Genomic DNA, 131,785 nt, shown 5'->3' on the forward strand with positions numbered 1-131,785 from the left:
TTTGAGTGTGATCTTGAGCTTTGACTTGTGTGAGCAGCCATCACCATTTCAAGTGCACTAAGAGCATCTCCATTCGTCCTATTCGCGTTTGTTACTCTTGGAGCTTGCTCCTAGACGGTTCGGCGTCACCCGTGGAGCGCCCTCTCGTGTGTGAGCGCCCCGGGAAGTTTGTATTGTTAGGACAGAATTTTGTGGAGACAAAATGTATGGTGAAAAACTCAATCTCATTGATCTCAAGGATTACAATATATAGGGAGATTTACAAGGTCACTAAATTCAGGAATTGCAACCCTTTCATTCACTGTGTAACAACAGCAACAAAGATGTTTTATTGTCATGAAAATGGCTGTTAGCCTAGCCTTAACAATGGTTGTTACCATTGTCTTAACTATGTTTCATGGCCTCCATTGTAACAGCTGGTTTGATGAGATCAAATAAAGTTTCCGTAACACTCCCCCTTTTGATCGAATCCATCTTGAGATCAACATGTGCTTAAATTCCTTTTAAAAACCTTGTGGGAAAAAATTAGGAATAATATGTTTGAATATTACTCTGTCATAAACCTGCAAGGTTTAGGGAGTAATATATATGCCTTGATTTTATCTCTAGAAAAACCCCTATGGGGAAAACATAAGATAAGGCATATGCTTGCATTGAACATTGTCTCATTAAAAACTTTGTATGAGAAAATCTGATGGTAAAAACTCATAAAAGAAAAGAGTGCAATGTGAAGTGTTTAATAAGGTTCATCATTCAGAGAGTCTCCCCCTGAAGCTTGCAAGTCTCTGAGCCGTCTCATACCAATTCCCTTGACACATTTCTCGAATAAGGAAGTAGGTAGAGACTTGGTAAAGAGATCTACCAAATTATCACAAGACTTTGTTTGTAAGATGTTTATCTCTCCACTTTGCTGAAGCTCATGGGGATAAAACAATTTAGGAGCAATATGTTTGGTGATATTGCTTTTGATGTAGCCTTTTTGCATCTGTGTAATACAAGTGGCATTATCTTCATAGATAATGGTAGGTGATTCTAAGGAATCAATACCACAAGATTTCTCAATGTGGTTTATCATTCTGCGGAGCCACACGCATTCACGTGATGTCTCAAATAGTGCAATAATCTCAGAATGATTTGTAGATGTAGCCACTAAGGTTTGTTTAGATGAATTCCATGATATATTGTTTAGATGACTTCCATGATATAGCAGTTCCTCCGTGAAGGAACACAAAACCTGTCTGCGATCTGGCATTGTGGGGATCAGACAAATAGCCAGCATCAATGTATCCAACTAAGCTAGGATCATCAGTTTTCTGAAAGAATAAGCCAAGATCCTTAGTATCATTTAGGTATCTAAGGATTTGTTTTGCTCCGGTCCAATGACGCTTAGTCGGGGCAGCACTATGTATTGCTAACAGATTCACTGCAAATACAATGTCAGGCCTGGTACTGTTTGCAAGGTACATGAGTGCTCCGATGAGACTAAGATAAGGATATTCTGACCCTAATGTCTCTTCTCCTTCTTCCCGTGGTCGGAAAATGTCCTTTTCTTTATCAAGGGATCGAACAACCATAGGAGTCTTATTTGGATATGCTTTGTCCATATTGAATTTCTCCAATAGTTTCTGGATATAGACAAATTGGTGCACTAAAATTCCTGAGTGAAGGTGCTCGATTTGCAAACCTAAGAAAAATTTGGTTTTACCCAAATCCTTCATCTCAAATTCCATCTTAAGATGTTTGCGGGCTACATCAATATCTTGTGTGTTGCCAATGATATTCAAATCATCTACATACACTGATATAATGCAAAATCCCGTGGAGGATCTTTTGATGAAGACGCACGGGCAATCATCATTATTGGAGTAACCTTTTTGCAAAAGATACTCACTCAGCCGGTTGTACCACATCCTTCCCGACTGCTTAAGACCATAGAGTGATCTTTTGAGCTTTACACATTACATATTGTGATTTGCGCTTTTATTCGGTATTGGGATCCCATCAGGGACCTTCATATATATATATATATATATATATATATATATATATATATATATATATATATATATATATATATATATATATATATACATATCCGAATCTAGTGGCCCATATAAATATGCTGTCACGACATCCATCAACTGCATAGATAGACGTTTTTGAGTTGCCAGCGAAATCAAATATCGGAACGTAATTCCACTCATAACTAGAGAATATGTTTCATTGAAATCAATGCCAGGTCTCTGCGTGAACCCTTGTGCTACAAGCCTCGCCTTATATCTCACCACCTCATTGTTCTCGTTCCGCTTCCGGACGAAAACCCATTTAAAACCCACAGGGAAGGTTTTTGGAGGTGTAGGTATCACTGATGAGAATACCTCTCTTTTATTGAGCGAGGCTAACTCTTCTTCAATTGCTTCCTTCCATTTGTTCCAGTCTGAGCGTTTTTTACGCTCTACCATGGATTTTGGATCTGGATCATTTTGGATGGTTTCTACAATTGATGAGGCAAAGTATATGTCGACAATTGTAGTCTTACGATCGAATGATTATCCAGAATCAACATAGTTTGTGGAAATTTCATGTACCCCATTTGACGGTTCGGTATTTCCCAATACGACAGCGTCAGGGCTTTCCTATGTCCCATCATCAGAAATTGAGTGCACTGTTGATGTGGGAGGTGGATTGGGTAAATCCACTTGGTGTCTGTCAACTTGAGGTTGAGTTTCATTTACTGTGCCAGAGGATTATTTCCCCTGTTTCCTCGTGCGCTTGCGAGGGTTTGCCGTACTTCCTCCACTCTATTTTGAGATAGGGAGTTGAATAGTTTTATTTGGTACCTCTACTCTTTTCAGCACATTCCTTGCAAGAATATATGATTTTGTGACACCTTTACTCACAGTAAATGAGTCTGGCAAATTATTTGCAGCATTCTGCAAATTAATGATCCTTTGAACTTGTAATTCAGATTCCGTGGTACGAGGATCCTCCTTTAGGGTGTCTAAGGCATCCCAATTTATTTTCGGGCATTCAGTGTGGTACTTGAATTCTCCCCCTAATGCCAAGAAATGTTCTTCATTGAAGATACAGTCAGCGTACCGGGCTGTGAGCAAATCCCCTGCAAGGGGCTCCAGGTATTTAATGATCGACGGAGATAAATACCCCACATAGATTCATATTTTCCTGTGAAGGCCCATTGATGTACGCTTTGGTGGTGAGATCGGTACGTATACAGCGCAACCGAATTTCCGCATATGGGAAATACTAGGAGGATCACCACGAACCAATTGCAGCGGGGAAGCTATATGGTATGCAGTTGGGCGCAATTGTATTAAGTCACCAGTGTGTAAAACAGCGTGACCCCAATATGAGGTTGGTAAGTTACAATTTTGCAATAATAGTCTGGCAATGAGCTTTATTCTCTTGATAAGAGATTCAGCTAAACCATTCTAAGTGTGAACATATGGTACAGAATGTTGTACTTCAATTCCTAAAGCCATACAATAATCATTGAAGGCCTTGGAAGAAAATTTTGCAGCATTGTCCAATCTGATTGATTTTATCTGGTGTTTAGGTTGACTTGCTCTAAGTCTGATGACTTGTGCAATCAATTTTGCGAAAGCATGGTTCCGTGTCGATAATAGACACACATGAGACCATCGTGTGGATGCATCTATTAGAACCATAAAGTACCTGAATGGTCCAGACAAAGGTTGAATGGGGCCACAAATGTCACCTTGAATGCGTTCAAGAAACTTTAGTGGTTCAGCCTTTATTTTGAGATGTGAGGGTCTCCAAATTAATTTCCCAGTTGCACATGAGGTGCACACAAAATCTAAGGATTTTGGAAATTTTCTGTCGCTCATACCATGTCCACTAGAATTACTCATGATTTTTCTCATCATCCCAATGCCAGGATGGCCAAGGCGTTCATGCCAAGTTTTGAATGTATCAACATTCTGAAAAATCACTTTGTATGCAAAATGTGGTACGGGTTTGATGTATGTGTAGTACAATCCAGACGGGAGAGAACACACTTTTTCAAGTGTTTGTTTGCCATATCCGGTATCTTTTGTGAAGATGAGGAACTCCTCATTATGTTTTTCATATGTTTCCACATGAATTCTATTTTTCCAGATATCTCTATAACTTAGTAGGGTACGTGTTGAATCGGGATATAGTAATGCCTCCTCGATATGAATTTGAGTACCCATTGGAAGTATGAAAGTGGCCCTGCTGGAGCCAACGATCATAGCATCGCGTCCAGCGATGATCAAAACTTGTCCTTCTCTCTTGGTGAGAGTTTGGAAAATTTTGACTTCCCAAAGTATAGTGTTAGTGGTACAACTATCCACTAGGCACATCTCTTCTTCCATTGGATTGACTCCCGTAACAATTTATATAATGCAGAATTAAAATTAATAAGAATAAATGCAAAATATAGAAAGTACTATGGATGGAAATGGGTCGGTCGACCCATTGGGTAGTTGACCCGACCCACAAAACTAAAGTCGATGGGTTATAGGGGCCGACCCTAAATTTCAAAATGGGTCAATAGGGGCGGAACCTATTGACCCAATAGGTATTATGGGTCAACCCACTTGTCATATTAATATTTTTTTATTTGATTTATTGGTTTTCTTCATTCTTTTGAATAAATACAACTGGTCATAAGTTGTTAGATTCTATATACTTCAAAATATAGTGAGGAATATCATAAGTTGGAAGTGAAAATGGATAAAGACTAAAATCATGGATCGCTAGTAAACATATTTAATTTGATGCATTGCTAACTATCTTAATAGTGTGATATATTTTAATCTTGAATTTTATCTTTTCTAAAAGTGTTGATAGTATTCATGGTTTAGGATTATATAAAAATATTTGGGTCGACCCATAATACCAAATGGGCCATCAAGGCCATAACATATAGGAGAAATGGGTCGGCCCATGACCCTTAGAATCGGCCTCGAGGCCATGGGGTCGGGTCCAAGGCTAGGGCCGGGTTGGTCCATTCCCTTCTTGAGAAAGTACATATAAATATAATTATTGCAAAATATTTATCACATAAGAAAAAAATATTAAGATAGCATTTGCATTATTACAATGAAAAAGTGGCAACATCACGTCTTTATTACAATAATACTTCTGCAAATTTATATATGAAGCTATGGAGCCTATTTGAGGTCTCCAAAGATGTCATTGGTCTAGAAATCCACGAGCATGTCGTCGATGTCCAGAGAGCCTTCGTCAGTTGGCGGAGTCTTGGTGTTGCTTGGTCCCGCTCTTTGAGGGATGGGTTCCATAGCTTTAGGCTCCAGCACTTGAGAAACGAAGTGTGCTTCATGCTTCTGGGTGTTCTGTGTACGACCCATGGACTTCATGAATAGTTCAACAAGATGCTTAGGGGTCCTGCATTTCTTAGTAACATGATTATAGCAGCCACACCTGTAGCAGGCGGTCTTGTTGCTATTATCAGTTTTGGACTTAGAAATGCCTTTCCCCTTTTGGACATTAACACGTGGCTTTCTGGCTCTTTTTTGTTTGTCCTTTGATGAGGAATTTCCAGATTGTTGGTTCCTGTTGGAACCATTATTCTTCACATTTTCATGTACTTCAGGCAGTGGTGCAGTACCCAATGGGCGCTGATTTGAGTTTCATACAGTGAGCTCATGGTACTTTTCTGCCTGTTTCAATGTTTGTATGAGTGAAGAATATACTGTGAAATTCTTCTCACGGTATTGTTGAGTTAGAATCCTTTCTGACAGGAGCATTGTAGACAAAGTCTTTTCAATTTTATCCGCTTCAGAAGGCTCTTTCTTACAAAACCAGAGCTTAGAGCAAATTTTATGAACAGCGTGGTTGAACTCGCCTACAGATTTGAAATCCTGTAGATGTAAGTGGTTCCACTCATGCGTTGCCTCGGGGAGGATAAGTGCTTTGTGTTGTTCATATCGATTTTTGAGAGCTGTCCATAAAGCACGTGGATCCTCCTCATACATGTATTCCATTTTCAGATCCTGATGGATATGATTCTGTTGAAGCCTTTCGGGATCAACACACAGACACACTCGAACGTGCGGTGCGAGGAAGAGCTCGCTGCAGCGCTTCCTGAGTAGACCGGTCAGACCGGTTATGGCGAGCGGTCAGACCGGTCACCACCGGCGAGAACGACGAAAAACCTACGAACATTAGCCCGGGAAGACCCGTCGGGGCAGGTGCACGTAGGGTTGTTCTAGGGTAGGCAGGCCACCTAGAACGCCCTCAATCGACGTAGAGACGAAAGAGGAACAACAAGTAGTAGATTGGAAAAGCTAGGGCAAAAGAAAATAAAAAGATAAAAGTTGTATTGATCGATTGATCGACGTAGAGACGAAGGAGGAACAACAAGGGTTGTTCTCATTAGTGCAGGTGCTGATAACATGTTAGGACAGAATTTTGTGGAGACAAAATGTATGGTGAAAAACTCAATCTCATTGATCTCAAGGATTACAATATATAGGGAGATTTACAAGGTCACTAAATTCAGGAATTGTAACCCTTTCATTCACTGTATAACAGTAGCAATAAAGATGTTTTATTGTCATGAAAATGGCTGTTAGCCTAGCCTTAACAATGGTTGTTACCATTGTCTTAACTATGTTTCATGGCCTCCATTGTAACAGCTGGTTTGATGAGATCAAATAAAGTTTCTGTAACATGTATCACCCCATCCTTTGTGGACAAGAACTAGTAAGTATTCAATCCTCCTAAGTGGTTGATTGGGTGAGGAAAAGGGTTATAGGGCAACCTGACTCTTTGTGAGCTCCTCTGCGAAGACGTAGCTTCCTTTGTGGGAGTGAACTTCGGGAACAAATCGTGTGTCACTTGTTCTTCATATTCATGTCTTGTTTTAGTTGACCTTTGTGCATGTTTCGTCCCAATCTACGTTTGTGTAGTGTTTCTTTGTATATGATCGCTTGCAGGTTGCTCTAGGACACATTTGTGAACTTTTAGTTCAAACACAATTCTAGGTTTCTCTAAAAACTTTTGAATTCGTTCAAATTATTATCCTTGTCGGGACTTCCTTCATAGGGTCGAAAGTTCCTACAGACTAATCCGCTGCGAAGAATTTTAAGGTTTTTCAGATTCGCCTATTCACCCTCCCCCCTCTAGGCATCACCAAGATCCTTTCAAGGGCGCGCCGAGCGACCCAAGCAGTAGGCCCTTCGGCCCCTCAAGGGCAAAGAGCGCGCGCTCTCCAATGCCGAAGTCGAAGAGCAATACAAGTGGCTCAAGGAGGAGGAGCTCCGATGGCAGCTGATGCAGCAGAAGATCCAAGAGAAGAGGGGAATGCTGGAGCAGATGCAAGCTGCATACGAGCAGCCTGAAGAGGCAGCAACACAAAAACAAGAGGCCCGGCACGAAGCCAAGAACCTCTGAGGGAGCGACCACAAGTCATCACAGTCGAAGAGGACTCACAATACCTTGAGTCCGAAGATGAGGAAGAAGGCGAGTATCGCCGCAGACGTCACTACCATGGCCGACATCACGAAGGCCCCAAGTCACTGTTGTCAGCAGGATTAAATGAAGTTCGGTGGCCGCGACGCTTCAATATGCAGTTGTTCTGCCACAATTTGATGGAGATTCTGACCCGAAGACTTATGTGCTAGCTATGTAACAACTAAGAGCATCTCCAAGAGTTTCTTACCCCTCTCCATCTTTGTTTTTTCTAGAAAAAAGGAAAAAAACCCCTCTCCAATAGTGCACTATCCTAATTTCTCATCTTCTAACAATTAGCATATTGCTCATCTTTGTGTGTAAAGATGCGCACCCCTCAGTGACTCCCGATGGGCTCCTCGCGACCTATTTTTCTTCAGTGCCGCCCTCCGTCGCGTCGCCATTGTTTGCGCCATCGTTGTCGAGGAAACAAGCCGTCGCCGTCCTAGGTACGATCATCCGATCCATCTTGTTGGTTTTTTGCATGCTGCCGCTGTTGGCGCCCTGTGCCCTGCTCTACACTGCTCCTGCCATAAGCATCTGCTGCCATGCCTAGCCGCCCTGCTCTGCACTGCTCCTGCCGCATGAATCTGCCGCCATGCGCCTAGCGCCTAGCGCCTAGGACCCCGCGCCATGCATCTGCTGTGCCTGGCGCGCAACGCCTAGCGCCCTGCCATGGTCGGCCTGCTGGGGAGCACCGGCAGGTGGAGATAGCAGTGTAACCCTTTGATAGTTTCTGAATTTTTTATTCCCGGATATACTATAAAGAAAAACATTGTATCAATGATGAAAATTTTATTTTATCAATACAACAGAACTTTTATTTGTTAAAAAGGGACAATGATTGAATTCTGACAATGTTCTTTGAACCCTTGCATGTATTTCTCATTGTATTGTACATAGTTTTCGACAATGTTGATTTCATGATTTTTTTTTAGGATGGATCAAATGTCCAATGATTTGTTTTGGACAAACATGGTCCAGAGAGATCAAGATGTTTTCTGGTTTGGAGGATCTAAATTTTCCTTCAGACAAATGAGACCCAACAAATTGAGGAGACGGCTACTGAAGTACAAGGAATTGATATGGAAGGCGGTGCTGTTGCTCCATGCCCTCGCAGTTCAAGGCCAAACTCGAAGAGGTCAAAAAAATTTGACCTGAAGAAGGATTTAGTGGTGGTCTCTGCTTGGCTTAATATGAGCAAAGATCCTGTCCATGGAGCTAATCAATCTAAATGAACTTTTTGGAGTGGATCCATGCTTACTTTGAGAAGAACAAGACGACTATTTTTTAAGATCGGTGTCGGGTACCACGATTAGGGGCACCCTAATCGGGGTACTAAGATCGCTTTAAAAACACAAACACCTATTAAGGCAACTGGGCCCACGAAGGCCCACGGCCTGCTTCCCATCCGGAAGAAAGGAAAGGACTCAAAGAAGCCCAGCATGCGGCCCATTCGCATACCCCTCGAACCCGCGAAAACGATCTCCGCCTCGCTCGAGGGTAGCGGACCTACCCTCGAGCGGGTGACTCATTTTCCGCCTCGCTCGAGGGCTCCCCTCGGGACCCTCGACCGCGCAGCACACCTCCGCCTTGCTCGAGGGTAGCGGATCTACCCTCGAGCGGGTGACTCATCTCCGCCTCGCTCGAGGCCGTCTCTCGGCACAAGGGACAAACGACCCCGCCGCCCAACTGACCGCCGTAAGAAGGCATTAAAGGCCAGCCACTCCGCCACGGCTCAAAGGACGGGCGGCGTCAGACTGCCACTCCCACAGTGGATGTGACCGGGGTCCCATCCGCTGACTTCGGTCACCGCTCCGCCGCCCCAGTTGCTATAGCAACACTGTGGGACCAGTGATACGGGACAAGACAGGCCCGGCACTGCTCCCGTACCATTCTGCCGACACCAACCATCCGGACTCACCTGCCCCCTTGTGGAGTCCGGGACCTCCGCGCGACCCCCGGACCTCCTAGTGTGCACTCCCGCACTCCGACCAGGGGGTCCAGGGCCGCCGCGCGCCCCGCTACCACTGCCGCTGGTGCATGCAGGACCCTAATCCGTAGGGACCACCGAATGCCACCGCGCCGTATATAAAAGACCATACATCAGCGACGACCACGCCGCCTACAGGGACACTGCAGGACGACCGGCGCGATCCTCGCAGAACCAAGGATGAAATCCAGGACGAGAGCGACGCGCGCCGCCTTCCCACAGTGTACTTCCTACAGTATCCAACCACTGTACCCCGCGATTCAGGGGAAAACGACGACTTCTATACCCCCACTCATGTACCCCGCCCCTCCTTGTGACTATAAAAGGAGGGGGCGGGCTTCCTTTAGCCGGGGCTGCTGCTGGCTGGTTAATCTCTCTCTCTCTCTGGTTTCTCTTTTCCAAGAGGACGTTCAGGGACTACTGAGCACTTATCTGAGCCGACTCCACTTCTAGCAGAGACTTGGGGGCTTCCCTCCCTCTCTCGCCTTGCTTGTATCCCCTGCTACAAGCGCTCCGGGTGCAAGATAATACAGTGCCCTCGCACATCCCCTTTGCTGGACGTACAACCCCGCGGCCCGGAACCAGGATAAACCGCGCGTTACTGTGTTGCCTCTTGCATCATCATCTAGGACGAGGAAGCACGCCGCATTTACTGGTTGGGATCCGGGCCCCCTGGTTCGGGACACCGACAGTTGGCGCGCCAGGTCACAGATCGGCCACGTCGCCCACCACCAGCGTAAGACCCGCGCGCATGACTCGCGACTCTGCGTCGTTTCCGAATCACGACGGAATATTCCTTCAAGGGGTCTCTTTACTCTCGAAGGAACCGCATTTCGAGGCCTTACTGATCAGGGGTTCGAAGCCTGGCCCTTCAGGGGGTTCGACAGGCGCCCCAGATCACCAGAGTCAGGGACTACAGGGATGTGCCGTACAATCTACCCTCGAATGTGAAGTTCGAGACATCCTACGCAGTGTTCAAGGCCAGTCGAGGGTGCCTAGAAGGGGGATACCATCGAGGGAGAGCATCGAGCCCTCGGACCCTATCGAATGGGTCCGAGCCCCGCCTAGCGAACCTTCGCAAGTGCTCTATGTGACGTGTCTATGGACCACGAGCCGACCCTTATCGAACGGGGCACGGACGTCCGCTTGAACATCCCGCTAATAGCTCACTAAAGCAGCCATAGCTCACGGCCCGGGCATGGGTAGCATGGTGCGCTTCACCCCTCCTCCCTGCGGAAGGGCGACGAGGGTCGTAATCAAAGTCGAGGGTTCCCCTGAACGCCTTCATACGGGCCTGGGCTCAGGGGCTCCTCGCACACCACGGTTCAAAACCGCACCCTCGAATAAATCGACAACCGTCACTTATGAAGCTCCACGTGTATAACCGAACCCCCCCCCCCCGCTATTAGCGTATGTTCCCCTAATGGCTAAGCTGAACGCCGGGTCGCTGTACCAGCACTGAGAGTGCCGAGGCCGGCTGAAAAAGTGTCGATGCCGGCTGAAAAAGACGCTAGACGGCCATCCCAGTAAAGCTACCCAGTGGGACAACGTTTGTAGCCCTTGAACGAGCACAAACACTCCTCCAAGGCCTCGGGGGCTACACCCGCGGGTGCGCTGACGCGCCCCCGCGAAGGAGACTTCACACATATTCGAGGGTCGTAACTCTATGTACACCCCTATACCCTCGGTAATCCTCCCCGTAGAGGAGAAAGGGGACTTTATTGCTCAAATGCAAATAAAGATTACAAAGGGTTACCGGCGCGAAGCCATCGGAAGATACAAACACATTGCCACCTATGTGGCAATTTTCCCTGTCTTGGGGAGGAACGAGTGACGAAGAAAGGCACCGAGCCCTTGGCTGACGCAACGGCCAGGCTGCTAGGGATGCGAGAAGCAGCCCCCAGACCTCACGGGTCCAGCGGGACGCTCTCCTCGCAAGCCTTCTTCTAGCATCTCCTCCACCGAAGACCACGCGGGGGGTCGAGCTGGCGGACAGCGCCCTCCGCACCGTCTCCCCGAGAGCAACCTTGTCGCCGGGGGGGGGGGACGATGCGAAAAACAGCCGCCGGACTTGGCGCCAGCGCCACGGTCAGGCGTCACCATCCCCCTTCAGGCTAGGGGACATCGTAGGAGCAGGACCCCATAGGCCCAATGCTCTTCTGCTGATCCCACTGAAGCTGAGGGATGGTGCGCACGCCCACTCCAGTCTTCCTCCACCGCTCGCAAGCTTTCTTCTAGCGCCAAAAGCCTGGAAAAAAAAAGCCAGGCCACCCCATCTGGGGGCCGGCCATAAAAGGGCAGAGAAAACATTACAAAATTAGGGCGATACTGGAAGAAAGAGCTGGGAGGTTGGAGAAGAAAGGGAACCCCACGACCCCTATTTATAGCTGCGCCGGGCACAAAGCTTCAAGCTTATCAAAGAGCGGAGGCTTGTATCGCCCGTGACGAAGTGGCGCTCCACGAGCAAAGGATGTCCTCGGTCCCCGCGCCGAGACACGACCAAACGAAATAAAGCGGAGCTGAGCCCCTGGACGCTAAGCGGGGCGGTGTCGGCTCTGGCCGGTTGCCCTCGAACGGCATGCCGCAAAGCAACCAGGAATGTCGGGGCCAAGGCTCTACGTGCGTGACAGCGCGATGGGAGCACCAGCTGCCGAGCAGCAGACGCCACCGTCGCCCTGGGCTCCCTCAGCGCGCGGACACGTCTTGTCCTTCAAACAAATAAAGAGGCGCGCGCCTCGAAGTACTCCCCCCGCGGGCGTACTACCCCGACCGGCGTGTTGTCACATCCGCCGGACTGGCGCTCAGGCGCGTCTGGCGGATGCGCGGCATTGACCGATCACGTCAAAGGGGAAATCGCCGAATCACCCTTTGGTCGAATCCATTGACTCGACCAAAGCCTCGGGGGCTACTGTCGGGTACCACGATTAGGGGCACCCTAATCGGGGTACTAAGATCGCTTTTAAAAACACAAACACCTGTTAAGGCAACTGGGCCCACGAAGGCCCACGGCCTGCTTCCCATCGGAAGAAAGGAAATGACTCAAAGAAGCCTAGCATATGGCCCATTCGCATCCCCCTCGAAACCGCGAAAACGATCTCCGCCTCGCTCGAGGGTAGCGGACCTACCCTCGAGCGGGTGACTCATTTTCCGCCTCGCTCGAGGGCTCCCCTCGGGACCCTCGACCGCGCAGCACACCTCCGCCTCGCTCGAGGGTAGCGGATCTACCCTCGAGCGGGTGACTCATCTCCGCCTCGCTCGAGGCCGTCTCTCGGCACAAGGGACAAACGGCCCCGCCGCCCAACCGACCACCGTACGAAGGCATTAAAGGCCAGCCACTCCGCCACGGCTCAAAGGACGGGCGGCGTCAGACTGCCACTCCCACAGTGGATGTGACCGGGGTCCCATCCGCTGACTTCGGTCACCGCTCCACCGCCCCAGTTGCTATAGCAACACTGTGGGACCAGTGATATGGGACAAGATAGGCCCGGCACTGCTCCCGTACCATTCTGCAGACACCAACCATCCGGACTCACCTCCCCGCCGGGGAAGGGGTCCGGCGATGTCACGTGTCCTTCCGAGAGGGGCACTCAGCATGCACGGGCGGGGCCCCGGACCTCCCCCCTTGTGGAGTCCGGGACCTCCGCGCGTCCCCCGGACCACCTAGTGTGCACGCCCGCACTCCGACCAGGTGGTCCAGGGCCGCCGCGCGCCCCACTACCACTGCCGCTAGTGCATGCAGGACCCTAATCCGTAGGGCCCACCGAATGCCACCGCACTGTATATAAGAGACCATACATCAGCGACGACCACGCCGCCTACAGGGACACTGCAGGACGACCGGCGCGATTCTCGCAGAACCAAGGACGAAATCCAGGACGACAGCGACGCGCGCCGCCTTCCCACAGTGTACTTCCTACAGTATCCAACCACTGTACCCCGCGATTCAGGGGAAAACGACGACTTCTATGCCCCCACTCATGTACCCCGCCCCTCCTTGTGACTATAAAAGGAGGGGGCGGGCTTCCTTTAGCCGGGGCTGCTGCTGGCTGGTTAGTCTCTCTCTCTGGTTTCTCTTTTCCAAGAGGACGTTCAGGGACTACTGAGCACTCATCTGAGCCGACTCCACTTCTAGCAGAGACTTGGGGGCTTCCCTCCCTCTCTCGCCTTGCTTGTATCCCCTGCTACAAGCGCTCCGGGTGCAAGATAATACAGTGCCCTCACACATCCCCTTTGCTGGACGTACGGCCCCGCGGCCGGAACCAGGATAAACCGCGCGTTACTGTGTTGCCTCTTGCATCATCATCTGGGACGAGGAAGCACGCCGCATTTACTAGTTGTGATCAGGGCCCCCTGGGTCGGGACACCGACAATCGGAGAGTTCCATTATGCATCGGTGGGTGACTATTTTGAGTCAAGTGAACAAATTATGTGGATGTTATGTAGCAATAGAGGGTAGGAATCAAAGTGGGCAACCATTAAGGACAAGGTAATTGTATTTCTATAATTTCCCCATTTCATTCGTATGTTAAGGAAACCACATTGACAAGTATTTATATTCCTTTTTGGATATCTGATGTAGCAGAGATGTACAAGGGAATAGACCAAGAGAACAAGTCATTCACTCTAATCCACTGTTGGAACAAGTTGAAGGATGAAGACAAGTGGAAGGCAAAGAGAAGGGAGCTGGCCGAGCAAGATAAGAGGAACAAAAACAAGAAGTAGAAGGTGCACGCACAGTCCACTCCGAGGCAACAGACAGGAGCACAAGTAAATGACGTGCACCTGTGCAAGCACAAGTAGAAGGTGCACTTTGTACAAGAAGATGCAGAAAAGAGGCCGCCCAGTCAGAAGAAAGCAAAAGAAGCTCTGAAGCGAGAAGGTGGTGAGGCTTGTATGGAGGCTTTGGACAGGATGTGGGCAAAGAAGGAGGATTTTGATAGGGAGAAAGAAAAGTAGAAAGAGGAAAGATACTTGGCTTCGCTAAATCTAGAGAAGAATCGTCTATCTTTAGAGGAAAAAAGGTGGAGGCGGACCTCATGGATAAGGAAGACAAGATTATGTCAATGGATATGACGGTATGACCTCATCCTCACTGACCCCGACGCAGTTGCAGTACTGTCAGATTATGCAAGCGAAGATCGTTGCTCGTCGCCTATCCAATTAGAAATAGTTTAATGTCATTTAGTTTGAACTCAGATGTACTTGTCCGTTTGGATTCTCTGTTTTCACATACTAAATCGTTATCTGTTTGCACTTGTGTGATTGTGATTTGTGATTAGCTTATATTAGATTTTTAATTGTTTTAGTTCAACATAATCAGTTAAGAGAGAAACAATTATGCTGCGTTGCAGGATTGATCGATCAGAACATTCAAGTGGATCAAGAGTTCTTGCTAGCTACTGCATTAGTACAAGTAAATAAAATAGTGCTTGATTACTGAATAAAATAGTGCTTCAGTACAGAAGCAATTCATTGATCATTGAATCGAACTATTAGAAATAAAATATTACAAAGATACTAATATTATCTGAAAAATGCTGCCACATGTGCTCAATGAGGTCTTCTTTTAATTGGTGATGGGTTTCGTTGTCTCTGATCCTTTTATGTGCATCGATAAATTCCTCAATGGTTCGATTACTCTCATGAGAAGGCTCCACATTGTCAATGGCTCCCTCAGTCCTCGATGATCATATTGTGCATAATGACACAAACTTTCATGATGTTTCCTAGAGTCTTTGTGTCCCACACACGACCTGGCCCTCGAACAATGGCGAACCTTGATTGAAGAACTCCAAAAGCTCTTTCTACATCCATCCTTGCAGCTTCCTGTGCTTTTGCAAAATATTTTTTTTGTTTCCCATTGGCTGAGAGATGGACTTATCAAAAGTAGCCCATGATGGATATATACCATCAGCTAAATATATCACATTGTGTAATCATGCCCATTAATGCTATAGTTCATCTCAGGAGCTGTACCCTCTGCAAGCTTCGCAAACAGATGAAACCGATGTAGGACATTGATATCATCATGCGAACCAGGCATACCGAAAAAGGCATGCCATATCCATAAATCCTGAGAAGCAACATCCTCTAAAATAATTGTGGGCTTTTCAACATGCCTCTTTGTACTGACCCTGCAAAGCTACTGGACAATTCTTCCATGCCCAATGCATACAGTCAATGGACCCTAGCATACCAGGAAACCCTCTTTGTTCTCCTAGTGCAAGTAAGCGTGCCATGTCAGCCTCATTAGGCGATCTCAGGTATTCATCTTCAAAGATATCAACTACTACCGTCACAAACCTCCGCATGCTCTCAAGTACCGTACTTTCTCCAATGCGAACATACTCATTTGCCGCATCAGCTGGAACTCCATAAGTAAGCATACGGAATGCTGCAGTCACTTTTTGGAAGCAACTCAGTCTAGCTACATTGGCGGCATTCCATTTTTGCACAAAGGAGTCACCATATGATTCTACCGCATTCATTATGCGTAAGAAAAGCTCCCTATTCATCCTATACCTACAGTCCTATACCTGCAGAAAACAAATCAAACTAAATAAATACATGAATGAGCTAGATATTTTCAACCAAGCACAAGTGAATGTGGGGCTAAGTGAATGGGGGGCTAATCTAATTTACGGGCGACCGTCCGGAGTCCTCCGTACGGTCGATTTGAGAGCCCTCCGTAATAACTGCTGTCCAATTTGAGAGCCCTCCGTAATAACTGTTGTTTGTGTGTTCGGTGATTAAGTGCCAGCTTTAGGTTGGGAACTGTAGTGAACTAATTTATTTTGCGGGCGTCCATTAAGAGGAATGGAGGAAACTTCAAAAAAAAAATAATGTGGACAAAAATTTCAGGAGAAATTTTTTTTGAAAAACAAAATTTGGGAGAAAAAGTTGGGGAACAAAAATTCAGAAGCAAAAACTAAAGATTAAACTTGGGGGATAAAGATTTAAAAATAAATTTTGGAGAAAAAATTAGAAGCAAAAAATTTTAGAAGCATAAATTTATTACCTAGTTTGGAATACAAATTTCGGGAATAAACATAGTCATTGGACTAGCCAAGGAAAAGAAAAAGGGAAAGGGGAACAATTAGAGATAAATATTTTGAGATTGATAAATTTTGGAAAGAAAAGTCGTTGTGCAAAATTTTCTACAAGAAAAAATTTAGAAACAAAAAAAGTTTTGAGATAGAGAAATTGAAAATAAATGTTTTGGCGTAAATTTTTAAGATATAAAAATAAAAAAGTTGAAGATAAAAATTAGAATACATGAAAGTTAGGGGAAAAAATAAGATGAGAGTGGGGCTGTGAAGGGAATGACGCGGATATAACTGTCGTATGTGACCCACTGGTCATGTGCACGGGGAGTGCGTCGACCGCACGGAGCGCTCCGCCCGGTCAACCGCAGAACCCATATCGGGGTGAATGTGCACGAACCTTCCACCGAAATAATCTTGAAACATCCTTCTATGGATGCCTTCTCGATCTCTATACAGAAATTGATGGCCATGGACAAAACCTCCCCATCTTCCTTTTTCGTTGGAAAAAGTTTGCACAATTCGAGTTGCTAACAAGATGAAATAATCAGCATCATCATTGGAAGATGACGAATCCAATTATCTTTGCAAAAGCGATTTCCTAGCAGCAATGGAGAAAAACCTTCTGCCCTAGCTGAATTTCTGATGCGTTTGGGCACCGATCAGGGAGGGCAGCTGTTTACGCGGAGGGCTGCTGAATTTCTGGCGCGTTGGACTGCTGATCAGGAGGGGCGGCGGCATGTCAAGGAGGTGCGGCAGGAGACAGGCTCCAGGAGGCCAAGTGCAGGCGGCGACAGACAGTCAAGGAGGGGTGGCGGCAGAAGGAAAACCAGATGCACGACGATAGGATTACACGTTTCTCGCGCCACAATTTCTCTTTTTTGAAGTAAAAATAGAGAACTATTTGTGATAATTTTTGTTACCTCCTCATATCTATTTAGTGAGTTGGCAAACAAAAGTTTGGGAAAAAATGTAAGAAACTCTTAGAGATGCTCTAACATAAGCTATAACTAAAGTACTAGACGACCATACACGACCATATACAAAGACATGTGAAATTTTTATTATCAGATCTTGAGAAGCTATTACCTAAAGAGGGACTGAATGTATATATTTAAGTAATGAATTTTAGCTTTAGAATAATATATATTTTCAAACTAACTATAATAACTTTTATTTAAAATATGGTTAAGTAAGGTGAACTCGCTATCAAACTACTTCCTGCTAGGGGAACGAAAGAAAAACCAGTTTCAAGATCTGATACCCTTGGACTCCCAGGAATGAGAGAGCAAGTACAAGGACAATCTAATTTTCTAGCTGAGCAGCAAATATTTTTAGAAGTCATGTACACCAAATTTTTAAATCTAGATCCGCCGCTGGTCCATATTCGAATTGAATTCCAAATTTCACCTAAAAAAATCCTTGCTCTCATGATCTCATCAAAACACCCTAGATATCGAATACCTCCAACCCTAGATATCGAATACCTCCCTATATGACAATTAAGCAAATCGTACAGTCCAATTCCAACCGCCAACATAATTTTTATAATGGCAACCTCGAAACAGTTCTCGCATCAGGGGGACTTGAGCAGGTGCAGAACAAAGACCTCTACTCAAAGATCCCAATCCATCAAGATTACACAGGAAATCATTCGTAACAAAAGGAAAAATAAATGTTAAGCACGCTTACCTCGAGCGTCGAAGCAAGCCGAAGAAGCGGATGAAAGCCTGCGGCAGTGCGGCGGCGGAGGGGAGCAGAAAAGTTTGGAGTCTAGCGTCTCCCTGACATTCTCCTCTTTATATATAACCCGTCTGGGCCTAAGAAGTGTTAGACTCATCTTGGGCCTCCGCCACGATTGACGGATAATGAGACGGGAAGCCCACACACACAGGCCACAAAAGCCCACGATTCACGACTTGGGCCTAGGAATTGTTAGACTCATCTTGGGCCTTAGAGCTAGCACACCAGGCGGTCCTCCTTTTCTACTTCTTTCAGTCGAAATCACAAAGCTCCTTAAAATCACACAACTCCTTTCCTCTAGAAAAAAAGCACTACTCCATTTGCTACGTCCTCTGGAAAAGAGAGAGTAAAAGACCTTCTCATATAGAAAAGGGATCTCCGTTTGCTGTCCTGTTGCATTCCGTATTCATCAAGACCCCTTCCTCGGCCCGAAAAATGAACCAGCACGAAGGAATGAACAATCCATGTTCCCATACCAGAGAGAAAGAAACAAAGATAAAGGCAATCGATTACATTCCACCCGCTGACACATAAAAGTTGCTTTTGCTAGCAGGGGCTTCCAGTTGGAAAACCTTAACCAGATCAGATGGAACGAGCACCCCGAGAGCAAGCGAACAGCGCCACGATCGCGTGACGAGGAAAAGCAAGATGGGTTCTCCGTCCCATGGCGCGGCGCATTACGCACGTTGCCTAAACCTCGGCCCTGAGAAATCCTGTTTGACGGCGCGGAGAAAGCAAATCGCCCACTCACAACCGCCATCATTTCGGTGTAATCATGTGCCGCCATCGTGCCCAACCCGAGCACTACCGCGCTCCATTCTTCGTCCCTCGTCACACACGACCACATAGCACTACTGCAAAATCGATCAAAATCGATTTGTAGCGACGCCCGGTTTTTTAGAGACGAACCTAAATTCGGTCAAACAAGATGCCGGAAGAATGGAGGAGAAGTATATTAGTACATATCTTCAAAAACAAGGGTGATGTTCAAAGTTGTACTAACTACCGTGGGATTAAGCTGATGAGCCATACGATGAAGTTTTGGGAGAGGGTTATCGAGCATCGCCTAAGAAGAGTGACAAGTGTGACCCAAAACCAATTTGGGTTCATGCCTGGAAGGTCAACCATGGAGGCGATTTTCTTAATACGACAATTGATGGAGAGATATAAGGAACAGAAGAAGAACTTGCACATGGTCTTCATTGACCTTGAGAAGGCATATGACAAAGTACCGAGAAATGTCATGTGGTGGGCCTTGGAGAAGCACAAAGTCCCAACTAAGTACATTACCCTCATTAAGGATATGTATAAGGATGCGACGACGTTTGTCCGGACATGTGATGGCAACACCACCGACTTTCCTATTAACATAGGCCTACACCAGGGGTCAGCATTGAGCCCTTATTTATTTGCTTTAGTGATGGATGGGGTCACAAGGGATATACAAGGTGAGATCCATTGGTGTATGCTCTTTGCTGATGATGTGGTACTAGTTGATGACAGTAGGGCAGTGGTTAATAGAAAGTTAGAGCTGTGGAGACGCACGTTAGAGTCGAAAGGGTTCAGACTTAGTAGGACCAAGACCGAGTACATGATGTGCGATTTCAGCGCGACTAGGCATGAGGGGGGAAACGTTAGTCTAGATGGACAAGTGGTGGTCCAGAAGGATACTTTTCGGTATTTAGGATCGGTGCTACAAAAGGATGGCGACATTGATGAAGATGTTAGGAATAGAATTTCAGCTGGCTGGTTGAAATGGCGGCAAGCTTCTGGCATCCTTTGTGACAAGAGGGTGCCACAAAAGCTAAAAAGACAAATTCTATAGGACAGCAATTCGCCCGGCGATGCTATACGGTGCTGAATGTTGGCCAACAAAAAGGCGACATGTCCAGCAATTGAGTATAGCAGAGATGTGGATGTTGCGGTGGTTTTGCGGGCACACAAGGAGGGATAGAGTCCGGAACGAAGTTATTCGGGATAGGGTCGGAGTGGCACCAATTGAGGAGAAACTTACCCAGCATCGGCTGAGATGGTTTGGACATGTCCAACGAAGGCCTCCTGAGGCGCCGGTGCGTAATGGGGTTCTTGAGCGGGTCGACAATGTAAAGAGGTGTAGAGGTAGACCTAAACTGACGTGGGATGAGTCGGTTAAGAGAGACCTTAAGGATTGGAATATCTCTAAAGAGATAGCTTTGGATAGGAGTGTTTGGAGACTAACTATCAATGTGCCTGAACCTTGAACTTATTTCTTTCGGGTTTCATCTCTAACCTACCCCAACTTGCTTGGGAAAAAAGGCTATGTTATTGTTGTTGTTGTTGTTGCTATAAATAACCATAGATACTGTAGCAATCCACCGGCCCCTAGAAACACCATTTGTAGGGGCGGCTTGGACGCCATTTATAGGGGCGGCCGGTGGGGTGAGCCGCCCCTAGAAACACCATTTGTAGGGGCGGCTCAACCCCTCCTCCCCCGGTCCGCCCCTATAAATGGTTGTAAGTTTTTTTTGTTTTTTTTATCCAATGAACCTATCTTTGCCTCTCGCTTCATTTAGATCTCGATGGTGTGGATTAGTCATAGTTCATGTGAATACCAAGCCTGTGGAGAGCACATACTTTTGAACTCTTACTGGAGGTGGATCTTCACAATTTGTTAGGGCTAGGCGAATCCTCTCTAACAACTTAGCACTAGCCATACAAGTCTGAAGACAGTTGAATTGCCGTCTTGGATCCCATGAGGGCCACCACTTTTTGATAAGATGGAAGGGATGAAATATTGTACTTTGAGTCTACAAATTCTAGAAGTATGGTGGGCCAATAGCCAGTCCAGATAGCAATATGTTGTTCACTGACCTTAACCCGGTCGACAAATTAAAACCAACCATTGGTTTTGGGAGACGCATTGGCTCATCATCCAAAGATTTAACATAAGTTCACATCTACACGAATAGTGTGCAATACATAGTCACAACTCACAAACTACACATAGAGATAGAAGAGTTAACAAAAGTTGAATTGCATGCCTACATTACATCATCTAACGAATATTATTCCGAAGCAACAGGAAGTCAACATATTTAACATCGCCAATCTTGTACCCCAGGGTATCGTCAATGAAAATCAATGCACGGATAAGTGCAATGTCCTTTGCTTCACTTCTACGAGGAAGTGCTTTGCCGTAGATGGTGAACATTGGTTCTGCGGTAGGATCTGGCATGGTTCGAAATTGAAAAGAACCCTGGTAGAGACATTCCCTTGTCTCTATCGGTCCCTCCTCAGTGGAGTAATAACCCAACTGCTCCACGGCTTGACATAAAATTTCTTCTAAACTCATCACCGGAAAGGTGTTACCAAATATATCCTGCAATGGAGGTGGAATAAAAATTTACAAAAGTGTTTTGATTAACAAAATTCACATACTATGTCATGTAGAAACTATCATAATTCTTTAAATTAACAAAATTAACTTACTATGTCATGTAGATTTTCTCGTGAAAGGCTCTCACAAATACTTACAATATCATGTTGATTCCGTCGAAGTGCTTTGATTTTAAACCATGACAAATCTGGAATCAGATAACCATAGCTCTCAAGTTCCAGATGGCATGCTTTTATGGTAGTTCTTTCATAAGTCATCTGAACTGGTGAATCCTTCCCACTAGCCACTATTGCCATTATGGTACCTAGATCTTGTCTTAATGGTATCTCGAAAGAGATTGTCATTTTCTTGAATTGTAGGCATTCTGTGGTCTCCACCTGTAGAGGTGTACCACCTAGACATTGTAGTACTTTAGTAAGCCATTTAAAATAATCGATCCGCTGCATTAGAAGCAACAAAACATTAATAAGTATCAACCATTCTTATTAATCAAGCCAAAAAAAGGCTTATACTCAAAAGATGGGTCTTACTATACTTGGAGCTGTAATGTTCTATTGAGAACATGGCCTCGGTCTAGCCCTGTTGACTCTGCTGAAAATAATGACAGGAGGGCGAGCTAGCGACAGAGAGTAATCCTGATGCGGCACACCACGACCAAAGCCACCACTTGCCATATGCCTTCATAGAAAAATTACAATAACTATATTTATTATTGTCTAACTAATTAGCTAATTTCAATAACTACATTTCTTATTCTCAAACTAGTTAGCTAATTCCAATAACTACATTTCCTATTCTCAAACTAAATATCGAATTTCACTAACTAAATTTCTTATTGCCAAACTAATTAGTTAATTTATTTGCACTAACTACATTTATTATTCTCAAATTAAATATCTAATTTTACTTACTAGCCAATGTTATACATAAAAAACATTAAAAGTAAATCAAGAATCACACCTTAGCTCAGATCCGAAGCTGAAGATCAGGATCGCGGGCGCTAGATGAGCGCGACGATGGGCGGCGGAGGAGGTGTGGGTTTGGCAGGGCAGGGGGAGGAGGTGTGCGGGCGGCGGTCATGGAGGGCGAAGGAACGACGCGGCGGGTCGGGCGCGGGAGAGGGTGCGCGGCGGAAGTGGCCGCGGGCGGGGAGGGCGACGGCGCTGGAGGCGAAGGGGGGGTCGGGCGGCGGCGGCGGCAGCGACAGCGGCAGGTTACCCTCGAGCTCTCTGAAAACAAAGAAAAAAAGACAAGTCCAATATGTATATATATATATATCTATATATATATATATATATGGAAACAAATTTGTAGGGACGGGCGGCGGCTTCACCCGCCCCTACAAATTTGTAGGGGCGGGCAAAGCCGCAGTCCGCCCCTGGTAACGCCCACGCCCGCCCCTACAAATGTTTTCTCAATTGTTTTTGAAAAATCATTTAATCCTAAAAAATAGCAAACGACATGTAAAAAACGTGAAATTTTCACCATTAGCGTATAACAACCTATGTCTCTGGTGAAAAATACCGAAAGTACAATTCAAACTTTTTATTGTTTGAATGTGTGGAAAGGATAAAGTTGCTCTTAAATTGCAGCGACATAGTAGAGGCTAACGTTTGAACATATTTTCTTATTACATACAGTGCAATATAGATTTATTAATTTTGCTGTGTTTTACACATCAAAATACGCGTATGATAAAAAATTCAGCATGTTTTGATAATGTTTACTATATTTTTAGATTTAAAAGAATTTCCGAAATAAATTTTGAAAACTATTTTTAGGGGAGGGCTGGGGCATCACCCGCCCCTAAAAACTGATTTGTAGGGGCGGGTGATGCCGGGGACCGCCCCTAGAAATATCTTTGTAGGGGCGGGTGACGCCCACGCCCGCCCCTACAATTATTTTCACAATTGTTTCTGAGAAATCATTTAATTCTAAAAAAATAGCAAACGACATATAAAAAATGTGAAATTTTTACCTTTAGCGTATAACAACCTATGCCTCTGGTGAAAAATACCAAAAGTACAATTCAGACTTTTTATTGTTTGAATGTGTGGAAAGGATAAAGTTGCTCTTAAATTGTATGAGAGAGTAGTGACTTAGTAGAGGCTAGCGTTTGAACATATTTTCTTATCACATACAATTCAATGTAGATTTATTAATTTTGATGTGTTTTACACATCAAAATACGCGTATGGTAAAAATTTCAGCATGTTTTGATAATGTTTACTATATTTTCTGATTTGAAAGAATTTCTGGAATAAATTTCGAAAACTATTTTTAGGGGCGGGGGTGGCCGCCGACCGCCCCTACAAATCTATCTGTAGGGCGGGTCATGCCACCACCTGCCCCTACAAAAAGATTTGCAGGGGCGGTCGTCGCCCCGGATCCCCCTTGAAATATGTTTGTAGCGGCGGGTGATGCGCCCACCCGCCCCTACACATCGGGCTCCTATAAATATCTAAGGACTTAGAAAAATTTTCACAATCCCCTGGCACGAGCGAGAAGACGCCGGAAGGCTACCAAAATTTTATGTGCTCCCCCCGGCGCTCCGTCCGCCGCCGCACCGTCCGCCGCCGCTCCCCCGCCGCCAACCCCGCGCCGCCCCCTCCGCCGCTCCCTAGCTTAGATCCAGTGTGCGCTCCCTCCGTCGCCTCCGCCATGCCCGCCTCCTCCGTGCCGCCGCCTCCACCCCCGCTGGCCTGCCTCCTTCTCGCCCCCCCTCTGCCCCCGCGCCGCTCCACCGCCTCCGCCGCGTTGCCCCCTCCGCTCCCGCGCCGCTCCCTCCGCCGCGTTGCCCCCTCCGCTCCCGCGCCGCTCCCTCCGCCGCCGCCTCCTCGCTACCTCTCCTCACCGCCGCGTCCGCCTCCTCCCTGTGCTTCCTCCCCGCCACCTCCTCCGCCCCGCCTCCCCGCCACCTCCTCCGCCCCTGCCTCCCCGCCACCTCCTCTCCGTGACGCCTCCCACCGCCTCCACGCCAACTCCTCCCCGTGCCGCCTCCCCGCCATCTCCCCGCCACCCCATTCTCAGGGGACCAACCGATGGCACATGTCAACTATGAACACTTGACAATCTTTGAGGAACATGAGTTCAACTTGCACGCCCAGGTTTTTGCCGGCCTCTTAATAGTTACTAAGTTTCCTCCATGCCCGTATATTCAAGTAGAAGTCCCCCGTTCTATCAGTCGCCGAGAGCTACTGTGAATGTTAAGGGAAAACACTAGGATAGAGCTTCCGCTAGAGAATGTCTTACTTTTGTTCGGCGATTATGTGCTGCTAACCCGATCATTCGAAGAAGCCACTTGCATCATGAGCTGTCCATACATGCACATTGAGAACCATGTCTTTGCGATCCTAGGATGGACACCCGACTATGGTTCCACTACTTTATTCTTGGATGAGTCTATTCCAGTAGAGCACCAGATAGAAGGTAGACAACAACGTCCACAAGGAAATAACGTACCACTTAGTCTTCTCATATCTGGATTGCCACCACAAATATTTTTGCAGTGTCCTGCAATATTACATAGAATCTTCGCGAACATATGTAACCTTCACGACATCAATACGAGGCAAGTGGATTTCTCAATCAGGGCGCACATTCGCTCCAAGGAATGCTATACCTAGTGTTGTACATGTAGTCGTCCGCAGAGTTCAGACAGGAGGGGGTTCCTACTTGAGCATATAACCAATTTGAATTCGTGCTGATGTTCTTCCACCGAGTGCCTCAACGGCAATCCAGTTAGCCGCGAGCACGAACGGTAACTGCAGTAACAAAAGACCTTTGCTCGATTAATGTGGAACTGTTCCATCTAACAATTGTCACTCTTCCCTGCAGCATCGAGCAACTTTACACAACGATGCACACTGTACCCGCAACCCCAAGGTTACCATGGTGCGGGTTCTTTTAGACAAGAAGGTGGACATGAAGCACGTCGTCTGCAATTATGTATGGTTCAACTTGTCTATACATTGCCCCTAACTACATACTTTAGTACCAAAACAATCCGTAAACTGCAATACCTCATGCGCATTCTCATGCAGATCTGATTGAAGAAGAAGATTCGCCTCCTCAAGAGAAACAGGGATCTGGTTCCACCGAAGTAGTGGAGACACCACCGAGCACACCATCGGATCACACACAGCCAATGGATGTTGCGGAGGACGACCAGGAAGAATCCAACCATGACGAAGACGAAGAATTACTATGGTACAGTTATTACTCCAATCCTTACATATACAACTATCCAACTAAAATAAAATAACTACACCAGCTGTCGTTTTGCTAACACAACTCTTTTACAGCTTCGGAGAATAATAATTACAAAGATGAGGAGACACTAGAAGCGGCAAGCACTCAAGAAAGTTGTGCCTGATGCCACGACTACGTGCCCATCCTCTGTCGTACCCATGGAGCAACCCCGCAGTCTCCGCCGTGAGACTCTTGTTCCACAATGTGTGCTTGTATCATTTTGCTTTTTATGTGGTAGTAAGAACTAGTAGCTAGTTGTATGGATTGAATGTTATGTTTGTTGTAATGTATGGACTTCTATCATTTACCGTGCGGATGTAATGTATGGACACGTAATTTTCGCCCCTAGTATGGACTTCTATCTTAGTAATACACATATGGTATAAATTTCAGCTTTTTTGATATTGTTTACTATATTTTCTGATTTAAACGATTTTTTGGATTAATATGAAAAATGATTTTTAGGGGCGGGTGGGGGAGTCACCCGCTCCTGCAAATGGTTTTCTAGGGCGGGTGACACACCCACCCGCCTCTGTTAATTCATTTTCAGGGGCGGGTGGGGCGGTCACCCGCCCCTAGAAAATGTATTTACAGGGGCGACCCTTGTACCCGCCCCTGCAAACCGCCATTTTTAGTTGCGAAAAGCAGAGGCGGTTACGCGGTCCGCCCCTTAAAATGCATTTGGGCCCGCCCCTACAAATTGTTTTTGCAGTGGTGTAGGCCGCAGTGACTCCAATATTACATTACTATAAATGAGTAGATCGACCGATAAATTGACATGATGAGAATGCTATTTTGTACTCGAAATTGATTACGCGGAATGCCATTTATTCGAATCGGACCGGCATCTCATTACAGTGTGACTCGTCCCTAGCTTTACGAGTCACCAATCAGTCGGACTACACGCGAGCTCCTCCACGGAAGGCATTTGTTGATTTCGGTCGGTCCACTCGGCGCCATGCTGCCTCGCTAGGCTTCGGATTTGAAAGAGGAGATAGAGATGGAAAGAACAACCGCTAAGCTTCCATCGATCTCTCAAAGGGTACATATACTGGTATACACCGATGATTGTACACAGTCAGGGCATGCCGACGGTTCCAGGCGTGCACTGGGGACGCGGGCGATGCGCGCGTGCAGGGCGTGTGGCGGCCGAGTCCTACGCTGCATGCGCACGCTGGTGGCGTGAGCAAGACTGTAACACCCGAGTGTTAAACTTGGGATTTAATTAGCTAATTAGTGACTTAAGACGTTCCGTTACAAATCGAGTCGGAAACGGATCCAAGCTTAGTTTTCAAATTCTGGAGCCAGAGAAAACCGGAACTTCCGGATTGGGACCCGGAACTTCCGAAAATATCCGGATACTCCGGTATTTCATCCGGAAACTCCGGATTTACCCGGATACTCCGGATATTCTTCCGGATAGTCCGGACCTGAAATGCTATATCACGAGTTTTGGGTATGATGACTGTTTCGAAATGTTATAAACCGTTATTCACTCTCCTCAGTCTCCTCTCTCACTCTCTCCCGTGCTCTCAATCACCCCAAACCCTAGAGACCAAAAACCCTCCCTCTACTCTTGATCCAAGGCCCAAGGGAGCTTCAATTGGGTGGTGGATCCTCTCTCCCGCGTACTCCTTCCCTGGGCGGCTTGGGTTTGGCAAGGGAGCCCGTACTCCTTCTCTCTCTACTCTTGGTGCAAGGAAGAGCTCACCCCAAGGTAAATAAGCTAGGGTTTGGCAAGTCCCTTGTTCTAGGGGGTTTAAATCGATTTCCTCCGGTCAATCGTCTTCTTATGAATCCCTCTACTAGGGTCTAGAAGGGTTTCGATTTTTGAGGTTGGTTTTGCTAGAAATCAGAGTTTCAGTTTTGGAGGCGAAAACTGTGTGAAACCCGGAAACTCTGGGTATTAATCCGGATACTCCGGAAATTCCTGATATTCCGGATTGAAATCCGGATATTCTGGTTTTTGCTGGGTTATGAACGTCGGGTTGTTCGGTTAGCAGTATTTGTGATCGGTTAAGGTTTATTTCAAAGTTTCAAATTATACTGCATACATTCTCATATTATATGCATACGTATAGACGCCGCCACTGAAGGAGCCGCAGGGGCAAGCCCCGCAGGAGGAGGATCGTGGGGAGCAGGCCCAAGGCTCATCTCACCCTAGTGTTGAGCAGCAGACGCAAGCCAAGCCCCGGTGCATGTCCTATTAATTTTAAATTATGATTCACTATGTATATGTTTTATCTATTACTTGTGCATTACGTATTAGGAATTGATTAGAACCCTAGCTGCATGATCCCTAGGTTTCCTTGAGTTTTTACTAGTATGTTTAGGTCGATAGCGGTGCCATGCTAAATAAGACCGGTAGAAGTCGGGTGACTACGTGTCACTCGCGAGACACAGGAAACTTTAGAAGCCGAGTAATTGCCGGTTACTCGTGAGATACATTATTATCTTTATACTTTAGTATTTGAGAAATGGATTGGAAATGGATATGGAGATGTGAGACCGGGCGGGGATGATGATATTAGGTTTGGCAGCAGGACAGGGTTCCTAGGTGTCTTAGCCCCGCCCGTGTCGATTAAGGACCAGTCATTGTGGTAGTGCTGATCGGGGATTGAACAGTACTAACCGCATACCGGGAGTAGGAGGTAGTCGAAATCGGTAAGCCGAGTACTGCTTTGCTTCGAAAGTACAGGAACCCGCACCCAACTCCTGGGGCGAGTCGAGTAGTCGCGGAGAATTGGGATGCATATGTTTACTTTTGGTGGTCTCACGTTGAGCTCGGCTGACCATATGTCGTTGGGCTGGTTCCTGTAGTTCGAGGCGGGGAGGGGAAAGGTTGGTGCGTGGAGTCCGACGGGGCTTTTGCGTGCCGTGTTGGTTAGGTCCACCTTGCAAGGTTAAATCGGATCGATTCGCCGTGTCTCGCGGATATGAGGGTCTTGATCTCTTTGTCACCTCGTAGCAAATGTGTTAGGGTATTAGAGATATAAAAATGGATACTATCCTGAATCTTAAATTGGATGCTCCAACATGCGTGTGTAGATAGTCAAACATTAGTGAGAGTCTATCTATATAAAATATGCGGATAAAACATTGAAAGTAAGGATGCACCTCTAATTGCTATTTCTGCAAAACAAACCACCAGCCAAAAGCTGTGCATGTCTAGGTATGTGGGCTAAGTTATACCCACTGGTTGGGTAAGCCTTGCTGAGTATTAGTATACTCAGGGTTTGTTGGCACAAATATTATTTCAGGGCATCCGGACATCGACTTCTGCCCCTGCTGTGTCAAGTTCATCCGCCGGGATGCAGAGGGGTGGGAGGTGGTGGAGCGAGACCCTTAGGTTAGGGGATTGTCGGGTTGTACACACGAGGGCAGAGTGTTCAGCCTCTCTGTTTTGCGCAGACCGGTCTGATCGGCCCGTGGGACCGGTCTGACCGATGGAGGCGGCAGAAGGGTGCCGACCGGTCCGACCGGTTGGGTGAACCGGTCCGACCGGTTGAGAAGGATCAGAACTGGTGATAGTTAGAATAGATGTAGGATCTTTTGATTTCGAACTTCAGACCATCTATTGTAAAGTTTTGTAAATTAATTTCATATATTTGAACTCGGTTTGTAAAACTTATTGTTTCGTTTTCATTGAGTTTATATTTTCAAGTAATATGCTGTGCTTGTACCATCTGCGCCCACCTTCGCGTGGGACTACCGGTGAGGTTTCGATCGGGCCGTGGGTTGAGAAAGGATCGCCAAATTAAACCGTTAAGCTAATGCGCCCGATGTGTTCAAATGATAGCCATTAAACTTAATTAGAGTTTTAATTTGACGATTCTGTCACAAAGACGCGCTCCAGTCCGTTGGCGAGCGCACGGCCTCCGCTATCAGGATTAATGGATGCAGGATGCTGCAGTTGCTGCTCTTTGTTGTTCAGGCCTCACGTGCCACACCTGCAAGCGCTGCGATGGAGGAAAACGATCTCGCGCGCCTCGGCCTCGCGCATGAGGATCGCCGGGCCCTCGTGGTCCGCTGCTCCCGTGGACACAACGACGAGCACTCAGAGCGACGTAGGGCAACGCACTTGTACAACACAGCGCTATTAGTGCCGCCGCGCCTGTGCGAGCGAGGCCGGAGAGCATTCGCAGGCTTCGTTCCTACGCCTGATCGCACATTAGCGGCGCGGATGGAGCGCAGACGCTTTCTGTTCCGCGCGATCGATCTATACCTTCCACCGCTCCACCCGACACCACGTGTTCTGGAAAAGCTGCCCTACTTTTTTTTTCAGTTCCACACAGGACCCACCATCGTCGCGTTTCAATGGACCGGAGCACACAGGATCAGGGCGTCAGGTGAAGGCCAGTACCGGCTGTGAGTTGGTTTTGTGTGTTCGGTGCGAAAGGCAGCGACGAGGTCACCCACACACCAGGCAGTATTATTGCGAGTTTTCTAGTCATACTAAACAAGTCGATCCAGCGCGAATCTTGCAGCCCGGCCACGCACTGATGGAGTTTTATTTGTAAACTATCTAGTACCATCACTTTACATATAGTTGGTATTTTTTTTATACTCTACAGTCTACATGATGATCCATGGACGTGTGAGATGGCATCTCACACTCACACCTGTGCTTTTGTCCGCTGCGGCAGGTGTAGCCACGGCGGCCGGCAGCGGCAGCGTCACGATCGTCAAAAAATGGAAAGAAATCCCGCCGCAGATCTATGAAAGATTCGTTCGCCCTCCGAAGCAAATCCGGGAGGGTTGCCATCCCTTTTATATAAGAGCAGGTATTATGGTGAGCGCCGAGCAGGCGAAATGGCGACGTGGATGAAAGAGAAGGTATGAGAGAGAAGGCAGCGGGCGTCCGACGAGACGCCCGCATTCAGCCGGCGGAAGCACTGTTTGAGCCTGTCAACTTCGCTCCGTCCGTTTTCTATTAGCTGTCGTCGCTTTCGTGCTACAGCTGTTGAATAAAAAAAGCACGTCTGTTTTCTATTGGCTGCCGTCGCTTTCGTGCTACAGCTGCTGAAAAAAAGGCAATCTCCAGCTGAGCTGGAGCTCGCTTCCGCTGGCAAGCGGATGGTGTTATAAGTCTTGCTCTAAGCCATGCGATCATTAATCAGACGAACCGACTGGCTACCCGACGGAGCTTGCCGGTCCCTGTACGGGGAAGAGGCGTGCGATAAAAAAAAAAAAGAGTAAAATGCACTGGGGTTCTTAAACTAGTTGACATGTCCTGTTTAGGTATATGAACTTCGAAAATGCATTTTTAGGTCCACAATCTATTCAAGTGTGTCACTTAAGGTCCAAAATGCCTCTGACCAGTGTTGACTGCCTACATGGACCGCCACGTCTGATCCAACGTGGCCACTGGCCGCCTCGCGTGCTTCGCCGCCGCTCACTGCTGCTCCGGCGTCCTGCCCAGCTCCCCTCCGACGAACCACAGCTCCCCTCCCTCCTGCTCCGGCGGACCCCAGCTCCGCTCGAGGGGGAGGCCCAGGAGCGGTGGCCGGGGCGCGGCGTGGAGGAGCGAGAGCGGCGGGAGGCGGCGCGGGCCTGCAACAGAGGAGCGGCGTGCGCAAGGAGCTGGGGAGGCTTGTGCGAAACCAGGCGGCGGCAAGGCGGGCCGACACAGGATCGGCGGCGTGCAGGAGGCGGAACGGCCGGTGCGACTCGCGGGCTTGCAGGGGCGCGCTTCCTGCCACGAGTAGGCGCTCGGATCCTGGCAATGGGCTGAGGAGGTGGCGGCTTGGGTCCTTCCCGGCACGTGCGGGCTCTCCCCACCCGGCGGTGATGCTTCCTCGGCCGCGGTGCGGTGCTGCGGCGGCGGATCCCCAGCTAATCGAGCGCGTGGCGAGCGGCGGCAGCACAGAGCAACGGCTCCGGCTGCTCTTCCTACAGGCTGTGAGCACGAGCGGCGGCGTGCCGATGGTGAGGTCGACGAGGTACGTAGCCATGCTCGTGCGCATGGCCGCCTCCGCCCGTTTGCCCTTCCCCTCCTCCTTCAAGTGCTCCACCAGTCCCGGCCCCAAACTCTAGCCCCCAAAATTCCTTCAATTCCTCCATTGCCGCCGCCACGAGCTCCTTCCCCGACGCCGGCCACCATCGATTCGTCCTCTCCGGTGCAGGGCCGGCTCTAGGATTTTTAGTGCCCCGGAGCGAGCCACGCTTTAGGGCCCCTTAGATTAAATAATTTTTTTAACATAATAAAATAGATAATAATACTAATATTATATATAAATTTTGAAGAACAATGTCTATAATACAAACCAAAAGAGTAGAAAATAAAACGAGTATGATTACCTCAAATAATAGCTAAACCCTGTGACTTCATCAACAATATTTCAGTCCTTCACAAAAAAGCTCCTTCGTGCATTTCTTGATGCGAAATCATTAAGAATCGTATCTAGATCAATGTTGTCCAAGATATTTGAGCACGTGACAATTGTTTCTTGGGAAACATCTAAGACCTAGTTAGAAAGCAAGTCATGGTCACTGACTCGCTACCTCGGCTGGAATTGGAAAGAACTAAATATCTAAGACACTAGATAAAGCATATTTAATAGGAATTACCAATCAACAATCACGAAGAAAGGAACATGGACGTGGCGACGGGAGCAACGAGCAAGCGAGCACAGGATCGGGCAGGGACGCAGGACCTTGCAGGTTGCAGGCACAGCAGGGTGACGACGATGAGGGGTAGGAGCTAGGCGCAGCACCCTCGTCTCGCACAGTCGCACGACGACTGCCTAGCTGTATATTAGTTGTTGGGCCCCCCTCCTTCGTGGGCCCCCGGCGGTCGCCTCCGCCGCATGGCCCAAGAGCCGGCCCTGCTCCGGTGAGACATTCATCAATTTTTCGCACCCACAGCTCCTCCTCCCTCCCCTCTACCAATTTGAGCCCTCACCCGCCCCTTGGCTTCGTCGTGCAGACCTTCCGGTGTTGAAGCTCCGCCTACCGCCACCCTCCTCCGTCGGGCTGCCTCCTCGCCGCCGTTACCCATCCTACGCCCCGCCAGGGAGGCTCGCCGCACCCCACACGGGCCATGCGCGCGCCATCCCTGCCCCCGCTCGCCTCTCTTGCTGCCTCGCCGCTCGCTGATGACAGGTCAATGCGCAGCGGCGACGCAGGAGCCGGCGAGGCACGCGTGGCGGCCAGTGCCCACATTGGTTCAGATGTGGCGGCCCACGTAGGCAGTCAACGCTGGTCAGAGGCGTTTTGGATCTCAAGTGACACACTTGAATAAATCGTGGACCTAAAAATGTATTTTCGAAGTTCATGAACCTAAATAGAACAGACCAACTAGTTTAAGGAACCCGGTGCATTTTACTTAAAAAAAACAGCCGGCCGCGGCTCTCGACAATGTTCGAGTGGCCTCCTGAAGATCGATTTGTTAATTAGCCCTCACGTAACCTGCAGCATGGGAAGGGAAATATAGAAAAGGAAAGGCGCGTAGCTTTTTTTCCGTGGTGGGATAGAAAATCACAAATCTATATCTACTAGCGTAATATCTATACGTTGCTATGATAATATAATAGATCTACATAGTATCATTAATTTTGTGTTTGTTCACTCTGTGTTGTCATCATATTGTGATTATGCGAGACATTGATTTTCCGGAATCCGATTGAGATTCCAATTGATTTGTCTGTGATCTGATTATGACTCCGATTGGTTTGTCTGCTTCCGATGAGAATTCCGATTGACGAAAGACTAGTCGAACTCGCATACGAGATGGATTAAGACCCACCTCATGTAACCTGCCTCATGGGAAGGGAAATATAGAAAAGGAAAGGCGCGTAGCTTTTTTTCATGGTGGGATAGAAAATCATAAATCTATATCTATATCTATTTCTGAAGCGAGTAAGATTTCCATCTAAATTTTTTGTTTGGTCTATCTAAATTTTTGGTTTGCTCCGTCTTGTATCATTTCCATGTGGACCTTAGGTCCTCCTGTATGCCAGTCGGACCACCTCTATGTCCACAACTCGATTACCAAGATCCTACAATTTAACGAACAAACAACTATAGATATCCGATACTTGTATCAACTCTATCCGTAGCAACACACGGGCATAGTTGTCTAGTTTAGATAACTAACCCATCATAATTAGAATTAATATAAAAATAAATTTATATCTATAATTACAATTATCTATCTTACGTCCTCTTTCATCTACTAAATATTCTAACACATACTGTAAAATGCATATTTATTATTATCAAGTTGCAACAGATTTTATTCATCATCACACCTTCATGTATGCTTGATATACATTTAACTGAACCATTTATTTGTGAATTGGTATTTTTATCTATTTCCTTGTACATGAATACATGGTGACATATATCGCGGGTACTATTTTTATATAACAAATATATTAATAATGATAGAAATAGTAATTCAAAATTTTATATTGATGCACTTTAACTTTTTGTTATAATTATATAATTTAGATTCAGCTTTAGGGATTACTTTAACTTTTAATAGTGATGTGATTGGATAATTTACATGCAAATTTAGGGTATGCGCATTATCTTTATAATGGTATAGGTGGGTAATTTACACTAAGATTAGAATTATTATTTTAGATAGTTTATAATAAAAAAGGTAATTTAGAAACATGTTTATAGGATTAGTTTAGTCTATTTTTATAACAACTCCAGCAGATTCTCTAAATAACATCTCATCTTAAATTAGAGGGTGGAATAAAAAAACACACTCCATGTATAGGTGGCAAATCGGGCCGCCCACCCCGGCACGGCCCGGGCCCAACTCGGCCCGGCATGATTAGGCCCAGCCCGATTTGCCCGAATGTTTATATGTGCCGGGCCGGGCCGGCCCGATATCCTATACGGGCTTCGCGGGGCGGGGCGGCCCGTGAGCCCATATAGCCATTTAACCACTCTTTTAATGCAGAATTATCTCAAAATTTCAAATTTGAAAAAAAAATTATTGAAACCTTAACACATTCTTAAATTCAAACACTTTTATTCACACATACACATTCAAATATATATATACACGAAGTTAATCAGGCTCATGGGCCTTAGCAGGCCTTTCATGCTCGGGCCGGCCTGCGTGCCTCTATCAGGCCGGTGGTTAATCGTGCCGGGCCGGCCGGGCCTACGGGCCGAGGGAGCGGCCAGGCACGGGCCGACGCTCGTGCCGGCCCGGCCCAGGCCCGATTAAAATTGTGTCGGGCCAGGCTCATACCGGGCCAAAAAGTCGGGCCGTGGGCCGGCCCACGGGCCTTGGGCCGGATGGCCAACTATAACTCTAGGAGACCCTCTACTAAAGCCCCTTTTTGGGAAGGCCTCCAAATATTTTTCTCCACCCTCTATTTCCGGAGGGTCTCTAAGGAGTCTCCTGTCCATTGATAAATAGATCTCACTCTTTAGATCAAAAGAAGAGGATGAGATTTATTGGCCACTGCTGACGAAGTTGACGTTAAAAATCTAGCCTTTAAAAAATAGAGGAAGCCCTTACTCAAGAAGTAAGATCTGATTTGAGGGTCATTGCTGGAGATGCTCTAATGTTAAAGGTGGATAATTTATTAGAAAAGATTTAAGATCCAATAACTATTAGGTAGAGTTATTGGATTGATGGCCGGATGTCTCTGATTTGTATAAGAATTTCTAAAATTTCTCTAGATTTTAGAGTGTCTATCTAGGAATCTAGGTGGCTTCATGTGGAGGATTAAAAGGAGCATCCAATTAGTAACAATAAGATTGAACAAAATCACAAATTTGGATATTGTAATTGTTCTATTGGGTTCGATTTCAGATATTTTTTAAGGGTCAATTTCTGATAGTGATGACACGTACGGTCTCTAATACAACATCATGCATGTCGCGCATGGAAAGGGGTGATGGGTTGATCTATTACTCGGAGAGTTTCGCTAGTAATACGACACGCGGAGGTATTTATTATTATTTCTTTGTTAAAGACTTAGAGCAGTGATAGGAAGGCCGATATCGCGCTAAAATTAAAGGTCACGACTACACAAAAGTTTGAGCATCAACTCTATTTTTTTGAAATAAAATTGAGCATCAATTCACATAGAGGGTCAATTAGTTCGAGTCTGTGTGCCACCTCCACATCGCAACAAGGCGGATTGGTTTCATTACAAAAGGCACCTCCTCATATAGTATCATACCAAATGGCACTATAATTTTACCACGCTACAGTGCCGAATGCATACATATTTACCACATTTGCTGACGTGGCACGCCATCGAGACTGTCCAGCGTGAATCGGAGGGAGCGGGAGGTGTGAAATGACCTCTGCTACCCTGGGATGGACCTCCCCTTCCCTTCCCATGGCGACGACGCCCGGCGACGGCGAGCGCAGGGGATGGGCGTACGCCAGCCGGCCGAAATTGAACCGGTTTCAATTGATTACGCCACGGCACAGCAAGCAAATCCGCAACGAACTGAGCAGGGGACCTAGAGAGGGGCGATGGCGTGCTCTGCTTCTTGGCCGCAGCTCTCCTCTGCTCTGCTCGGCGTTCGGCGCGGCAGGTGCGCCGGCGGAGTTCGCGGATGCCGCAGATGTGCATGGTGTTGAGCGCGAGGTTGAGCACGCACGCCTCGCGATGCGAGCATGGCGGACCGGCAGCAGCACGTCCACGCGCACGGCGAGCGGCCGGACTCCCTGTAACACCCGGTGTTAATCTCGTGCTTAATCTGCTAATCATGAACTTGAGGGGTCATTAACAGGTTTCAGCTTCTTTAGTGAGTTTTGCTATTAGTCACTTGGCTCAAGATTTTCTCTCTAAACTAAACCTCGAATCAATTTTCCAAAAGCAAAGTTGTATACTTCCTCTATAACTTCTATTTTGGCCGAATTTCAAGTTTCAATAGAAAATTTTGAGTTTTGGGCAGTTAAAAGTGGAATTTGGAATTATTGATCATGTCTGGATGGGACCGGTTAGACCGGTCGTCTCCCCTGTTCTGCTTAAGCGGCGGCGACAGTGCCGGCGCCGCCACGCGTCGCCTCTCCGGCGAGTTCCAGCACCGCTTAAGCCTCTGCGGCCGTTCCAGTAGCCAATCCCGTTTTGCTTTCGTCGTACCCTTCCTCGCGCCGCCGCTCGCCGTGCCGACCATTCCGTTGCCGTCAACCGCCGTTCTTCGAGCCGAGCCCTCCTCGAGTCGCTCCACCTCACCCCGCACCTCCACAGCCCCGCCCCGACCTCGATTGGGCCGTTACCCGGCCGGAATCGAAGCCGCCGCCGCCGACCACCCGAAACCCGACCGCCGGAGCTCCGCCCTCTCATGGACGCCCATTCTCCGCCCCTCCTCGAACCGATTCCAGGTAGCGGTGAGCTTCCCCGTGGCCTACTCGTCCTACCCGAACCCTTTATCCTTTCCTTCTCGCGCCACCACCCCCGGGAACGTGCAGCGCCGCCGCAATAGCTGTGCGCCGCCGACTGCTCGTCGCCCGCCGCCCTGGAGTGAGCTCCTGTGTTGCTGCCGCACGCACGGGCACCGCCTTCCTCTGTGGATCGTGTTCCTTCCCACCCTTGCCGCCATCGTGCCCCTCACCGGCGGGAACGCTGCCGCCGGGCCGCCGCGCTAAGCAGAGCTCTGCTCTGCAGCTGGCGCCGCCTGGGAGCGGTCTAACCGCTAGGCAAGACCAGTTGGACTGGTCTAGTCCGGTCTGACCTGTGTAGTGGACCGGTCTAACCGGTCCACTGTTCAATCTTGTGTGCTGAAACTCCCACAATTCATAGAAATTCGTAGAAAAATCCTAAAAAGTCAAAACCAGTTCCTATAGTTCCAGAATTTCATGCTCTATCTGTTAGAATCATGAGATGGGTAGTTCACACTCTTTTGCTAGGTGGTTTTGCCTATGCTTGTTTGATAGTCGCTAGTTTAGAACATTTCTGATCCATTCCAGAGTTAAGCCTCATCTGATTAATTGTACCCTCTCGTCTTCTTTGCTGGAGACACTTCAGGCTAAAAGTAATTAAGGACTAAAATTACTTTCAGCACTGCACCATCCTTGAACCATAGCTAAGAAGGTTGTTTCCAGTTTTGGCCGCGCATTCTTTTGGAAGTATTGCTTTACATTACATTGCCTTTCTTTTTATGCATCTCATGCATAGCATATTTTACTCGTGTAGCCGCTGATACCGAGGTAGCCTACGAGCTAGTTGCTGAGCCGGTCTAGGAGCCACCAGCAGGAGAGCAGCAGATCGAGGAAGCAGTTGAGCAAGCTCCGGAAGACGTTACTAACCCTGCTGACCTGCAAGGCAAGCCCCGGAGCATAACCCTTACTTAAACTTTATGCAATGTTATTAATTATGTACTTGTCCATTAAGTTTCTAGGAGTTGTATGGAACTCTAGATGCATAATCTCTAAGTTATCCAATGTCTCAACTAGTGTGGGCAGATCGATAGCACTGCTACGCCTGAATAAAACCCGGTAGAAGACGGGTGATTTCCGGTCACCCGCGAGATATAGGTGGTTACTTCAGTAAGAGAAGTGAGCATGTTACTGTAAGAATGAGAATGGAGACCGGGCGGAGGAAAGGTTGGACATGGTTATGGATTAAAGAAAAGTTGAGCCTCCGCCTGTGTCGATTGAGGACCGTACCGTTGTTGGCACTACTGATCGAGGATTGAACAGTACTAACCACATGCCGGGAGTAGGAGGTAGTCGAAATGGGTAAGCTAATTACCTAAATTGTGTCGATCTCTGATTCTCGACCTGCAGTGCTGGGTAGGGATGACGGATGGTGTAGTCGTCCACGGGTTCACCGGGTGTTCGCTGTGTGGGGCTCATCATCCGGGTGCTGGCGGGCTTGATTCAGGCTTCGGGGTAATCGTGGGAATGGTTGCTCGGTGTGACTTGGCGGGGTCGCACTTGGCGTGTGAGTTAGGTCCACCTTGCATGGTTAAATCGGATCGATTCGCCGTGACTCGCGGATATGAGAACCTTGATCTCTCTGTCATATCGTAGTAAAGAAGTGGAATGAGACTGGAATGGAAATGTTGAGTTGTATGTTACTAAAAGATAATATGATCAACCATGTATACTCTAGAGAAATAGGCGAACCTAGTTTGTAGCTGTCAAATCAATTGGAGCTAAAATATTGAAAGTAAGGACTCAATATTAGTAGCTTTTCCGCAAAACAACTCCAGAGCCAAAGAGCTTTGCATGTATAGGTAATGGGCTAAGTATACCCATATACGGGTAAGTCTTGCTGAGTATTAGAGTACTCAGGGTTTTGGTTGCAACCCTTCTGAGCAGGCTGTGTTCCGGAAGATTTTGAGGAGATCTACGCGTCTTGGAGTGATCAGCCTCTTCCTCCGGGTTGGACTATCGAGTGGGTTCCGCCTTCTCCGTGAAGTACGGGCAGATTGGCCTCACATCAGTGGGTAAGATGTGAAGCTCGTCTTTTGTCGTCGTTGGCAGTTATCGTATTGTATTTTGGGTCTCTGTTTTACTTCCGCTGTGTTGAACTCTGAGATTTGGATTGTAAACCCTGGATTGTAAAACTTTGTTGTAAATTATTTCTGAAGCATGTGTTAAACTCTTCTTGTAAAATTATTTTGAACTCTGCTTTTGGTTATAATCACTTGTGCTCGTCTTTTGTCGAGAGTTACCGTGTAATCGATCCTGGTTACAGCAGGCAGTCTGGGTGTACTGGTTGAGTGCAGAAGCTGTGGTTTAAGCTTAAGTTATTAATTATTGCACTTGATCAGTATTATTTGGACGGTTCTGTGACACTCGCTGTCGGCGACGCTGCTGCGGTGGGTGCAGACCCACGCGCCCAACTCGACGCAGGTGGTGGGCTTCCTGGCGCTGCTCGTGTCCGGCGCCATGCTCCTCCTGACGGGGCTCACGCTGACGGGCGCCGGCGGGAGGCTGATGACGGCCGGGCTGCGGCTGGCGGCGGCCCCGTCGCAGGCATTGGGTGGCGGCCCCGTCGTAGGCATTGGGCGCGCCGCGTTGGAGGATGGCGGCGTGGAGCTGGCGCAACACCTAGCACCGGGGAGCCGCGCAGCCTCCCCCCTCTCTCACCGCCCTGAAGATCGCACAAGCGTTAGAGCGCCGGCGCGCGGACGGCGTACGGCAAGACGGAGCCCGAGAACCGCCCCACCTGCACGCTGGAGGAGGGCTCGTTGACCTCCTCCTCGCCGCTGGCCCCGCCGCGGCGTGAACGGGAGCTGAACTGCCGCCATGGGAAGAAAGGGAAGGACCATCTAGGGGTAGCAGAGGTCATTTCACACCTCCCGCTCCCTCCGATCCACGCTGGACAGCCTCGATGGCGTGCCACGTTAGCGAATGTGGCAAATATGTATGCATTCGGCACTGTAGCGTGGTAAAATTGTAGTGTCATTTGGTATGATGCTATCTGAGGAGGTGCCTTTCGTAATGATGGTAAAAAGTTAAATACCCCCATAAGAATGTGGTACCCAGCACATGCATGCATGATGAACGATGGTATATTTTTCTCGCAATTTTCTTCCCAGCGAAACAAAACGTGAGCTTGCTTCCCGACCTCAACATCTCTAGAGAAAAACGAGTTGTGGGGATGAACGATAGATTCTTCAACGATTGGACGGAGCACATGGCCATCGATCATCATATCATATGCCAACTATTAGTTAACTTTGGCATGGGAGAGTTCATTGAGGAGGAACTATATCGCACTTAGAAGGTACATAGGATCCAACAGCATGAGGCCCAGGCGCATGTGCACTGTTTCCCTCTGGCTCATGCATAGGATGCGGCAAGCGTTTCTCCTTCCTATTATCCCATTTACGGATCCAGGCCAGATAACTATGTCTCTCCACAAAAGTTACAAGATCTGTGCAGCTCGTTCGTTAGAACGTCTGTAATGGTTGGAGATAGTAAATAAAGGCGATTTCCAAAGTTAGATTCATAGTACCGGTGCAATAAGTATCTCTTTCTTTCTTTTTTGTACTAATGCTTGCATATTATGAAAAGTGCCTCATTTTCAGCTATAGTATGACTCTTCAATGAAAGCTTTTTTTTTTACTCAGACTCTTCAATGAAAGCTAGCTTGCCTTCTCGCTCACCTTTCTCTTTCCTTCATGTTGAGCAATCGATGTTGTTAGTAGGGTGAGCGCATTTTCTCTTCCTTTCTAGAGTTAATCTCTCTCTCTCTCTCTCTCTCTCTCTCTCTATATATATATATATATATATATATATATATATACTTGTTGACTTTTACTCAAAAAGCTGAAAACGCCTCCACAAAAAATGTACATTTCAAAATATTTTGCTTTATTTTATTATGAAGATCTAATTAAGCCAAATGCTGAATGCAGATCATATTGAAATGCAAGCGGAGTGGATCAGTCAAAAGTTTGATCTTTATGCAAGTTGAAATGTTGGAGTGGATCCGGATGGGCAGATTGTGATAGTAGTGGTGGTAGCGGCAGCAGAACTGAAGTGCACCGTAGGTTAGAAATCTCCTCCGCATATGTCGAATTATAAGCATTCCTATGTGAATTTTTTTAGTCACTGCATATGCATGTAAAGAATGCAGTGCATTTTTGTGCTAAATGCTCAAGGTACATTTCTAGGCATTATATTTGCCGACTCTCGAAAGAGATATTTGTAATGTGTTTCCTTTTTGTATGCAAAATACTAATAATCTCTAAGCATGCTTTAAACAACGTTGTAGTTGAGATCTTGAGTTCAAATCTTTACCCCTTTTCTTTAACAAAATGATATGAGTACCTGATACCTCGTTTGCACATATTCATTTTTGTCACGTGTGTAACACATCCCTAAAGATCAGTCAATAACACATAAAAAAAGATAAGTCAGTTTAGGATTATTAATAGATATTAACTTCATGCTTAAATGTTTATGGCCGTCCACCTTGTCATTTCTTTAATATTTATCTTTTCTATAAATATGATGCGAATAGATAAACATATATACAAGGCACGCGTAAAGCATATTTAGTAATAGATCTAGTGGTATTTATTTTACTTTTTGACCAATTAATTAAATAAATATTGTTACTCAAAGTTTGAACAAAAGTCAATGGTGAAAAATATATGTCATATTTTTGTTCACGACGAGTTCTTTTGGATAACATGTTCACGAGGAAATAAGGATGTGTAGGACATCAGAGAACAACATCTGCGACGTTGAATGGAGTATGTGCCATAAACTGTTAAAAATTCAGACAACTAAAATAATAAGATGTGTGTAATAATTGCTCAAGCTTCCCTCATAGAAAATGCCCACGAGGAAGAACATCTAGATGTGCATTCTGCAACTTTGAATCTGCAATTTTTCTTTTCAACAGTTCTGCTTTGAAGTTGGAAAGAATAGCACACATGCTGACATGCAGAGTCGACTTTAAGCCGCCCCTTTTTCCCATCTGCGAGAACAAGTGCCGTCGGGCATCAGATTAGACTAATCCGCTGTGTCTCCGGGGGAATCTCCGGGCTCCAGTGGAGGCAAGAACCCAGCGCACTCGCCAAGCAGCGGGGTCGACGCGAATAACACATAGATCACGGCGTCAAGAATGTAATCTAATCCTCTGCTTCAAAGCAGAAGAGTACGGCCAGCAAGTCGCGCGTGCCGTGTGGTGGCGCTAGCTTGGTGGTCGGAGAGCGCTGGCACGGGCTCGCCGGCGCACTCTCACCGGCACGCCCCCAGCGAATGTGGCGGTGAGGCCAGGTGCGAACTTGGGCCGGTGGGAGCTACGGCCGACCGCCTCGATGTCGAAGCTCTGCACGACGGAGACGACGACGAACTTCATCTCCATGATGGCGAGCTCCTTGCCGACGCAGACACGCACGCCGCCCTGGAAGACCGGGTACCGGTAGGGGCTCTCCGGCACGAACCGGCCGTCGCGAAGCCAGCGCTCCGGACGGAACTCGGCGCAGTCGGGGCCCCAGACGGAGTCCATGCGGCCCATGGCGTAGGCGTGGTAGGTTACCCGGGTGCCCCTGGCGACGAACGTGCCGTCCGGGAGCGTGTCGTCGCCGGCGGCGAACTTGGAGTCGAACTGCACCGGCGGGAACAGCCGCATGCACTCGTACAGCGCCGCGTGCACGTAGTGCATGTCCTTGAGCTTCTCGGTGTCGGAGGTGGCGGCCGCGGTGTGGCCGTCTCTGCCTCCGGCGACGCGGGAGACCTCGTCCCGGATCGCGGTGGCGACGTCGGGGTGATCGGACAGCAGCAAGAAGAAGGCGGTGAGACCAGAGGCGACGGTGTCGCGGCCGGCGAGCATGAAGCTCACGACGATGTCGCGGAGGTACTTGTCGTCGCTGATAGAGCCCATGAAGCGCGACAGGAGGTCGTCCCCCGAGGCGGCGGTGCCGAGCTTCCGGCGCTGCCGGATCACCTCCGCGGCGAGCGTGTCGACGAGGCGGATCGCGTCGCGGAGTTCCCGCTCCTCCCCGACGTTGAACAACCGCTTCAGCTTCCAGAACACGTGCACGGGCGCCGTCGCGCGGCGTGCAGAGAGCATGGAGGCGGTGTCGAAGGCGTCCGCGAACGCGGACATGGGCAGCGAGAGCTCGAGGCAGCCGGGGTCGAGGCCGAAAGAGATCCTGCATATGCAGTCGAAGGCAAAGCGACGGAAGACGTCCTGGAGGTCAAGCAGCTTCTCGCCGCCGCCGCTGGAAGATGCGGAGTGAAGCAGAGGGATGAGGCGGCACCGCAGCTCGGAGGCTACGACGCCCGCCGCGAAGCAGCGCAGCGCCGGGGACGCGAGCTCGGCCGCGGCGAGCTTGCGCTGGAAGAGCCACGAGTCGCCGTCGACGTTGAATATCCCGCGGCCGAGGAAGTCGGCGAGGATGGCGGAGAAGGGGGCGCCCTTGGGGTAGTTGTCGAAGCGGCCACGCAGCATGTGGTCGACGGTGGCCGGGTTGGCGGTGAGCACGTTGCCGAGCACGTGCACGTGCACGGTCCGCCCCGGCGCGCGGCGCAGGAGGTGCGCGTACCAGTCGCAGAGGTTGTCGAACTCCCCCGCCCACGACGCCGTCACGTACGCCTCGCACACCGCGCACGCGCACCACCACGGCGGCCGCAGCCGCAGCGACGCCAGGAGGACGGCCAGGGCCACCGTGCACGCGGCCGAGGCGAAGAAGACGGCGGCCACCACCTGCGGCTGCAGGGAGCTCGCCAGGGCGTGGGCCGCGACGTGCAGCGCGGCTGCGTCCGCGCCCATGACCAAGAGCAGTTCCACCTGCTGCTGCTGGGCTCTCCCCCGTTGCTCTGTTCTCGCGCGTGTGCGTCTGAGGAGCTGCGCTCTAGGCTCGTGTGCTGAGTGCTCGCGCGGGTGTGCTGTGACAGTCTCAGAGCGCGCCGTTTTATACCGGGTAGCAAAGTTTTAAAACAGTTAAAAATCGTAGCTCCGCGCCCATGACCAAGAACAGTGATTTTCATTGATTTTGTAGAAATCCGTCGGGTCGGCTAACCCCGACGCAACCACGCAGCTCCGCCCCTGCCTCAGGGCGTCCAAATTCGTCTGGTCGATGCTTACACTATGGACAAAGATTTTGTACATCAAGACCGACATGTTTCCAGATATAAGAAGATTCCGCTAAAATTAAAGATTTTCATTTGGTACCTTCAGTTAGGTATTATTTTAACCTGATATAATTTAACAAAGCGGAACTGATCTGGGAATAAAAAATATTGTTTTTGTAATTGCAATGAAACAATCAAACATCCCTTTTTTTCTGTGATCTGATGGTGCAAAATTTATTTGACAAATTGTTCTTATAGCTACTTGGTTGGCATGCATAAGATAAAAATGACACATTAATTTTTATGGGATCCCTGCTATTAACCTGGGCTATTTGGTGCGCATGTAACGACTTGGTTTTTGAGGGGGAAAAAAGGTATTCCTCTTTAACGAAGGTTGTCTTCAAGGGGGTGAATTGACTATGATTTTTGTCCTTGTAACAGCGTGACGAACTACAGGCTCATATTTGTGTCCTGCAAGTAAAGCGTTGGAGGTCGTCGCTTTGGGTATCTTCGCTAAAAATCAATAGATAAGTAATAATATAGACTCCACTTTTGATTTATTTCTTTAGTCCGTGCGCTTTTCCTTATAATTTATGATCTGTTTTTGAGTTGATAATTTTGTAAACCTTAGCTGTGTGCAGCCGCAGAGGCTGGAAAACTCTTTTTTTTTGTTTTCTAAAAAATGTTACCTGATATATATAGGACAATGAGGAACTGACGTACTATTATTAGAGTAATTATATCTAGTTTTCCAAATTCATGTAAAATAGAACTTGAACATCATACAAGTAAGCAATTGAGCTACGTGGGTATCTTTGATGAAGGACAATGTTATGGCCTTTTGCATCGTCGTGCCCATATGTACACAGTCATTTCTAAAGAAAGTTAGCTTATTTCTTGCTTCACTATGGCGGTATGGCCACTAGCTAGAGTAGGGGTAACCCATTAGGTTATGAAAGCTACTAGGTAACAAATTTACAATTCCCGTTATCCGATCAAGTTTTTTTTTTGAACGGTATCCGATCAAGTTATGATGTCATTTCCACGTGCCAAAACTTGGCCGCGGTGTTGTTTGACCATAGTGTTGCCTATTGTAACTAGCCAAACTTCTGGTAGGCAAAAAAATATTAAAAATATGCGTTTAAAGATACCAGATTTCAATTTGAGGCAATAAAATAAAAACAATGTTACTGCTATCTCAAGCATAATTGTAAATTGATTGAGCAAAACGAACCGACACATACTCATGTTAAATTCGATTACTCTTATCGATCAGCGCTCCGTCCTCGTGAAGAGACGATGCAGTGCAGATTGTAGCAGCGCAGAACGTAGTCGAACAGGCTCGAGCGGTCGCGCAGTTGCGCTGCCCAGAAACCTTATTGCCGTCCCTCGTGCAGGCTTCACAACGGCAAGGGTTTGGAGATACCGCTCACCCTTCTCCTCAGTGCACGCCAAGAGAACGGCCGGCGAGATCTAGCAGCTCGACGACACAGCACAGCAGGAAGTGAAAATGGTAGGGAAAATTGAGTGACCGTAACCTGAATGTTTCCTGTCCACTCATATAGGCGCGGCTGCCCTCAAAGAGCCGTTATCACTTTGATTACGCCCATAAATGACATTAAAACACATTCAGGATGATCATGCCAATTTACTAGGAATTATAGTATTAACCGGGCATTGATTAGCACCTAATTAGTGTACAACGGTTCATATGTGAGAGACGTCTCGGCCGAGGAGGTCTCGAGCCACTCGAGGGTAGGTCGCTACCCTCGAGCGAGGCGGAGATTAAGCGCGCTACTGGAGGCCTCGGCTCGAGCCGCTCGAGGGTAAATCGCTACCCTCGAGCGAGGCGGAGATTGAGCTCGCTGCTGGAGGCCTCGGCTCGAGTCCTCGAGCGTGGCGGAGTACACTCTCTTGCTCGCTCCTGGTGGCCTCGGCTCGAGCCCTCGAGCGTGGCGGAGTACGCTCTTTTGCTCGCTGCTGGAGGCCTCGGCTCGAGCCGCTCGTGGGTAGGTCGCTACCCTCGAACGAGGCGGAAATCGCTCCGCGGGTTTGACGAGGCCTTGGTTACTCCATACTGCGCGTGTTCTTTGGAATTCTCCTGAATATTCCATAAATGGACCAAATTCCAACAATCCCCCACCAATTCCAAAGTAAGAAATGAAGGACAAAAGGATCACTATGTTGTATCATCGTTAATATACCAGTCTTTCGGTACGAGTCCCGTACGGGTTGAACTAATACCTAGAATAACAAGATTCATCTTCCCACAACTGAAGAATGGACTAGGCCTTGAATTCTCAGTCATACGTGGTCAGACTTCACCTAAAATCACAACTGATACTAGGCTGCCAAAACAACTTCGCCTAACCGGAGCGTTAATGGTCTGCTCCCATATGTAAGGAACATGACACCATTTATGCCATTTCAAGTGATTTTGGTGATCGAATGACAACACAACACTTGGACTAATATGATTGTTAAGATGATCATTCTCAGGCTTTTAGGTTCAAGTGATGACAAAGAACCGATGCCTAAGCATCAGTGCATCCGACGCTTGTCGGAAGAACCGGCACTATGAAGTTTGGTGCAGAAGGGAATCAAAGCCAAGTCAGCCTATAGGCACCGGTTGAACCGACGGGTCAAAAAGGGGGGCATCAGTGCATTGGGCGTCCTATGTTCCAGAGACGATGTCAAGACCCCAGGAGAAGATTCTTCAACACCGGTTGAACCGGTGAAGCATCGGTGCATACCATCGGTGTAATGACGTCAGCTGTCAGGAGAAGATTCTTAAGCACCCGATGAACCGGTGATACATCGGAACAAAGCATCGGTTCAACCGGTGGTCACTGCATCAGCTGTCAGGACTTCAACGGCTACTTCGGTTTATGAGTGACCGGAAGAACCGACGCTACCCCTGCCAGAGGCATCGGTTCTTCCGGTGATACGCAGATTTTCAGCTGACAGTTGGAGCAACGGCTACAAGACTTGGTGGCCTATATATACGCCTCACCCCGGCCATTTGAAGTGTGCTGGAGTTGCTGGACATCCCACACACACCCAAGAACATCTCCAACCACCATAGAGCTTCATTGTACATCATATAGGCTTAAGCACACTTGTGAGAGTGCTTAGTGCTTGTAATAGGGATTAGTTCATGCGAGAGCTCCCTTGAGAGAAGTCTTGCTGCGGCAAGCAACTTGTGATCCGTCGTGTGACCCTCCGTCTTGGTGTGGAGTGGCAACGACACTTTGTGCGGGGGAAGAGGAGGCCCCCTCCTTGGTGGAGAAGCTCTGTAGTGGATTACGGCCGAGTGACCGAGAGAGACGGTGGTGGTGCACGAGACTCGGTGTCTTAGGGGCACTTGCCTTTGCTTGCCGGCATCGCCTTGGTGGCGAAGTGCAAGACGGTGATTGGAAGAGCCTCGGTGTCCCGTGGACGTAGGCGTTTGTGCCGAACCACGTTACATGACCGTGTCTACTCGGGAGTTTGCATCCCTCTTGCACTTACCTCTTTACTTACTGCTTTATGTTTCCGCATTTACTCTATCTTGCGTACCTTTACTTTCCTAGTTAGTTTGATTAGGATTGGCTAGGTTGCAAGTCTTTTAGGGGTAAGTAGAGAGTAGCATAGATAAATCTTAGTCATAACTAGCATGTATAGGACGTGTTAGGTTTATCTTATGCAAGTAGTTTGAGCCCTAAGTTAAAAAGCGATTAGCGACCCTATTCATCCCCTCCCCCTCTAGGGTCGAACACCCCGGTGATCCTTAAATCATATCTTGTAGTGAGTTTTCAATGAGAGCGCCCTGTCTCAAGAACTGCGACCTACAGTTAGACTCACGTAGGTGTTCCTCTTCAAGAATATCCTGCTGGCTGATATCTTTTCAATGGGGAACATTAAGGCTTAATGCCATCCTTCCAAGCAATAAAGAGTATTATAGTTGTCATTTGGACATGGGTACATTTTTATTATTTTTAATGTACTATTTGAGTTACACCATCAACTTGTTTTCCCTATTCTCTACTTCACGGGATCTCCGATCACATAGGATAGGTTACCATTGTGGTGTAACATACTCAAATGGGCCTCATACCCATGTCCTTAGACATCACAGAAATCACATTCCGTGATAATCCCTTTATGAAAGGGTCTACTAGATTATTTTCAGTTTTCACATAGCTCACAGCTATAACACCGGAGTTCCTCATTTTTCTGACAGTTTTAAGCCTCCGATTAATATGCTTGTTGGACTTAGAATTATCATTTGTATTCATAACCTGAGCTAGCATTGATTGGTTATCAAAATACATTAGGATGGGTGGTACCGGCTTCTCAAGCAAAGGCAAGTCCATAAGCAGCTCTCTAAGCCATTCAGCCTCACTAGTGGCAGTCTCCAGTGCTACAAGTTCTGCTTCAGCCATTGATTTTGTCAAGACTGTTTGTTTGCAGGACCTCCACGCAACTGCAACACCCGCTAGAGTGAATACATAGCCACTAGTAGCTTTGATCTCGTCCGCATCTGAGATCCAATTGGAATCACTATACCCCTCTAACACAAGTGGGTATCCCGAGTAGTGAATTCCATAATCTAAAGTACCTCTCAGATAACGACACACTCGCCCGAGTGCTTTCCAATGATCATCTCCTGGGTTTGATGTGAACCGGCTCAGTTTACCCACAGCATAGGAGATGTCTGGTCTGGTCGCACCAGCCAAGTACATAAGGGATCCAATTATTTGAGAATATCTCAATTGATTTCTTCCCTGTCCTTCGAATTTTTGAAGTTTTACACTTGCGTCATAGGGAGTAGGAGCGACTTTACAGTCTGCAAAGCCAAAGCGGCTAAGGACCTTCTCCGTATAATGGGATTGACTCCGTGTAATCCCATTCTCATTTTTCATCAATTTAATATTCAAAATTACATCTGCTGGACCTAAGTCTTTCATATCAAAATACTGAGATAGGAAAGATTTGATCTCATCAATCACAGCAGTGCTGGTCCCAAATATAAGTATGTCATCGACATACAAGCACAATATAACACCTTCACCCCACTATAACGGTAGTACACACACTTAACTGCCTCGTTCACGCTAAATCCTGCAGATGTTAAAGTGGTGTCGAATTTTTCGTGCCACTGTTTAGGTGCTTGCTTTAGGCCATATAAGGATTTTATTAATCTGCACACTTTGTTCTCCTCTCCATGAACAACAAAGCCATCCGGTTGCTCCATATATATTTTTTCCTCCAACTCTCCATAAAGGAAAGCTGTTTTTACATCTATTTGATGGACATGTAAACCATAGTAAACTGCTAACACAAGCAGTACTCTAATTGTTGCAATCCGAGCTACTGGAGAGTAGGTATCAAAGAAATCATCTCCTTCCTTTTGTGTATAACCCTTGGCTACAAGCCTTGCCTTATACTTTTCAATAGTACCATTAGGTCTAATTTTCTTTTTAAAAATCCACTTGCATCCAACTGGTTTGCACCCGCTTGGACAATCAGTGATCTCCCAAGTCCCATTGGACATGATGGAGTCCATCTAACTATGGACTGCCTCTTTCCAATACTCTGCATCAGGAGATGCATAAGCCTCTGGAAGTGTTTTTGGCACGTCATCCACAAGATAAACAATAAAGTCATCACCAAAGAATTTCATAACCCTTTGTCTCTTACTTCTGCGTGGAGCATCATCGACTTTATCATTATCTTCGTCAGATGAAAATGGTTCACTATTTAGTTCTGGTGGAGCAATTGTTTCAGATTGATTGCAAATCTGAGTTTCACTATTACTCGCTGTTTTCATGGGATAAATATCCTCAAAGAATGAAACATCATGTGACTCCATGATTGTGTAAACGCTCACATCAGGAGAATCTGATTTTACAACTAGAAATCTATAAGCCGTGTTGTTTTGTGCGTAACCCAAAAACACACAATCAACCGTCTTGGGTCCAACCTTTCTTTTTTCGGTGCTGGTATATTGACTTTCGCCAAACAACCCCACGTACGCAGAAAATTGACATTAGACTTTCGCCCTTTCCATCCCTCATATGGAGTGGTATCTTTATTTTTTATCACAACTCGATTAAGGACAAAGTTTGCTGTCAAAATAGCTTCCCCCACCATTCATAAGACATACTAGAACTCTCTAACATTGCATTTACCAAGTCTGTAAGTGTCCGATTTTTCCTCTCAGCCACCCCATTTGATTGAGGTGAGTATGGTGGTGTGACCTCATGGATTATACCATGTTCAGCACAGAATTGAGAGAACTCATTGGAGATATATTCTCCTCCACGATAATCATGTAAACGCTTGATTTTTCTCTCAATTTGGTTCTCAATCTTAGCCTTAAAAATTTTAAAGTAGTGAAAAGCTTCATCTTTTGTTTTCAGCAAGTAAATATAGCAATAACGTGTAGCATCATCTATTAAAGTCATGAAATATCTCTTGCCTCCTCTAGTCAACAATCCATTCATCTCGCATAGATCTGAATGAATAAGATCTAATGGTGCCAAGTCTCTCTTCTCCTCTAAACCCTTGAAAGGTTTTCGAGGTTGTTTTGCTTGCACACATGATGAGCATTTTGATCATTTGACTACTTCCAATTTTGGAATTAACTCTAATCGGGATAGTCTAGCAATGGTGTCAAAATTGATATGACAGAAACGAGAGTGCCACACATTGGACTCACAAATTTTATTCATGGATGCAATATTCAAATCGAAATGGAAATTTGGATCAACAGTATTTAAGCGGAACAAGCCTCCACTCTCATAGCCTTTACTAACAAAATTCTCGAATTTAGATATTACAACTTTATTGGATTCAAACACTAACTTAAAACCATCTCGATAAAGCAAGGACACGCTAATGAGGTTCCTGTTTATTGACGGAGCATGCTGCACGTTCTTCAAGTGGGCAATCTTCTCTGAACTTAGCTTCAGTTCGACTGTACCAACACCAAGAACAGGCGCAGCAGATCCGTTTCCCATCAAGATGGAGGAAGACCGCTCTCCCTGGTAAGAAGTAAACAAGGATATGTCAGAGCATACATGTATATTCGCACCAGTATCAACCCACCAATCTGTAGATTGAATTGCCGAAAATACAACTGGAAAATTACCATACCGAGATCTACCGGCCTCATCACCGTTGCCTATGGTGACGTTCACCTTCTTGTTAGGCTTGCCATCATCTCGGTCCTTGCGGTAGCGGCAGTTCTTCGCAAGATGCCCTTCTTTGCCGCACACAAAACTTCTCTGACCTTTTCATCCTTCTCAGATTTTCTCTTGAAGTTAGTGGTTTTCTTGGGCTTTCCACCATAGTTCATCTTACCCTTTCCCTTACCCTTGTAGGTGGGCTTGTTCACTATGATGTTTGCACTTGCACCTTGAGCGGATGTTCCTGGAGCATCCTTTGCCCTTGCCTTCTCTTCCACATCGAGAGCTATAATCAGATTCTCGGTGGAGATATCCTCTCATTTGTGTTTTAGGGTTGTGGCAAAATCCCTCCAAGATGCAGGGAGTTTGGCAATAATGCCCGTTGCCACAAATCTGTCCGGCTAAGGACAGCCCAAACTTGCAATCTCCCCAACCAGTAGCAGCATCTCATGTGCCTGTGCAACTATCGACTTTGCAGCATCAATGCTGAAGTCATAGAACTGCTCACAAGTATAGAGTAAGCGACCACCTTCTGAGACTGCAAATTTGCGCTCAAGTGCATCCCACAACTCTATAGGGTTTGTGTAATCCATGTACAGATCGTACAACTGATCTGACAGCAGGGATAGGATACATCCAAGCGCCTTATCACTATCACCTGCAAACGCCGCGGTCTACTCAATCGTGAATGGCATAACTGGATGGATCATCCACCACAGTTCCATAGACATGAGCCCAAATTTGACTCAAGTCTGCCATCTATGGAAGTTACCACCGGCAAACCTCTCAGGTTTCATTGCATCGGAAGGACCAGCCATTACTGAATTACAATAAATGCATTAATAAAGTTTCTGGACAGTTGGAAATATGCGTTTAAAGATACCAGATTTCAATTTGAGGCAATAAAGTAAAAAACAATGCTACTGCTATCTCAAGCATAATTGTAAACTGATTGAGCAAAACGAACCGACACATACTCATGTTAAATTATATTACTCTTACCGATCAGCGCTCCGTCCTCGTGAAGAGACGATGCAGTGCAGATTGTAGCAGCGCAGAACGTAGTCGAACAGGCTCGAGCGGTCGCACAGTTGCGCTGCCCAGAAACCTTATTGCCGTCCCTCGTGCAGGCTTCACAACGGCAAGGGTTCGGAGATACCGCTCACCCATCTCCTCAGTGCACGCCAAGGGAAGGGCCGGCGAGATCTAGCTGCTCGACGACACAGCACAGCAGGAAGTGAAAATGGTAGGGAAAATTGAGTGACCGTAACCTGAATGTTTCCTGTCCACTCATATAGGCGCGGCTGCCCTCAAAGAGCCGTTATCACTTTGATTATGCCCATAAACGACATTAAAACACATTCAGGATGATCATGCCAATTTACTAGGAATTATAGCATTAACCGGGCATTGATTAGCACATAATCAGTGCACAACAGTTCATATGTGATAGACACGTCTCGGCCGAGGAGGTCTCGAGCCACTCGAGGGTAGGTCGCTACCCTCGAGCGAGGCGGAGATTAAGCGCGCTGCTGGAGGCCTCGGCTCGAGCCGCTCGAGGGTAAATCGCTACCCTCGAGCGAGGCGGAGATTGAGCTCGCTGCTGGAGGCCTCGGCTCGAGCCCTCGAGCGTGGCGGAGTACGCTCGCTTGCTCGCTGCTGGAGGCCTCGGCTCGAGCCCTCGAGCGTGGAGGAGTACGCTCCCTTGCTCGCTGCTGGAGGCCTCGGCTCGAGCCGCTCGTGGGTAGGTCGCTACCCTCGAGCGAGGTGGAAATCGCTCCGCGGGTTTGACGAGACCTCGGTTGCTCCGTACCGCGCGTGTGCTTTGGAGTTTTCCTGAATGATCCATAAATGGACCAAATTCCACAAAAAAAAACGTAACAATTTAATTCAACTATATTCTTGTTACTAGGGCAAAATTCTACTTCTGCAATATGAGTTCAAAGCGAAATTACGAATTTTGGCCCTTTTGGTCCTGATCAGCAAGAACGTCTTAGGGAAAAGAAGATAATTTGTTTATCAGAAAATTCAATTATTAGGCCTCTCTCTCTCACCATGTGATTGATTTAGTGTCTGTGCTTTAATTGACACTATAATTTATATTCTGTCACAACCGATCCGAGAAACCATGAAGAGACTGCATTTATTCAGGCCCCGTTTAGTTAAAAAAAATTTCACCCAAAATTTTTTGCCTCATCTTTAAACATATGCATGGAGTATTAAATATAGTTAAAAAAATAAAACTAATTGCACAATTTGGATGTACACGACGAGACAAATCTTTTTAGCCTAATTAGTGCATAATTAGCCATAAGTGCTACAGTAACCCACATGTGCTAATGATGCGGTCAAATGTATCAAAAGATTCGTCTCGCGGTTTCCAAGCGAGTCCTGAAATTAGTTTTTTAAATAGTGCCCGTGCCCGAAAACCTCTTCCGTCATCTCTGGTCAAATATTCGATGCGACCTTTGGACCAAAATTTTTGGTTAACTAAACACCCCCTCAGCCAGCTGACATAAGTTGACTTGCTAGTACTAACGCAGCCAAATATGCATCTTCCCCCATCAAACATTTTGTTTTTGAAAGGATCCTATCAAATAGATAGGCAGAGTCGTAGAGAGCTCCTGCTTTGCTGACAAAAGGCCAGTTACTCTCGATGGATAGTACTGTATATACACATTTATTAGGTGTCACATATTTTCTTTTGGCAATTTAGCAAAGAATTAAGATTCTGTTTGGATTAGGGATGATCCAAACCGGTGGACTAAAGTTTTGTTATTTCATCTCAACTAAAGTTTATTAGTCCATTAGTCTAGAACCCACCTAATTGGAATTAAAGTTTAGTTTCACCCATTTATCTGTCAAATGGTTTCCCACCTAAAGTTTAGTCCATGGATCCCAACAAATATTTAGTCTCCTTAAGTTTAGTCCATACTAAACTTTAGTCGTAGGTGATTCAAACAGAGTAACAGAAGAGAGAATGAAGTAGTACCTTGGGCAAGATATGCACACCTTTGATGACACGACATCAAATATTTGTTGGACAAAATTAAATGTTCCATATCTGCTCTCATGATGTACACCATCAAAATTAATTGTTATGAGAGCTCATAAAAAAACGACAGCATGGTGCAATGAGTTGGATGTATTATAGCTATATAGTATCGTTTTAGTGATGTGTTAGTATTGGATAGAACATTATGATACTATGCACTAGAAGTAGCCTAAGCATGGCATGTAAGAATGTTGCAAACACAAAACCTAAGGCCAAAGGTCAATTTCCATATATAGTTGCTTGAGCGCTAAATTTGTATTCATTATAAGGCTCATAGATTTCATTAAAAAATGAACGGAATGAAGCGACATCTATTCTCTGCAATCACAAATAGTGTCACTACGTAGAGTTTTAGACATCTGTACAGTCATCAAAACACGGTTTGATCACTAATTGCTTATGAATATAGCAACCGTGCAATGTTACAAATTTTTTTTGCAAGACAAACAAATCTAGCAATATGATTTTCAAAGTTTAAACATGTTGATTACACGTAACAAAAGGTGTCACTCTTTCATAATTGGAGGGAGTATTCTACCGAAAGTAGTGTAGCTGTGCTTTCACATTGCTAGTGATCTTTGAGCTCCTTGATTCATCTCCTTAATTTTCTAACGACTACAGGCGTTTTATATTTCAGCTTAGTTGGTCTCCACAAACCAAGAATAACATGATGATGAGTCATCTGAACTAATCAGTGCTGGACTAGCTGTCTAAAAACATATACGAGGTGTGTGACGAGGAGGGCTCTAGTGTTAAGGCTTTCTTCTGCCTGCCATAATTGTTGCCGAGCTGTCCCTAAAAATATATATTGTTGTCATGCGCATAATACATCTAGTAAGTCATTGTCAATGCTACCATGTGAAACAGATTCCTAACGGTTATCTCCTTCCAACAGTAATGCAGAAACATCATGATGATCGCCAACCAATCATTTATCTCCATGACCTATGATTCCGACATCCAGAAGCACAAGTGGTGAAAAGTAGCTCTGTTTGTACGTATTTATTGTGGCAAGAGAAGAAGAAGAAATATTGTAGAAATTGTTTGAAATCCTTTACTAACCCCTTTTGGTCCATGACATCATTGACATGGCCTAATCAAATGGATCTATTTTTGAGAAAATTCTGGTAACATCGGTCAAGTTCGGCTTGAGTTCCTATTCGTATGTGTACTAGCTAGCCATCAAAATTAATGTTTTATTGCAAACATTATCCACTATTTGATTAAAACAAAAATATGGGTGAATGACTAGGTGCGTCGTGTTTTGGGCACGGAATACTATTATTTTGTATTTATGATAGTCGAAGTAGCATAAATTTGACTATCGACCGACTATATAGGCTGATTCATTATGAAAATGGTATCTAGCTAGGCTCTGATGGATGAGTCACTTGTTTGCCCGATGACAACTGGCTGAGCTTCACTCCGTCCAGAGAGTGGACTAGGGGAGTACAGAAACTGACCTCACAGTGACAGTGACTATGGAGCTGCAAAGAACCAAGTCCTATCGATTCACTCTCCAGATCTCACAACTCACATCAAGGACGGGCAATTCCAGTCTGCATATACGATACAAAAACCAACATGTCAGGCCTACGGAACGACGAATCACCTATGCAAACGGACGTCGCGTACAGCTCCCTAGCTGGTCCGTCCGATCCTCTCGATGGACAGACAGCAAAGAGGCTCTCAGCGGGCTCCCCCGTGCCCGTGTAAACGTGTTTCTCGTGCTGCACCAAGGACGAGGCAAGGAATCGCAGTACTGCCGGCAAAGCTCACGAGTCGCCAATCGGGCCAGAGCCCGGCATAGTTCACTTTGTATTTTATATTTTTGTGTTTTTGAAGAGAATCTTCAATATTTAAAGTATTAAATGTAGACTAATCACAAAACTAATTACAGATTTTGTCTGTAAACTACGAGACGAATCTAATGAGGCTAATTAATCAATCATTAGAGTTTGTTTACTATAGTATTACTGTAGTAATTTGGTGTCCAATCACGTCCTAATTATGTTCATTAGATTCATTTCGCGATTTATAGTTCATTTGTGTAATGCGATTTATTTTGACTATATTTAGTACATCATAAAAGTGATTTATAAAAATTTTATATTTTGCATTTTGGAATCTAAATAAGGCCAAGCTAGCACGTCGTACCGGCGGGTGAGCACCGCACCGAGCTAGCGGACACGACACACCACCTGCACGAAAGAGCTCAGCTAGCCCCAGGACACGCGCAGAGCGATCGAGGGACCGAGCTAGGCCAATCAGCTCGCCAGGCCAATCAGCTCGCCAGGCCAATCAGTCATCCTTATCATGCATGCAGTGCACGCACCGTGCCGAGGGCGCCGCGGGCCACCGCCACCCGAAGGCTGCCGCGCCACTCTGGGCGGATGTTCCTCGGTCGACATGCCGCCGTGGGAGGGGCGGAGCCAGGAAATTGATTTTTTCATTATTAGGAGAGGCTAATCATACAAATTTATATAAAAATTTAATCAAAATTTAAATTTCAGGAATTTGATTTTTTTTCATTATTAAGAGGGACTAATCATACAAATTTATATAAAAATTTAATCAAAATTTAAATTTCTAGTGTAAATTTGGAGATCATGGAGGCCAGGCCCCTGTCTCCGCCCCTGGCCGTGGGGTCCGATCCCGTGTCCGCTTGCGCGCACCGTCATCCCCCTCCGCTCCCCGTCCCACTCCCACGCCGAGGACCATGCCGCCGCACGTTGCGTCCCCCCGCGCACGACGCGCCCGCCGCGCCAGCCACCAGCCCCGCGGCCCGCGCGCGCAGCGCAGGGCTCTGCCGCACGGGGCGCGGCCCGTGGCCATGGCGCCGCCTGCGCGTGAACAGCCGCCGCACTGACGCGCGCGGGCATCTGATCTGACGAGGCCGGGACCAGCGGGCTCCCGCGCGGGCCGCGGGGTTCGTGTTCGTCCACCGCCCCGATGCGGCGTTGCCGCGGGGGCGCGGGCACACGTGCCGAATCGGCATGTTTCGCCAGTGGGCTCACGAGCAGACAGGGAGCAGGGGGAGCGGGGGTGGCGCACTCGGCTACGCTACGCGCAGAGCGAGCGCCGTCAGCTGGATAGGGTCGCGGAACTGTGCGGATAAGGACTTGTGATCGGGAAAGGAAAAATCCGTGGCACGTGTGGGAAATGAGGGGCTCCATACGTGTCGACCAGGGAACGCACGCAGCATGGGCACGAGTACCGCCCCCACGAGGAGACGACGAACTTCGAAGCTCTGAGAAATTAAAAATGAGAATTGCAAGGGATCTTATAGTTCCTTTTAGCATGCTCACCGGGTTCAAATCGTAATTGATAGGCATGATGTGTCCCCGGACAACAATATGTCTGATTCAATAGATTTGTTCGCATGTTTTCTCAATTATTTAGATGGCACAAGCTAATACATATTAACGTCACTTCCAGCGTACCTTAACCCCCTAAGGTGTCAGAATTTTAACCTTGGTAGATCAGGAGTCGTATCATCATGTTTCGTCACCAACAAATGGTTAGAGCATATATATGCTTTTTTATTTAGACACGCAAAATCATTTTACCCAAATTTGACTTGGGGGGAGTAGACAGCCATTTCAGTTATGTAGTGAAAAGTTAGCACAGGGACTGACGGTTTCTACTGTGGATCATGTCAGGGTTGAATATGCAAAACGCATCATGGGATTGGACGTCGTCTTTGCGACTTTTCTTCCTGTTTGAATAATCACTATTTTTTATTATTTTCGCGAAGTCCTGTCTGAAAAATCATATGGGTGCAATTATTTTCCTTCCGCTGATAAGCACAGGCACATGTACTGATGTACCTAGCAGGGGCCTACCGAGACTATGATTGCGTGTGTGATTTGGAGTAGGATCTAGGTCACTCTTTCTTTACCCCTCTCTCCATTTTTCTGAGGGTGTGTTAGTTGATGAAAAAATTTGGGTTTTGGGACTGTAGCATATTTCGTTGTTACTTGACAAATAATATCTAATTATGGACTAATCAGATTTAAAAGATCATCTCGTGATAATTAGTTAGACTGTGTAATTAGTTATTTTTTTAATTGCATTTAATGCTTTATGCATGTGTCTGAAGATTCAATGTGACGGGTACTGTATGAATTTTTTTAGACTAAACGGGCCTGAGACACTTGCCGCTAGGTACCAACCACTGAAAACTACAAGGAGATGATTGTATTTCCCTTTTATTTTTCCTTTTTATCTAATCATTGTGTTTGCTCGGCTTGTCAGCCAATCAACTAGCAGTACTATTCTCTCATATTAAATCAGCACCAGCCACCAGCTACCAGACAGTTAGCAATATTATTCTCTCATAATAAATCAGCACCAACTATCAGTCACATCCAAACGTTATCTCTCCTTCGCAAACACATCGCAGATTCACAAGTCCTCGATCTCATGGTCGTGGAGATCGAGCGCCATCCCGCTGTGCGACGCTGATGCGCAGCAACCTTGCACCCAGGCCATTGCTGTTCTGCTCAAAACGAGTGAAATATCCGCAGGATCAGGTTGAGGCCTTCAGGGCCTTATTAATCCTTGGAAGAATGGGTACTACTCCAGCATTACATTACACTAGCCTATCAGCCTGTGCGGGAACATAACAGTAAGTCTTACAGCTAATAATTATATTTGTCTATCTCTCTCGTCATTTTTCATCTATCAAATATTCTAACACATACTCTAAAATACATATTTATTATTATCTAGTTACAAAAGATTTCATTTTGCATCACATCTTCATGTGTGTTTGATATATATTTGATTGAACCGTTTGTTTGTGAATTAGTATATATATTCTTATCGATCTTTCATAATACATGAACACATGATGACACATATCGTGGGTACTATTTTTATATAAATAATAATATAATTAATATATTAATAATGATAGAAATAGTAATTTACAATTTTATAGTGGTACACTTTAATATTTTTGTTATAACTATATAATTTAGATTCAGATTTAGGGATTACCTTAACTTTTAATAATGAAAATAATTGGATAATTTATATGTAAATTTAGGGGTTATTTGTATTATTTTTATAATGACATATGTGGGTAATTTACATGAAGATTAGAGGTTATTTTAAAAAAATTCTATAATAGCAAAGGTGGTTAATTTAGATACATATTTAGGGGATCACTTTAGTCTATTTTCATAATAATAGAGGTGGGTAATTTATTAGAGAAAATAATAGATCTAATGACAGAGTTGTCAAGTTTTTTAGAGTGTCCACCTAAAATCCTAGGTGGCTTCACGTGAAGATTTCAAAGGAGTCTCCACTTAGCAATGTGGAGCTACATAATCATTAGGGGGGTGCTAATGCACCCAAAAAATAGAAAAATAGTGATTATTTTCAAATTTTCACCATATTTGCATCCCTATTACTCAACTTTATGCACCCACTGAGGCAACCACACCTCCTCCAATTTGGTCTAGCTTCACCACTACGGGTCAGTAATACAAAGATAAGATGCCATTATACCAACTTGAGCCATTATGGAATCACTCGATCACGGCACCCTTTTCAGTCTTTGAGAGGCCAAAAGGAATCAACGAATGGTAAAGAAATACTATGAAATGCACATTCTTCCTCAGTCCCACAAAAAGTACAATTCCGTGTTGAAAAAAAATCACACAAATAGTACGGTTAGATTTGATATGTATGCCAAAACTAACTGCATATAGCAAATGAATGAGGGTATGAGAGTTTTTTCACGGTACCACTAATCTGTCTTAAAAATTAGAATTATAGTGGACAGAGCGGAGTATGTAGCTAGCAGTCACTCCAAAGTTTCTGTATATATATGATTGGTAGGCGGGGGAAGTTGACGGGTGAATGTTCCACCGAAATACCTTTTCTGGGGGATAATATCTGTTGACCTTGTTGCCTTCAGTCTCTGTTTGCAGTGCAGAACGTACGGCGAGCAATGGAAATAAAATTCCACGCGTTGTGAAAAGTGAGCGCTTGAGTGCTACGAGTAATTTTTTTATTATTATTATTTGAAAACGCAGATGCCATTCATTGAATAAAGCGGGAGTAAACAGTATGCTCCAGTTACACAAAAAAGAAAAAAAAAAAGCTGCGCACATGAGAGAAACGAAGAGAAGAATCGGCATCCTTCACGACGTTGGAATAGAAGTACACAGCAGCAATAATCCACTAACTAGTCTATCATTTTTGTGACGATGAGCATTATGGAAAACTTTGACCAGGAGATAAAGCAGAGAAACACACTCTAGTAGCTAGGTGCAAACTTGCTACATCAACAAAACAAAAACTACAACCATCTATAGATATGGCGAAATTTGACGCCCTGCTAAACTCATCCTCAAACCATCTGACTAAATCGATGCACTCTAAATCCAGAATGAACGAGCTTACTGGATTCCTTATCTCGGTTGAACCACGTTTAATCCTTCTGTCATAAGCTTGAGGACGATCAACCACCAAATCAAAGACGCATTCAGGAAAAACACAACCTTATACGACCAAAACACAACTGCAAGAACAACCACGAAAAATCGGAACGGCATTGCTCTCGAACAACTCGCCCGATGCCTGCTCATCATCGTGTAAGCTTTGGATGGGAGGGCGATTTGTTATCCGGCAGAGCGCCTTGAGTAGTTGAATCAGTGCAACCAGCGAGTGCGTGTGATGATCCATCTGCGTCATCTGATTTCAGCACCCAGTGAGCATGACACAAGCTAAGCTAGCTGCACGAATGGAACGGAGGAACGGGAGAGGTACGGTGCATGCAGTTGCATCACACACTTCATTCTCACCTGATCTCTTGCTCCAGCTCCAGGGGAGGGAGGGAAATAATCGGTGATGGATAGCAGTCAGGTGGACGAGCTTGCGCGCCAACCCAATGGCGACAGGTCATGATCGATCTTTGCCATCAGACGCTGCTTTCCTGACGCGACCGGGCTCGTTGCCGCATCCATTGGACTGGACGGCACACAGCGATGTGCTGGTGCAATTCGTACCGGGGATGCGTTCTTTTCCTGCTCCCTACAGCTAACGACCCACACCGTACCGGTACCTCTTGTTGCCACCAAAAAAACGCCAATCAGAGATGAGCTCACGCACAGCCCCCTAATCCTAGGTGTGTATTAGATATCCTAGGCACCGTGAACAGTGACGGCTAGCCCAGCTACTAGGTTGGCTGCAGCCTCGGTGCAATCTATTATCTTATTATTTGGTCAACAAATAGAGCATTCACGTTCGCTTTCAAGACATAGAAATTCTCACGTTAATAGAAGAAAATAAAAAAATTACCCACCACTGCCATTAAAAAAAATTAGCCTAAAATACCCATATACATGTTTATAAATTACCCACCAGTGCCATTGAAATATATTTCTATTTATAAATATAAATCTATCCATCGTTTTGCATATCAAGCTACATATCGTGCATACCTATAGGATACTAGCTACACAAACAATTAACATATTTTACCACACGTATATCTTATTATATTACCAAAATCACAAATGCACCTTCGCGATTATATTATTATTAGTCAAAATAAGTAAAATAATTATAGGCTTTGCACTATATTAGACTACCACCTGATCTGCAGTGATTATGATGAGAGGATGGCTAAAGTTGGGCCAGCGATGAGGATCATAGAATTGGAGGCTAAGAGCAAAATAAGCGCCGTGACACAAACTTCTCCATTCTTCGTGGAGTCTGGAGACTGTCCATCACCTACTGCCTACTGGTGATGTCTGAACGTGCATGTCCGCAGACCCAATGCAAGCACAAAGCCACTGCACGTCCAACCTAATTCCTTTTCGCAATCCTCCTGCATCCATGTCCTTGCCGAGGGAGGGTCCTTGACATTACTCCAAAGGTTTGTTGCCGACATTGCTACAAGACACTACCGCACCTCATAATTAACACCACAAGTTCAAAAAATATTAACACTACAAGCATATCAGGAATCAGGGCAATATCGATCAGGCCATAATTGGTATAGTAAGCTCATCAGACATGAACATGAACATAGATTGCTGAAATTCTGAGCAGAATCTTGTGCTCTGCACTATGGAGATTTGTTGGCTTCCAAAAAGAAAAAAATTTGGATAGATTGTTCCCCAACAGAAACTAGATCATGGAGGCATGGCGCCATGCAACAGACGACATAACTAAACATAGTAGCAACAAACGATCAAGAGAATCATAAAATAGGAAAGCTAGCAAAAGAACAACTGAGTCAGTTGAACTGAGCAGTGGACAATATTACTGTAAGGGCTAGCAGATAAAAAATATGTTACTACTACTAGCGAATGGTAGTAGCTAAGATTGAGGAGATAGGCAGTCATGACAAAATTAGCATTGTGCGCTTGCCATGAGGCCAGATCACTGACAAAGAAAGATGTCGGTAAAAGGAGGCACCACTGCAGTAGCAACAGAGAAGCACTTTTGATTACTGAAGCAAGTAGCATGTGACGAGAAAGATTTAAGTTTATGAATAATAGTTATATAAAAAATATAAAATATATTTAGAATATCAATATTAGCCGCGCAAATCCTCGGGTCACCTTACTAGTTATCAGGTATATATCCTCCCAGGTGAACGTCGTTGTAACTTGTATAAGCACGCAGTAGTTGTCATTGACTAGGGCATAGTTTTGGTTACTGCTTGGTATTTGCAGAAATGCGTCACTGTACATACATATAAGCAGGAGACGTTTACAGTTCATCACTTCTTGGTGAGTGGGCCAGCCGATGCTCAGATCTATCCTGCACGCGTAGTGATCCTCCGGACGCAACGAAGCTTTCGTTAGGTAACATCAGTAAGCGACGCGATGCGGCAGCAAAGCAGTAACCATGATGTATACGCTACAAATCAGCTCCGGTCCGGTCCGGTCCGGTCCGGTCCACGAGTGGTCACAGATAGATAGGGGCCTGCAGTTCCGACTAAAAAAAATCTACTCCGAGCTGAGGACTGAGTAGTGGCGTGTCCATTGTGAGAGCGAATTGCCAACCTCTGAAAATCGGAGATGTTTGGTTACTACCTATACTTTGCCACACTTAATTTTAGCTAAATTTAATTAAGTCGGTAGGTGTTTGGTTAGTAATTAAATTTAGGTAAAATTCTTTTAGGCTCTACGTGCCATAGGCAAAAAAAAAAAGTATGCAAGATTCCCTCAGATGTGAAAGGTGTGGTGGTCAAATTTTTTGACCCATTTATCTCACTTAAAGTGTGACAAAATATGATTAGCAACTCTCGAAACTACAGCGTTTACCCTCTCCACCACCGCTTCGCACTCGCAGGACGCAGACTCGCTGTCATCCGAAAGCAGACAACGCGCTGTCGTTGACACCACTTTCAGATACAGTATTTCCTCTGCACGAGGGTGACCGGTGACGGGCATGGAATCACTTAAGCCTTGATGCAGTAACTGTGCGCCTGAATCGATATCAGATGAGATGCGCTTTGGCATCTGCACAGCAACGCAACAGACCTCGTGCGACGACCGCCGGCCGGCCGGCCCCGTCGACAGGAACAACGAATGCAGCAGCTCGACAACAAGGAGGCAAATGGCTTCGCAGTTTCACATAATTCAGAGCAGATGGAACACGCCACATCGATCCGCCCCGTGGCCAGTGCGCCGGCCTCACGGAGAGCGAAATGCGTGATCCCGGAGCGACTTCGTGTTCCGCCGAGGGACAGACAGCGCCCGTACGTGCGGACACATGACGCCGCCTGGGGCGGGTTGCTTTGCTTGCTCCGATGAGCTGCTAGCCGTTCGTGAACAGGGCCGGCCGGGTCGCCGGGATGAAATGAAACAGCGGGTGCAACGGCCAGCGGGGAGCCGGAAAACCAGCGACATCCACGACGTCTTCGCGCGCTCGAGGTCGCGTCCCGCGACCGGGATCCGAGGACGGTGACGCCTCGCCTCGCTGCTGCTCGATCGGCGGCGTCTGCCGGGGACAGCGTCTGGTGAGCGGTGACGGTACGAGGCGGCGCTGTCCGCTGGGGGCGGCGACGACCCCCGCGGTTGACCGCGGAACAGTGGACCGTGGGCTCGCCCCGGCCGGTCGGGTTGGAGGCATGCGCTCTTCCCGGATGTGGGACGTGGTGCGCCGCCAGCCGCAGCTGCTGCCGGCACCGGAAGCGGCCACGAGGGTGTCGCCGTCACGCCGTACGGAGCCGGGCCGGGGTGCTGAGAGGCTCCTGATGAGGGGCTAGTCCGGTTGCCGTGCAGTGCAGGGATTTCAGCTGAGCTGAGGCAGCAATCGATTGCTCCCGGGCCGGCGTGTCTCGGTGCCTTGCGGTTGCGGAGCAATTTGCGTATTTGCATGATTGGTTGTTTGCCACCCGGGGCAGCCACTATTGGAAAAGAAGATGCCATGGAAAGTGCCATCAGCCTGCTGACTAGCATATGACATGCTGGTAACCATTTTACAGTAGTATACGCTTCATGCGGTAAACTTCTCTTTTGAAGATCTTATCTAACTTTATCCAAGTTTACAAAAAATAGTACTACCTCAACCTATAATTTGGACCAGAGAAAGTACCAAACAAATATATTGTGAAAAAACAAAGCAACCATTATTCACATAGCCAGATATAAAGTCAGACGCTTGCCTGTTTGTTCACACACACATGACATAGTATTAGTGAGACACATACGACGGCACCACTTAAATCATCATGGGGTTTGATCTCTGGTACATTTGGGAAAAACAACACCAGGTTTACTTGATTGTCACAAGTCACAAGTCGCAACGAACGAGACATGGAGTGGTGGGTGGTAGAAAACTAGAAATACAGCTACACACAACATCTCAAAAAAATTAGCTAATTTTATCTCTCCATTTAACTCTAATTTGACTCTTTTCTTAAAAAAACTCTCATTTGACTCTCTAAAAAATTTCTCTTCATACCAAGTTATTTACTCCAACAGACTCTCCATTTCCTTCAACTCTCTCCATCCACACACTAACGCATGGGTCCCACTCATCATCCCCTTCCTTTCCCCTTCTTTGTCCTTCTTGGTCTCACCTATGATCTCAGCTCCAACAGGGAGAGGAGCAAAGGGGTGGGAGAGGGCATGCGGGACGAGAGTGGAGATCGCGCGGGTGCAGAGGGGCGGGGAGGGGTGGGGACAGCACAGAGGAGGGGTGGGGACAACACACGGGAGGCAGATGGCGAGTGGGAATCGCTTGGCAAAGATGCCTAATGGAGAGAGAGGGATACCGAGGCAGATAGAAAAGAGAGGAAGAAGGAGAGGCTTTTGGATCACTTTTTTGTACTCCATCCGTTTCAAATTATAAGTCATTTCAAGAATCTTAGAGAGTCAAAATTTCTCAAGTTTGACCAAATTTATATAACAAAATAACAATATTTATGATAGCAATTAAGTATCATTAGAGTCTTTGTTAGCTATATTTTCATAGTATACCTATTTGATGTCATAAATTTGTATGTTTCTCTCTATAATTTTGGTCAAACTTTGAGACGATTTGACTCTTCAAGATTTTTGAAATGACTTATAATTTGGAAACGGATGATCCACCCTGACATTCGCCGCCGGCCGGCCGCCGCATCTGCCCCCTGCCGTGACCTCGTCGTCCGGGTGCACATGCACGGAGCCTCCAGTGCGTCCAGTCACGTCGTGCCGTCGCACACCGTATACCACCTGAGCTGAGACGAACCAAACTCTTCTCCATCTCCGGGCCATCTGCTCACATACATGATCCGTCCTTAGTGAAGCTGAGAGAAGCATGAAGCCACGAACTCCTCTCCCATTTCTCCGCGGGAAGAACGCAGCGACCTTCACACGGAAACAGTCTACGAAGCCGCTAGCCACGTCCGCCTGCTCCGGCCTGCCGGGTGACATCGTCAATCTCCGCGACGCTCCCGGTGCCCGCAAGGCGTTCGACGAAATTTCCAGCCGGGATGCAGTGGCGGGCTCCGACCGCGCCCTCTTTGACTACGCCCGGCGGGGGCTTGCCCGCCAGGCGCTGGGCCACTTCGTGGATGTGCACCGGCGCCACGGTGGACGCGTTGGAGCCGCCGCGCTGTCGTGCGTCCTTAAGGTATGCAGTTCAGTGCCAGATAGAGCTCTCGGTCTCGGGGAACAGCTGCACGGCCTGTGCGTGAAGTGCGGCCATGATCTCGGCGACGTCAGCGTGGGCACATCGCTTGTTGACATGTACATGAAGTGCCGCTGCGTCGAGGATGGGAGTAAGGTGTTCGAGGGGATTCCCGAGAGCGAGAGGAACGTCGTCACGTGGACGTCGTTGCTCAATGGGTACATGCAAGCCGGGGCGCATTTGGATGTCATGGCGCTCTTCTTCAGGATGCGCGCAGAAGGGGTCTGGCCCAATCAGTTCACATTTGCTAGTGTTTTCTCTGTGGTGGCCAGCCAGGGAGCCGTTGATATCGGGAGGTGCGTGCATGCTCAATCAATTAAGTTTGGTTGCTGCTCAACTGTCTTTATATGCAACTCGTTGATGAACATGTACGCAAAGTGTGGACTGATTGAACAAGCCAAGGCCCTGTTTTGCGGGATGGAGATTAGGGACGTGGTGTCGTGGAACATATTGATGGCTGGCCTTTTGTTGAACAAGCGTGAACTGGAAGCGCTGCAGCTGTTCCTTGATTCACGATCTAGTATTGCCAAGCTTACACACGCGACGTACTCAACTGTGATCAAATTATGTGCAAATCTCAAACAGCTTAGCTTGGCACAACAACACCACAGCAGTGTTCTGAAACGTGGATTTCATTCGTATGGCAATGTATTGACAGCCCTCATGGATGCCTATAGCAAATGTGGTGAATTGGATAATGCTTTAAGCATATTCTCGTCGATGCCAGAATCTAAAAATGTTGTTTCATGGACTGCTATGATCTATGGGTGCATTCAGAATGGTGATATACCTCTTGCAGCTGCTCATTTTAGCAGAATGAGAGAAGATGGTGTTGCTCCAAATGAGTTCACCTACTCGACAATGCTGACAGCATCAGTGGCCAGCTTGCCTCCCCAAATTCATGCTCAGGTGATAAAGACAAACTATCAGAGTTCGACAACTGTTGGAACTGCACTTCTGCACTCTTACTCGAAACTTTGCAGCACTGAAGAAGCCCTTTCTATATTCGAAATGATTGACCAGAAGGATGTTGTTACATGGTCTGCAATGTTGACTTGCTATGCCCGAGCTGGTGATTGCGATGGTGCCACAAATGTATTCATCAAGATGTCCATGCATGGTGTGAAGCCAAATGAGTTCACAATCTCTAGTGCCATTGACGCTTGTGCTAGTCCTACTGCCGGTGTTGACCTGGGTAGACAGTTCCATGCTATTTCAATAAAACACAGATGCCAGGATGCAATCTGTGTCAGCAGCGCACTTATCAGCATGTATGCAAGGAAAGGGAGCATCGAGAGTGCTCAGAGTGTCTTTGAGAGGCAAAGAGATAGAGATTTAGTGTCATGGAACTCAATGATATCAGGGTATGCACATCATGGTTACAGCCAAAAAGCCCTTGATATATTTCGGCAGATGGAAGTTGAGGGCATTGAGATGGATGGTGTCACATTCCTTGCAGTGATCATGGGATGCGCTCATGCTGGTCTTATCGAAGAAGGCCGGCAACACTTTGACTCGATGATCAGGGACTACGAGATTACTCCAACCATGGATCATTACACGTGCATGGTGGATCTCTATAGCCGTGCTGGCAAGCTGGATGAAACAATGAACCTCATAGAAGGCATGCCATTCCCAGCAGGTCCAATGCTATGGCGGACATTGCTAAGTGCTTGTAGAGTTCACAAGAATGTTGAGCTTGGAAAGTTGGCTGCAGAGAAGCTGCTGTCATTTGAACCTCTTGACTCAGCTACATATGTGCTTCTCTCCAACATTTATTCAGCTGCCGGGAAGTGGAAAGAGAAGGATGTAGTGAGGAAACTCATGGACACTAGAAAGGTGAAGAAAGAAGCTGGGTTCAGCTGGATTCAGATCAAGAACAAAGTTCATTCCTTTATAGCTTCAGACAAGTCACATCCTTTATCAGAACAGATATATGCAAAGCTCAAGGCAATAACAGCTAGGTTGAAGAAAGAAGGCTATTGTCCTGACACAAGCTTTGTGCTTCATGAAATGGCCGAAGAGCAGAAAGAAGCCATATTGGCTATGCACAGTGAGCGGCTAGCCCTTGCCTTTGGCTTGATAGCTACCCCACCAGGGACACCCCTTCAAATTGTCAAAAACCTGCGGGTGTGTGGGGACTGCCACACGGTGATGAAAATGATCTCCATAATTGAGGATAGGAAGATTGTAATGCGAGATTGCAGCAGGTTCCACCACTTCAGTTCAGGGATCTGCTCCTGTGGCGATTTCTGGTAAATGGACTCAGAACAAATTGGCTGTGGATGCAATACTCTGGTGATATTGCCCTTTGAACATCACTGGTAAATTGACTCTGGTTGTCAGATTTCTACAAGCCTAGAAATAATGTTTTTGAGGCTTGTAGAGGCATAAAGCAGGAATATCAGTGCTGGGGTTTGTTGGAACTGTTACTCATGCAGATGTGGTTCAACAGGCGATTGGTACTGCAATATTGTAACTCATGTCAAATTCCTGTTGTAGTTCTTACTTCTTTTGGTCAAATTGTTCTGATAACTTTTAGGTGATTGTAATTTGCTATGCTCCCTTATTGTTTTATCATAAGTAGGATGAGGAGAATGCCAAGGCTATGTCACTGTTTGAGGGTGTTGTTCAGCGAAATGACGAAATTGAAGATGATGGAAAAAAAAGTTGAGAACTTGATCCGGGGAATCTTAGCTGGAAATATTTTTGATCTAGGATCTGCACAGGTGTGTTGAGTTTCTTTTTGGGCTTCACTTATTGTGGAACCTCCACTGTTGGTTTTCTGTTATTGTTGTTATGTGGAAGCTCTAGCAACATTACGTCGTATCTCATATGTAGAATCAACAAAGCCATCTTGATATTTTTTTCTTTCAAGTCCTCTTAAAATAGTAACATTTATACTGTTAAACAAATGCTCTTTCTTCTGTATTCCACGAAACTGTTACATGCATGGACTTCTAATAACTCTTTTTTTCTTGTATTTTGAAGCTTGCAGAAGTTTTTGCAAAAGATGGCATGTCGTTCTTGGCAAGTTGCCAAAATCTTGTATCTCGACCTTGGGTTATTGATGACCTTGATGCTTTTAAGAGCAAATGGGCCAAGAAATCATGGGAAAAGGTATTCTTTTATTGCTGTCTAATTTTATTGCTACGTGTCAACCTGGATGCCACATATGTAATTGCCTATTTTGTTATGGTCTCAGCATCACAGTTTATGCACAGATGTACAATACACATGTAAACAGTAAATATGATTGTGTACTGTTTGGCTCCTTTTTAACATACTATCATCATCTTATGATTCATCTTTACAAAAATATTTGAAGCTTGCAACCATATAAGCCACTGCTGTTCTGGTTCCATGGCAATCTTAAGGTTGGTAACTGTTACTGGCCTAGTTATTACTCCCTCCTTAAACTACGTTTGCCTAGACTCTAGAGTACACAATGTGCATTAACCAAGGAAATATCACAACAACAACAACATAACCTTTTTTCCCAAGCAAGTTGGGGTAGGCTAGAGATGAAACCCGAAAGAAATAAGTTCAAGGTTCAGGCACATTGATAGCTAGTCTCCAAGCGCTCCTATCCAAAGCTATCTCTTTAGAGATATTCCAATCCTTAAGGTCTCTCTTAACCGACTCATCCCACGTCAGTTTAGGTTTACCTCTACCCCTCTTTACATTATCGACCCGCTCAAGAACACCATTATGCACCGGCGCCTCAGGAGGCCTTCGTTGGACATGTCCAAACCATCTCAGCCGATGCTGGGTAAGTTTCTCCTCAATTGGTGCCACCCCGACCCTATCCCGAATAACTTCGTTCCGGACTTTATCCCTCCTTGTGTGCCCGCAAAACCACCGCAACATCCGCATCTCTGCTACACTCAGTTGCTGGACATGTCGCCTTTTTGTAGGCCAACATTCAGCACCGTATAACATCGCCGGACGAATTGTTGTCCTATAGAATTTGCCTTTTAGCTTTTGTGGCACCCTCTTGTCACAAAGGATGCCAGAAGCTTGCCGCCATTTCAACCAGCCAGCTGAAATTCTATACCTAACATCTTCATCAATGTCGCCATCCTTTTGTAGCACCGATCCTAAATACCGAAAAGTATCCTTCAGGACCACCACTTGCCCATCTAGACTAACGTCTCCCCCCTCATGCCTAGTCGCGCTGAAATCGCACATCATGTACTCGGTCTTGGTCCTACTAAGTTTGAACCTTTTCAACTCTAACGTGCGTCTCCACAGCTCTAACTTCCTATTAGCTAACACAGTACAACTAATTCTCTTCTTTGGAAGTATTTAATGAGGGGTAGAATGTAGAAACACTGCAACATCTACACTCCTGTTATTCTCAATGGACAAACATTATGAAAGATATTCTCCCGATGCCATGGATAAACATAGCAAAGCATAGTGAGTACTGTTTAACGGTTGACCCTCAAGTTATTAAGGTCCATTTCTAGTGAAGGAAAAGCTCCCTGATTTGCGAATTGAATTGTTTCCTGTGGAATTTAACATTCAACAGCCTCTAGTAACTAATTTCTCGAATGGGTTTTATTTTTCTGCACATTGCAGAGATGTTAGTGATTTGTAATTCATGTATCTAGTATTGATAGTATTTAGTAGAAACTCTGGATACACATCAACTCCGGGTGAAGCCCATTTGGTGCACAGCGTTTCATATATTATAATTTTATATTTCTACAATAAAAGTAATTTTTAGAGACTGTACATCATCGTAATAATGATGAAATATTTTACAACATAAGTATATATGTATCTAAGTCCTTTTCTATGAAATGTTGTAGGCAGCTATCTTTGTCGATAACTCTGGTGCTGATGTTATCTTGGGAATATTACCATTTGCGAGGGAGTTGTTCCAACGTGGCCCAATGGTTTGTATTAACTCTTTCATTCTGCTTTTGTGATATTCTTAGAGTAGGACTGATCCCTGGAAGTCCTGGATAAGGTTTGGCCTATTACCTTTCTGTTTCAATCAGAAATTTTCACTTTAGAACACATTACTAACTTTACAAGTTTTAATAATGTTGAAATTAAAATTTGTAAAACAAATCATATTGAACTCTAGCTATGAGCCTATGGCCTCTGAAATATAATGAAAGCACATCACCTTTTATTTTTTGAAATCACATTGTGAATCGACTGGTACTGTAGGGCTACTTTTAAGCTGTCCAATAACTTGCATGAATTATTCAACCTGGCAAGTTTTTCATGTCGTCATATTTGAAGTCTCAGGACCTGCTTGGATACTTTAGCTCCTAGGAGCTCTGTTCTCAAAAAGTAGCAGTGTTGCAGTTGCACAACATGACAAACTACATGGTTTTTTTATCTTGACTTTTAGAAAAGCCTGATTTTCAAATACCAGTTTCACTCTAACAACCACTTAAACATTTGCACCCTCCAACTAATTCATGTGTAATTAAACTTGTTTTCATAAAAGCAAAAATATGTATTTTAATAAAAGTGACTACAGCAGTTTTTAACTAAACTGTTTCTGGTATCCAGTTTCTAAGCAGAAGACAGTGGTAGCGTTTTCTGCTTCTTGTGCGTTAGGAAAACTAACTGTCGATCAGAGATGATCCTAGTAGACTCAATAATCATATGTATTCTCATTAGGGTCCTGAGAAACCAATCTGAGTGAGCATGAAAAAAGAAAAAACTGAAGGATGATGTTTGTGCAGCTAAGCCAGTGGGCACTGGAGACAAAATGTTAGTTGTACCGTCCAAATGAAGCCATCTGTTTATGACTATCAGCTTTAAAACCAGCTTTTTCTGGAAGTTATAAAAATTCTACCATAAATCTTCTAAGCAGCCACTACAGTGACCTAATATCGCCAGTTTTATAAATTTCAGAGAAATACTATGGAGTGCATCCTGTTTCCGCACTGTTGTATTTAAAGCAGTTATTTACGAAGTAATTTTCTCCCAGTTTGGTTTGCTTACAACTGTCTTCTGCGTACCTGTAACTGTATCAAGTATTTTTGTTTATTTTTGAATAGTTTACTATTGATTAAGATTTTCTTCCACAGATGATTGGCGCTTTATTCTTAATATCCAAGAAAAAATTAATACAGCTAATAATACAGCTTATTAGCCTGCTGCAAGAGAGAGAATAGGAGAGAATAATGGCTTGTATTCCTCCAAACTCTAGAAGGGTGGGATATATAGATCATATACATGGGCCTCTAGACATGGGCTCACATATACACCAACACCCCCCCGCAGTCTGAACTACCGGCGCAGCGGTGTTCAAGACTGGACAAGAAGAAATTACAAATAGAGTACAAAAGGGCAAATACCTCCCAGCCACAACTAGCCACCAGCTACGTTGAGGCTGGAGCGAAACTCCGAGAAGGTCGAGGAGGGCAGTCCCTTGTTGAAGATGTCAGCAAACTGGGAGGTAGTCGGGACATAGAGTACCCGAACATCGCCGATGTAGACTCTGTCGCGCACGAAGTGTAGGTCGATCTCCACATGCTTCGTCCACTGATGCTGGACGGGGTTGGTGGAGAGATACACGGCGCTGACGTTGCCGCAGTAGACGAACGTGCTCTTGGCGAGCGGGCTGTGGAGCTCCGCCAAGAGCTGTCGTAGCCAGGACGCCTCGGCCACGCCGTTAGCGACGGCCCGGTACTCCGCCTCAGCACTGGAGCGGGAGACAACTGGCTGCCGCTTGGACGACCAGGAGACCAGGTTGCCGCCCAGGAAGACAGCGTAGCCGGAAGTGGAGAGACGAGTGTCCGGGCAGCCAGCCCAGTCAGCGTCGGTGTAGACCACCAGCTCAGCAGAGGACGAGCGGTGAAGCACCAGGCCGAGGTCCACAGTGCCGCGGAGGAGACGCTTCAGCGCAGCAAGGTGCGACTCCCGGGGATCATGCATATGGAGACAGACCTGCTGAACAGCGTAGGTGAGGTCCGGCCTGGTGAAGGTGAGGTACTGCAAAGCGCCAGTCAGACTCCGGTAGGCAGTAGGATCAGCCACCGGATCACCCAGATCAGCAGACAGCTTCGCCTGAGTGTCGACAGGAGTAGAGCAGGGCTTGCAATCAGTCATCCCAGCCCGCTCCAGAATATCGAGTGCGTACTGCCACTGGTGAAGGAGAAGGCCAGACGGGCGAGGCTCAACAGTGACGCCCAAGAAGTGGTGGAGCTCACCCAGATCCTTTATAGCAAACTACTGCTGCAGAGAGGAGATGATACTCTGAAGCAACTGCTGACTGGAGGCTGTGAGCACAATGTCATCGACATAGAGCAGCAGATATGCAGTCTCATCCCCACTGCGGTAGATGAAGAGAGACATGTCAGACTTGGCCTCGGTTAATCCCAATGTCAGCAAGAACGTGGCGAACCGAGAGTACCAAGCCCGAGGAGCCTGCTTCAGACCATAGAGAAACTTATTGAGTCGGCAGACCATATCCGGACAACTTGAGTCCACAAATCCCGCTGGCTGAGAGCAGTAGACAGTCTCTGACAGAGTGCCGTGAAGAAACACATTTTTCACGTCCAGCTGGTGCACAGGCCAGGAGCGCGAGAGCGCAAGCGAGAGGACCGTGCGTACGGTAGTAGGCTTCACCACTGGGCTGAAGGTCTCATCATAGTCCACACCAGGCCGCTGGGTGAAACCCCGGAGAACCCAGCGAGCCTTATAGCGCTCTAGTGTGCCGTCAGCCCGACGCTTATGCGTCCAGATCCACTTGCCTGTGACCACATTGCCACCAGACGGACGCGGCACGAGGTCCCACGTCTGGTTAGCAAGAAGAGCCGCGTACTCCTCTTCTATCGCGCGACATCAGTGAGGATCCGCCAAGGCGTCGCGGACAGAGGAGGGTACCGGAGAGACCAGCGGCTCTCCCTCGGTGGCGGAGAGAGTCGCAGCCTGAGACGCCATCCGCCGAGTCACCATGGGATGGACATGTCGAGGATCCCGATGGACGACGGGCGGGTGGTACACCGCCGGCTCGACTCGAGAGCGAGGCGGCGGAGGCGGCGATGGCTCCGGTGTAGGCGTCGCAGGAGCCTTCGGAGCCGTAGGCGGCGCCGGTGTCGGCGCCGACCGACGCCGGCACACCTGCACCAGCTGAGCGTACCGCGGCGGCGCCGGTGCCGGCGCCGAACGACGCTGGTACACCTGCACCGGCTGAACGTACCGCGCAGGTGCGGGTGGAGGCACCGGGGCCGCGCACGGCACGACAGGAGGTCCGGGGGCCGCGCGTGGCGCTGCAGGGGTCACCGGAAGCGGTGCCGGTGCACCGGGAAAACCTGCAGGGAAATGGCAGACATGTAACGGTGGCTGAACCACCGGGTCAGTCGGAAACAGAGACTCCAACTCAGGGCCAGGAGGAGGTGTGGAGTAGGGGAAATCCGACTCGTCAAAGATGACGTGTCGGGAGATCAGGACGCGGCGAGAGGTGAGGTCAAAACATCGGTACCCCTTGTGGTCAGGGGAGTATCCAAGGAACACACAACGAGTCGAGCGGGGCGCCAGCTTGTGAGAAGCGGTGGCGGAGGTGTTAGGGTAACACGCACACACGAAGACCCGAAGGTGGTCGTAGCGAGGAGGGGTACCGAAGAGGGAGTGGTGTGGAGTGGGAGCAGAAGAAGCAGTGGACGGAAGACGGTTAAGCAAGTAGGTGGCAGTGTGGAGGCTCTCGGCCCAGAAGCGCGGGGGCAGAGATGCCTGGATCAGAAGGGTGCGCACGACGTCGTTCGTCGTGCGAATCATCCGCTTAGCCTTGCCGTTCTGAGGAGAGGTATACGGACAAGACATACGCAGCTGAACACCCCGAGAGAGGAGCAACAAGGAGGGGGTCGGTCCGGGATCCAGATCCAGAGGGCGGAGCCTGGTGGGTCCTGGCGGCGAGAAGGGCCGCGGCGAGATCAGTTTCGGCCGTAGCAGCGCCGGCGGCGATCGGTTGCCCGCTGAAGGCGGCGGCGGCGAACGGCGCGTCTGCGGGGGGCATCCCGAACGCAGGTCACGCGGCGGCGAGGGAGGCAGCGGCTCGCGCGGGGTCCCTGGGCGCGACAGCCTGCGCGGCGTGCATGGCGGACAGGGCGGCCGCGAGGCGGGCGGTGACGGCGGCGGCGGCTGGCACGACCGCGCCCGCAGCCCCCGCGCCGTAGGCGGCGGCGCTGGGTGCGCCCACGGCCGCGGCGCCCGCGCCCAGGGCGGCGGCGGTGGCTGCAGCCGAGTCGGCGGCGATGGCAGTGGCGCCCGCGGCGAGTGCAGCGGCGCCCGCGGTGTCCTCGGCGCCCGCGGCGGCGTAGGGAGGCCGAGTAGGGACGGCGGCGTGCGGCCAGGGGGAGGGGGACGGGCGGCCCGCGTCGAGGCCGTGCGGGTGCTGCCACGCCGGCGGCGCCGCGGCCTGCTGGAGTGCGCGCGCGACAGCCAGCGCGCGCTGCAGCTCGGCGGCGACCGCACCCGCGGGGGTAGCAGCAGGGGCAGGAGCGGCTGCAGCAGGGGCAGCCAGGCCCGCCCCGTCCTGCGCGGCGGCCCAAGGAGCCAGCGCCAGCTGCCCTGTAGCAGCAGCGGCGAGGGGGACCTGCGCGGCGGCCCAAGGAGCCAGCGCCAGCGGCCCTGCAGCAGCATTGGCGAGGGTGGCCGCGGGATCCGCGGCGGCCTGCCCGGCGGCCCAAGGAGCCTGCGGCCTTGCTGCAGCAGCGGCGAGGGCGGTCGCGGGATCCACGCGGCGGCGCGTCTCAAACCGCGGATCCGGCGGCGGCGCGTCCCAGGCCGCGGGTTCCTAGCCGGCGGCGGCGCGCGGGCCAGCGGGCGGCGCGGCCAGGGCAGAGGAGCCCGCGCCCAGAGCAGGGGAGCTCGCGCCCAGATGCGGCGGCGGCGCGTCCCAGGCCTCGGGTTCCTGGGCGGCAGCGGCGCGCAGGCCCTGCCACGCGCACGGCGGCGGCGCCGACACAGCAGCGGGCGGCGCGGCCAGGGCAGAGGAGCCCGCGCCCAGAGCAGAGGGAAAGGAAGAGAGGGGAGGGAAGGGAGGGGCGGCGCCGGCGGCCGGCCGGCCATGGAGGCGGCGGCGGCCGCGGCCATGCTAGGCTGATAGCATGCAAGAGAGAGAATATGAGAGAATAATGGCTTATATTCCTCCAAACACTAGAAGGGTGGGATATATAGATCCTATACATGGGCCTCTATACATGGGCTCACATATACACCAACACCTGCAATCAATTTCAACTATATGAAATTGCCTTTTCTATATGAATGGAAGAACACTACAATATATGTTATTTGTGTTGCTTAACAATGTGCCCCCCATGCGATTAGGAGGAAGAGACTATCCATCATCTCCATGCCACCTGCCACCTGTGTTTTTGCGAGCTGGTAGTTCAACTTGCTGCAGCGGGTCAGCCTGACCCTCTCTCCACTCTCCACAGCCTGGAGGGGCATCCTTAGATGACTAGTGGTCCAGGACTAGTGATGTAGTCTGGCCTGTCAACGCCTTAACTCCGTCACAATTATAGGGCCTTGGCGCTTTGGAAACCTCGCAATCGGTGTATATTTCATGGCAACTCGCCAATCCTTGCTGGAGCCTTGTTACTTGCTAGAGAGGAAATGCAGCTGTGAGGTATGGCTGGGGCTGGAGGTATTTCTTACCTGATTGCCCTAGCGCTAGGTGGAGTTTTAGGTTCTAGGCTGATTTCATTTTTTAATGGGAAAAGTCCGGTTTACACTCTCCAACTATCGCAAAAGTCTGATTTTCAACCTTCAACTACGAAACCGGACAACATAGGCCATCCAACTGTCAAAACCAAACAAATTTGGCCCCTGGGGTGGTTTTGAAGGTGGTTTCCCATTTTGTGAGAATTAAAAATATTCAATTTTACACTAAAAAATTTATAAGTAATTCATTTTAAGTCAAAAAATTATGAAATGGGTATCAAAATTTTTCTAAAAATGTAACCTATCTATTATCACATGACTTGTGAGCTATTCAGATTTAATTTTTTTTATGTTCATAATATTTGTCTACTTGCAGTTATGCCTATTATTTTTAATAACTAAGATTCAAATGGAGCAATAATAGATAGGTTACATTTTTAGAAAAAAAATTGGTACTAGTTTGATATTTTTCTAATTTAAAGTGAATTAGTTTTGATTTTTTAAATCTAACTAGATTTATTTAATTTTTTTAGAAAATGCAAAACCACCCCAAGGGCCAAATTTGCCCGGTTTTGATAGTTGGATGACCTATGTTGTTCGGTTTCGTAGTTGAAGGTTGAAAATCAGACTTTTGCCATAGTTCGAGGGTGAAAATTGAATTTTTCCCTTTTTTAATGTATAGCAGCGGGCACACATGTAATCTAAGAAACTTTGGCATATAAGGAATTTAAATGAATTAAAACATCCCAAAGACCTTGGAAAAACATTTTAAGACATTTTTGACTTGCGGAGTCTAAAGAAGCACTTGACAGGAGAGAGAGACTCTGAACCTTGTCAGCTTTGTTAAGTACTCCTGCCTCTACTAAAAAGGAGGCATATGTTATCTTTTGTTCCAACTTGGTGGGGCTTGTTCAGAACTGTCGACCAAGCTAGAATTCTTCCGACTATAAGAGCTAATATGGAAAATTGCATTTTTAGAATTCACAATAATGTGATGGGTGAACAATGGGTACTGGACATGTGCTATTTGTGTGTTGAGGCGTGTATTCATGCCAACTTTGCCTCTTTGCCTTGTGTGACATGTGCGAAAGAGAGCAAGGTTCTTGGGGTTTCTAGCTAGAATGCAGCACCTGTGTACATGCAGGCTTCGGTTTTTAAGGAAGGCTGACACTTTCCTAGCAGATTTGCTGCCTCTTTCCTAGCAAATTTCCTTGTCTTCTTCTGCATACAACTCTTGGATGCTTGATGGTGCTGTTGTATATATTTGAATATTTGATTAGTTTTATGATTTTTTCTATTAGTATAATAAATAAATTGCTAACATTGGTTACTGCAGGTGATACTTGCTGCTAACAACATGCCTTCGATCAATGACTTCACCTATCCAGAGCTGATTGAGATTATAAACAAGGTGAGCAGGAGACAGGTTGTAAATAATCTCTGATGCAAGCATCTGACTCTTGTCTTTGCAATTGTTTTTAAGCTCGAGGATGCAGATGGAAAGCTAGCAAGTGTGGATGCATCCAACCTGCTTGTTGCCAACTCTGGTAACGATCTGCCTGTAAGAATCTATCGAACCTTGCTAGACCTTCCATTGTGGTGGCCTCACTCTGGCATTATCTTTGATACTAAATAATTACTGTTGATTCAGGTTATTGATTTGTCTAGTGTGTCACCAGAACTTGCCTTTATGGCAAATGATGCTGATCTGGTTGTCCTAGAAGGCATGGTAAGCTATTGACGTCCTTGTGCATTTGAATGTCTTTGTTCAACAGACTCACTGAATTCCTGGCTGTTTGTGTTGTAGGGAAGAGCAATCGAAACTAACCTATATGCACAAATGAAATGTGACTCGATCAAGATTGGAATGGTACGTCCCCCCCCCCCCCTGCTGTCATGTTATTTATAGGATAATGCCAACTAGTTGCAGATTATGATAGGAGTTTGCAAACATTGTTGCCTTACGTTTCAGGTTAAGCATCCTGAAGTCGCGCAATTTTTAGGAGCAAGACTTTATGATTGTGTCTTCAAGTTCAACGAGGCCTGAATGCTAAGATACCTCAGATAATAACTACTGTTGCTGTCGCAATTGCAGTGCTGTAATTTTCCTCGACATCCGAAATGCTTGTTTCTATCTTCAGTAGAGATAGCAAGTGAAATAAGTCTATGTGGCTTCGTGGAGGTGCCAGCACTCAGCAAGGGTGATTGCGGAATTGTTGCCTTTTATGAATTGTTGACCAAAATGAAACTTCTGAACTTGAAGACGTATTTGTTCCCGCTGGTCTACAATGATTGTTTGGAATTGGTTGGCTACCACGGATTGCTTTATATGTACTTCAACCGTGCACTTGTACTTCCGTAGTTTTATAGTTTTTTTTTCTTTTTTTAGTATGTGTAGCTGCATATACAATCAAATACTCTATCTTCTATACACCCTGGAAACGGAGGCTTCGGAGTGCTCCTGGAGCGCTTCGTTCCACTCACGGATCGACACGTGCACGGGAGGAGAAGACCGACGCAGGCCATCGATTCCCAGGCCCCGCGCTCCTGTGGGGCCTACTGGGGGCCGCTTGGCTCTCCTCCACGGCCCGCTCGGCCACTCGCCTGCCGCGCCCCGCGAGGGCCTCCGCCGCGCAGCCGTTGCCACGCTCGAGGCCGCACCGCCGTCCGCCCTTGCTCTGCATGCTCGCCGGCCGGCTGCCCTTGCTCCGCCGCGCGTTGGCCGCTCGAGGCCCGCCGACACGCCCGCTCCTCTCGGGCGCGGCCGCTCGCGCGCCGCGCCGTCCGCCCGCGTGCGGGCTGCCTGGCCGGTCCCGCCGCGCCGCGCGCAGGCTCAGTCTCGCCTCCGCGCCGCACAGCTCCGCGGCTTCGGGGAGTGAGGAGGGGAGGGGCGCCACGAGGAGCCGATGCCGCGCGGGCCGTTCGCAGCACCGCTCCACCCTGTGCTCGTGCCGCCGCCGCCAGATCTTGTGCTCGAGCCGCCGCCGCCGAATAGAGAGGCCTCGCCGCCGAACAGAGATGCCCCGGCGAGGGACGAGGAGGGATCCAGCCCGCTGCCACCAGCTCCGCGCGCCATGGCTCAGGATCTTCCGAGGCCGGTCCTGCGCGCACAGGATCCGGGGAGGGAGGACAGCGGACGGGGCAGGCGAGCCTCCGGGTAGGAGGGGCGCAGAGAGAGCCGTCGGGGAGGAGGAGAAGCAGGAGGGGGAGGCCGGGCCGCTCGCCGGCAGAGGGGAGCCAGGGGAGGGGGTCGCGCTCCGGCGAGGGGGGCTTGGAGGGCCGCCGCCGGCCTGGGGGCTTGGAGTGGCCGCCGCCCTGGGGAGAGAAAGGGGCGGAGGGAGAGAGAGGGTGGAGTCGACGGGGTAGTGGGGGTGGGTGGGGTAAAAAATTATATAGTGTATGACATGTGGGTCCGTGAGCTGGGAGCTGAGATAAAGGATGAGATATAGAGTATGGATGAGTGCAGGTAGCCCTGGGAATGGGTCGTGATCCTGCCCAAACCCCAATCCAACCCTATTTAATTAAATAGTTGGCCCGATTCTTATCCAGCCCTTCAAATAATTAGTTTTATTCTATCCAATCCCATCCTTTAAGTAATATCATCCTAGCCCAGCTCTGATTCTTTTGGTCCATACGCAACAATCAGTCCATTAGTCCATTACCACGCTCTCTATTGTACCTCTCTTTTTGCTCTATACACATATGTAACCATCAACATATCAATTATTTTCTCCACATTTCCAAATGGGCACAGCGTAGCGCGCGGTTGACCTATTTTCTCCACATTTCCAAATGGGCGCGGAGTAGCGCGCGGTTGACCTAGTAATCTATAGTGGTGCTGTGGTGCACACACGGAGAGTCCTTCCACAATATTCGAATTCTTTATTGTTATATTCAACGATTTTCACTACTGCTATAAGAAGATGTTGCCCTTAATGATCAATGGAAAGGAGGCCCTAGATCCTCTGCATCAAGTGAGTCACTATTTTTTTCCTTTCCAGAGCAAGAATAGTCATGCAAGATAGACATTTTTTTACCATTGATAAGAATGGTAAACAAATGTCTAGAGGTTGATGTGTATTTTGTTTCCATTCTCATCTTAGCTTCATCTTCGGACTGTCTCAGGGCATACAAGCAGCTTGAACAGTAATGCTGTCTTTAGTGTTCTGCACTTAATTTTGCACAATGATGTGCTGTTCTATGAGAAGGGCATATTTAGAAACATCTAAAGCATCGGTTTATGTAGACCATTTCAATAACAGCGCCTATATGCAGGTGGATTTAAATCATTGACTGAACACTTCATGTAGAAATATTTCAGTGATCTTAAAGGCATTTGAAGATGGTCACTTCTTATGCAGGTATAATTTGAACGCTTACATGGTCAATCAGGAAATCTGGAAATGGCAAAAACTTACAAACTGTTTACTGCACGTTTTTAACTGTTCCCATGTTTAAACATGCATTACTTGTTCATTGAGCAGTATGCCTAAAATATTCCTTTTCTGACTTTTCTGATATCCAAATTGGTTTTCAATATTGCAGAACCAGTGATAACCGGCCTTCCTGTTAGTAACTATTTAATATTTTATGATCCCTCTGAATCAAAATACATGTCGTTTTGGGATTCCTATAGGTCAAACCTTTTAAATTTTGACTATTAATAAACAAAACTTACATAGGTTGACAGTGTAAGATATATGTTACTAGATAGACCATGACATGTAACAATTAACTATCTTTCTTTGAAATGTTATATTTCCATAGAAAGAGAAAATTTACAATGATGGAAAAAAATAGGAGCCCTCCATCTGATAAAATCCTACGGTGGTGAAGGTAGGAAGTAACTAGGATAAAGTACCTAGTGCTTCCAAAATGTGGGACCAAGTACCAAAAAGTATGACCTAATACTAATTCAATTTAATTTTTATAAATACTCCCTATAGATCAACAGTTAGAAAAAAGTTCAAGTTAAAAGTACCTGAAAGTACCCATTGGTACTTTACAATTATTGTAAAAGAACTCCCATATAAATTGTTGGTCAAAGTTTTACCTTGTAGACCACACTGATAAGGGGTGCTTAGCTTTCATGTGAATGTGTGTCAAGTTTCTGGTTTCAAATCATTAGAGTTTAAAATGTTCAAAAAAAAGAAAGAGTTAAATACACCAGCGGCCCTCGAACTTGTCCCCAGGTGCCACTTGGGTCCACGAACTTGCAAAATCGAAATTTGGCACCCTGAACTTGTTAAGTTATGCCACTTAGGTCCATACCCCTTCAGGGGGCATGAATATTTGCAAAAAAACCTTAAGTTTTATTATCTTCTACCTTCGCATCCTTGAGGGAGAGATAGTGAGGAGGCAGGGCTACCACACACGCCGCACGCCGGCCTCTGCGAGCCACTGGCCTCCACGGCCGCCCCAGCAACGCACAGCACGGCACGGCGGCCCCTGCGGCACGAGACGAGGCACGGTGCCGCAGCCACCGTCGTGGTCCGGAGCCGCGGAGGCGGGGCCCGCTTAGCGGCGCGGAGCCACGGAGCTCGAGGTGTTGAGGGACGGCATGGAGCTCGAGCAGGGAGGAGCCCCGGCGGCGGGGTCCATCTCCGCGACGCCTACGAGCACGTGGACGAGGCCCGCCCGTGGTACCGCGCCATCTGCGTCGACGGCGTGGTGGCGGGGTCCATCTCCGTGAAGCCGGGGGTCGCCGGCCGAGGAGTGGCGGCGCCCATTCAGGGCGCGCACTGGGGCCGCGGCGTGGTGATGCGCACGGTGCCGGCAGCGGCCGGGGCACGATAGCAGCCGGCGGAGCTGCGGGCGGCGGTGGGGCCCGACCATGGCCGGCGGAGCTTGACGAGGGCGACCGCAGCGGCGAGCTCGTGGGCGTGACGGGGCGCGACCGCGGCCGGCGGAGACGTGGGCGGCGGCGGGACCCGACCGCGGTTGGCGGAGCTCGACGAGGCTGACGGAGCCACGCGCGGCGGCGGGGCGCGGCCGCGGCATGCGGAGCCGCGCGTGGCGGCGACGCGGCGGTCGTGCGTGCGCGGCAGCTCGCCGACAACGCGGCGGTCGTGCACGTGGCCGCTCGTCGGGGACGCGCGTCACTGCCCGCCCACCGCCGCAGAGCATAGCAGAGCCGAGGCGCGAGGTCGAGCCTCGTGCTCGCCGGTGAGACGGAGCGCGTGAGCGAGACGAGCCCGTACGCGCCCAGCTTGCACTCGGCGCTCACCTGGCGGAGCAACTTCCGGACGGAGACCTTCCATGTCCTGTAGGCCTTCTCGAACAGGAAGAGCGACGCCTCCGCGAGCGCCACGGCGTAGAAGAGCAGGAGCGCCGCCCCTTCCCGAGCTGTCGTGCCCGCTGCCGCTGCCCGGCGTCTGCTCGCACCACGGCTTGAAGAAGGACGCCGACCCGCCGCCTCCAGTGCCGAGCCCGGCGGCGCCGGGGTGCTCCACGATGTCCAGCTGGATGCGCCGCCGCCACCAATTCTTCCCGCTGCGCCGACGGGGTGGGGCCCCTGCTCCGCCGTGCCACCGGCTCGAGACCGAGCAGAGGAAGCGGCAAGCCAGGGGCGGCGGCCGCGGAGGCCGCGAACTCTAAGGGCGGCGGCGAGCGCGGAGTTCGCAAGCTCCAGGGGCGGCGGCCACGAGCTCCAGGGGGCGGCGACTTCCGCGGCAGCCGCGAGCTCCTGTGGAAGGCGACGAGGCAGGGGGCGGCGGCGAGCTCCACACACTGGCGGAGGAAGCAGGGGAGGCATCGGGAGAGAGAAAGAGAGAGAACGGATGGGAGGGGGTGAAGGTAGAAGATATCAATTTTGGAGGGTTTTTTTGCATATATTCATGCCACGTGGCGTCATGTCAAGAGGTATGGATCTAAGTGGCACAACTTAACAAGTTCAGGGTCCCAGATTTCGATTTTGCAAGTTTGTGGACCTAAGTGGCACCTCAGGACAAGATCGAGGGCCGCTGGTGTATTTAACTCTAAAAGAAAACAAAAAATGGAACCTTCATCATGTTCTTCAACATTTTTCGTTACACAACAATTAGAAAATTAGACCAAAACAAAAACTGGAACCTTCTACTTTGCATACCCTCCACATATATTCTAATATGGTATCTGATTTAGTCAACACAATTTCTGTTTATTCCCAGGAGGTTACTTGACCCCTTATCAGGTCTTATCGTCTTATACAAGATCTATCCCATTGTCTTGAGGTGCCTGACAGGTGTGATCATCATCCTGATGTTTTCTGTTCTGCCAGTCAAGATTGGCACCACCCGTCTCCTCACTTGAAAGTTGTTCATACTGAGTTGTTGTTTCTGTTGTACTTGCAGCTGTCTCGTCATCTGAAGAACTATCACTTCATAGATCAGAAAATAAGGTATATTAGGTTTGAGTTCCTTGACTGCATTACGTGTGATTGTTTCCAGGAAATTGAATCCTACTTACTTCAGTGAGTAGATGATCAGTCCCATGGCTACAACTGCAAATGCTAAGTAGTAGAGCCAATGTACCTGTGGTGTACACATAAGATGTCAGAGCAGTAATAGAGCCAACATGTCTTTTCCTAAACATTTGGAATTGGACACAACTTTACCTTCTGATGATAGAAGAAAATTCGAATGGCGACCGCCCATATGTCAGTTGTTAAGAGTGAGAGGTTAAACATAGTTGATCCACTCATCTGCGAAGTTTGCCAGAAAGCTAAGTTACTACTACGCTGTTAAATGGCCATGAAAGAGCCATCTGAACTTTTACTTGGTGATGAGTAACATTGAGTGAAAATGTCCATAGAGTAGATCTGAACTGGTTCGAGAAGGTTAACCTTAAGAACAAAAGAACTAATGGTGCAGAACACAAAAGCTGCTATAACAAATCCTGTGAAAAGACTGATCTGGAACAATGTCAAAAAAGAGGGTGTGATTCTTCTTGCTGATCGATCAAAAAGGTCTATGGAACATTAAACAGTTTGGTAGGTCGAAGGGCCTAGTTTTCTCACCATTGTTGGAGACCAGTTAATTGTCTCTAGGTTCTTCCTCTCAAAAAGAGATCTGTGGTTTATGCTAGTTAATAGGGTAACATTAAACTTTACTTCATGAACATGCAGTGATTTTTCACCCCCAAAGTGGATAGAACTGTTTCTCTAACAAAAACAAGTCAACAGTTAGGATGGTCAATGAATCATGCTAGTTCAGTACTGATATGATGGAAAGGATACATCTGAATTCCTGTGACAAGCACCCCAAAGATCCCAAGCATTGCAATGAATTCAATTCGGTCTTTCTTCTTGACACAGTATTCCTGCACAATTCATTTTACAAACCATTAGAAATCAACAAGTATATTGGTGATAGCAGCAGATGTGGAATGACGTTTCTAACCTCCCCAACATTGCTAAACGCAAAACAAAATGTGGCAGCAATGATAAGAACATCCCCGAGAAGTGGCCTTTTACTTGCATCTGCAGAAAAGTGAGCTATGCTCAAGATTTTCATAGACTGCCCATAATGTTCATAAAGGAAACTTTTTATCTTTCCATCCTCCTTTAAATGATTTTGTTGGCATTAGTACAGTTGATCCCACTGTTAAATCTGTAGTCATGAATTTCTTAATCTGTTACTGACATTCTGAACATGCAGCTGCCTACTTACCTTGAACATCTGGCGAATTTGAATCTGAGAGGAGTACCAGGGAGAGTCCTGCCATGCAAGTGCCTGCTCCTACAAATTGCCAAAAAGAATATCTTGTGCCTAGTGCAAACCTGGTGAGGAGCATGACCCAGGGAATAGTCCAACAGTCCAACAAGTTTATGCTGGTGATGTATGAATACTGGTATGCCCTGATAGCTGCAACACAAGTTCACAATGATTTGCAGCCATAATTTTCTTGTTTCACATGAAGCTATTGCCTACTGCCAATCGGCAATTCAAAGTTCAAACTGTTTCCTTTTCCAATCTACTCACAAAGAAAGTTTCCCTGAACATCGATGAAGACAAGGGCTAGGTACCAATACCATGGTATCTGCAATACGTGTGAAAAGATCAGTGAGTAATGAGCCACTAAATGTTCAAATTCCATTCTTACACTGTTAGACAGCTTCTCTTACAAACTTACAAGCAGTTTTTGTCGTCGGTGCAGGAGAATCGTTCCGTAGACCAGAGCTAACAACATGTATACGAGGAATGATTGTGCCAGTGGTGCGTCAACTCCTGAAAGTGATGCCTGCATTTATCTCTATTGATAGAAGAAGCCTGCATTTTATCAAATAACTATGCATACACTCGATACAAAAAGATGTTTGCAATTTACCGAGATTGCTGATGACAGAGGTGGTAAAGCTGCTGATGGCCAAGGAGAAGGAGACTATCTGACCGAGGAAGAGCGAGAACAACAACCTCCATGTATCCCTCTTGACCTCCATGAGCCTGAGCGCGATCCAGGAAAGCCTCAGGTCAGAATTTAGACAACGGGCATGGGCCAAATTTATGAGAGCTTCAGAGAGAGGGTGCAGGAGACTAGGAGAGTAACTGCCTAACTGGGAACACCAGTTTACAGTGGCCTCCAACTCAGGAACTCCTGCCCTCAGAGCAAAACAAAACAAGCCAGCTCATAGTTAGAACGAAGACAAGAGAGAATACGTTGTACTGCTTTAAAAAGGCGACCTAGCATCTTTCTGGGGTCTTTAAAAAGAGCGGAATAATACAATTTATGATGCCATACTGGTTGGTGGGCTGACGACAGGCTTGCAGGTGGTCAGTGGTGATGCATGTCAAATGGCTGTTATCTTTCGCCATGCGAAGTGAAAATGGACTGCAGCAATTTGCCCACTCTTTTCTAAGTTATACCCTTGAACCTTATGTAAAGATGCGTAAGAGCATCTTCAAAAGTTTGTCATATTCTACTTGGCAAATCTTGTGATTTGCCAACTCTCAAAACTATTTGCCAAGTAAAAAGACAGTTCCTCTCCAATAGTTTACTATTTCGGACTTGGCAAAATAAAAAAAGGCAATAGACAGCATCCAAGCAGGGAGAAGACTTTATTTTCGTGGTCAGTACGCAGCATGCAAGTAGGGAGAGGATTTGCCAAGCCCTTTTCCAAATTGCCATATATGCGCGGTGAGGGAAGATTTTTTGCCAAGTTGACATATTTTACCAAATCGTTTGCCAAATTATTGGAGGGGTGTTTTAAACATTTTTACTAAAAATCAAAGATGCCAATTCTATTTGCCAAACTATTGGAGATGCTCTAACAAAAGAAAGCTAGCCTAGATCTAGCGGCCGCTAATAAACAAGTTTAAGCTTTAGGACTCGCAGTCACCAAGAACAGTAAAATCAGTAGTAGCAAAGAGGAACAAAAACGTATCCTAGCTTGATTGCAAGATTTCTCCTCCAAATTTCTTCTAGGTGGGGCTTAATCTAAAGAATCGTACAAAGGTCCAAAATATCCTCAAGTTGGCCAAAAAGTTAACTTCTTTTGATGTGTGAGGGTTGGATCCACCTTAGCTAGGATCCAAACGGCCCTCGTGGTATCCATAAATTATGTTATTATATAATGATGAGTATGTCAGATTACTTTAAAAGAATATTAGGTACGTTGGGCACTCTTTATACGTGCCTTGCCTTAGATCTAGCCTCCCATGTGTTAGATGTTCCCTCTAAAGAATAGAGCTCTATAGCGATGACATTTGAATTTCTTTGTCTTGGTCATAAGTTGATGTTGCAATTTAACATTTATTGTTTCATCCTGCTGTTGAAATCAAATCATCCTAGCGTTTGATTGTGACGGATATCTATCCTAGATTTTAGGGATGATACGAGTGTCTGGTAGAGGATGAAATGGTTCTATTTCGCATTTGGTTCGAAGGATGAAGAGACATTTTTTTTGGAAAAAGGAAATTTTATTGATTTCAAGCACAATACATCAAGGTGATACATAGTTTTGAAATTTTTCGGACCTCTGTCTGAACGACCCACAACTTAAACAGAGTTTGATATATATCCTTCCACACTAATGACTGTCAGTCCTAAGATTGACCGCCATCCATGTGCTCGGGCAAAAAAAACCTTGGCCACCTGTGCCAAGAAATGAGAAGCCGCTACAAGTTTGTCCTGCAAAGTATGCTTCTGAAGGATAGCCCAAGTATGGAGCCAGTGCGTAGTTGAGTAGATAACCTGCAAAAAGGAAGATTTTTTTGTTATCGAACACCACAACATTTCTGTATAGCCAAACAGACCAACACAAGATTGTCGCGCCTTGAAGTACTAGTGGCTTATATTCTTTATGAATTCCATTGAGCCAGCTCCCAAACATTCTTTGCATATTATAAGGTTTTGGTATACCCCAGGCTGCATAGACCGCTCGCAAATTGGCAGTCAAAAAACAAATGTTGCATCGTTTCATTTTTATGAAAGAAACACACTGTTGGTTGAATTACGTTTTGCAAAATTATCTTTTGTAAGAATAACGCCTCGTCTAAGATACCAGAGGAATATTTTTATCTTGAGTGGGGCTTTTAATTTCCATATTCTCTTATTTAGGTTGGAAATATTTTGATTGATTAAACCCAGATAATGTGATTTTAGCAAAAAAATACCTGTCTAGTCTAAATTCCATTTAAAGTCATTTCTTTCTTGGCTGAGAGCAATAATTGGTAGCCGTGAGACAAGATTGTTCCGCATCACCAGCTTATTGCCAATTAGATCTCTACGCTAGAAGACGTTCGGGATCTATGTACTTAGTACATCAGCCACCGTATCCTGCTTTTTCCTGACTATATTATAAAGTTGTGGGTATGGATCGCATAAAGGACTATTTCCTAACCAAGAATCTTCCCAGAATCTTACTTGAGACCCATCCTTTATAACGAATGTTCTGAATCTTAGAAAATCTCGTTTTATCTTCATCAGGCTTGCCCAGAAATGTGAATCTCCGCTCTTCCATTGGGTCTATTCCAACGGCTTAGACTATAGTTATTTATTGCGTAAGATCTGCTGCCAATTATCATCTATAAGTATAGCCACTTACTGAGTAAAACTATGTACTTTAATTTAAAATTGTGAATCCTAGTCCCCCTTGATCCTTGGGTTGACACAAGATGTCCCACTTTGCTAGTCGATACTTTCTTTTATGCTTGTTACTTTGTAAAAAAATCTAGATCGAAAATAGTCCAGCTTTTTACGAACCCCTTTTAGGATTTTAAAGAAGGACATCATGTACTCCCTCCGTCCCAAAAAACAAGTCACCCTAGGATTCAAAATTTGTCCCAGAAAACAAGGCATCCTACTCTATTTAGAAAGTGCATGCCCATGCAAGAATCACTTATTGGCAAATATGGATAATATATAGGGACAAATGTGGTCATTTTACCTTCTTGTTAAGTTGTCCTAGAATTCTTAGGATGACTTATTTTTTTGGGATGGAGGGAGTACATGGGTAAGTGCTAAGAACAGAATTAATGGGAGTTAAACGACCTCCAGTTGAAAGGTGTTTACCTTTCCAACTACTGAGACATTTTTCAAACCGTTTTTGAATCTTCAGCCAGTCGCTATTAAACAATTTCTATAATGAATCGGAATACCTAAGTATCGGATAGGGAAAGATCGTGGATTACAACCAAACGATTCCATGTACTAACTTTCGCAATTTTTCGCTTCGCCAAAGCAGAAAATTTCACTCTTATGGAAATTAATTTTGAGACTCGATAGCTGCTCAAAAGCACAAAGAATAGTCTCCAGGTTATGGTCCATAAAGAGGATAGTATCATCAGCATATTCGCTGTGTTCGTTTGGCTGTAGCTGGTGCTGATTTGTTATGAGAGAACTGTACTGCTGACTGATTGGTAGCTGGTGGTTGGTGCTAAATTAGTATAAGAGAATAGTAGTGCTGGTTGGCTGGCTAACAAGCCAGACGAGCTATTGTAGGAGGAGACATGGAGTGGGATCCGTTAGCTACTATCACTGTGGGGTCCATCTGGCACCCTGTTCTTCCGCGTGCTTGCCTGCTGCCCCGTCCGCGTCTGCCTCCTCGGGGTGGGCAAATATAACCGAGAACCGAACCGTAAATACCGAGAACCGGAACCGAAAGAACCGGAACCGAGGAAATTTGGTTCTGCTTCGGTTCCTGGTTCTGAGGAACCGAATTTTACTCGGTTCTTCGGTTCTTAAGTTCGGTTAACCGAAGAACCGAGCCCACACAAATTTAGTCCAACTAGTCTATCCAAGGCCCAATCCGGCCCAACTACAAACCCTACCCCGAGTCATCCCCACCTCAGCCGCCTGACTCCCCCCAACCCGCGCGCACCCAGGCGGCCACCCCGCCCGCTCGACTGCTCGACCACGCCGCCACGCCAGCCCCCGCAGTCGCCTGGCCCCCGCCTCGCCCCGCTCGGCCGCACGGCCACGCATCCGCGCCCCACGGCCCTGACCTCCGACGGCGGCGGGCCCTTGCCTCCCTGCGCCTCCCTCCCTCCCTCCCTCCTGGCTCGACCTCGCGGCCGCAAGAGCAACGGCAGCAGCATGCAGCCACGAAACGGTTCGGCGGCGGCGGATCGACGGTGGGGGCCGCGGGACGGCGCGGCGGAGGCGGATCGACGGTGGGGGGCCGCGGGACGGCGCAGCGGCGGCGGATCGACGACGGATCGACGACGGGACGGCGCGGCGGCGGCGGATCGACGACGGGGCCCGCGGGACGGCGCGGCGGCGGCGGATCGACGACGGGGGGCGCGGGACGGCGCGGCGGCGCCCAGCGAGGTGCGGTGGCAGCACCCTCTCCAGTGGACTCGGTAAGTTCGGTAATAACCGAAACCGAACCGAACTTACCGAAACCGAACTTCCTCGGTGCCTATTCCTGTAAAGAACCGATCGGTCTCTGATTCTTAGGTACCGAACTTGTACAAAACCCGAAGAACCGAACCGATCGGTTCGGGAGGAACCGAATGCCCAGGCCTGCTGCCTCCACCGCTCCCGCTGATGCCCTGCATCCCGCAGCATACATACGCCTCGCCACGAGCAGCCATGGCAGTGACGCCACCGTCTGTGGACTGTGGGCCGATGCGGCTCGTCGGCTCGAGCTGGTGCGGCCAAGCCAATGCCCCCTTGTGCCGCCCACTGCCCTGTGCTGATGCCACCCCACACCTCCCGCTTATTGACGCTATCGCCGACCGCTGCCGCTTGCTGATGCAGCCCTCACATCCCCGGCTTGCTGGCGCCTACCGCCGGTCCGAAGCTTCGCCTCGCCGGAGATGAAGCCCGAGCCACTCGCCCGCGCCGTTCTCGAGTCAAGCCTCGCCGGAACGGTTCGCCCACGACGTCCTCGAGTCGAACCTTGCCGGGGCCATTCGCCCGCACGCACCTGGAGCTTCACCTCGTCAAGCATGGGCTGGCGGCGCAAGGCATCTCGCGGCTTGCGCCGTCGAAATCGAAATGTGAATCATAAGCGAATATTCCCTTGCTAGGATGGCTCTATCCCTACACTCTTGAACCACGTTTTTTTTGTTGGGTTTGTTTTTTGGTTGACCTCGGTCATCAACAGAACCGAGAGGAAAAGGGGTACTCACCCCGTGAGACTAGGAAACATAGAACAAACCCAGTCCGTTTTTACCCTGATCGGGAGGCAAAACCTATGCCTACACGGGCTCGGCCCTGGGCCTACAGTGCTTATAAATAAGAGAGGAGAAACCCCAAGGTTGACACACTCATCATTTTCCACCACCACCGATCGCTAAGAGCGCTGGAAGGCTCAGAAGCTCGAGTACCTCGACTGGGGCAGTGCCAGTGGCGACCTGAAGGCCGCCGCTACCCCGAGAGGATGCTGAAGGAGCGTCTACGCTACATCCCTGACAACGCCCACGCCATCGACGACGTGACGACTACACCGACTTCCACCGGCGCCATGGACACCACGACCTCCAGTATAAGCCGAACCCTACCATTCCGCATTAGATCTTGTACTAGGTGTGATCTACTTTGGATTAGTGATCCTGGCTAAGTTAAGTTTTGTTAGATCAATACTAACAATTGGTATCAGTCGCCTCTGCTAATCCGATCTAGATCCCCTAGACAAAACCCTAAGATTAGGTTCGGTTCAAAGGTGTAGATCTATTTGTGCATGATCCATTTCATGTTTTATTCTACTCAGTTAAGTTTCAAATCATGCATATATGTTTCTAGTCAATATTTACTTAAGTCAGTAATGTTAGCATGCCTAGAGCTCTAGATCTGTTAAGTTTTCTAGGTGTTCTTCATGTTTTAGTGTAAGCATCAGTCACGAATTAGTCATCCCAGCCCAAAACCCGCAAGTTTTTATCAGCTTTTCGCAGCAATTACAAGAGGGAAAGGGGGAAATCTCAGATCAAAAGCAAAACTCAATCCCAAATCCCCACCGAATCCCCAAACCCTAACCCTACATAAGATTTAAATAAAATAAGAAAATGGGACTCCACCTCTGGTGTCCACGTGCGGCATCAGTTGCCGCTGCGCGTGCACGTCGGCGTCCCTCCGCTGAGCCGTACCGGCCTCCTCCTTGCGGCGCATGAGCTCACACCGCCGTCGGCCATCGAGCCCCGGCGGAGCCCCTCGGCGGCCCGCGCACAAGACGCACACGGTGCCACAGAGAGGGCCCACGGAGCTCTGGCCAGTCAGACAAGGAGCGGGCGGCGGCGCCACCGGCAGCCGCCCTGAGGTGAGCCGCTCGCGGAAGGGGAAGGGGAAGAAATGAGTTAGGGTTTCCCCTCTTCCGATTTTTTCGGCCTTTTAAAGCCTACCCAAACCGTTGTCAGCCGTCGGATCAGTATCGACGGCGCAGATCGACTCCGGGGGGTGGGGGGAGCGCATGGCGCTGTGCCGCCGCATCCGCTGAGCCGCTGAGCTGGGCTGCGCCATTTTCTTTGTTGGGCCGTGCGCGCGCACATGGGCCATTTGCTGGGCGCGCTGGCTGGTTGAGGGCGCGGCGCGTCCGCGGGCTGCTCCTGGGCCATTTTCGTTTTCGGGCCGATTTTCAGTTTTCCAGCCCCTTTTAAGTATTAAGCTCAATTTAATTCCTGCATTAAATTCAGTTAAGTTATCGCATGAGTAATTTTAAGTAGTTGGTGTTTATTTCATGTTTATAAGTTTATTCTACCACTATGTTTTGAGATGCCACTAAATAAATGGAACCACCGAGAAATTTATTTAGAGTAAACTTGTGATTATTTCTGACTACCGTTGTTTAATCATAAGTATTAAGACAAAATTTCGTTTGTTTTCCCCACCGGTGATGCAAATTGAAATTTTAATTGCGTGATGTTAATCAGACCACCGTAGGATTATTACCATGCTTTTATTTGCATTTCATTGTATATGATTACTAAGATAAGTTTTCTTTGATTTTCAGTGACAAATGTCAATGATGTGGCCTCCTACCTGAACAACATTGAGCCGCTCAATGGATCGAATTTTCCTGACTGGAAGGGCAAGGTCATGACGTGCTTGGCTTGGAATGATCTTGATTTGGCATCAAGGGAGGATAAGCCTGCTGTTGCTGCAAGACAGACTTCCGCTGGTCTGGAAAAGTGGGCAAGGTCAGACCGTATGGCGATCATGGTCATGTCTCAGACCATCAGTGCTGGGATTAAGGGCGCCATCCCCACTAAGGATGCACTGGGAGCAGATTTGAGTGCTAAGGCCTTTCTGGCAAAGATTGAGGAAAACTTCAAGAGTTCATTTAAGACTTATGCAAGCACTCTCATCATGAAGTTAGTGGCCTCTCGGTATGATGGTAAGACTTGCATCAGGCAGCACATTCTCAACATGTGTGACATGGCCAACAGGCTTAAGGAGATGCAGATGGAGATCTCAGATGGTTTTCTTGTTCACTTCATCATGACCTCGCTTCCCTCATAGTACAATGCTTTTATGATTAGTTACAACACCAACAAGGCCATTTGGTCTATCAGTGAGCTAATCAGTTACTGTGTTGAGGAAGAAGAGAGGCTTAGGACTGAGAAGATGAAGGATGTGGCGAACATAGTCCATCACATGAACATCAATGACAATCTTCCTAAGAACCAGGATGAGTCAGGTAGCAGCAAGCAAGGCCAGAAAAAAGCATAAGAAGAAAGGGAACTAGAACTTTGGTCCCAGGAACAACAACAAGTTCAAGCAAGGCAAGCAGTCTCAAGGCGGAAAGATGTTGTGTTCATTCTGTGCTTCACCCAAGCATCTTCAAAAGAGTTGTCCAGGCTTTAAGGAATGGTTGAAACAGAAAGGTAATATTAAATTTGATGTTGTTTCTTTCATTAATGAGTTGTTCTTAGCACATTTATCCCCTAAAACTTGGTTAATTGACTCAGGTGCCACTTTGCATATTTCTAATTCGTTACAGGTATTCCGTTCGATCCGAACTATAAGAAGGGGGGAGCGAACCCTAAGAGTGGCTGATGGGAACATAGTTGAAGTCGAAGGCGTTGGAAGCTTCTCCTTAAAGTTGCCAGGCGGCTTCCAGCTTAATTTAGATTATGTCCTTTATGTTCCTAATTTAAAGAGAAATATTATTTCCGTTTCGCGTTTAGATAAATCAGGACATGTGTGTGAGTTTGGCAACTCGGTTTGCAACATTAAATTTCATAATATTAGTGTCAGCCTTGGTCATTTGCAAGGCGATCTTTATTTGCTCTCTCTTGATGATAATTATTATGTAATGAATGTTTGTGATGCGATGCATAAGCGTAAGTGCGATAATGAGACTTCTTCGAAATTGTGGCATTGTCGCATTGGCCACATTTCGAGGGAGAGAATGGAGGGTCTCATTAAATATGAGATACTTCAGGAATTAGACTTTTCAGATTCAGAGCAGTGCATTAAGGGAAAATATGCTAAGACTATTAAGAAAGGAGCGACTAGGAGTACAGGCGTATTAGAAATAATTCACACAGACATCTATGGCCCTCTCTTAGTAACATCGGTAGATTATTATGATTCTTTTATAACATTCACTGATGATTATTCCTATTATGGACATATTTACCCCATCCATAAGCGTTCATACGTTTTAGAAATATTTAAGATTTATAAGGCGAAAGTTGAGAAACAGCACAACACTTCCATTAAAAATGTAAGATCAGACCGGGGAGATGAATATTATGGAAAATACGCTCAATATGGTCAGATTAAGGGACCATTCGCTAAGTACTTAGAAGAAAATGGCATAAGAGCTCAGAACTCTATGCCAGGCGAACCACAGCAAAATGGAGTTGCTGAGCGACGAGACTGTACGCTGCTTGATATGGTACGGAGCATGCTCAGTTATTCTAGCTTGCCTGTGGAGCTGTGGATGGAAGCATTAAAAATAGCTGCTCACATACTTAATCGAGTTCCATTTAAGTCAGTTCCCAAGACACCTTTTGAGTTGTGGAATGGGAGGAAACCATCACTTAATTATTTAAAAGTGTGGGGCTGTCCTGCTGAAGCAAAGTTATTTGATCCACAGCAAAAGAAATTAGATTCTAAGACGGTAAGCTGCCACTTCATTGGATACCCAGAAAAGTCTAAGGGGTAGCGATTCTACTGTTCTGGTCGTCACACTAAGTTCGTAGAAACTAGACTGGCTGTGTTCTTAGAGGACTCAGGAATTAGTGGGAGTTTTCCAAGGAGGGAAGTGAGTCTCGAAGAACTACGGGTTGAGCTTCCTGATTCAGTGATCCAAGAGCCCACAGAAGTATATCAGTTTGTACCACCAGTCATCCCTCCTGTTCAGGTAAGTGGCGTCATGCCATCTACTGCTGCTCAGCAGGAAAACATGGAGCAAATGGTTGAGGACCAGGCGCAACCTGCACCACAAAATCAAATTCCTCAACCAATTCCTCAACCAGTTGCGATTGAACCAGTAAGAAGGTCGCAACGGGAAAAGAGATAAGCTATTCCTGATTATTATGAGACATACTTAAGTGAGGACATATATGATATCGGGAATATAAATGACCCTGCCACATTCAGGCAGGCAGTGTCAAGTGAGAATTCCACTAAATAGATTGAGGCCATGAAAGATGAGTTAAGATCTATGAGTACTAATAAAGTATGGGATTTAGTAGAAATTTCCGATGGAGTCAAACTAGTAGGCTGTAAATGGGTCTACAAAACCAAACATGATTCCAAAGGGAAGGTCGAACGATTCAAAGCTAGGCTCGTAGCAAAAGGGTTTACACAGAAGGAAGAAATTGATTATAATGAGACATTTTCTCCCGTGTCTACCAAAGATTAATTTATTATCGTCATGGCATTAGTAGCCTATTTTGATATGGAGCTACATCAGATGGATGTTAAGACTGCATTCTTAAATGGAGACTTAAATGAAACAATCTTTATGGCACAGCCAGAAGGTTTTGCCATAAAGGGTAAGGAACATATGGGATGCAAATTAAAAAAATCTATTTATGGACTTAAGCAAGCGTCTAGGCAGTGGAACCTTAAATTCCATAAGGTCATTAAGAAATTCGGATTTAAGGAGAATGATGTGGAGTTGTATCTATGTCAAAGTTAAGGGCGGAAAATTAATAATTCAAGTACTGTATGTAGATGACATACTATTAGCGTGCAACGATAAGAATATGTTGCATGAGACTAAGAATTTTCTTTTATCCAACTTCAATATGAAGGATCTTGGTGAAGCCTCATATGTTCTTGGCATTGAGATACACCGAGATAGAGCCCAAAGAGTACTAGGGTTATCTCAGAAAGCTTATATTGAGAAAATGCTTAAGAGATATAACATGGATAAGTGCAACACTTCACCTGTTCCTATTCAAAAGGGCGATAAGTTTAATCAAGCGCAATGCCCTAAGAATGACTTAGAAAGAGTAAGAATGACTTAGAAAGAGAAAGAATGAACAACGTTCCTTATGCATCAGCTGTCGGAAGTTTGATGTATGCACAAGTCTGTACGCGTCCAGATTTGGTATTTGCAACCGGAGTTTTTAGTAGATATCGGTCAAATCCAGGATGGGCTCACTGGGTAGTGTCAAGAAGGCGTTAAGATATTGCCAGGGCACTAAAGACTACATGCTCACATATAAGAGGACAGGCAATTTTGAGGCTGTATGTTACACTGATGTTGATCTTGCTGGTGATGAAGATGATAGAAAATCCACTTCTGGATATATCTTCACTCTGGCAGGGGGAGCAATTTCATGGAGAAGTGGTAAGCAAGGTGTAACTGCTGCATCTACGATGCAAGCTGAATTTGTGGCATGTTATGATGCAACAGGACAGGCAGTGTGGCTTAAGAATTTTATTCCGGCATTAAGAATTGTGGATAGTATCTCGAGACGTATCACAATGCACTGCGATAATCAATCTGCAGTATTCTTTTGCGCAAACGATAAGTTGTCTGGTGCTTCTAAGCACATTGACCTCAAGTATCGTGTCGTGAAAGATAGAAACCGGGACCGCACAATTAAGATTGAGCATATAAGTACTACAACAAATATTGCGGATCCGCTCACGAAAGGTTTATCACCATCCCTCTTTCAGAAACATGTCCTAGGTATGGATTTGGTTGGTACCTTAGATCAGGTCCTGCTTCAGGGCCATTAAAATTTCCCCAGATAAGAATAAGAGTCTTGACAAAGTTTTTCAGTAAGGCTATGAGTAATGTTATCCCAGTATGCAGTTGTGCTGCTGACGATGCATTGGTCTGGTACTTGCTGATTTACGGAGGATGGATTTTAGTTTAAGTTAAGTATAAATTAGTGACCGAATAAACATTAAGTTTAAGTTAAGAATAAGTTGTTGACCTTCGGTTAAGGGGAAGATTGTTGGGTTTGTTTTTTGGTTGACCTCGGTCATCAACAGAATCGAGAGGAAAAGGGGTACTCGCCCTATGAGACTAGGAAACAATAGAACAAACCCAGTCCATTTTTGCCGTTATCGGGAGGCAAAACCTAAGTTTACACGGGCTCGGCCCTGGGCCTACAGTGCTTATAAATAAGAGAGGAGAAACCCCAAGGTTGACACACTCATCATTTTCCACAATTACCGATCGCTAAGAGCGCTGGAAGGCTCAGAAGCTCGAGTACCTCGAACGGGGCAGTGCCGGTGGCGACCTGAAGGCCGCCGCTACCCCGAGAGGATGCTGAAGGAGCGTCTGCGCTACATCCCCGACAGCGCCCACGCCATCGACGACGTGACAACTACACCGACTTCCACCGATGCCATGGACACCACGATCGCCGGTATAAGCCGAACCCTACCATTCCACATTAGATCTTGTACTAGGTGTGATCTACTTTGGATTTTTGATTTTGGCTAAGTTAAGTTTTGTTAGATCAATCCTAACATTTTTTTAAAAAAAAAAAACACTCTTGAACAAGGGATAGAACGACGGCTTGGTTCCAGCTCGCTTCCGAACTAAAGACTCCCTAACTCTCTTGGTTCTTATATCAGCCGAAGGGATAAATTGCAACGAAAATGTGTTCTTGAAACTTATTCCACGTTTTATTCCACGTTTTCTTCGTATTCGTATATCATTAGATTCCATGGTGCAGTATTTCACGGCACGTCCTGTGGGCTTGGTTGTATACACTTAAGGTGACAGGTCACGCGTGGTGTGCCGCATTCCAACCTAATAAATCTGAGTTTGCATTTGGAGAGGGAAAGATATGTGTATGCATGCAGATAAAACAAAACAATGACATCATCCATATGCAAATATATTTGGAACAAAACAATCTATAAATTTTAGAGGAATGTCCAAATTAAATTCTGATTGCAGCATCGTATTTCTTGCGTCAATATCTTCAAAACAAGACTACACTAAACTATATTTGGAAAATTTCATTTTTAGACTTTTTTTAATAAAGCTCGAATTTATGAACTACTACGAACAAATCATATCTCTTTGCAAACAAAATATTAAACTCGACGAACAAACAATAGTTCGTACATGCATATTGTCAGCTAAATAGGAAAGAGGTTCCACAAATGCATATAAAAGAAGAATCCTGGGAACAAATAATTATTTTTATGAATAAAAAATTAAATACAACAAACACATAATAATATACAACGACCAGAATATTATACATCATGAATATTTTATTGAATATGATAGATTTTAAAAATGGATATCACGAACGAATAAGCTAACATCATGAAATAATTTGATCTACAATACGAACAAATGAGTCAACATCACAGAACAATTTAATCTACAAAGTGAAATAAATTTTGGTGGAATAAATCAACATAAAATTCAAGGAAGAAACTAAAAATAAAAGGGGGGAAAGAAGAAAGAAGAAAATATGTTAAAAAGGTGAAAAATAACGGAAGGAAAAATAAAAGACAAAATGTGAAGGAAAAAGAATGAGCTGGTGCTCCATCTAAATATTATTGGGCCGAATCCAACCCAAGAGTGGTACGTGCGGATCGCCGTTCTGCGACACGCGCGATGTATAGCCCGCGCGGCTCATTAACGCCAACACGCGCTACCTATTCGATGGAAGGGCCTACCAGAGAATTACCACGCCGCCAAACCCCTACGCGCGGCCCGTGTTAGGTTTTATACTCGCATCAAAGTGGCCTGTTTTGTTCTTTGTTGGCAAAATGGACCTTGTATTGCAGTGAGCCCAATGGGTCAAAGTTTAAAGCCCTTTTCGTGGTGGACTTGAGGCCCACAAACAAATACTATCCCTCAAGGAGGACTGTACGTAGGAACGCATTGCTGGAGTTGTGGCGGCGGTTTTTTTATTTTTTATTTTTTAATTTCGTTTTTTATAAAAATATATTTTCGTTCTCGAAATTTACAGAAATATACCCGGCCGCCCCGCTGCCGAGCGGCGGCACCTGGTCGCCCCACTGCCGGGTGGCAGGGGCTTTTCTGCAAAAGTTTTCGCGGAAAATTTGCGCGCGGCCCCCTGGAGGACAGGCCGCCCGGCAGCGGGGCGACCAGCTCCCACAAGTTATATATAAGGGTTGGCTGGACCCCCACCACTCATTTACATCACTAAAATTTCAGAAAAAAAAAGAGAGGGAGGGAGCGAGAGAGGCGAAGCCCTACCGGATTTTCAAGCCGGCGACTGCAGGTAACCAAAATTCTTCTATACTTTACAAATAGTTTATGTTGTAATTATTTTTGTTGAAACAGTATATTAGCAATCAGTTTGATACATGTGTTGATACAGTACATGGCATCTTAAGAATCCACCTACATTCCGGATTGCTTGATAACGCCGAAAGGCAAGGTGTTTTACAGATGTAAGAAGCCACAGCTTCTTCACTTACCATGCTCCCATGTCATTGCGGCATATTCAGAATCACCATGTTCGGCAGGCTGGAGCTGGAGGTTGGAGCTGGAGTGGTGTGAGAGAAAAATACTGTTCGGCAGGCTGGAGCTGGAGACTGGAGCTGGAGGAATATGAGAAAGAAATCCTGTAGTTGGTGACCAGCCGAACAGAGGCAATATGGGTTAGAACCTGGGGTTTTTGTTTCAGAATATTACAGAAAAGAAACCGCTGCGCACACTTGGGGCCATGAGATATATGGCATAAGCAGTCTGGAATCATTCACTACAGCAAATATCTCTCCAATGTACATTCTCAATCCAGATGCTAGGAGAGGGGTAGGTCGACGGCAGACACTTCATATCCGTAACGGAATGGATGAGTCTGAGGCAGGAAAGAAGAAAAAACGATGCAATCTGTGTGGAGCAGACGGTCACACTTACAAGAAGTGCCCTAAAATGCATGAAGATAATGCTGGTGCTGAGGTTGGACCTTCTGGAAATCCCACCGATGGATTGCCTCCGGATTTTGGAGCCCGTCGCGTTTAGATTTCGTTATGTGTGGATATGTATTTGAACCAGATGTATGGATATATATTCCCACATGTATGTGATAATTCATTTCGTTATGTATGGATATGTATTTGAATCAGATGGTAGTATGTAACATTACGAATGTATTTGTGTAGTAAGATTTCTTGGTTGCAGTTCTAAATGTGTAGGTTGATTGAATTAGATTGCTCACTGAATGTAGTGTACTGAATATAGAATGGTAGTTACGAACCATAAATTTTCGGTTTGCAATACAATTTTGTAAACAATGCTACGATTACAAAGCAGAGGCCTAAAACGTTCGTACTAATAGATACTTGAACAATGAAAAGCAGTGGCATGTGCAACACGATAACCTCGTGTTGTGAGTAAACCTAACATGCCTTAGGAAATGTAAAATGCCGGAATTACATGGTGGTGCTTTATTGAGTGCACCGGGGATATTTTCCCTTCCTAATAGCTTCAGGCCCTGCTTCCTTAGCACGACGGACTCTCTCTCGCTTCCTCTCCCTATCAGCTTCACGTTCCTCTGCCTTCTGACGTTCCACTTCTGCAATCCTCTTTTGAATCCCTTTCTGGTCTTTCTTGCAGCATTCGTTGCCACCTTTGTGCAGCCCACCTTGCTTGACGCTCAACGTGGTCCTTATCATGCTGAGATTGCTCGGTGTCTAACCACTGCACGAAATCACATAGAGGCGGTGGAGTCTTTCCCCAAATCATGTTAGAAGTCATTACCAGATCTGAAAGTGGCAAACTCTAATAGTGTTTTGTAGTACCTTTCCTCGATCCTTGCCGTAATGCTTGGGAGGGTCATACTCGTAATTCTCGCACATGAAGAACCTCATGCCAAAGTCGTCCCCCAAAACCCTTGATTTCATTAGCTTGCACAAGGATCCGCAAAAGTACATAGGCACCTGGACTATTTGGGGGACTGTTGCCATCACCTTACTCCATGGAATGTAGGTGGATTCTGAGGACGTCATGTACTGTATCAACGCTTGTATTAAACTGATTGCTAATATACTGTGTCAACAAAAATAATTACAACATAAACTGTTTGTAAAGCGTATAAGAATTTTGGTTACCTGCAATCGCCGGCTTGAAAATCCGGCAGTGCTTCGTCTCTCTCCCTCCCTTCCTCTCTTTTCTTTTTTTTTCTGGAATTTTAGTGATACAAATGAGGGGTGGGGGACCCGCCAACCCTTATATATAACTTGTGGGAGCTGGTCGCCCTGCTGCCGGGCGGCCGGGGCCTGCCGCTCCACTGCCGGGCGGCCGGCCCCTTAGGCCGGCCGGCTGCCGGCCGGCCTGTCCTCCAGGGGCCCACGCGCAAATTTTCCGCGAAAACTTTTGCAGAAAAGCCCCTGGCGCCCGGCAGCGGAGCGACTAGGTGCCGGCCGCCCGGCAGCGGAGCGGCTGAGATATATTTCTGTAAATATCGAGAATGAAAATATATTTTTTATAAAAACGAAATTAAAAAATAAAAAAAATAATAAAACCGCGTTGTGGCGGAGGTGCAAAGACCACAAGCAACGCCACGGTGAGCGGAGGTCGCCGACGAAGGGCATGTGATGAGGACGCATGGTGACGGGGTTGAGGTACGGCAAGGGCCAAGGCATCGTAGGCCGCCTGACTGCTTGATTGGCCAACTGGCCATTGCTCGCAGTTTGCTAACGCCGGCGCACGTACCACCTGTTCGATGGAATGAATGACGACGTAGTGGCTGGTCTTGTGCCTGTATTGCTGTATGTGAAGTGCAGTTGTGCTCAGTCGCCTGAGCTGGGGTGACCGGGTGGGCATACTCCAGGCTTTAGCCTATCCAAGCGAGCACAGGCCAAAGGCGGCGTTGCCTTGTGTCGTCACTCGTCAGGTTGAGACGTTCTGTTGCTGTCGCATCCGGTGGCAGAACGAAGGTTTTTTTTTGGCGAAGGGGCTGGAACCCATATATTAAAACCCAACTTTTACATCAAGAACCCTGGAGGAAGAAAGATTTACAAGGAAGTCCACACCACTCATCCGGAGAAAATGCATGCAAGACCCTGGGAAACATCAAATTTAACGCTACGGTCCTTGGATCAAGACGCAAAGAACTCCACCAACACCCGACGAGACCTCCAGCTATTTCAGCCGCAAGACATCCAACAAATGGCGCACATCGGCCGTCATCGTCACAGTATTGGAAGAGGAACCTTCTCCGAACAGATCGCCGGCACTGTCTCTGAGATTGCCTGCCTGCTCTTCGAATCTTGCAACCCCCCATCTGATCTATCCAAATCGTTTGGCGGACACCAAGCATGGTTAAGCTGCAAGAGATACTCGGTAAAAGGACATCAGCTGTCGGCCACATCGATTTGACCTCACATCCACCATCTTCCGCCATGGATGGGGTTAACACTGGATGTATGTCTAATGCTTTATTCATAGTCTGGAATTCCCCTCAATTTGTGTCCAGTTCAGCTTCTAGCATTCTCTCTCTGAGACTATGACTGTATCTATACTTTATTGCTGGAAGATCATTTGAATATTACGCTTTTGGCTTACAGCTTAGCACTGTTATATGGCTTCCGTTGTCAGTCATGGCCAATCGGCCATTGAGGGTAATCAACTACATCTTCACCAGATACTTTGTAAGGTATACTCTGTTTAGTTGTCAATGTTTGTTTTCTGTTAATGATTTTTTTACTTTGTTTGATACTTTAGTTGTCAATGTCTGCTTGTGGCATAATTTGATATTTAATTGTCAGTTTCGGCTCCTGTGTTATAAATTCCAACCACCATAAGGTTGAAATTGTTCAGTCAATATTTTACTGTCCAGATGATATTCTGATAGTTCAACTGAAGTTTAACCAATTCTTTTCAACACATCCATTTTAGCTACTTTTCCTAGATTTTAAGAAAATGAACATTACTCAGAAATAAGTTTTCTGCCTCCATATATATTTAACATGCTCTTGTTCAATACTACTTTAATTGCCATATCTCCCATTATATTTTCTCACACTGCTGTGACCCTTCTAGCAAGCTAGATGTGATGGGTTCGCAAACCCTTAGTTAAAAGATTATTTTGAACCTATATTTTTTATACATTGTAAATTGTTTGCTGGATTGAGGTGTAGAAAAAAGTAATTCTGATTCCCACATCCTGATTTTTTCACTTGAGCTAATAATGCATTTGCCTATACATGAATTGAGCAACCGTTTACTCTGCATATATCTGTTGTCACTAATAGCCATATCGAATCGGGTACAGGTCTATCTATTAACAAGGAGGTGTCTTTATACATTGACCTACTAACAGATGTGAAGTTCTTCCTTATGTGTCCTTTCTTGGATACCTGAATTTTGTCCACTTCCTGTTGAATCATCCTCACTTTGAAGCTGATGATATTGGGCTGCTGCTTCTGCACTTGCAGCTGTTTCATTATCTGAAGAACTTTCACTTCATAGATCACAAGTAAGCAAATTTGTTAGGTTTCTGCAACCGGGAGTGACATATCTGCAAACTGATCTAGGTAGGTTTGAACAAACTTACTTCAACGAGTAGACGATTAATCCAACGGCCACAACTGTGAATGCTAGATAGTACAACCAGTTTATCTGCATTGCATCTGAAGTATATGAGTATATTGGCTAATATGTTATAATCTGGGAGAAGTATTCTGGGTTAATTAAAAGATCACCTGTTGATGGTAGAATAGAACTCGAATGGCAACTGCCCACATGTCAGATGTTAACAGTGAAAGGTTGAACAATGTTGCTCCACTCATCTTGAAAAGGGCATACAGGAAATAAAAGGGCCAAATTATTATTGGACTGTGAATTAACAATAAGTGGGCCTTTTCTCTAGCTGATACTTTTTACTTTTTTAGTGAGACAGTATGGTTAAAGACCGCTTTGCTTTATTTTTATTTATTTAAATAACTCACGACCACTTGATAGGGCCCAAGTTTCTCTTTTCCCTACTTGTGGAGGTCATTAGTAACATGTTAGAGATCTTAACCTTAAGAACGAAAGGAGTAATTGTGTAGAATATGAAAATTGCCACTGCAAATCCTGCAAAGAGACTTATCTGGAAAATATAAAGACAAAAGCAGTAGTGAGTTTCCAAGTAATTAATTCAAAAAGGTGTATGCAGATAAAATAGTTTCACGATAAAATGTACTTTTCTTACCATTGTTGGAGACCATGTAACTGCTTCTAGGCTCTTCCTTTCAAATACAAGTCTAAAAGTTTATCAGGTTAAGGTTAACATGAATGTAGATCATATGGTGAACAACATTCGTTCCACGAAAATTATGGTGAAAGACTGATAGTTTAACTTTGCAAAAGATAGAAAATATATAAATGCATTCAATGGATCATGCTAGTCTGCTCTACTGGTCTCCAACATCAATAAAGAATCATAGACAATAATTTTTTGTTCCAGGAAAATTGCAGTGATAGTTTAACCATTTAAAAGAGAGCAATTTTATAGATGGCATAGCTAATGAACCGTGCCAGTTTGCTCTACTGGTCTGTAACCCACAATAAATCTAAGAATTTTTGGAGGATACATCTGAACCATACTGATAAGCAACCCAAAGAGTCCAAGCATTGCAACAACTTCAACTCGATCTTTCTTCTTGACACAGTATTCCTACACATACAAGGAAAATGGAATGCCTATTAGAAATGTGAAACTGTTGCCGATAGCAGCAGGTACACATAAGGTGAACTAACCTCCCCAACATTACTAAATGCAAAAAAAACTGTCCCGGCAATAACAAGGGCATCCCCCAGAAGTGGTATTTTACTTGGATCTGCAGAAAATTAAAGTTTCCATACAGTATAAATATTCATCGAGCTCTGCTATGGAAACTGGAAAGTAGATTTCACTCATTTACAGGAGATGTAAAACCCCGCTTGCTTTTCCTCTTATAGGATTGAGCAGTGCTCCAGCTTTTTTGTTAAAACATAAACGCCATTTAAATTCATTCATAAATCTATGCTTACTACACACATGTTTTATTGTCATCATATTATTAACCACCACTAAATTGCTATACTGGATTTGTTCTACTAATACCATGAACTTTCCTATATAACTGCAATTCTAATTTCCTGGCTCGAAAAATTTAAATCTGGCTCCTAAGAATTTTGGAGGAAGATACATCTGAACCATAGTGGCATTGTTCTTGAGGTGTCGTAGTTGATTTTCTAATTTGACTGTTAAGATGCTTCAAGTATCTTACCTGGCTCCCCTGTTGATTCCGCATCTGAAAGGAGCACAAGGGCAAGCCCTGCCACACATGTCCCTGCCCCTACAAACTGCAAGAAAGAATACCTTGTGCCCAGTGCGTACCAGGTGAGTATGATGACCCATACAACAGTCCAACAATCCAACAAAGTTACACTGGTGATGTAGGAGTATTGGTATGCCTTCACAACTACAGCATATTGTTTTTAGACGGTTATCAGTTGTAGTAAGAAGAACTTCCTTGGACTCAGTGTGTCTGTGTGGTGCCTGTACTCACCAAGATAGTTGCCCTGTACATCAATGAACGCCAGTGCTAGGTACCAGTACCAAGCAATCTGCAGAACAAGAGTACTCAAAACAGTAAGAGCTATGAGTTGCAGCAGACCAACAGTTTCCAGAGTTGACTCCGAGGCAGCCATGCTTACTTGCAGCTTCTGCCGTCGATGCAGGACGATTGGTACATAAACTAAGGTCAGCAGCAGGTATCCGAAGAAAGACTGTGTGAGTGGTGCATCAACTCCTACACGGACATTTTACATGGCAATGAGCACATATTATCCATATCCAGATAACAGTTATCAAGTATTTCGTCAATTCTATGTCTATGTATCAGTCCAGTGAAAAGGATGAAAGATCGAGTACCAAGATTGGCGATGAGGGAGGAGGTGAAGCTTGAGGCGGCCATGGAGAAGGCGACGAGCTGGCCGAGGAGCAGCACGAGCAGCAGGCCCCATACATCCTTCCTCTTGAACTCCATGAGCCCGAGCACGGAAGCCTCGGATCAGATCAGTTGCAGAAGCAGGATTTATACGGCGGGTCGCCGGTGAACAAAGAGGGGAGGAGACCGAAGAAGAAGAACGATAGGTGGAGAGCAGTGCGGGACTGGCAGATGGACCGCGTGCAATAAACTAACCGCCGGGTAGTTAGGGGCATCATGTGCCCGCTCAATTGATTTTCTGCAAACGATAGAGGGTGTGGTCTGGATCTTGCCATTGGCTCACCGTGCTTGTCCCATCGCGACACCATACATGTCTCGTGCTTCACGGCCTGAAATGTCCCCTGCAACTTGCAGGGCGTCATCGTTGGCCACGTGCTCCGTACAGCTGATGATTGTTACAGCTTCTGAAAAGGAAATGCTGACTTATAATTTCAGATTTGGCATGATTTTCAGATTAGGATTAGAAAAGAAGAGGGTCGGTCTGATAGTATGATGCAGCAGCCACCGGTCTGGATGGAGAAAACGGCGGATCTGATGCAGGTACAGTTGCTGCTGCGTCCAAACAATCAAGCATGCGGGCACAGTTATAGACCAGACATCAATTGCATGCGGACACGTATAGCAACAGAAATAACCAAATATGGAGTCAGTTTTGCTATGAGCAGTCAGTGCCCCCCGTCTTACTGTAGTCTAATATACTTTTTTTTTGCTTTGATTTTATTCATCGTTTGGAAATTCTGTTTGGAGAGTTTTTTTTAATGAATGCGTGTTTTTCTGTTTTTTAGATGACGAGCACGTGTTTTTCGGAGTGTCACTAGATCGGTAGACTTCAGTGCATGGAGAGTTTTGTTTCATCAATATTCCCTGTTAATGTTTTAAAGTCGTACTACTGAAAAAAATATACGGTTGATAGATCCAAATCATGAAAAATTAAACACTAGCTCCTCTACTATTTCACGAGGGAATCTCTTCATCGGCTTATATCATGGCACTCATCTTTTCTAATACATCAACAACTGTCTTAACTCCGAAGTTTGTGTATATCTTCAGAGTACCACTGAGGATCAGGATTCATGAGCCAAAATGATGCTTTGCGGTGAGGTAACATTGATATGATGGATGGACATAATGGGGGCACTGAAAAGGACCTTCGCACCCTCACAGAAGAATGGAATATGCTCATGATGCAACTGCTTGACATTATTTTAGTCCTATTTCTGCATTATCCTTCTATTTCAGCCTGCTTTGCTGTCAGAATAATGACGAGTTCGATGCTCTGCAGTTTAATAAAAATATCATGCTATTTGTAAGAAGAAATTATGCAATCAGGTCAGGACTACATTTCTAGTGCTTATCTGGCTGGAGGTACCTTCTACTGTGCTCTTAGGCATAGTTTTATCAAGAAAATGGCTTCTTTCCATTTCCCAAATTTTCTTATCAAGTTCATGATATATTCCTTGAGGGGATGAAGCATCTGACTCTAACCCCACCCTATGCAGATTCTTGACTAGACTAATGGTTTAGAAGAAAAGTGCCACTAAAGTGGTGGTATGGATGAAAATTCCCCTGATTAGAATACAAGTTTGTGATTCCACAACTTATTTGAAAGGATCGACACTAGGTCTAGAGGGGGGTTGAATTGGACTGTTTAAAAATTTCCTGAAAAACTTGATAGAAACAGTTCAGGTCCGGATGATCCGGCCCTATGTCGGATGATCCGGTCCTTGTCAGGCCCGGATGATCCGGCGTAGGTTCGGATGATCCGACAAGGAAAAAAAATCTTGCATGAGATTTGAAATTTACTTGGCTTTTGACGATTCTCTTTGAATACAATATTGACAAATAAAGTAACTAAGCCTGTGAACCAGTTTAGCACAAGAGAAATGCAACTAACGAGTAGATCAAGTGAAGATTAGCTCAAGAATAATAAATACAATAATAAATGAAATGGACACAAGATTTATCCCGAAGTTCACTCCACAAAGGAGCTACGTCTCCGTTGAGGTGCTCACAAAGAGCAGGGTTGCCCTATAACCCTTTCTCTCACTCAATCAACCACACAAGAGGATTGAGTAGCTTACTAGTAAATGTCCACGAAGGATGGGGTAATACAAACTTCCGGGGCTCAACCACAAGAGAATGGAAGCTCACCGGCACCTCTAACCGTCTAGGAGCCAAGCTCCAAGAGTAACAAACGTGAATCGACGAATCAAAGGTTGCTTCAAGTGCTTCTTGAGATGAACAAGTGCTAGCCCACGGAGTGCTCTCAAATCACACCTCGAATCTCACTTCCTCTCAATCCCTAGGTGTTTTCTTACAAGAATCAAGCTCTAGGATGGAGAGAAGTGAAGGAATGAATGCTTTGAAGGCGTGGTTGGCCGGGGAGTGAGAGAGGAGTAAATGAAGGGGGTGAAGGGGTATATATACTCCCACCCCCGAAAGTGATCGTTGTGTGTTTTCTGGTGGTTCCCGGATCATCCGGAGTAACCTCGGATCATCCGGGGTAGGAACAGAATAGGCCAAAAACACACACTTGAACTTCCAGGTCCGGATCATCCGGTGTAGGGCCGGATCATCCGGCCTGGCACTACCAGGTGCTCACAAATGTCCAAGTCCAGATCATCCGGGCTAAGGCCGGATCATCCGGACTTGCGCAGAACTGACCAACACTGTTTGACCGGATCATCCGTGGTAACCCCCGGATCATCCGACCCTGTGCAGAAACTTTGTGCAGAGGAGTGTTTTGTGAGTGTTTTCTCTCAAATATGTCATCTCAAATGAAACATTTTAACAACCTAAAATTCATTCAAATGCGTCCCCCTTGATAGTACGGTGAACCTATACTCAAATTCAAATCGAAAATTAAAATTAAATCTCCGATAGAATCCACCATATTTATTTTGAAATTGGGGACCTTCTTTTCATCTTCTTCTTGATTTTCTCATTTTATTCTTGCACACACTTTCTTGAAACCATCATATCCCCAAATTGTTATTGACAAAAATCAACAAAATTATTTAAGGGGCCTAGATGCACTTTCATTATTACAGAAGTTAAAAAAATGTGGAAAACACTAGCAACATTTTTTATAGTTAAGTATATGAATCATCAGTCAAGTTTTAAGCTGACAAAGAATTTATGAAGTTCAGAACCAGACTCCAGCCACGAGCCTTCAGAAGTGGGCTGGTTCCACTGTTGGCTGGTTTATAACCGGACCATGTACAGGGCTACTAGATCCTACTAGATGGGATCATGGGAGGCAAGCAGGTCCAAAAAAAGAAAGAGGAGGGCATACTCGAATTTTCCCCTTTGGAGCGGATGAGTAGCAAAGGACAATGGGTGAGCCACTAACCATAGGAGCGGATCTAGCGGTGGGGATGCCACCGAAGATCCTAGTAGAACTGTAGAAGGTGGGCGGCACGGAAGGGATTCGCCTGCGCCCTGCGGCTGCGGATGGGCGGATGGCTCACTGTAAGCTGGAGTAACGGGCCAATGGCGGAGGAGCGAATGTGACGGGCTGCGCTAGCCCGTGTTGGAGGTTGCGAACGACGGCGGTGCAGCGCAGGGTTGCTGGGATGGTGGCATTGACCGGTTGCGACTTGCGACGGCGCTGTACCACAGGTCCACCAATCTGACCTTCGCGGAAGCGTTGCTTCCGGTTCGCAAGCTCGAGCGCGCGCACCATCTGTTCAACGGAATGACGCCGTGGCTACCATCTGTGCACGGTCGCATGAACTGGGCCATCGGCTGCTTGCCACACAACACCTCAGCATCTGCAGAAGTGCATAGGAAGTGTTGCCTGGAACTCTGGAAAAGACATTATTGTGTTTACTTCAGTTGGTGTTGCGTCCGAACACCCAAGGCAGCGTTGGTTTTCATAATATCTGATGTCTGAAGACAGGTTGCAACCGTCCTTGAAGGAAGCTGATGTAATTGTCGTCATTGATGTATGTGCAGGTGCATCATTTGGATGCAAGCTGCACTTCTTTGGGGAAGTAATCCGCAGACTGAACATAAGGTTGATGCTTTAACTTACTTTCGTTTCCACCTTCAATTCATATTAGGTTCTACCTTTTTCTGATACACTCTCTGTGTATATATTTTCTTGCTAAGACTATTTGATTCAGGTTTATTTTGGCACATATCTATGATCTCCAGTAATTGATAACTCCATTTCAGTCACAATCACTGAAATAAAGTAATTGTTTTTAGAGGGTAAATAATGTTCTGATCATTCTACTGGACATTTTGCACATGCCCATTTACCTCTTAAGTCGTACTGCATGCCAAAAGCTTCTACAGTTATACTTTCCGCAGCATTTTACAATGAACCACGTATATGTAGGATTCTGAGAGAGATTTTGAATCACAAATTACTTAAAATCCCTCCCCTCCTTTTGTGCACCATCAAAGTTTGTCAGCTATTGCTATTTTAAAAAAAATATATTTTTTTTGTCTCATTCATGGCAGTCTAATAGCCACTATCTTGTTCAGTGTTATTCTAATTACCATGGAGGTGTCAATTTTCAAAGTTGACACTGGGAATTCTCTCTATCTTTTTCCCAATTTATTGCTATTCCACTGTTTTTTAGTCCAAAATCTGTGGCAGGTTCTTAAGTTCTTAGTCAGAAAGCACGTTTTATCCAATGCATACTGTAAAAAATAAAATTAAATAACTCGATAAGACTATAAGAGGGATGGACGGTCCCTCTGATTTCATCTCAAAGAAGAGTACATTGGCTGAACCCGGGCCAGTTACAGCAGTTTCGTTGGCCCCCAGAGTTCATCACTCTACCCTTGCATTGCGAGAAGCTTTGGTATGTAATGCATATTGTAAATTAATCGAGGAAATATTTTGCGAGACAATAATGGTACAGGAACAAAACGTTGAGTATAAGGAACAATAATATAAAAATCAATTTACTTCTGCATCCAAATTGCCTTGGTTGCTTGAGATATTAACAGTTTTGCCTATACATGAACCGAGCAGCATTATACTCTGCTGATTTATGTTGCCATATTGATTTGGGATGAAAATATCTGTTATCAAGGAGATGTCATTGATCCCTTAACAGATATCAATTTCATCATTATGTGTCCTTTCTTGTCTTCCTGAATTAGAACCACTTTCTGTTAAATTATCCTCATCTTGAAGTTGCTAATCCTGTGCTGCTGCTTCTATACTCGCTTGTTTGACATATGAAGAACTCTCATTTCATAGATTACATCCAAGTAATTCTGTTAGGTTTCTGCAAGCCTGAGTAGATGATTTACAAAATGATCTAGGAAGGTTTGAACAAACTTACTTCATTGAGTAGATGATCAATCCAATGTTCACATCTGTGAATGCTATGTAGTACAGCCAATTTATCTGTAGGTTGCACCTAAGGTACATAAGCTTATTGGGTAATATGTCATAATCTGGCACAAGTATCTGGGTTCAGACATTTTCATTTGCTGATGGTAGAATAAAATTTGAATAGCAACTGCCCACATGTCAGATGTTAAGAGGGAAAGGTTGAACAATGTTGGTTATTGTTGTACTGTACTTCTGTGAAACAACAAAAAGAGAGTCCTTTTAGCTGATACTCTATTGTAGCCAATACTATTGAAACATCTTTTCTTTATTATTTATTTGTTCAAATAATTCAATCACTTGACAGGACATAATTTAAAACATCGTTCTCTCAATTTTTTTAAAAAAAACATCCCTAACATGTTTGAGATACTTAACTTTAATAACAAAAGGTGTAACGGAGCAGAAAGTAAAATTTGCCCCTGCAAATAGACTTATCTGGAAATAAAACAAAAGAAAAGAAAAGTTGGGAGTGAGTTTCCAGTTAGTTAATAAGGTGTATGACGGAACTCCTGTCAAAACAAAAAAGAAGGTATATAGCAGATAGAAGAGCTGCCATTATAAGGAGTACTTTCTTACCTCGTTGATGACCAAGTAATGGCTTCTAGGCTCTTCCTTTCAAATAGAAATCTAAGGTTTATCAGGTTAAAGGTAACATAAATATATTTTAAAAATTAGTAGGTTTGTTTCACAACATTTTGGTTATATTTTAACTGTGTCAAAGCGAGCAAATTCATAGATAGCATAGCAATGGATCATATACCAGTTTGATTTACCAGTCTGTAGCCAGGAATGAATTATGAAGAGTATACATCTGAACTACACTGACTAGCGATCCAAAGAGTCCAAGCATTGCGACAACTTCAACTCGATCTTTGTTCTTGACACAGTATTCCTGCACATACAAGGAAATAGGCACGCTTATTAGAAATCTGAGAAAATATCCAGTTAAAAAGTAAAATGTGTGAAAATATTGTTGATAATTGATATCTACATGGTAGCAGCAAAGATATGCAATGCATAACTAACCTGTCCGTGTAAGAATCTGAACGTTACTCTCATCGAGAGAGGATGACACTAGGAGTTGGGAATTTTCTGGTTTATTACTCACACAACCTCACACAATGCCATGCTCTCCACGGGAGAGGTGGTTACATATTTATAGGCAGCCAAGGCATATGCTCAACTAGTCTAAGATGCTAGTCTAAAAGTGGTCTAAGATGTTGTCCTCTAATATGCTCCTGTCCTAGATGCTGTCATCTAAGATGCTACTATCCTAGATGCTAAAAAACCACCCACATGCTGCAGCTTGACCATGCAAGGACCATGTGTTGCTGCCAACCTCAAAGACCGACAGTACAAGGCTTATTCCCATCATTCTCTCCCTAAGTCTTATGTGTCGTCTTGTGGGAAAGCTGGACCATCCCCATCCTGGAGCAAAGCTCAAGGAACTTGATCCTCCCAAGGGGCTTGGTGAGCAAATTCGCAAGCTGGTCCTTGGTGTTGATGTAGCTCATCTTGATACTCCCTTCCTCCAAGAAGCCTTGGATGAAGTGGTACTTGACCCGGATGTGCTTGCTCCGTTCGTGGAAAACAAGATTCTTTGCCAGGGCCAGAGCGGACTTGTTGTCCACCCTGAGCTCCACCGCTTCAGTGTCTCTGCCGAGAAGATCACCAAGCAGTCGAGCGAGCCAGAGCGCCTAAGTCGAAGAGGTGGAGGCCGCTATGTACTCAGCCTCGCAGTTGGACAGGGCCACCACCTGTTGCTTGACCGACTGCCACCTAACGAGGCACTTGCCAAGGAAGAAGAGGATCTCGCTCGTGCTCTTGCTGGTGTCGATGTCGCCGGCGTGGTCGCTGTTGCTGTACGCGACGAAGTGTGCTGCCCCAAGGCACCTCGGGTAGTGGAGATCATGGCCGAGAGTCCCTGCAATGTAGGGGATGATCCTCTTCACAGCCTGCTGATGCTCCGTCGTCGGTCGTTGCATGAATCGACTAACGTAGCCGACGGAGAACGCCAAGTCCGACTGTGTGTGGGCGAAGTAGCGAAGGCTCCCCACAAGATGCCGGTACTGCACCTCATCCGTCGTGCTGTCGCGGCTCAGCTTCAGCCTCTCCTCCATCGGAGTGAGAGCTGGGTTGCAGTCGGTGAGCCCAGCTAGCTCAACGATGCGCTTGGCGTAGGCGGTCTGTCGAAGCGTGATCCCGGAGTCGTCCTGGTGCACCTCGATCCCCAGGTAGAAGGAGAGAGGCCCCAGGTCACTCATCTAGAAGGTGGCCTTCATCTCTTCCTTGAACGCCGCCACCTCCGCATCCTTGGTGCCAGTGATCACCAGCAGGGCATTTCCTCCATTGCCCCGCCGGTAGATGACCGCCTCGTGCGGGCTTTGCTCGAAGCCCATCCCCTTGAGCATGGAATCCAACTTGGCATTCCACGCCCTCGGTGCCTGCCGCAAGCCGTAGAGGGCCTTGCGCAGGCGTAGCACCATGCCTTCCTTGCCGGGGATTGCGAATCCCGGCGGTTGGTGCACGTAGACCTCCTCCTTCAAGTCGCCGTTGAGAAACGCCGACTTGACGTCCATGTGATGGACGCGCCAGCCCTCCTGGGCAGCCAGCGCAAGGAGGAGTCGCACGGACTCCATCCGTGCCACGGGGGCGAAGGCATCGTCGAAGTCGACCCCCTCCTGTTGCACGAAGCCTCGTGCCACCAAGCGAGCCTTGTGCTTGATGATGGCGCTAGCTTCATCCCTCTTCAGCTTGAACACCCACTTAAGAGTGGTCGCACGGTGACCACCAGGGGAGGTCAGCAAGCTCCCGCTCCCAAGTGCAGTTCTTCTCAACCGCGTCCATCTCCGACTGCATCGCGGCACGCCATGCCACGTGTCCCTCGGCCTCAGCGAAAGATCGGGGCTCGCCGTCATCGCACGCAAGGTGCAACTGCGCCTCCAGGTCGTGAGGCACCAGTCCCGGCACCGGCTGGTCGCCGAGAAGGTCCTCCATCGTATGATACAGCAACGACTCGCTATCGTGGTACATGTCAATGCGCTCCTCGTCGTGAGAGAGAGGAGTAGCAAACTCCACCGGGCTGTGCTCAACACGAGCTAGTGTTGGAGTAGACGTGCCCGGAGGGGTGGCTATCAGTGCCGGAGTGCGTGGCGAGGCCGGCTGTGGTGGTGTAGGCGAGGAGCTCGTCGCAGCTAGAGTCGTGGCTAAAGAGCGTGGTGTTGCCGGTGTAGCAAGCGCCGAAGTCGGTGGAGGCTCGGGGACTAGGGTAGGCACGCTCGGTGAAGAAGAGCTGCCTACTCCCCTAGCTCCCTCGAAGTGGACGTACTCGACAATGAAGTAATTGTACGTCAGAGCCAAGCTATCGTCCACCGCCTTGTCCCACACCCATCCTCGCCCTTCGTCAAACACAACACCGCGCATCGTGCACACACGCTGTGTCTTCGGGTCAAGAATGCGGTAGGCCTTCGAGCCCTTCACATAGCCGATGAACACTCCCGGAGTGCTCCTGTCGTCGAGCTTGCCGATGTGGCCAAGCTCCTTGGCGAATGCGAGGCAGCCGAAGACCCGCAAGTGGGAGACCGCCGGCTTGTGCCCATGCCATGCCTCGTATTATGTCCTGCCATCGAGCGCCTTGGTAGGAGAGTGGTTGAGGATGTAAACGGCCATCACCACCGCCTCTCCCCAGTCATCACCACACGAAGGAGTGATTGAGGACGACGTCGTTCTGCTGCGGACTGTACGGCGGAGTAGTGGCGCTGAATGCCCTCATCAGCGCAGTACGACACGAATTCAGTCGCCGTGAATTCGCCACCGTTGGCGGTGCACAGCTTGCGGCCGCACTCCACCTCCACAGCAGCCTGTGTGCGTGTGATGGCATCCACAGCTTCTCCCTTGCTGCCGAGGACCATCACCCACATGCGGGAGAGGTCGTCGATGAGCAGTAGGAAGTAGCATCGTCCTCCCGATGTGGTCGGTGTCCCCGAGCCACATAAGTCCCCGTGCACGAGCTCGAGCCGATCCTTGGCTCGAAAGCTCGCTAGCTGGGGGAAAGGGAGTCGCCTCTGCTTCATCAACACGCAGACGTCATAGAGCTGCTCCACATGGTTGAGGCATGGCAGGCCCCACACAATCTCCTTGGCACTAAGCCGCTTCAGGGCCTCGAAGTGAAGGTGCCCGAAGCGCTCGTGCCACTACCACGCCTCGTCATCCCGACGAGCAACTAGGCAGAGGAGTTGTGCTACCTGCACATCAAGGACGTAGAGTCGACTTGCGCCTCTGGTTACCTTGACAAGAAGGCGAGGATGGCGATCCCAAATCCTCATGACTCCGTCCTTGATCTCAATGCGCGAGCCGTGCTCTTCCAGCTGTCCCAAGCTGATGATAGAGTTCCTTGATCTGCCTGTACTTCTCGGGGACGCACCGAAATAGCTTCTCGACAGCTCTCTCCTCATCGTAGGTGTTGTCGCCGAACTGCACCATCTTCTGTAGCAGAGTGTTGAGATGGAGAGCAAAGTCATCCACGTCCTAACATGGCTTGAAGGCCAGGTTCTCCCACTCCTTGCGAAGTGCCTGCAGCGTAGTCATGTGGGCGCGGTCGCTGCCGATGCGTGCCGCCGCGATGGCGTCCCAGGCCTCCTTGGTAGTCCACTTTTTGGAAAGCGTGAACTGCATCTCGGATGGGACTGCAGCGATGAGGGCATCCAGCGCCCGTGGATCCTCATCGTAGCCGACATCGCCGTTGAAAGTGCATCAAGGCCCCAAATGGGTTTTGGTGAATTGAATGACAAATATGATTAAAGGACTAACACTTTATTTGAGATATCATGAGCATGGACTTATTTGTATATCATTTATGCATTGACTCATGTGAAAAAGAATCAAATAAAAGATAAGCTTATTGTTGAAAGTCAAGAATATTATGAAGGAAAGCAAGAGACAAGTATTCATGAAATATTATCAAATGGTCTTTATTCATGGCTTGGCACATTTGAAGTACAAATTGTTGAAAGCATTATTGCAAGGCTTCATGGGTTAATAAAAATAAAAAGAGACATACACTTGTGAGCTAGATATATTGGTCTTATTTATGAAAGCTTGCAATGCGTGAAATATGGTTATCATTCATGATTACAACGCAAGACAAAGAAATGAAGATATGAGAATAGAATATGGAATTCATTGTCGGTGTGCAAAGCTTAACTCAACATGGCAAGGGTAAGTGATGAAGAAACCAACCGAGATCACTAGTGCGAGGGACTAAGCAAGCTTTGGTGGAGCGACGGCTCACCATGTGTGCGAAATGCTAAGGTGAAGTGCTAGTATACGTGGGGTGTTCGAAGAATCATATCCAAGCCTTATTGTGAGAAGCGATGCATGCATCAAATATCTTATCAGAGTGACTTGAGGATCCAAGGATAGATTTGCAAAGATATTGGGACTCTAAGTCACTAGCTCAAGTATGGATTTGCTCAAAAGAGAAGATTATGCAATGTTGGAATCCCAAGTTCGAGAAAATCAAAGTATGGCAAAGATGAAGTGATTCAAGACTCAAGTGGATGAAATGTGTTTTAGATTTAATCTTGAGTGTAGGTATACCGTACTATCAAGAGGGATGCAACATTGATTATTTGACACGGTCAAAAGTGCTCATAGGTCACCCAAATGAGAATCCTGAGAGAAAACCCTTAAGAACTTACTTTGTGCTACCTGGATGATCAAGTGTCAACTTGGTGGACCAAGTGGAGCACCTAAACCTGGGTTTGGGCTTCTCTGGCCCGGACCAGTCTGACCGGTCCAAGGTGTAACGGCTAGTTTTTGAACAGACCGGTCTGGCCGGTCTGTACTGACAGAGCAACGACTAGTTTTTGAAAGTGGGGTATTTATACCCCTCAGCCCTCTCCTTTGAGGGCGGCTGGTTCCCTGGCATTCTTGAGCTTCCCAAAGTTATTTTCTTGACCAGCAAGCTCTCCCCAACACTCTTTGTGAGTTGAGCCAACTAGATTTCATATTCTTTGGTTGGGTTGAGAGATTGAGCGTGTGTGGGATTGTTGAGCATTGTGAGAGCTCCATTTCGAGCTGCAGAGAGAAACCATTGTTAGAGCTCCATTTCGAGCTGCAGAGAGAAACCATAGTTTGAGCACTCTTGGTTCGTCAAAGCTTTCAAGTTTGCATTTGTTACTCTTGGAGGTTTGCCTCCTAGATGGCTAGGCGTCGTCGGCTAGCTCCCGATGGTGTGGTGAGTAGCGGCAAGTCTGTGCGGGCGTGATCTTGCCCCCTTGGTGGAAAGGATCAAGATAGTGGAAAGGAGGAGTGGTTGAAAGAGACCCAACTCACGGGATCGAGTTGAAAGAGACTCAGCCCAACGAGTTCCTCAACAGAGATGTAGGATTCACTTGGGTGAATCTAAACTTCAGGAAATAAATCCTTATGTCTCCTTTGTGGTTTGCCTCGTTACTTTGAGTTCTAGCTTTGTTTTTGTAATTCCGTATCGATCTACTTTGGTGTGATGTTTCTGTGTGTGCAGGACTTGCAACACATTTATAATCACTTGCAGGAATACTACACCAGGTTGTATTTGTGCTAGAGCTCGAGGAGGGGAGAAACTCTGATATTTGTGCAGGTTCTGCGTGTGACCGGTCTGACCGGTCACTCCAACTGGTCTGACCGGTTTGTGATTTTGTTCTGCTTTCTAAGTGTTGGACCGGTCTGACCGGTCTGCCTGACCGGTCTGACCGGTCAGTGTGCTGATAGTGTGTTGAAGTGTTGAAATTTGCAGAATTTGTTGAACACCTATTCACCCTCCCTCTAGGCGACATCCGAGGTCCTTTCAGCCATACCGGACTGCCTCCCACATGTGTCGCACTTGGAGCCTCACCCTCATCACCGCGGCCCACTCGACGTAGTTGGTCTTGGTGAGGGTAGGCCACCCACCGCCGGGACCGATGTCCCTGACCATGGCCTGGACCCATGGTAGCCACGGCGCCGATTCGGGGAGGTAGAGCCGCGCCGCCTGTGAAGGCCGCGCTTTCCGTCAACCCAGTTGCCGCCGCTGCCCGCATCCATCCGGGCTGCCGCCGCTGCGCCCGCGGGATTGCGTGGCCGTCCACTGCGCCGTCCGCTCTCGCACCGCCTCTCTAACCACCCTGAGCTCCGCATCAGTGTTGCCGGCGGCCGAGACAGAGCTGCTGATGCTACTACCGCGCAGAGCCACGAGCTCTACTGCCACCGCACGCGCTGCATCCGCCACTCATGCTGCTTCCACTTCCGCCCTTGCTGCTGCCAGCCTTGCCGCCGTCGCCGCCGTCGCAGTGGTCTCCGCCGCTGTTCGCTCGCGTTCCTCTATCGCGGCGAGCTCGGTCTCCTCCCGGTGCCGCACACTCGAGGCGACCGAGGGCCGATAGCATCCTGCGGACATGGCGCGTTGCTAGGGGGTGCTGCGTGGGGAAGAAACAACTCCTGACGAGCTGCTGCTCTCCTGCTCAGGTGAGGAAGGGTGAGCAGGGACTGCTGAAGTGCTTGCTGTTGGCTGGAAATAGGGGTTGTTCCTGCTGCTGTTGACTGGAACCAGCTCGGAGCTAAGGGGTGCTTGGGAGGGGATTGAGCAGGAATTGTTTTGGCTACAGGATATTACGTCTCGGATACCAGTTGTAAGAATCTGAACCATTACTCTCTTCGAGAGAGGATGACACTAGGAGTTGGGAATTTTCTAGTTTATTACTCGCACGATCTCACACAATGTCATGCTCTCCACGGGAGAGGTGGTTACATATTTATAGGCAGCCAGCTGCAGGCAGCCAAGGCATATGCCAAACTAGTCTAAGATGTTGTCCTCTAAGATGCTACTGTCCTAGATGCTGTCCTTTAAGATGCTACTGTCCTAGATGCCGAAAAACCACCCACATGCTCTGCAGCTTGATCATGCAAGGACCATCTGCTGCTGCCAACTACAAAGACTGACAGTACAAGGCTTATTCCCATCAGTCCGACATTGTTAAATGCATAGCAAACTGTCCCGGCAATAACAAGGGCATCCCTGGTATTTTACTGGGATCCGAAGAAAATCAAGATTTTTTTAAGACATGTTAGCAATCATGTAGCCTTGCCATGGAAATTGGAATGTCGATTTTAGTCCAGGATATTCATATAGTCATGTTTACATTTGCACCCGCTCTATTGCTATTCTTAAATACTAACTTTTTCTTTTGAAGGAAATGCTAACTCATTGTCGTATCCTGAATCATTCATCTGCCATGCTTTATTTTTAAGGAAGACGGTAGAAACATCATTTCCTACTGCTACTGTGAATTTTTCAGTATAACTCAAATTATATATACTTCTTAAAATGATTCAGTATGTACTGCCAAGTGCCATGATGTTTTAAGTAGTCACCTCCTTTTTTTTCCAACGTGGGTGATCCCGAATTTCATTACCATGAGCAACAAAATTGCAACGGGAAGGTACCGAACGAAGAAGTAGCACTGTTTTACAGCTCCCAAGTCACAACAAACGGAAACCACTTCCCAGCCAGGTGGGGAACTCCAGCAAAAACCCAACCCAGTTCATAGGAAACACTGAAAGTAGCAGCAGGAACAAAGCTAAACTAGAGAAGCAGGACCTGAGAGAGGCCTGACAGAAAACTATCCAAAGCACTAATCAGATTGCAGAACCAGCAGCGCCCTCCAATTCCTCCACTTTGACGGACTCAGCAGGGAAGCATCATACAGTTGCTGTCTTGGCGTTGTTGATGAAAGTACAAGGCCGTCTGCTTGAGGGTCTCTGCGCCAATCTCCAGAGCTTCCTTGTCGTTTCCCTTTTGAAAACCTGCGCAATATGAGATAAAAGAGCTTGCTAAGCAAATGATCTCCGTAGGAGATCTAATTATCTTCCCTTCGAAGGAGAAATTATTTCTAGTGAGCCAAATCGCCCAGCAGATAGCTGAGAGACAAACCATGTGAAATTTTTTCCTTCTTTTAGGACCACGCATATCCAGATCCAAAACTGTTCAAAAGAGGTAGTAGGCCGACATCTAGCTCCTAGGACATGAGCTACCATGCTCTAGATATACTTTGCCATTGGACATTCAAAGAATATGTGGGGAATTGTTTCCGTTTCATTACCGAAGGCACAGGTCGGATCACCCGACCAATTTTTTTTAAGCAAGTTATCCTTTGTAAGAATTGCATTGTGATTTATAAGCCACATCCATATTTTAATTTTCAAAGGCAACTTAGCTTTCCAGATACCCTTAAAGTATAAACCAACCTCATCAGAGCAAAGATGAGAATACATGGATTTCACAAAGAAAGATCCTGATTTTTCCCATCTAGAGATTTTGCATCTGAAAGGAGCGCAAAGGCCCCAACGACACATGCCCCTGCCCCCACAAACTGCCACAAAGAATACCTTGTGCCCAGGACGTACCAGGTAAGTAGATGACCCATACAACAGTGAAACAATCAGAAAGGTTATACTGGTAAAGTATGAGTACTGGTATGCCTTCACAACTGCAACAAGATAATGTTAGTTTAGGTGTTTAGTTCAAAATCATACCCTTGTTAAAAATGTTCATATTGGTGCATAGTCATCATACAACTAGATTCTTATTTTGAATGTTCATATTGGTTTTATAGCAGTAAATGATATATTTTCTGAAAAAGCAATGGTCAAAGTACAGCTTTAAGGACCGAGTCAAATAAAAATGCACCTTGTATCGGAGGGGGTATCAAGTACTATCGTTAATAATTTTGTTTGTTTGTATCAGCCCAATGAGAGGAATGGAAAAAAATGAGTACGTACCAAGATTAGCAATGAGGGAGGAGGCGAAGCTTGAGACAGCAACGGAGGAGATGATCTGGCCGAGGAGGCGAGGAGCACGAGCAGTAGGCCCCATACGGCCTTCCTGGCTTCCTCTTGACCCCCATGGGTCTGAGCACAGCTGGAGCTGGCACAGAAGCCTCCAATTAACTGTCGCAGAATCACACATTTGTATGCCTGCTAAAATTCAAAGGAAGAGACGGTGCAGAAGAATGGAAGGTGGAGCGCAGGCCTGGTAGATGGGGCACGTGAGATCAACTAATCCACGTGCCAGACGGCTTTGCTAGACTGCTGTGCTGGTTGGTTGTAGGTAGGTCATGAAAGATGACACTGTCACCCATGCCATTGGGGATTGCTACACCTTCAGAAAGAGATCTCCTTCAGATGTGATGCAGCAGCCACCGGTCAGGAACTCAGAAAGGACGGATCCAGTGCAGTATGCAGAGCCAGTTGCTGATTTGCTGCGGGAGTAAGGGACCGCCTCAGTCCCCGCCAATGGGTCACGTTGGCAATCACGAATTGATACCCAAATTCGTGGTATTCCAAATAAACCATTTTAGATGGCGAGATAAACCATTTCCTAACTTTCTCTACTGTCTTCAACCATTATGAGTTCTAATGTTCTATGCATCCCAACTTCTCGTTTTAAGGATTTTTTTTTTAAAAAAAATAGTATTTTAATAAAAAATTGCGGAAATAATTATTGAAAAAGAAAAATTACAAATCTATTAGTCTGTCGGCTATCCAATAGCCGACAAAGGTCTTATCGGCTCCTAGAAGGCCGACAGCCCTCGTGGCAGCCAACGTGGGCGGTCAGCCCCGCGGCTCCGTAGGTTATCGACGCCGACTAGGGGTGTCGGCTTTTGGCAGGCCGATATCGGCTGCCAAATAGCCGATAGAGCTATTGGCTCTTGACGGGCCGATAGGCCAGTTCACCGCTCCTCGTGTGAGTTCGACATGAATCGGGAGACGTCGGCGGCAGCGAGCGGCGTTCGTGGTGTTGGAGAACGACAACCAGGACTCGGCATGGAGAGCCAGTCGTCCCGCGCGAGTGATGAGGGCACGTCCGCCGCGCGCAAGAAGCTTCGTCTCTCCAACGAGCAGTCCGCGTTCCTAGAGGAGATCAAGAAGCACAGCACCCTCAACCCCGTAAGCATCCTTCCAAAAGATTCGACATTTCTGATCCTATCCCTCCGCGCTTGGTGCATGCACATAAAAAAAATCTTTGCTCCTATCCCTCCGCGGTACACCCACGAGGAGCTTCATCAGGGACTCGGCTAATCTTGTCTTCTCCGTCCGGCAATGGGCGGATGCACGCGTGCATGATGAAGCTGAAGCAGACAGACGTGCGTGTGCATGACGAAGCTGCGAGTACCTGCAGCGCTGCTCCTGTGAGCGCGTCGCCTCCTGCTAGGTCGTCGCTTTCTCATCGGCGCCTGCATCATCCGCGCCGTCGGCCCCAACCGCTGCCGCAGCAGCCGCTACCGCGCGTGGCAAGCACCGGCGGTCGACAGGCCAGTCGGCTAACATGGAGCCAACGACGCCCCATACGGCAGGATCCTAACCGGCGCCGACTGCCCATACTGCTGCCAACGTGGACCGGTGGGTGCCAATGTGGCTCACTAATCGGTTGTTCACGGACTGATAGCAGTCTGTCGGCTGTTCAAAGGCCAACAGGTCCCTTGTCGGCTATTGGGTAGCTGACAGACTACTAGATTTGCAATTTTTCCTTTTCAATAGTTATTTTCGTAATTTTTCATTAAAGTACTATTACTTTTTTTTAAAAATCCATTTTAAGAGGCTTAACCAAAGCTGAAGTCTATCTTAATAAAATGTGCACAAATAAAAAATAAAACTCGATTCTTTTCCTTGCAACAGGTTTGTTTTTTGAGTTTTTTTTTGTGGTTGTTTTTTGAGTTACTGTAGCCAAAGCTGTCACGAATTTGCATCTTTAAAAAACTGCAATAAATTGATAGACCTAATTATAGAAAGTGGCAGCCCGTCCACCCTGGGCCGTGTTTGGATGAGTTTATGAAATTTTTTTCACAAAAAGATGAATGTATGCATGGAGTACTAAACAAAGTTTATTTGTGAAACCTTTTCACATATGAGTGTAACTTTTCGAGGCGAATCTAATGAGCCAAGTTCCACTATGATCGGCTACAGTAATGCTACAGTAACAACGCATAATCATCGTCCAATCATACGGTCAGAGTCCTCATTAGCTACAGTACTATAATTGTGGATATGGTTTTGTAATTAGACTTTATTTCATACCCCTAATTAATGGTCAAAGAGCCGAAATTTTTTAAAAAAAAATTCACCGCCAACCAAACACGGCCGTACATTGAGAAGTAGGACTCAGAGATATTAATATTTTATACCAGGAGGCCAGGCCGCGAGGTTGGCTGTATGTGGCCCGCGTTATAACAGCATCCTTTTGGCTGCTGCAATGGACCTTGTTGTCCTCCATGGAACAATGGGCCAAAATAAAACGAACTTTGTAAGTCGACCTTGCGGCCCACAATCGTTTCTTAATTGTCGCGCGACGATTTAATGCAACTATCGATATCAGAATTCTGAAGGGGAGCGTCCCTAAACCCCTCTCCTCGGGGCAAAATGTGGTACTGCTAGCAAGTCTCTCTCTCGAACTCTCCCGAGCGCTACAGTTGAGAGAGGCGAGAGGGCGGCGACCCGTGCTCCCGCCGGCGGGAACGCCGATCCCCTCCATCTCCGGCGGCTTTTTGAGCCTCGGATGTGTGGGGGATCTACGTCTCCTTGTCTGGTGGTGTAGAGTAGGTCCTAGGTCATCTAGGTTTAGGTTTCCGGGCGCCGTCGGCGAGGCGGTGACGGCGGCGGCGCGGCGGAATAAGTCCCTCCGGCTCCTCCATCGTCTCGGTGGCGCTTTCTCCGGCGTCGGCGAGGGGCTGGTGAGGGCGGGGTCTGACGGAGCTGGGTGCCTTGCTGCCGCGAGGTTGCTTCCGGTTCTTGGAGATTCCGAGGTAGGAGACATGGCCGCGACTCTTCATCCAGGTATGGCTTGGAGGTCGCCGGCAGGATGCAGAGGGTTGGCTGTGGGGTTGAGGTTTGCAGGGTGGGTGGACCGCTTCTCTTTTCTTGCCGTTCGCCGGCGGGGAGGGCGGATCCATGGCCAAAGGAGCTCGGGGTGTGTCCCCGGCCGATGCGCTTTCTTCGTTCTCCTCTACTGCGGCTCGTGTCAAAGCTTTGCAGCGATGGGGTTCCTTTTGGTCTCGGTGTCCATGTCGTCTTGCTCTGGTGCTGGCCATGGTCACGGCGGAGGAAGGCGACGGCGTCGGCGACGACTGGTGGCCAATGCAAGTGCAAAAGATCTACAGGACTTCGTTGTATTTTTCTTTTTCTTTAGGGTCTTTTGTGCAAATGTGCATGGACAGCTGTTCCCTCTGTATGTTTCTAGTAGGTGCCTGTATCGTCTGGGTCTTGTACACGTATGCTGCTTGGTATAATACAGGTCACTATGGAATGCGTTTCCGTTTCAAAAAAAAAGAATTCTGAAGGGGAAACACTATTCCCTGTGTCTGGATCTGAAAGTACACGAAGGTGGCAGGTGTGTTTTTTCAAACACGTCCATCTCAGTAACGCTGCTCCGCACTTCAGTTCTTACAGGCAAAGTGCAGCAAGTTCCTACCTTCGATCGGTATCTGGAGTCCTTAGAATTTAGGCGGAACGAGTTCAGTAATCAGCACACTGGGTTTCGCGGTACTGCTTGCTTTATTACCCGTTTCGTTCCAGCAGTGTTCAGTTCTTCTAGCAGCAATTTCAGCTGCAGTCAGACATTCAGACATCGACCGTCGACGACCATGTTGGATGTTGCGCGCGCGCGGTCAAGCTGCGGTAGCCAGCCTATCGCTCTCACAGCAGCAGATGCACGCACCTACACCTACACCTACACTCCAAATCAAATCAGCTTCTCGAGACTGGGATACGCGCCTAGCTAGCTGCAGAATCAGAACACTACTGGCCGCCCAATTCTTCTTCGGTCAACACACTAGCCGGTGCGCGTACCATCGCACGCACGCACCAACCGCCCGCCGCGCCGCCGCGACCCGATCGCCTCCATGCCCACGGCTCAATATGCTGCTCCCTCCGTTCCAAATTATAAGTCATTTCAAAAATTTTGGAGAGTCAAAGTTTTTAAAGTTTGACCAAAATTATATAACACGACAATAACATTTATGATACTAATTAAATATTATTAGATTTTTTGTTAGCTATATTTTCATAGTGTACCTATTTGATGTCATAAATCTTTATGTTTCTCTCTATAATTTTGGTCAAACTTTGATATAGTTTGACTCTGCAAGATTCTTGGAATGACTTATAATTTGGAACGGATGGAGTATTACTTAGGGCCGTCGAAGGCCATGTGCGAAGTGAGCAGCTGCACGGCCTCAAAAAATGGAGGCCCCCCAAATCGATAGTGTCAAGGCCCATAGCAGCACACGAACCGTCGGCCAAAGAAGCAGAGTGGCCCATTCACTTGCCTTCCTTCCACAGGCCTGCTTCCACTCTAGCACGAAGGCCCCACGTATGCATTAATTAGTTAGTCTCTTGGTGGGTTCTTTCTTTAATTACAGCCGAACTACTGGGCCCCAGGAGATAGACCCAACATTTGACCACTTATTCTAGTCTAGTGAGCGGATCGGATCTCTGTGTGCCCACGAAAATATGGTCGACATACGGGAAGTGTCAACTTATTGGGCCCACACCATCAGGCCTGCGTCCAGTGGGCCCAGAAAGGCCCGCTAGTGCCGTAACAAGCCGATGGCCCAGCCGGGAGGACTTTTTTCTTTTTTATATTAAAAAAATCAAAATTTCAAAAATATATATCCATTTTGAAATATTTCAAAAATACCCATCTGTCGCCCTATGGGGGGCGACAGGGGTCCTGGCGCCCAAGCCACGGGCGACAGGACCCTAATGTAATTTTTTTTTTGCAATTTGCAAAGAGGTCCATCGCCGATGCTTCCTTTCCTTCGACCGATCGACGTGACCGCAGCGGCAGCGCTCGTCCCTCCGCTCGACGTCCGTCCGTTCTATCGCCGGTCGCCGCGCCCCCGGCCGCGCTATCGCCGGCTCACCGCGTCACGCCGTCGCTGCTCCAGTCGCCAGCTCGCTAGTCACGTCGCCTGCACCGGCACCGCTGCACGCCATCGCCGCGCGCCCGCGCCTCGCTGCGCCGCATTTGACATTTGAGGTGAGCACTTGGCACCGAGCTTTAAACTTTTAACCTAGTTTTGTTGTTACTTCCTAATTTCCAAATTTCTATCCAGTAGGTATCCTAGTTGTTGATGTCTTGCGTTCAACTATGACACAAGAACGACTCAATGGGCTAACGACGATTGCACTTGAAATTGATGTCTTGGAGAAGATTAATTATGAAGATATAATTGAGGCTTTCATTTCAACAAACACTAGACGGATGATGCTTTTTCATGGAATGTGAGGTCACTACACTACTATGTTGACTTGTTTATCAATAATCATTTGATAGACTGCTAAATACTATATGAATTATATATATTGAAGTTCTATTATTTAGTGAAAGTACATGCCTTGTTTCTATTAGATATGATTTCATATATTTTAGGGCTCCCATTTGTGTTTCGCACACGAGCCTCCAAATCCTGGAGACGGCCCTGCTATTACTGGTATCGCGTACGCTCCGGCGAGATTGTTGAACGCGGAAAAAAGCGGCGAACATGCTGCTTGCTGGTCATTACATAATGCGAGGAGCGAGGTCCTTTGAACGTGCAGGACAGGACGGAGCTAGCAGGACATGCGTGCGTACGTGCGCGCGCGCCAAAATAGCCGTCCACGGGTCATCGCGCACGCGCACCTGCTCCCTTTTGTTAAGGTTTCGCACACATCAGCTAGGCCGGGTTTGTGCGGATCTTGGATTCTTCGCGCGAGACTAGATGAGAAACTGAGAACGTACGGGACGCAGATCGATGATGCCATGTCCATTTCCGGGATCCTCCGATATCCGTGTGGCGCGTGTGGTGGGCGGTCAATGCAAACTCCCCGCCCCGTGGCGCGGATGGCACAGATAGCTAGCTACCGTACCCTCGCGACCGCTGGCGGCGCCGTTCACACCGGATAAGCTCGAGCTCGGAGGTTAGCGGCCTAATCCTGCATCATTTGTGGTCTCTGACGCAAGGCGGGCATGGACAGAATGATTATTAGACAAGCTAGGAAGGACTAATCATCTAACCCCAAGAGTGCACCGCCATTATAAAACTCCCACAGCAGTTTAACTAATGAGCTGAGCCCGACATGATCGTCCCCGTCATCAGCCAGACTGCCGCGCGCGGGGCGGCGGCCGGCGTGCATGCGTCGCGGCGCGGCGCGGCGTGCCCTGCTCGCGTCAGTCGATCGGAGGGAGCGCACCACACGCCTCGACTTCCCAAGAAACTGCTTGCCTGTCCCGGCCAGTCCCAATAACAATCGATCGAGATCGACGCTTACAAGAAAAACTCTGAATGTATCCGGTGATGACGCAGGCCAGGGCCATATGTTTGTTTAGTTATGTTAGGGTCACTGCCGGAATCACGTTTGCGTCTGGTGACAGGGACACTGGCAATCGCATTGGCAACTTGTTGGCATGACATGGAGCGCATGCATGTGGATGGGGAGTGGGGGGACGGAGGCCTGCAGGGAAGCTGATGACGCCCGACGGATGGCGAGAGGTGTGGTGCGCGCGCGGAAGCGGGAGAGACAGCGAGGCGTGCGCGCGCGCCGCTCGCTCGCTCGCTAGCCTCGCCGGGCCGGCGGCCGCGCGCGCGTCCTATGTACGTCAGATGCCGTCGGAGTGCCTTGATGATATGTGTAGATAGATGCTTTCCTTTGCATCGGGGGGGGGGGGGGGGGGGGGGGGTGGCAAGCGGTAGGGAATGAAACGGACCGGCGGAATCCAGCAGCTATCCGAGGAGCTTTGAGGTTCGCTGATGCTGCAGTGGTGTGATCGATCTCTATCCATGGGAAAAGCTGGGCCGTCCATTGCTGGTAGCTTGCTTCTCGTGGCGGCCGAACCCCCGGCCGGTGGTAGTTGCTGCTGATGACTTGCCTTGTCGCGCTTTCTGTCCTCGGTGGGATTACTGATTTCAGTATAGTAGTCTAGCTTATTGTTAGCTCAAGCTTATCTCATTTAGTTTCTCTCCTTCCGTCTCCGACCTGGCTAGCTCCTGCATTAATATACTGACGAAAGCATAAGCATAGTGATTAGGGTGCGCAGCATGGGCTCGATCAAATGCATTCCTGCAGCTCTCGGCCGCCGCCTGTGCTCTCGCACGATGGTTTTGCCAAGACTGCTGAAGGTGAAGGGGGCTGATCGATCGACAATGGGAAACGGGCACCGGGCGTGCCGGCCGACAAACTCAGGTGGCGCGCGGCGGTGGCGGTGGCGCTGACGCGCGCATATTCCGATCCCCCGCGCACGCGCTCTTACCGCGAACCGCGGGGCACACCGCGCGCGCGTCGCGCTCGCGGCGCGGGCGGATGCTGCCGTCTCGATCGACAGGTCTCTCGCTCTCGCGGCGCGTGAATCTCCGGCCCCGCCCGGCCGCCGCCTTTTTGACATTCCCCCTCGTTCGGCTGCGCCGTGCGCGCGCGCGTCGTCGTCGCCGGGAGCGTTCAGACCTTCGGAACCTCACCGAGAGTCCTCCACTCCACTAGCTAGCTTTTCCTCGGCCGGCAGCGCGCATCTGCCTATCGCGTGCCTGCCTGGTTTGCTCACGCTGTCACGCACGCACGGAGGCCGAGGATATTCCTGGCGCACGGCGTACGTGTGTGCGGCGGCGGCGGCGGACACGTCGTCACGCCGTGCTTCCACCTAGCTGTGCGGGGCATCCGGGCATGCATGCAAGATGAACTAGGAGCTAGCGTCGACGTGCCTACGTACGTGCGCATAGAAGATGACGTGCCAGCATGCCGGATTTGTATATACACACATACATATCCACGGCCATCGCCCAATTGCAGGCGCACCAGCTAGCTCATTTAGGTTATTTATCTCCGTCGAGTCTCTCTCGGCTCGCTCGACCCAGCACCAGCAGCTTTATTTTCTCTCTCCATCTGGGTGCTTTCTACCACCCCACTTAGATGCACACTAGCTACGTCAAGGTTGGAACAGATCAAGGCGTGTGATCGATCTGTGCTTCATCATCTTCATAGCTGCTCGTCCAATCCCAGGAGTCCGAAATTTGGACTTGGTCGAAAAGGGCTAGCTAGCTAGTACATGATGACCTATCCTGCACACGACTTTGAGGCCAAAAAAGGCACACGCCCATGCATCCTGCATGCCCGAGTAACCAATTTTCCCTGCACGAAAATCTCATAGTTTATTATTAGCCCTCGGATCGATCTATATATAGCTGATGATCCATCGAGCAAATAAGTCAAGTCCACTGCGTGGATTATCCTTTGATTAATATATGCGCACACCTGTCTAATCTGCGAGCGTGCAACGCATTCTGTCGTTTTCTTGACTGGCTTTATTTGCGTCGTCTAGCTTTGCTTGCTTGCGACACATGTGCCTTTGCGATCGATCGAGCGTTGAAAAACTTGCACCTTAGTTTACTCGTGAATTCAATGAATATAAGTACAAGCAAGCGTGCGCGCCCACGGGACAGGAGGAAAGATAAAAAGTAGGAGTAGCTATTAGCAGATACATCCCCTCCTCGCCCTCTAGCTAATTAGCCCAGGGTCCCTATGTATAGACACACTTGGTATGATAAACAAACTAGTCAAGATTCTACACACCCACCCCTGATCTGCAGCCTCCATTCAGATTTTGTGCCTTTTTTTAATGGAATTAGGAGTATTCTAATATAATAGCGGTTGCGGGCAGAAACTAAACAGTTGATAGTGCTCTTGTCGTAGGATTAATTAAGCAACAAACTAACTGTAGGTATGCTAATAGCTAACCCTACTCATGTTAGTACGTACAGCCTCTGTTCACACATGCATGCCATAAAGAACACCTAACAGAATGCAGCAACTAGCAGATCTTGCATAATCCTGAAGTTACCTTCTTAACCGCCGTTTGATTTAGATCCAACAGTGTTGTAGTGGTGGGTTTTCCCGGTGAGACTAAAGAATATACGCACGATCTCTATTTATAGGATTCAAGGCTGATGCAAGAACCCATATATATGTATCCCCTGGCACCATTTCACTTACGTGTCCTCATCCGCAGTTCAAGGGTTCCATTGGCATCCGCAGTACGAGGATGCAAAATTACACAGTAAACACATCTTATTACTTCGCCCATCTGTCATTTGGTCGACATTGTGGTGTCTAGTAGTTCTTCAGGATCGATCCATGCAACTCAAACTCTTAGTACATGCATTCAAATTGTGCTGGATTGTTTGCAAGAACTTTGGCTTCATTTTTAATAGAGAAAAGTCCGGTTTACACCCTTAACTATAACAAAAGTTTGATT

At 47.1% G+C, this 131,785-nt stretch overlaps 5 protein-coding genes, 2 long non-coding RNA genes and 1 pseudogene across 7 annotated transcripts; 4 read left to right on the forward strand and 4 right to left on the reverse strand.

The window, feature by feature from the left end:
* Positions 1-42,015: 42,015 nt before the first annotated feature.
* LOC120665325 (cytochrome P450 94C1-like) lies at positions 42,016-44,183 on the reverse strand. The gene has a single exon (XM_039944867.1). The coding sequence runs from the start codon at positions 44,056-44,058 to the stop codon at positions 42,475-42,477; it is 1,584 nt and encodes a 527-aa protein (XP_039800801.1). The 5' UTR covers positions 44,059-44,183; the 3' UTR covers positions 42,016-42,474.
* Positions 44,184-66,152: 21,969 nt separating this feature from the next.
* On the forward strand, positions 66,153-69,466 carry LOC120665326 (pentatricopeptide repeat-containing protein At2g27610-like). The gene is made up of 2 exons (XM_039944868.1): positions 66,153-69,199; positions 69,325-69,466. Exon 1 carries the CDS (start codon positions 66,366-66,368, stop codon positions 68,994-68,996), a length of 2,631 nt encoding a protein of 876 aa, XP_039800802.1. The 5' UTR covers positions 66,153-66,365; the 3' UTR covers positions 68,997-69,199; positions 69,325-69,466.
* LOC120667690 lies at positions 69,179-79,739 on the forward strand (annotated as a pseudogene).
* A 4,617-nt stretch (positions 79,740-84,356) lies between these two features.
* Positions 84,357-86,830, reverse strand: LOC120665327 (solute carrier family 35 member F2-like). Its single transcript, XM_039944869.1, has 11 exons — positions 86,685-86,830; positions 86,490-86,584; positions 86,339-86,396; positions 86,027-86,221; positions 85,757-85,836; positions 85,594-85,676; positions 85,375-85,426; positions 85,201-85,269; positions 84,973-85,059; positions 84,825-84,889; positions 84,357-84,735 (listed from the first exon to the last, which is right to left on the reverse strand). Exons 1-11 carry the CDS (start codon positions 86,794-86,796, stop codon positions 84,561-84,563), a joined length of 1,071 nt encoding a protein of 356 aa, XP_039800803.1. The 5' UTR covers positions 86,797-86,830; the 3' UTR covers positions 84,357-84,560.
* On the forward strand, positions 84,707-86,825 carry LOC120665328. The gene is made up of 3 exons (XR_005671145.1): positions 84,707-84,756; positions 86,015-86,419; positions 86,514-86,825. It is a non-coding gene; the product is annotated as an uncharacterized LOC120665328 (long non-coding RNA).
* A 5,351-nt stretch (positions 86,831-92,181) lies between the features above and the next one.
* LOC120667692 lies at positions 92,182-94,253 on the forward strand. The gene is made up of 2 exons (XM_039947715.1): positions 92,182-92,284; positions 93,745-94,253. The coding sequence occupies exons 1-2, from the start codon at positions 92,182-92,184 to the stop codon at positions 94,251-94,253; spliced, it is 612 nt and encodes a 203-aa protein (XP_039803649.1).
* Positions 94,254-104,280: 10,027 nt separating this feature from the next.
* On the reverse strand, positions 104,281-107,349 carry LOC120665329 (solute carrier family 35 member F2-like). Its single transcript, XM_039944870.1, has 11 exons — positions 107,054-107,349; positions 106,837-106,931; positions 106,689-106,746; positions 106,407-106,601; positions 105,895-105,974; positions 105,729-105,811; positions 105,347-105,398; positions 105,176-105,244; positions 104,856-104,942; positions 104,708-104,772; positions 104,281-104,614 (listed from the first exon to the last, which is right to left on the reverse strand). Exons 1-11 carry the CDS (start codon positions 107,166-107,168, stop codon positions 104,467-104,469), a joined length of 1,047 nt encoding a protein of 348 aa, XP_039800804.1. The 5' UTR covers positions 107,169-107,349; the 3' UTR covers positions 104,281-104,466.
* A 4,520-nt stretch (positions 107,350-111,869) lies between these two features.
* On the reverse strand, positions 111,870-113,608 carry LOC120665332. The gene is made up of 2 exons (XR_005671146.1): positions 113,515-113,608; positions 111,870-113,380 (listed from the first exon to the last, which is right to left on the reverse strand). It is a non-coding gene; the product is annotated as an uncharacterized LOC120665332 (long non-coding RNA).
* Between the last annotated feature and the right edge of the window lie 18,177 nt (positions 113,609-131,785).

This window comes from Panicum virgatum, chromosome 3N (assembly GCF_016808335.1).
Source record: "Panicum virgatum strain AP13 chromosome 3N, P.virgatum_v5, whole genome shotgun sequence".
Lineage (NCBI taxonomy): Eukaryota > Viridiplantae > Streptophyta > Magnoliopsida > Poales > Poaceae > Panicum > Panicum virgatum.

Coding starts and splice junctions, on each gene's coding strand:
- LOC120665325 (XM_039944867.1), bottom strand. CDS start 44,058: ATGGGCGCGGACGCAGCCGCGCTGCACGTCGCGGCCCACGCCCTGGCG.
- LOC120665326 (XM_039944868.1), top strand. CDS start 66,366: ATGAAGCCACGAACTCCTCTCCCATTTCTCCGCGGGAAGAACGCAGCG.
- LOC120665327 (XM_039944869.1), bottom strand. CDS start 86,796: ATGGAGGTCAAGAGGGATACATGGAGGTTGTTGTTCTCGCTCTTCCTC. Junction 86,585..86,684: donor CTCTGTCATCAGCAATCTCG/GTAAATTGCAAA, acceptor CATCACTTTCAG/GAGTTGACGCACCACTGGCA. Junction 85,060..85,200: donor TTAGTTCTTTTGTTCTTAAG/GTTAACCTTCTC, acceptor CAAACTTCGCAG/ATGAGTGGATCAACTATGTT.
- LOC120667692 (XM_039947715.1), top strand. CDS start 92,182: ATGCTGAAGGAGCGTCTACGCTACATCCCTGACAACGCCCACGCCATC. Junction 92,285..93,744: donor CATGGACACCACGACCTCCA/GTATAAGCCGAA, acceptor TTTGATTTTCAG/TGACAAATGTCAATGATGTG.
- LOC120665329 (XM_039944870.1), bottom strand. CDS start 107,168: ATGGAGTTCAAGAGGAAGGATGTATGGGGCCTGCTGCTCGTGCTGCTC. Junction 106,747..106,836: donor ATCGACGGCAGAAGCTGCAA/GTAAGCATGGCT, acceptor CTTGTTCTGCAG/ATTGCTTGGTACTGGTACCT. Junction 105,812..105,894: donor CATTTAGTAATGTTGGGGAG/GTTAGTTCACCT, acceptor TTGTATGTGTAG/GAATACTGTGTCAAGAAGAA.